General features: G+C 44.1%; 1 protein-coding gene and 1 long non-coding RNA gene across 11 annotated transcripts; one reads left to right on the forward strand and one right to left on the reverse strand.

Annotated features, from left to right (window-relative positions):
- Positions 1 to 28,550: 28,550 nt before the first annotated feature.
- LOC133379137 (E3 SUMO-protein ligase PIAS2-like) lies at positions 28,551 to 80,644 on the reverse strand. Of its 10 annotated transcripts, XM_061613815.1 has the most exons (7): positions 47,448 to 47,570; positions 42,557 to 42,574; positions 41,961 to 42,435; positions 40,907 to 40,991; positions 40,204 to 40,254; positions 37,812 to 37,945; positions 35,293 to 35,587 (listed from the first exon to the last, which is right to left on the reverse strand). In XM_061613815.1, the coding sequence occupies exons 2-7, from the start codon at positions 42,563 to 42,565 to the stop codon at positions 35,421 to 35,423; spliced, it is 921 nt and encodes a 306-aa protein (XP_061469799.1). In that variant the 5' UTR covers positions 42,566 to 42,574; positions 47,448 to 47,570; the 3' UTR covers positions 35,293 to 35,420. The 10 variants fall into 10 exon arrangements, with proteins under 10 accessions (XP_061469793.1, XP_061469775.1, XP_061469767.1 ...); XM_061613809.1 differs by lacking the exons at positions 35,293 to 35,587; positions 42,557 to 42,574; positions 47,448 to 47,570 and adding exons at positions 28,551 to 28,922; positions 56,924 to 56,994; XM_061613791.1 differs by lacking the exons at positions 35,293 to 35,587; positions 42,557 to 42,574; positions 47,448 to 47,570 and adding exons at positions 28,924 to 29,058; positions 56,924 to 56,994.
- LOC133379162 (uncharacterized) lies at positions 47,471 to 78,561 on the forward strand. Its single transcript, XR_009761128.1, has 5 exons — positions 47,471 to 47,675; positions 55,816 to 55,977; positions 71,909 to 71,992; positions 74,690 to 74,805; positions 78,134 to 78,561. It is a non-coding gene; the product is annotated as an uncharacterized LOC133379162 (long non-coding RNA).
- Positions 80,645 to 144,179: the final 63,535 nt, after the last annotated feature.

Below are 144,179 nucleotides of genomic sequence, written 5' to 3' on the forward strand. Positions count from 1 at the left end.
AAATGCTGCAGTCACACATTCTGAGAAGGAAGTTCTCAGGGCAGCTCTCAAGAAGAAGAAAACAATTTCAAATTCAGCAGCAATAAATTAAAGTTCAGTAACAATAAACATATAGAGCATAAAATGGGATCGCCAACCCATTGTGCACGGGTGTCATTCAGCAGCCCCCAGGCAGGTATCCCAGAATCTGAGGTTTTATTAAAAACAAATGTAAGTCTCTAGCCCTCATGGAATGAAAACTATGGAGCAAAATGTGTGGGGACCCTTTTAAGCAATTTTTGTGAATTAAGGCAGCCTGGCTCCTCCTGCCTGTCAGTGTGATTAGTCAATGTGAAGCCAGAGGTGTGATTGATAAGTGAGTTTTTTGGACACCAGGTAATAGGAATCTTGGGTCCTATAAAGCTGCTGATTTGCCCTCCCTTTCAGTGCACTTTTCCTGCATTTGTATTTTTTTCCTAGTCCTTGGGATCTCCATAGTTTGCTCTTCCTTTTACCGCAGCAATCATGACGCATCTTTCCTGTGCTGGGTTCACCTCTGATCAGTCAGTGCCTAGAAATCACTTTCTGCAAATACTACCACACAATAAATGTGGATGAACGTTAAAGAATCCCCGTTTCCAAAAGGCAAATGTGAAAACTTCGCAAAGAGGCTCTCAGCATGTCTCCTCCTTTGCAGAAACTAAAGACCAGGGACTCTTTAAGAATTCACAGTATAGTTAACTTACAATACAATGGTATACATGTCTACTCAGAAGTAAGTCTCTTTGTGTTTTATGGGGCTTACTTCCAGGTACATATTTCAAGGAAACCTGAAAGATAATCTTACCCTTTTGTTACTCAATTGATCACTGCACTCTGTAGGCAAGGGCCTCCTGCAGATACCATCTCATCAGGATGTCTGTTCTGCACAACATAGGAAGTGGATTTTAGCGCTGTGGTACTTATCCGTTGGAATTTACTCCCCTTAGATTTGGTATTAGACAGGCACCATCTCTGTGGGATTTTTGGTGCCTGTTGAAGACCTTTCTCTTTCAACAAGCCTTTTAAGTAAAGACCTTATCCCAGTCTGTATCTGTGTTGAAATGGTTTTTAAGATGTTTTGTAGATGTTTTTAGTGTTTTATCATTTGTTTGCAACCCTGGGCTCCTTCTGAGAGGAAGGGTAGGATATAAATTTGTTTGTTTTATTGATTGATTGATTGATTAATAAGAAAGAAAGAAAGAAAGAAAGAAAGAAAGGAAGGAAGAAAGAGAGAGAGGGGGTACAGGATGGCAGCCTAGGCTTTGGTTTAGGGTTGGCACTATGGAAAAACAGGGTTCATGTGCTTTTAACAGCTACATGGCAGGCAGAAATTCATCAAGACAAGGCTTTTCTAGTACGGAAATACAATTATGGGAAAACCTTCACCATGATTACTCTCTAATTTTGTGTTATGCTACGCCCCCAAGGAAGCAATTTTGTGACTGGTGCCCCTAGCAATCTTTAAAAAGTGTGGACCCTCTGGTCCCAAAAGGTTAGCAACCCCTGGCATAAAAACATAAATTGCAGAAAGCACCTCAAAGCTGAGTTAGATTAAGAGTCCTGGGGAAATAACAAGGTATTAGTCTGGCACCCAAATGACACCAAAGTAGGTGCCAGGCAAGCCTCTCTGGGGAGAGCATTCTGCATCCAGGTGCCACTGTTGAAAAGACATCTCTCCTGTGCCACCCACCATACCTTGCTCAGGGAGTACATGGAGAAAGGCCTCTGAAGCAGAACTTGGGGCCCCGATTGGTAAATGTGGACCAGTAGTCTAGTCTGAGGTAGTGATAGCCACCAACTTGGATGACAAATTCATGGAGAGTAAGGCTATTAGAATAGTCAATAAATCAGAAGAAGGCTAGGACTGGGGAGGGCAGCTATGAGAGAACTAGAAAAGGTCCTCAAATGCAAAGATGTATCACTGAACACCAAAGTCAGGATAATTCAGACCATGGTATTCCCGATCTCTATGTATGGATGTGAAAGTTGAACAGCAAAAAAAGTGGATAAGAGAAAAATCAACTCCTTTGAAATGTGGTGTTGGAGGAGAGCTTTGTGCATATCATGGACAGACAAATAATTGGGTGTTAGAACAAATTAAACCAGAACTGTCACGAGAAGCTGAAATGATGAAACTGAGGTTGTTATACTTTGGACACATAACGAGAAGACATGATTCACTAGAAAAGACAATAATGCTGGGAAAAACAGAAGGAAGTTGAAAAAGAGGAAGGCCAAACGAGATGGATTGATTCAGACCTGAACTTATAAGATCTGAACAGGGTGGTTTATAACAGATGCTATTGGGGTCTCTGATTCATAGGGTTGTCCTAAGTCGTACTCAACTTGAAGGCACATAACAACAACAACGGCTATCAGGCTACTAGCCACAATGGCTACGTTCTATCTCCACTGTTGGAGGCAGTATGCCTCAGGACTCCAGTTGCTGGAAATCACGGGAGGGGGAAGTGCTCTTGCCCTCATGTCCTGTTAGCTGACTTCCCATAGGCATCTGGTTGGCCACTGTGAGAACAGGCCATCTGATGGTGGCAGCCGTAAGACCATTCTTGAAGAAGCTTCACCTTGACCCACAAGATCTTAATAACTTAAGACCAGTACTAAATGTCTCCTTTCTGGGCAAAGTTCTTGAGACGGTGGTTGTCAACCAGATACAGGAACTCTAGGAGGAAACAGATTTTCTAGATCATTTCAATTAAAATCCAGGCCTGGTTTTGGTATGGAAGCTGCCCTGGTCACTCTGTATGATGACCTGTGTCGGGAGACAGATGGAGATTGTGACTGTCTTGATTTTTGTTGATCTCTCAGTGGCTGTTGAGGCCATCATCCATGGCATCCTTCTGGGGCAACTGTCAGAGTAGGATGCTAGGGGCAGCGCATTACGGTGGCTCCACTCCTACTTGGATGGCAAACTCCAGAAGGTGGTTCTTCAGGAGCTTTGCTCAGCACCGTGGGGTCCCGCAGGGGTCAGATCTGTCCCCCATGTTGCTTAGCATCTACGTGAAACTGCTGAGTGGGGTGATACCGAGTTTTGGAGTGTGTTGTCATCAGTACATGCAGCTCTATTTCTCCTTATCTACTGCAGGTGAGGCAGTGGATCTGCTGAATCAGTGCTTGGTTGCGATAATGGACTGGATGAGGGCCAAGAAACTGAAGCTTAATCCAGACAAGACTGAGATGTGGTTGGTGGATGGTTCCTCTGACCAGCTGTGTGGTATGCAGCCTGCTGTAGATGGGGTCACATTCCCTCTGAAGGAGAGGATTTACAGTTTGGGGGTTCTCTGGGACCCATTGCTGTCACTTGAGGTATGGGTGGCCTCAGTGGCACAGAGTGCCTTCCATCAGACTGAGATGATGTTTTGTAATCAATGTGCTGCCAGACCTCCTGTCACTGCTCTGGGGGTTGTTTGTTCTGCTTTTATGCTATTAGACATTATGAATTTATATATTTTTAATTTGTTGTAAATTGCTTGGAGACCTTCAGGTAACAAAAAATTAACAAGTCTAATAAATAATAATAATGGTGAACCAAATTGGCCTTTGGCTTCATCCAGAAAGGCTCTTCTTATGTTCTTAGTTCAAGCCATGAAGGGCTTTGAAGGTCAAAACCAGCACCTGGAATTGAAACTGGAAACAGCCTGGGATCAGACTTCAAGAGTTGCATAAATTATTCATTCCATTAGATTTTCCCCATCACAGGACTTCACCAGTGAAGCGTTTCCTTCGGGGCAAGTCCCAAATGTACAGGAGTCTTCTCAGGGGCTGAATCTACCAATTCGTGTTTTTTTTTAAAGGGAGAAAATAATAATGACTCAGTATTTATCTAAGTCTATAGAATCTAGTATAGATATAGAATCTATAGTATAGCTCAACATAGGATGCTGCAGTATGAGATCCATAAGATGAGATATGACCGCTAATTTTCATATTTCCTGAAAGAGGCTCTGTGCCTTTATTAGGTGCATGACAGGCAGAAATTCGACCAGTGCAGTGTCTGTAGAGATGCAGTGATGGGGATTCCCTGTACGTGTTGGATTTCTACCACCCTTGCTGTTGTGAAGAGCATTGAAGCTCGACTGCTTTTCCTGGCACAGAAATGCCGTGATGAAGATTCACTGCACCTGTTGGATTTCTACCGCCCTTGAAGATGCATACAGCATTCACTTCCGGGAAGGGTGACTTAGCCTGTGCCTGCTTTTGAGACGGGCTCCTGCCTCAAAAGAAGCTTATTCAGATATATCAGTCAGATTTTTTTTTTTTTTGACTGATTAAACTTCTCCCGGGTAGGGAGAAACGAAGAGATTAACCTCAAAGCCTATTTTTGTTGGGACGACCAGATCTCATTAATTTATGGGACGAGGTCCAGCCGACGAAGGTGGGACGGATTTTCAACAACAAGCTCTATCTGATAAAGCGAACGTTCATCTTATCTTCTAAGAGAGAACGCACTAACAGGCAAGCACCCTTCTTTCTATATTTTTCTTTTACTTGACTTAAATTGTTGCTGTTTAAAAGAGATTTGCCAGATTGATCGGTTTTTGACATCTCACTGGGGAGCCATAACTTCTCTCTGCTACTCACTAATTAATAGCTTATCTCTGTTTTTGTTGCAAAAAGCTGTCCTGGATTTGCATTCTAAAGATATACACAGAAGAGGGATTTCTATTCCAGATTTTTATTTTGAAGAATATTATATTGTCTGAGACTACTCTCTTTTTGGTCTATTTTATTTTGACGAATCTGTTTCCTGACGACCGCCATTAATTGTTTCGATCCTGGGAACTGCATTTTGTTTACTTAAGCATGGAGAGATAAGGCTGTCTGCTCTGTTTATACTGTGATGTCACCAAGTTTGGAGTATTAACCCAATTGTTGCTGAAATAAGAAGTGGTTTTCCTATATTTTTCTTTTAAAATGGCAATTAAGAAAGTGGCTGAGAATCTGGAAATAACTATGTTTCAGAAAATAATGGATGAGATTGAGATAACGAAACAAAACCTGCGACAGGGTTGTAAGGAGCTGAAAATTGAATTGAGTAAAATGAAGCAGGAGATTAAAGATATAGGGGTCCCTGTGAGAGAGGTGACCCTGGAAGGGGTCCCTGTGAGAGAGGAGACCCCGGAGATTGGAACAAACGTGGAACAGGAAAAAGATTTGGAGTCTATGGACTTTAGAAACAAAATCTATTGTTTGGAGACACAGGAGATTAAAGACATAGGGGTCCTTGTGAGAGAGGAGACCCTGGAGACTGGAACAGGGGTCCCTGTGAGAGAGGAGACCCTGGAGACTGGAACAGGGGTCCCTGTGAGAGAGGAGATCCCGGAGATTGGAACAAACGTGGAACAGGAACAAGATTTGGAGTCTATGGACTTTAGAAATAAAATCTATTGTTTGGAACTCAATGTTATCTCTGAAGAAATTAATGAAGATTCTAGAGATAAAGTTATCAATGGCATGGATAATCTTCTGGACTGGAATGATGTGATGGAGCCCAATATAGAGAAAATCTATGGAATTAACTGCAGCCATGTGACAATGGAAAAACTTTCAAGAGATGACCCAGTGTATTTTGAAAAAAAGAACAGAGATATGATTTTACAGCAGTATTTCAGCAACCTATTCAGAATGGATGGCAAGAAAATATTTGGGATAGAGGTAATTCCCATCAGACTCTTACTATATGACTATGGCTTTGACAGCAAGATTATTATGGAATACTGATAATGGAAGATTGGATACTGAAATTACTGGACTTAACAAGACTACTGAAGATGGAAAATGGAACTAATAGGGATAATAGAACAATGGCTACTGAAATTACTGAACCTAACAGATTCTGATGTGATGGATTAATTGAAATGTTTATTTTGACTATGGTTATGACAATAAGATTATCATAATTAGTAATGAGATGGATTAATCGATATGCTTATCTGGAAAAAAAAAATTGATAGATATATTTCTTAAAGAATTGAAACCTCTCTTTGACTTTTTGTGGAAAGAATAAAGTAATGTTTATGAGATTTGATGATTAAGTAAGATAACTACTGGAGGAAAGTGATTTTATAATATGACTTAAGAGACAGGATTGTTATATATTATAGACTTATAACTGATTTGATCTTTGACAAATGGGAAGTCAATATTTTACTCTTTATTTTTTATTTTTGTTTTTTTTTTCTTTTTTTCTTTTTGTTTAACTATTTTTGATTTTGTTTTTTGTCTTTGAATGTTTTATGATTTCGTCTTGTATGTTTTATGAAAATCTGAATAAAAATGATTGAAAAAAAAAGAAGAAGATGCATACAGCATTGAGCTTCTGCAATGAAGAGGAGCCAACAGGCCAGGATGGAAGTTGTTTCTCTTTCTTTCTTCGCTGTGGCTGATTTATGATGTGACTATGTTAGGAGCAGTCACCTCCCAGAACCAGGATTGGAAGTGGGGATTAGTTTCCTTGTGAATATATGAAGCTGTCATAAACTGAGTCTAGTCTAGCATGGTCCATTCTAATCAGCAGCTGCACTTTTCATGCTTTGTAACTGGAGCTACCAGGGATTGAAATTATAACCTTCATGTGTTTTCCTAGGTCCATGTCAGACCCGAAAGACCACTTGCCACTCTATAGACCTGTAAAATCCTTGGATAGCTCCTTGACCGTGTGGGCTATTGTGTTGGAAGTGGGGCAAGAGCAACTCCTGTTTTGTTCTTTTGTTTATGCTCCAGAAGGAAGATAGAGCTAGGGTCCTCCAGATGGACAGGCTTGTTTACCTTTTTACCTGTGATGCTCTGACTGACTTCCTTCTGTTGGTAGACTGTGATGTCTTTAGGGAAGCTTACCTTTCCCTCCTCCTTGCGCCCTTTCCACTTCCTTTATTCTCTGACTGTCCAGGAGAGAGGAGACATCCCTTTGTCTCTGCTTTCGCTCCGAGCATGGGGCTAACTCCTACACCTGGGCGTTACGCCTCCAACTTAGCTAGTTAGTTAGAACTAGGTATGCCTTTTCTATCTACTATGTATTTCTATAAATAAAGTAGCTTTTCTTATTTTACTAAGTCTCCAGTCTCAGTGATGCTGATGCAGGGTAAAAGCCTGCTTTCTTAGGCAAACGCGCACACACGCAGGCACACTCGCATTTCAACATCTGCTGTTACTCTCTGCTGCTGTGGTGCTGCTTTTAAAAGAAATTAAGCAACACAACTACACACAGCGCAACATATTGAACGTGTGGGCTAAAACCCTGAGTGGATTCTGCTGCTCCACTGATGCGGCGCCACCAGCCACCACTGCCTCATCCGCCCTTTCTGAAACAAGGCACACGCTAAAACACAGCTCTCCTTCTAAATTTGCACTTTACCACATTTTTGTGACTCAGTTCTGCAACGAAATAATGTGTACAAAAATGCATACATATACTGAAAATAACACACAACTGCCTTGTATTAAGGAAAATCACTTGCAAAGATGTGCATGTTAAGAGAAATTTGCACTACAGCGTCAACAAATTTTCATGAGGACTTTAAAAAAACCGTTCGTAAACTGAGGCAGAAATGCGAAGACCTAAACTTAAGACTGGAAAAAAGAGAAACTGAAACTGATAGGTCCATTCATCCCTGCTTCCAGCTGGAGACCTCTGAGATATTGACTCAGCCTGGCAACTGAAGCTATAAGATGCAAAACCACAGGGGCAGATTTTAGCCTGTGGGACGTTCCACTCCTCTGCCAGGCAATGGACTCAAAATATCTTTGTCAAGGACAAGCGATCCTGAGGGATTGGAAGGAAACACAGAATAGCATGCAGCCCAAAGGGGTTTCCACTAAGAAATGCATAGAAAAAGAATAATTGTGAAGGCTTAAACATTTCTTTCAAACAACTCCCTATAAATTCCATTAGAGCTGCATCTTGTAATTTGCACTTGCTAAAAGGTCTGTGGGTGGTGTTTCACAGTGGAAGCGGGGTGGGGGGGTAATGATGCAGAAAGTTCTGTGCCTGCATCCCCTCTCAGTGCTTTCACATTTTAAAACTACAGGCCAGGAGTTCAAGGGCTGCATCCCCTTGGAGGCAGCCTGTCAAGGGCGGCGTGACAGTGGCAGGTGTGGTAGGCACAGCTGAAGCTAGCAGCAGGTGTGATGGACTCTGAAGTGGGCAGGTCCAGTGGAGGATGGTCCATTAGGGTGAAAAGGGCACTGTTCCACCAACCCTGTTGGCTGGAGGAAGGATGCAGGTGGCGAAATGAGAGAACTTGCAAAGGTGGTGAGCAGGGTAAGATCAGTTCTGGAATGTATTCTGAATGCTAGCCTAGTTGGTTGAGGAATTAATCATCTTCTTCACATCTTGGTACCAGCAGAAGCCAGGCCTAAGCAACAGGAGGAACATGTATGGATAATCACAGCAGGAAGATCTTCTGTGCGAGCCCCAAGTTTCACTCTTGCACAGCTCCCACCCACTTCAGTGGAATCCTCGCAAGAGACCTTCCTGTTGCATTGTACTCTGTGTGTGTACATAGGAAATGGTTCCTGACAAAAGTAGGAGACTGGGCTTGATGGTCTATAGCAGGGGTGGGGGCTTTCGGGGGACATCCCTCAGATGTTAGACAAGGGATGCCAGAGCCACCATCTTAGCCACCTCCTTGCTCTCAGATCATCATGAACTACAGGCATACCCCGCTTAACGTTGCCTCGTTATAACGTACATGCTCCATCCGTCCCCATACCCCGCTTAACGTCCGCACGCTTCGCAATAACGTATACTTTATTGGCATGATGCCGCTGCCATCTAGTGGTGATTGTGTGCACTACAAGTGAAGACAATTGCTTCACTTAACGTTTATTTTCGCTTTAAGTATACTCTCCGGTCCCATTGCGAACATTAAAGCAGGGTATACCTGTACAGAGCACAGCAGGCTCTCCTAGGTGACTAGGAGAAATTACCAGCTACTTGGGCCTTCCCCTGATTTCAGAGACTGGCCACCAGCCATGTCAGCAGGAAACTTCCCCAAACTGTAACAGAAACAAACCATTTAGCTCTCTGGATCACAACCACCCATCCCCTATGGAGTTTAAACCAGGAAATTATCTGTCCATGACAAGAAGGGAATTTATAACAAATCCTTCCATCCAAAATCATAGAATAGTAGAGTTGGAAGGGGCCTATAAGGCCATCGAGTCCAACCCCCTGCTCAATACAGGAATCCAAATCAAAGCATTCCCGACAGATGGCTGTCCAATCAACCTTCTCCAACCCAGAACACAACACCAAGGGATTATGACCTGCCAAATATTTAAGGCCAGATATTCACTAGGATGGGCGCCTCTTGGGCAGGGAGATGATGAAATCTCAAGCTGCCCCACACCATGGGGCCTCAACATGAATAAAGGTTAACTATGTTAAACAAGCCAGGCAAGCCTTGCAAACTCGTCCTTACTGCTGCCAACTTGTTTACTGCACAGATTGACCCTCTTTAGAGCCCAAATGGCACCCCCACAATACAAAATACTAATGTCCTTGAAGTAAGCACAGACAGGCATATGCAAAAGGCATGGTGGGAAGCTGGCTCTCTAGCACATCAGACAGCAATCGGTGCTGCTGGCCATGGCGCTGATAGAATTCCATGCTTGTTGCTCTTGCCTCACCATCTTGTCTCTCACATCCCCTAAGCGGCTTGAATGACAACTTAAACTTCTCTTGTGCCTCCTCCCTGGTAGGTTGTCTCTCTGAAAACTCACACAAAGACTGAGCTTCACAGTCCCCCACCTACAGATGGCCAGGCAGTGAGATGGAGAGGCTTAAGCAACAGCTGCCTCCGCTTATCACGTGCACGAGTGATCCTTTAAGCCAGAGATGAGGCATGCCTCTGGACCTCCAGACATTGTTGGACTTCAACTCCCATCTCCCTTGATCACTGGCCATGCTGGATGAGTTGGAGCCCAACATCATCTTGGGGGGGGGCAAGAAGCTCCTTAGCCCTGCTTTACACTGACCCGTCATCCCCCTAAATGCATTCACAGTTAGCCCACAGCAGCTAGACAGTATTCACTCCAGAGGAGATTCCCTCTGCTGTTGCTTCTTCCAAACTGCTCTCCTCGCTGCTACTGAGATGGAAACAAGAAGGGGGTTTCTTGGTGCACTGAACCACAGCACGGCAATAATACTTTGGACAGACACTTGCAGTCACTGCACCGCACCTGTCATAAAAAGCAAAGCCCTTGGAGTAAAGCTGCAGAGATGCAAGAGCTAGCAAACACCAATGGCAACGACAAGCTCTCTTTGAAGAAGTGGCTGAGGAGCCCCAACTGTGTGAAAGACAAGCCTGAAGGCCTGGGTGAACTCACACAGCAGAAGCAAGTTAGCCACGAAGACAGCAGCAGACCAAAGTCTGCAGCAGAAAGATTAAGCAATTAAGGCTCTCTCGTTTCCTCCCTTGATTACCCTCCAGGTTTTATTCCTGTCAGTGACTCTCCCAACCAGTAGACGGTAACTGTGGGAGTTTCACCTGCTCGTGCATTTGCAAACCCAGGACTGCTGCTGCATCAAACCAGTCTCTTGAGGATATTAGCACTTACATAAACTCAGCCCCTTCAAAGTGGGACTACTAGATCAGCTTTGTTGCCAGGAGACTGCACAACATTTTCCAAGCCCTTCCACGCCATCTAACTGCCTCTGAATGCCAGTTGCTGGGGATCACAAGGAGGTGGAGGTCTACTGCCCTCAGGTCTTGCCTGCGGGCATCCCAGAAGCAGCATCTGGTTCATAGAATCATAGAATAGTAGAGTTGGAAGGGGCCTATAAGGCCATCAAGTCCAACCCCCTGCTCAATGCAGGAATCCAAATCAAAGCATTCCCGACAGATGGCTGTCCAGCTGCCTCTTGAATGTCTCCAGTGTCGGAGAGCCCACCACCTCTCTAGGTTATTGGTTGCATTGTCATACCGCTCTAACAGTTAGGAAGTTTTTCCTGATGTCCAGTCGAAATCTGGCTTCCTGCAATTTGAGCCCATTATTCCTTGTCCTGCACTCTGGGATGATTGAGAAGAGATCCCAGCACTCCTCTATGTGACAACCTTTCGTGTACTTGAAGAGTGCTATCATATCTCCCCTCAGTCTTCTCTTCTCCAGGCTAAACATGCCCAGTTCTTTCAGTCTGTCCTCATAGGGCTTTGTTTCCAGTCCCCTGATCATCCTTGTTGCCCTCCTATGAACCTGTTCCAGTTTGTCTGCATCCTTCTTGAAGTGCGGAGACCAGAACTGGATGCAGTATTCAAGAGGAGGCCAGTGCTGAATAGAGGGGAACTAGTACTTCATGCGATTTGGAAGCTATACTTCTGTTAATGCAGCCTAATATAGCATTTGCCTTTTTTGCAGCCACATCACACTGTTGGCTCATATTCAGCTTGTGATCAATGGCAATTCCAAGATCTCTTCTCATATATTGTATGGCTGAGCCAAGTATCCCTCATCTTATAACTGTGCATTTGGTTTCTTTTTCCTAAGTGTAGAACTATGCATTTATCCCTGTTAAATTTCATTCTGTTGTTTTCAGCCCAATGCTCCAGCCTATCAAGGTCCCTTTGAATTTTGTTTCTGTCTTCCACGGTATTAGCTGTGCCCCTCAACTTTGTATCATCTGCAAATTTGATAAGCATGGTTGGCTGCTGTGAGGAGAGGATGCTGGACTAGATGGGCCACCCTTGGTCTGACCCATCTGCTGCTGCAGGGCGCTTCTCACGTTCTTATGTAGGTGCAATCCCTGCACCGCCCCATAGATATAACCATTTGCCATTCCTCAATACTGCCAGCCACGCTATATCTCCTGGGGTGCCCTCTTTCTAGTAACTATCCACTTAATCCCAACTGCCAGACTTTCTTTGTTACTTTCTACCATATTGACTTGATACAGGCATACTGTGACGTCCTTCCCTGGCTCTCCCTGTCAGGTTCCCACCTGCTTGTGGCTACTGCCTTTCACTAGGCATCACCAGGGACACCACCAGTCAGGACCGTCCTTTATATGGTTTCTCACTCCGTTCTAGCACAGATCTCACTAGATCCCACTGCTAGGCAACACCACCAGTCACATCCTGTAACCAATACTCCCAGAGACTTTGCCTGAGTCTCTCTCTAGCTGGTTACTTTTGTGACTGCGTGCTTATGCTGTTCCCAACTCCCTTGTATCTCTATATAAAAAGCATACAACTCTGGGTTGCTCTGGATACTTGACTTGTTACAATTCCTCCCTTCACCGCTGCCACCATTAGATACTGTTTCTGTTCAGCCTTGGTAATTACCTTGCCCTCCCTTCTGGTCTGTATATTACCCAGCCAAGGATCAGGCCTTTGGTAAACCAAATAAGTATTTATTAAATATCAGAAATAACAAGATTAGTTTTAGAATGTTTCACAAGCGTATGGTTCCATCTATTCCTGTTTTGTACTTGACTTACTATTAATCAGAACTCCAACTCCCTCTTTCTCCACACTCCTGACCTCCACCCTCAAACACCTCTTTCTCCACACTCCCAACATCCACCACCAAACACCTTCTTCTCCACCCTACTAACATCCACCCAGATTCAACTGTCCTTCTTCCATTTATACTCCCAGCCATTCAAACACTCAGCCAATCATCCAGCATTCTACTGCTCATGTACTCCCCCCTCCTCTTTCACTCCACTTACCATATGTCTTCTATATAAACAGCACTTACCATATTTACAATATAAGCAGGAACATCACACATACCCCGCTTAACGTCGCTTCACTTAACGTCACCTCATTATAACGTACATGCTCCATACGTCCCCACATCCTGCTTAACGTACACATTATTGGCATGACACCGCTGCCATCTAGTGGTGATTGCATGCAGTACAAGTGAAGACAATTGCTTCACTTAACGCTTATTTTCGCTTTAAGTATACTCTGCGGTCCCATTGCAAACGTTAAAGCGGGGTATGCCTGTGTATGTGAATTTACTAAATGGACATACACTTCTTTATATGCTTTGGGGAGTCCAAGCTGTTAGCAATACAATAAAAGCAGAACAATAAAAGTAAAAATAGTCCTAATAAAAACCTGAGACACCAATGAATGACAAAATCAACCAAGAACAGCGACAAAAAGCAGACCCTAACAAAGCCAAGAGAATTAACAACCAAAAGCACATCAAAGCAGCAGCATCTCAACCTGCTTGCGAAAAGCCAGAAGAGATGGAGTGAAAAGATGAGACCCTCTGCAGCCCTGGGGGAGCCGCAGAGATGGCCCTACTCCTCGTGGAGGCCAAGAACAGTATTCCCCCCTGATCTCATGTTCCATGTGGGAGTAGGTGCTTCCAGGAAGGGCTTTGCAGGGCAAAACCGGTACTTTGAATTGGGCCCTGAAACATCTTTCAAGCATCTATTCTTTCAAAGGCCTTTGGCAAAAGTTTCCAAAGAGCAGGATATGGAAGATCACTCAGCTGAAGGGGTGGGGGGAAGAAGTGGACAGATGTGGGGATTTGTGGAGATTATGGCATCAGATGATGAAACTGAGGTTATCATACTTTGGACACATCATGAGAAGACATGATTCACTAGAAAAGACAATAATGCTGGGAAAAACAGAAGGGAGTAGAAAAAGAGGAAGGCCAAACAAGAGATGGATTGATTCATAAAGGAAGCCACAGACCTGAACTTACAAGATCTGAACAGGGTGGTTCATGACAGATGCTCTTGGAGGTCACTGGTTCATAGGGCTGCCATAAGTCATAACCGACTTGAAGGCACATAACAACAACAACAACAACAACAAATGGCATCAGAAGAGGAGGAGAGCCTTACCACTCCCAACATATTCAGGTCTTGGAGACCTTGTCTAAGAATATTCAATATCTGTGGGAGGGTTTTTTTACCCATGTTCAGGAAAGATGAATTCAAGGGAAGAGCAGCCATGAAGGATATGCTGCGATGGGAGTACCAATTAGGTCAGCCTGTATGGCTTTGAAGAAAAGGAGGGCAATCACCCAAGATATTCCATGCACACAAACAAGCGAAAAAGATTTGTCCTTGTGCACCTCCTGTTCATTTCTATGAGGTTCAAAAGGGGGATATCCCCAATCAATTGTGTCCTCAACTATTGATAATACTAACTTTGCATGATTTACTCTCTCCCAAAGGCCTGGCATCCAATGCATTTACACAAATTCTCTGGCGTCCATCTGCGTACTTTATTTCCCAGAAAGAGTCTGCTCAGAATTCAGTTTTATAGATTTGCTTTGGCTTGACATTCAGCATCTCTTCTGTCTGTGGAGGTCTTCCGAGTTCTAATGACAGCACCCGTTTGTTTGCTTACCAGAAGTGCCCACAACAACGACATGCTACGCCCACCTCGACACAGCAGATCTTATTTATGTATTTATTGCATTTGTATACCGCCCCATAGTTGAAGCTCTCTGGGAGGTTTACAACAATTAAAAACAGATATACAAATTTAAAAACACATTTTTAAAAACACATTTAAAAACACATGCTAAAATGCCTGGGAGAAGAGGAAAGTCTTCACCTGGCGCCGAAAAGATAACAATGTTGGCGTCAGGTGTGCCTCGTCAGGAAAGTCATTCCATAATTCTTCCATATGAGTCACCCAGGTGACCATAAAAATGCCATCATAATGGATGTCCCAAACACCGTCAAGAAACATCCCCAACCTTAAGGCCGTAACAGGGGACTCAGCACCACAAGCTGAGTGAATCTGAAAACAGCCCCAACCTGCTTGTGCACCTGCATGCTTCTAGCCCTGGGGAAGGGCTTAGCTCAGTGGTTAGAGCACCTGCTTTGAATGCAAAGGTTCCAGATCCAATCCCCGGCATCTCCACAGAGGGCTGGGAGGGACCCCCGTCTGAAATCCTGGTGAGCCGTTGCCCGGTCAGAGTACTTAATATTGAACCAGATGGGCCAACGGTCTGACTCACTTTGAGGCAGTATTCCATTTTCCTAAAAATGATGGATTGATTGAGAAACATGCGAAGCAGCAGGTCCATCTCCCTGGGCACTTTGCTGGTAAGTCAGCCTGCCCCAAATGGGCAAAATCCAAAACACTTTCATGTTCCCGCCTGGCCTCTTTGAGTCCGTGCACTATTATTTTCAAACCAGCGAATTGCAAAGGGAAGTTGAGATGCTTTCTGGCATTTGTGCATTAATGACTGTAGTCAGTAAGTACAACCAGGAACTTCAATTACAGCTGAGTGAAGGAGGGTTGTGACTGCTGTGGTATAAAAGCACATTTGAAACAACTCCTTAAAAAATGGGGGGGGGGTCACAGTTAAATTAGGACTGATCCTGGCTGGCTTATTCAGCAAAGAATTACACCCAAGCTGAGTTTTCCTATATACAGAGCGTGTGCGCAGAGAGAGAGACAGAGAGGCAGAGAGAGAATTCTGGCTTCACCAAGTGCCTGACTGGACAAAAACTCTATGAAACAGCCTCCCCACAAGCTAGTGTCCCCCAGATGTTTTGCACTACAACTCCCATCAGCACAGCTTCATGATGCTGGGGGTGATGGGTGTGGCAGTTCAAAACACCTGGCAGGCATCAGCTTGGGGAAAGGCTGCTCTCCAAGTTCCCTGTTCTGCCTCCAAGCCTCTGCACGCATCAAGTGACATTTTTAGGCCATTCCTCAAAGCAATTTACAGCTTTATTAACTCAAAAGTCAATCATCACGCAAACTAAAGCATAAACATGCAAACAGAATGATTGAAGAAGCTAGAGCAGCAGAGTCCAGCTACCCTGCTGGAACATTATAGGTCCATTTCTGCCTGGGCATGACGAGACGGCCCTGGTTCTCTGGGCAAATGCCAGTCCAGAAAAAGCTACTGACAGCAGCCGTCCCGTTATCAACTGCGCCCAGAGTTCCCCAGACCCCACCCGCTTGCAGTCTTATAGGTGTTCCCTTCCCTCAGGAAACATGGAATGATGCTGCATTTTCTCTTTGCATCTTTGTGTTAAGCAAGACGTGAAGAGTTTCATCATTTCCACTTCCAAAGGTAACAGCCTCCCCTCACGGCAATGCATTTGCTAAATATTTTAAGCAACTTGGTTGCTCTCTTCTGAATTGTCTCCGTTTTGTTTTTAGCTGGGCCCGGCAGCAGCAGTGCCTGCACCTGTGAGTTCCACACATGGTGGAAACCAAGAAAAGCTTGGCTAGGGTTCAAATCCCCATTCAGCCATGAAACGTTCTGGGTGACCTTGGGCTAGTCACATTCTCTCAGAGTAACCTACCTCACAGGGTTTGTGTGAGGATAAAATGGAGAGGGACCATGTACGCCACATACAGTTCCTTGGAGGAAAGATGGGCTAGAAATGTAATAAGTAAATAAATCTTGCTACGGATCCCTCTGCTTTTGTGAACCCTGCAGGCCTGGGAGACACACCCAAGCCTATGGACACAACTCAATTTCCCTTTCAGTGCTTAGCCAACTGCTCTTAAGAACAAGGTTCTTTGGTGTGTGCACCCTGCAGCTCAACGGATGTACTTTGTTATTGCAAAATAAGGAACATGGTCTTTAATCCCATAGCAACAAACGTGAAACAGTATTGTATGGAATAGCAAAAAAGTCATAGGACAGAAAATTAACAAAGAACTGCCATGCGCAGATTTATCTGGTCTGCCAAGATTGGAGAATTTGTAGAGGCAGGTGCCTCAAGCTGAACATGAACATCAGGAACTGGGAAGTCTTGGCTCATGAACGTCCCAAATGGAGGTTGGCTATTATCAAAGGTGCCGTGGACTTCGAAGAAGCACAAATACAGGGCAAACGGGACAAACGAGCTAAGCGGAAGGCACATCAAACAAATCCCCATCACGACCATCTTCCATCTGGAAACCTATTTCCTCACTGTGGGAGGCTGTGCGGATCCAGAATTGGCCTCCACAGGTACTTACGGACCCACCATTAAAGACCTTACCCTGGAAGGCAATCTTACTCGGCCACGAGTGATTGCCAGTGAATGAATGAAATAATTGTTAAAGCAATTAAAAGAGGGAATTTGCAACTCCCATTCTGCAGCTTTTTGTAAGATGTAGACTGCACCTGCATTACAACTTAGTTCAGAAAGTTAGCAGATCACTTCCTCAGAGCTGATAAGGAAACAGCCGCAGCAGCATACACACGGTTACCTCTGGAGAACAGTCAAAGGCTTTCCAAGATGGTTCTACTTTACCGGCAACAAGAAAGAAAGACACAATCCTTAACGAGCCTGGTTACTGACAGATAATTCTTTCCTGATTCTCATTCCAGGTGGATTCACTTTCTATTTACCCAGAAAGCTCTATGAATATAATATTAATTAACCTGGATAGAAGTGTTGGAAACTTTATTAAGTACAATGTGCAGACTATGGAGATGTTCATACAACTATATCAACAGTTAATGCATGTAAATCCAGCGTGCGCACACACACAAAGAGAGACTATAATACCAGATGGAGCTATAAATAAGGATTTTTAAAGTGGTCAAATGTATATTATTTTAAAATAATACAGTACATGGATTTTTACAGCCTTATGTATACTATGTGAAATACATATGCATTTGTTATGTTGAACTGTACATGAGATGCGCACCAGTGGCTCCTCACAGGCACTTGAAACTCCAGGGCAGACAGGGAACGGTTTCTGGCCAGCCTGTTGCCTTAGAATACTTGAAACTAGAAGACGCACAAGGCTAGATTTGTTCATTTTGCTTGCCACATACAACAGCTGTGATGCCGGCTGCTGACAAACACAGCAGAGTGAAATCCACACTCTGGCTTGCCTGCCTGAGCTCCAACCACATCTGGTGTGAACAGATGCAGATTCTAGCCAAATGTTCACAGCTTTTAAGTCCTGATTTGACCCAAGGCTGGTTACAGTTCATTTGCAACAGAGCTAGAGAGGAGATCACCCAAAGGTGGAATTTTTTATGATGTTTTAAAGTGTTTTTAGCGTTTTCTGTTTGCCACCCTGGGCTCCTTCTGGGAGGAAGGGCGGGATAAAATTGAAATCATAAATAAATAAAATAAAATTCACATTCTAACCCATGCACCTTTGCATTCCAAGGGTCTCCCATGGCCCATAAGGAGAAGGTATCCACATTCTCCTGTGCATTCACAAGCATGTGCCAAGTCTTTATGGTGTTTGATGCATAATGTAGGATGCACACACAGAAGCATTGAGAGTGTGTGTCTCGTCACAAGTGGGGGACAGTCAAGGGACTCCTATCCATGCTACAAGAGCATGGCTGCACTTCCAGATTCCAGTTTGGGTCCAATGGTTTCAGGAACGGACCCTATCCCACCAGGTCCATTAGCAAAACCAAGCTGCCACTTCAGCTGGAACCTGTGCTTCTAGCTCACATTTGAGGTGTGTCATAATTCACTAACAGCTCTAAAATGGGTGCAATTGAGGGTAAGCAGTATATCTGTGGGGGTTCCCAAAACAAAGGTGAGGGGCAACTTTGGTCCTCCATATGTTGCTTAAGGACAACTTGTCATTCCTGGCCATCAGCCATGCTTGCTGGGGCTGCTGGGAGCAACATCTGGAGAGCAAAAGGTTCCCCACCCTTGTCCTAGAAGATGCAAAGTGATGCATCTTATCAATGCTGTTCCATGGAGAGGCATCCTCTTTGCAAACAAGGTGACTGTTGGAAGTGTGGCAAGAGCAGCTCCCATTTGGTTCTTTTTGCCTGCCTGAGGGGAGATAGAGAGGGTCCTCCAGCTGCCTTTACCTGATGCTCCTCTACCTGTCTTCCTTCCATTGTAAACTGATACTCTCAGGGAGCTGACCTCAGTTCCAAGCTCTCCTTCCTGCTTCTTCTCCATCCAACTGAGGGAGAGAAGGCATTCTGTCTTTGTTCCCTCTCTCCTCTAGCATGGGGTGAATGTCCAAGCCTGGCTGTTGTGCCTCCAACTTATTTAGCTAGCTAGAAAGACAGAACTTTCCAATCAACTATATATTTTTATAAATAAAGTAACTTTTCTTATTTTATGAAGTCTAAAGTCTCGGTGATTTGAACGCAGGGTAAAAGCCTGCTCCTTTCAGGTAAATCACATAACACACGTGGCTTAACTCTGCTGCATTGTAATTAAATTCTCTGCTATAACACGTAACAGTAACCTGCAAGGCTCTTTAAGAAGCTTTGAACTGACCGGCTATATAACAAGCCCTCCTCAAAGATCCATGGGTGGTCCCCATGGTGCCTTCCAGGCGTTGTTGGACTACAACCCCCATCTTCATCATCATCTCTGACCATGGCCATGGTGGCTGCTGGGAGTTGGCACCACACTGCCTATACCTCATAAAGACTGCCCACTGAATAAAACTCTTTTCAAACAGTGAAGCGCAATATAAACACAAGCTAGAAAAACGAAACCGCTTTCATGTACCAACGTTGACAGGCCCATGAAGGAACTCCCGCACACAGCAGAAAAGTTCTTACATTTCATCTCATACTCGCAGGAGAATGCTGGTGCTTCTTGAGTCCAGCAGAGAACTCCACAGTGGCAAAAACTTTTCCTGACATATCCTGCTTGTATCTCTGCCCCACAACCAAGCAGGCAGAAGAAGACACTTGCAGACATGGAAAGCCTGCTTGCAGTCATCAACTACCACTTGTCTTACATACACCATCCATTCTCTCTGTGGAGAAGCCTCCAATGCTCTTGAAGATTTTTCTTTTGCACTTTTCAAAATTATTCGCTAAATTATTCAAACCAGCATTTTGTAGTAGACAGACAAACTCACAGGGTTTCCCCATTAAAGCTCTTGAGTTGACAATGTTTTCTAAATATCTTGCATTTCTTACATCTGTCAGGATCTTTTAATTCAACTCAACAAGTTTCCGACTTATTTAAGGACAACAAAAGTGTCTTGGTGCTCTGCGCAGCAAAACACAATTTCTGCCCTGCATGAGAAGCTTTATTTACTCTTCCTAAGAAGCCGGACATCAGTAAAAGGAGGCTTCCAGACAGGTGTTTGTTGTGGGACAGGTCCTCCTGTTGCAGTGTCCACACAACTTTGCTGGCATTTCATTTCCCCTTTCCAAGGAAAATCCAGTGAGTTAAAAATAACATTGTTGTCAATGACCTTTTGCAATACCTCAGCAACCCATTTGCAATATAAACACAAGAGCTTATTTTGATCTGGGGACCCAGCAACAGCCTTCTGGCCAGGGGCAGCATCCACAAGGCACAAGCGCAGGGGTGCAACTTATCTGTCCATACACATCATGCCCTTTCAATTGGCCAGCAATAAAATGGAGCAGAAACCCACTGCTCCTCTCTCCTAAGATGGGGATCACTTGGCTTCTGGATTCTACCTGGAGTGAAATCAGGAGGCAGTCAAGAGCAGCACAGTTAAGCAAGGAGGAGCCTTCTCTCCTACTTATCCAAAACAGACCCTCTTCTAACCAGGAAGGCTGGCAAACCATATGCTGACTGCTAAAAGTGGGCTCCACTCCAACTACAAGAGTAACACTCTTTTTCAAAAGCAATGTAATAATGATGTGAATGCAACACTCCCCAAAATAACCCTGTTCTGCTACAGCTAGGGTAGCCAACAGGGTGCCCTCCCATGACTGAGGTGCACCAACTCCCATCATCCCTGACCAACAGCCATGCTGGTTGCCGGGGCCAATGCGAGTTGAGAGACCAAGAGCATCAAGATGGCCACAAGTACTGCACCCCTGCACCATGGTATCAACAAGTTATGCCTGCCATCAACTCTAGCAAGTCCTTGCGTGCGCCTCTCCAGCCACATTTGCAGAGCTGGCTCTGGCAGGGTGTCTCTCTTGGACAAGTAAAGCAACCTTCAAACAGAGACATGATAGAGTTTGCAAACACAGACAGGAAGAAATGAAGCACTCTGTCAGGTCTACCTCTTGAAACTGAAGCCGCACTTTATTAATGGCTCGGATCCAGAGGGCTCTTGCTGGGGGAATGGGCAGAAGCTCGTTTTCATCAAGGTCACTTGCAGAAAAGAAAAAGGAGAAAAATGAATGCTGGAGACCTCATGAAACTTAACGTGCTACAATAAATTGAATTTTTAAAAATTGTGGGAACACACACTGAAAACGGTTGGCCCCAGGAGATCCAGAATGGGCAGCAAAAGAGAGAGAATGATTAGGTTCAACAGTACGGAGAAAGCACAAAGGTGAGACAAACAGGGATGACTATTGTACAGCAGACCCTGTAAGGAATGCGCCCCACTGCCCACAAGATGTGAGCGAAAGTAATGACGTTTCCCCTTCCCTTTCCGACAGGAGAAACTACAGAACTACCTGAGACCAGGTATCAACCAAGTGATTTCAAGTTCAACCACAGGAAACCTGGGGTACATGTGCACCACCTACCTGGTGTCTGGCGCCTTCGTGGCAACTTCTTTGGGCTTCTCCATTTCAGGAGGTAGTTGAGATGTGGCATGCTTTTTCACTTTCCCCTCTCTGTTCAGCCCCTCCTCTCCTTTGCTGTGCGTTTCCTGGACCTCACGCTGCTCACCATACAAGGCAGGGCCCTCCCTCTGGTAAGGAGCAGCAGACGACAGCAATGCCACCCCTTCCATGAGCTCGTCTTCATGTTCAGAAGTGGGGGCACTCCCATGAGATTGGTCCAGCTCGCTCAGCTGAGAGCTTCCCTGACTGACATTACAGGAGGAGCCAAACTTACTGCTGCTGCCAGGACTATGAGAGAGCAAGACACTGGTAAATCAAAGGGTAGCGGCAGCCAGGAAACAACACCACACGCACACACACACACAGCCCTAGCTGCACAAGGCCAATGGATCAAATGTAAGTGAGCCAAGGTCTCTTGCACAGCACACCTACTGTTCATAATTGCCTGTCACGCTGAGTCTGCCGCCTCTGGGCCCTAATAATACATCACTGAGAAACCCAGAACATAAACTGCTACGCAGCCTCTATAGCCCACAGGAAAATTAGGAATGGCGGTGAAGATTTCATGCTGCCACAGCAGAGAGTTGCACATTGAACCTCTAAGCTGCTACACCTAACACATTCTTACAACATTTCTTACTATTGTGTCAACTACACGTGGATTCTGCAACGTGAGGGTTTCATCTTCGCTGCCTTTCCATATGCGCACATTTTAAAGAAGTTGCAGTGGTTGCAAAAGGATCCTGTTGCAGCTGCCATCTACAAGAAGCAGCCTTGCTTTTCAGCACAACATGAACCCTTTTTGTTGTTGTTTTTGAAGCATCTGATTATTATAAGGTTGGAGCTATTGCACCAGGAGCTGTTAATTCAACAAGACGCCCACATACACTCTCTCTCCATTGTTGAATCCTAGTAGTGAAGGGGCATGAATGCTTTAGGGCTGATATGTAAGTGCTGTCTGGCTTTTGGCAGCCTACACAGGCAGAGTCTTCTGCAACAGGTCCCATGGCAGCTACTGTGTAAGCTCCATCTGTACCTTGGAAAACAGGCTGGAGAGGAAGGAGGACACTTGAAGCAGGTTCATTGCTAGGCTAATTGTCTGGAGGTGGGTGCTTTGGTGGAACAGGAGCCCAGAAATAGCAAAGATTTTTCTGCTGGGCAGGACTGTAACTAGGAAGGGGCAACAGGCATAACCTGGACAGGGACACACAGTGGGCAGAAGTCACTTAATATACTGACATCTGCTATATAAAATGTGGCTGCAGTTCTCTTCAGTACAGAAGCATGATTTCAAGATAAGGGAAATGGAAAGCCAGATGTCAACTTGCTTAGAGGGGCACCAAGGTAGGAAAGGACACCCTTGGTAGTTCCTCCTTGGCTCCATGTGCCTGCAGGCTAACACAGCAAAGCATATTCAGCCAGTGCCCTGAATATTGCTGGGAAAAGGAGAGAAAATCCTGAATCCTGTCATCTGGTCAGCAACCACTTCTGAGCAGCAAGAACTTGACATTTCAGCATCACTACCCTTCATAGCTTACAACCATGTTTAACTAACCCTGGTGTCAATTGGTGGGAGGGAGGAGGTATTAGATGTGGAAGCCTACCACAATGGGTGTAGAAATGACTAAGTGGTGGCATCGGTGACTGTACTGCTACAAATCAAACAGCCTTTGTTGCTATCTGTAGCTCCCAACTTAAAACACGAATGCATTTTATGCTGTCTAAACCTTTTTGCAAACAGTCTCCAGGCCTCCCAGTAAACCCCCTGATTTTCTCTAAAGAGTTGCATAGCCTATTCTGTAGTCGCGCCCCCCTCTTATAATCAGGAGGTGCAAGTTATTCTTAAAGTGTCAGCTGCTCACACACACACACACACACACACACACACAATTAGGCTATGAAAGGCTGATGAAACAAATATTCAAAGCAGCTCTTTCTCTCACAGAGACACAACACGAAAGGAAAATAAAGGGGGAAACTAATCACAGCCTTTCAAAACAAAGGAAACCAGAAGCCAAGAAGAGGAGTGACAGGACAGGCTGTGCAGTCTAGTAGGAAGAGTTCACAACTCTATCTACCACCAGGACACTACTACTAATACCAAACACGGTCCAGATAAGCCTGAACTACGTGGGCAGATATCTACTGCTATGGCACTTTCACTATAAATGGCCAACAAGTTGACACCATTTATCATGCCACTTTTGTTACTGGCCTTTTCTTACTGAGTGGCCCATCAGAGCTACTCTGCTCTGGTGGCTGCAATCCAGGGGCAAGTGCTTCCATTTCCGAACAAGGGGCACTTTCCTTCTGCTCCGCTTCACCCTGAGCACATGCAGCCCCTTCTGTTAGTTCTTCCAAATAATAATAATAATAATAATAATAATAATAATAATAATAATAATAATTTAATTTATGTGTCGCCTATCTGGCCAATGGCCACTCTAGGCGACGTACATCTCAGTTACAATAAAATACATCATAATAAAATACAATATAAACAATGTAAACTATAAAAACAATAACAGTTCAGAGTAGCAGGCAATTAGTCATAAGAGATTAACCCTCCCCGGAAGTCCCGAAGGCCTGTCTGAACAGCCAGGTCTTCAAGGCCTGGCGGAATACATTCAGGGAAGGGGCATGCCGAAGATCATGTGGGAGGGAGTTCCAGAGAGTGGGGGCCGCCACTGAAAATGCCCTCACTGCGAACAGTACTTGGCTTGTCTTCTGTTTCTTTGGAGACCTCAAACTCCAGCTCGTTGCTGGACACATCTAGGCATTCTTTGCCCAAGCTGTCAGGCTGCTTTGAAGAAAGGTCTGAATCAGCAGCTGGTTCATCACAGGCAGAAAGGTCAGTGCTGATCATGTCTGGTACTTGTTCCTCAGCTTTGGTTACAGCCTGTGGTGCCCTGGAATCGAGTTTGGGTAAAGCATTTGGGGGCACTTCCTGTTTGGAGGAAGCTTTTGATGGTGGCACATCTGGTTCCCTCCACACCTGGAGGGAACCAGACCACACCTCCGTGGCATCTTTTTGCCATGAAAACGAGAAGTCTCGCTTCCTTCCAAACACTGCCCCCTGAACACTCTCCACTTTACCAGTTTTCTCATCCCTTCCTCCACCCAACAGAGCTGAGGAAAACTTGTTGAAGCTAGATACGAGGCCTGGCTCAGCTGCCAGCTTACTTGCAGAAGTTGGCTGTGTTGAGAAAACAAACCCAAATGGCACGCTGCTACCTGTTGAAGACATGAAGCTGAGTTTTGTCAAAGTTGGAATGCTTAGAATTTCAAACATGGGTTTGGTGTTACTGGCATCTGTAGGAATACTGGCAGGCTTACTCTGACTCTCCAAACTGCTTTTCAAGGGAGCAGCCTCTGGGGCCACTTCATTGATCATTAAAGGCTCTTTCTGTTCAGCTGGAATATCAGACTCTATTTCAGGGATCCTACGCTTATCTCCATGGAGCAAATCATTTGCAGCAGCTTTTGGTTCCATTTCCAGGGTCCCAAATGTGTCTGGTGGATAAAGATCAACACCTGCCTCATTCTTTATAGCTACTTGTTCAATTGTTAGTGCAGCATTCAATTCTGACTGGTTCAGTTTGTCACTTGGCTTGTCAACCTTGTGTTCCAGCTCAGCTGCACGACCCAAATCCATCTGGTCAACACTAACATCGGTTTCCAATTTCAGGTCTGGTTGCTCTTCATCATCAGGGAGAGCATCCTTTTCCTCTGCATGCACTTTGGTCTTATCCAGCCTTCCAGCTGCTTCTCTGTCAGCTGCATCACATACATTTTGACTACACAGGGCAGTGTTCCTTGGTGCATCAGACATCACCAAGACAGTGTCCAGCTGCATCTCTTCAGGGCGCCGGTCCGTACTTGAGACTAAAGTTGCTGAAGCATTAGATGGAGGTTCTTGACCCTTTTCAGGTCTTTCACTTCCTTCAGCTTCCACTTTCACCATATTTTTTTGTTGTTGAGTTCTTTTCTGCCCAAACAGAAGTGACATCTTGTTTTGGGACATTGCTAGTGTCTATCTCTGTAAGTTCAGCCCTAGATGTTTGGTCTTGTTTTACAAGACTGTTGGCATTCGTCTCTAACAATTTGTCTCTAAATGTTTTGTTTTGCTTTGTGGAGCTGTTACCAAGATCTGGGCCTACAGCCTCACTGGCCCTAGAACTAGCATCCTGGGGCTTTGAAGTCCCTGCAGGCTTTGAACGGGCCTCTTGTGTTGTTCCTTTAAAAATATCAAAGAGATCACTTGTAAATGTTAGCGAAGGCCCACTAGGCAGAGATGAAAGACCAAAAAATGAAATGCTTGTCTCTTGTGCACCAGGAGCTGCTAGAATTTGAGGCTGGGAAAAGAAGCCAGGCAATGTTTTAGAGGGTTTCATTTTTGTCATGAAGCTTGAAAAAAGTTTCAGCAGAGGAATCTAGAACAGATTTGTCACTCTTGGATTCTTTAGGCTTTTCCTGAAGGTTAGGTGCTGCTGGCATTTTAGGGAGAGGTCTTTGGCTCTGGGCCTGCTGCTTTCCAGCAGTAGATGGAGTACTATCTGGTTGCTTGGGATTCATTAACTTCACTTCAGGTACATTTGGTTTTCCTTCAGGTTCTATTGGAAGCATTCCATGCAAAATCCCTGTTCATGCATAACTTATTTGCAACACACTGAATATGTCAAATCAAGCAGAGGGGCAGCACTGTTGCACCTGGCATCTGTGGCCGTCCCAACATCTAAACAGGATCCCCTACCCATAAACAGCTGTTCATCCATAGGGGTTCCACAGGATGAGGACATTCTGCTCTCAATGGCCATAGGAACATAAGAAGAGCCTGCTGGATCAGTGGCTAGTCCAGCATCCTGTTCTCACAGAGGCCAACCAGGTAGGAAGCCCAGAAGCAGGACCTGAGCACAACAGCATTCTCTCCTCCTGCAGTTTCCACCAACTGGTATTCAGAACCATACTGCCTCTAACCATGGAGGGAGAACATAGCCATCATGGTTAGCAGCCATTGATAGCTTTATCCTCCATGAATTTGGTTAATCCTCTTTTAAGGCTATCTAAGTTGCGTGGCCTTCACTGCCTCCTGTGGGAGCGAACTCCATAATTTAACTGTGTGCTGTGTGAAGGACTTTTGTTTGTCTGTCTTGAATCTTCCAACATTCGCCTTTGTTGCTTGTGTGTCAGGCAGGCAGGGCTAGCCCAGGGATGTAATGTCATGCATGGGGCCAGCAGCACAGCCCCTGCAGGATAATTCAATGTGTGAATAGTCTACATGCAAGTAATGTATAGAAAAGGATAGCGAGGGCAGACCTGGGATCTCTCTGGGCAGATGGAGGAGATAAAAAGCAAGCTCTTACTCCACAGTTCTGCCAATACTGCCATCCCCACCAAACTGCTAACAAAACGACCACCACAGAAAGATGGGTGCATATCCATGATCCCACCACCGCCCATATAGAGAACCTTCAAAATGCATATATTAGGTGAAAATGGGATACCAAGGTCAGGAGAAATTGCATATAAAATGTGAGCATTAGGAGGAACGTGCTCTGAAATGCTTGTGAATTTTGTCTGGACTTACAAAAAAAATTCCATAAACTGTTGCAGATTTGTGGTGCAGAACAATGAGAAACCAACAAAAATCAAAAGTGACAAAATCCATCCATTCCTGTGCATATCTTACCCATTCCTTAGTCTGCAGGAGGAAATGCTATTTTGAGAGGGGGGAAATGTACAGAAGCAAAAGGATTAAGCAGGTCTGCCATCTCCTTCCCCTACCCCCGGCTTGTTGTCTGCTCAAAATTGCATCCTTTATGTTAAAAACAAATTGGGGGGAGATATATGGCGAAGGCCGCAATCCTAAATCTTGATTATGGGTAGATCTGCATTCAATGTCTACAAATATGCATGTGCATATAACAGCTATAGATGAGTAATGGCTTATTTGAAGGATCACCTTGCCTACTCAACTGCTTCCACCTACGGAACTTGCACTTTTACATGTGCCATATAATGTTCACCAGCATAGTGTAGTGGTTAGTGTGTTGGACTATAGCCTGGGAGACCAGGGTTCAAATCCCCACTCAGTAATGGAGCTCACTGAGTGACCTTGGGCCCGTCATGCATCTAAGCCTAACCTACCTCACAGAGTAGTTGTGTGGATAAAATGAGGGTGGGGGGAAGACTATGTACATCACTTTGAGCTCCTTCAAGAAAAAGGACACTGTATGAGAAGCCCGCTAGCAGGACTGAAGAGCAACAGAGACCTCCCCACGTGCAATTCTCAGCAACTTTTTTTTTACAGGCATGCTGCCTCTGACAGGGGAGGTAGAACATAACTATCATGTGGCTCCAGAAGAGCCTCCAGTGTGTGAAGGTCTGTGGGAGTGGTAATGAATGCATGAGAAAAGAGGCTGCTGGACCACAGAGCACCAACCCCTAGCTTCCCTCCCCTTAAACAGTGGTAACCACATGTAGGAGGGGAATGCCTGAAGAGGACTGGTGTCATGTCTGGAATGGGCCTTAAGCCTCCTTGCTTTTCTATAAGGTAGGGGTTGATGGAGCCCGTTTCAGTTTTTGTTCAATTCAGTTTTGTGCAAATATTTGAAAGAACACAGAGAAAGTCTGAAGGACCGTCTCTTCCCACATGAACCAACCCAGACCTGGCATTTGTCATTGGAGGCCCTCCTCCATGTTCTCCCTCCAAGGGAGGTTTGGAGGGTGGCAAGATGAGACCAGGCCTTTTCAGTGGTGGCTTCCCCATTTGTGGGATGCTCTCCCCAGGGAGGCATGTCTGGCACCCTCACTGTCTGTTTTTATTCACCCAGGCCTTTGGAGTTTAATTTTATGTTTGTTTTTAGTCAGGTGAGGAGGTGTTGGATTTTGTTTTGATGTAGCCACTGAGCAGGAGGATTTTTTATTCGTTTTCATATGTTTTTAATGTTGCAAGTTGCTTTGTTTCAATTTGAAAAAAGTGACTAATAAATAACAATAATCAGTCTGCATTTCAATTTTGCATTTTATATGCACTTTCTACAGAGTGCACATTTCTTCCAATTATTTTCAATACATTTTTGTGTAAAATATGCATTTCTTTTGCATTTTTAACATCAAATACCCATTTTTGTGTGCACTTTTTGCATGCCGAAGCAGCACTGCAAAATCTGGAGAGGTGTGAAATTCAACTGGGAGTTGAGTTCTGAGCCACAAGCATATTTGGGAGCATCGGGTCAGTCCACTGGGAAAAGCAGACCAAACATTCTTCCTCCATCCATACAAGAAGGACAATCTCGTTGCCTTTCCTCCAGTGATTTCTATGCTTCCACTTCCTCCTGTACTTCCCACTTAATCACAGATTTCCTTCAGTTTGCATTAGTGAATTTTTACGTCTGCAGAATGCAACGAAAAGGGCCTTGTCTCAGTCTCTTTCCTCCAAGTGTGGAAGATCCGGTCAAAGAGGCCTTCATCTTATCTTCCACAGCCACCTAATACACATAAGCTGCACAGTTAACTTGCAATCTGCTAAAACATTGGTAGGGGGCAATGAGAAGGCAGAGAAGGAATGTCTGCTTAATTGCCATTAAACACAAGACGATTGATGGATTCCTGAAAGTTGTCTTCCTAAGGGAAGAAATGTACACCCTCATTTCATACTCATCAGTAATGTGACAATTTGCCAGAGTTAACGGGCTGCATATTTTCTTTACTTAAAGCAATAATGGCCAGTTTCAAAATTGCACGCAAAACGGAAAAAAAAAATTTTTTTAAACTTGAGAGCCCACCAGCATGGTGAGTGGCGAGCATTGCTGCCCCCGCACTGCCTCCCTCCCTCTCCCATAGTGCCACTCTGCCCTGGCTAGTCTCTCTAGAAAAATCCATTTCTGCATCCCAAATTCCTGACCAAGAAATGGGATATGCAGCAGAAGGGAGATGTAGAGCCTGGCTTTGTGTCTCCCAGTGGGAATGGCAGTGCCTGCTCCAGAGATGTAGGGGTCCTCCATGGCAAGGTATCCTCGGGGGGGGGGTTCTTAAGTGAAAGGAAAGGAAATGTGGCCTGCAATCCTCACACTTTTCTCATGCTGGAGCTGAATTCTGGGTGCTCCTTGCAAAGTTAAAAAGGAATATTGCTCAGTGCTGGAAAGCTTGTGAAAGATCTTCTAAACCAACGTTGACCCAACTTCTGCTCCATGAATCCCCTTTTATCTTTTCTCTGTAACTCGTTTTTGCCACGAAGGAAAAAAGCTTGGGATGGGGTAGGGGAAGATACAGAAGATATAAGTCAGACAATAGACCTCCTTAGTCATAGAATAGTAGAGTTGGAAGGATCCTGTAAGGCCATAGAGTCCAACTCACTGCTCAGTGCAGGAATCTAACTTAAAGCATACCAGACGGGTGGGCATCAAGATGCCTCTTGGATACCTCCAGCGTTGGAAAGCCCACCACCTCCCTAGGTCCACTGTCATACCACTAACAGTTAGGAAGTTTTTCCTGATGTTCAACTGAAATCTGGCTTCCTGCAACTTGAGCCCATCATTCCATGTCCTGCACTCTGGGATGAGTGAGAAGAGATCCCAGCCCTTCTCTATGTGACAACCTTTCAAGTACTTGAAGAGTGCTATCATATCTCCCCTTAGTCTTCTCTTCTTAAGGCCCAGTTCTTTCAGTCTCTCCTCATAGGGCTTTGTTTCCAGTCCCCTGATCATCCTCATTGCCCTCCTGTTCCAGTTTGTCTGCATCCTTCTTAAAGTGCAGTGTCCAGAACTGGATGCAGTATGCAAGATGAAGCCTAACCAGTACCGAATAGAGGGAAAATAGTACTTAAATGTGATTTGGAAACTATACTTCTGCTAATGCAGCCTAAAATAGCATTTACCTTTTTCGCAACCACATCACCCAGTTGACTCATATTCAGCTTCTGATCAGCAACAGTCCCAAGATCCTTCTTGCAAGTAGCCAAGAATCCCCCACCTTATAACTGTGCATTTGGCACTTCTCCCTGTCAAATTTATTCTGTTGTTTTCAGCCCAATGCTCTGGCTGCTGAAGATCATTTTGAATTCTGTCTTCCAGGGTATTAGCTATCCCTCCCAATTTTGTATCCTCTGCAAATTTGGTAAGCATTCCCTGCACCTCCTCATCCAAGTCATTAATAAAAATGTTGAAGAGCACTGGGCCCAAGACTGAGCCCTGTGATAGTAGTCACTGTGGGCAAAAAGCTTTCCTCTGTCTCTCTTGCCCCACAAAGAAAAGATTTTGGTGGTCAAGTAGTGATAATGTGGAAAGTTGAGAGGGGCTAGCAATTGGGAACAGCACTGGAGAAATGATTGTGGCAGCGACTTGCATTGGGATTGGATGGCAATGAATATTTTTAGAAGCTAACCAGGGTGCCTAGTGGGACTGTGAACAACCCCCTCCTCCTGATCCTGGGTCCTATCCAGTGCTTTGGAGCAGCTCCAATCTGACCCAGAACAATCCAGGGCCAACCGAGATCCTGGTCCTGGACTGATTTGAGGGCCTTGCAGAGTGCTTAATTAGGGTTTTAAAAACTAGTAAAAACCCATGGTTGGAAGTAGGAGGGAGATTGCTCTGAGGGACCCAATCTGATCAGGGCAATCCGGAGCTGCTTCAACCCACTGCAGCCAAACCCAAGTGGACCTGAATTGGCCTGATTCAGTTCAGGATCCGGGATGTGTCCGGAGCCAGTGCACATCCTTAGCTCCTACCATTGGGCCCCAGTCCCATCAAATTATGAACTTGGCTCCTGGTCATCCAGAGAATGGGGAGCATTTAACCCATTTAGGCTCAACAACTATGGTTTAATGTGTTTGCTATACTGTTGCATTTCTTTATTCTAAAACATGCAATCTGTAACAAGATGGGGGGTGAGAAACCTCTGGCCCACAGGCCAATCTTGGCCTGGCACAGGGTCCAATGTGGCATACAGGGCCGTTTCCCCAAACCACACCTACCTGTCAATCAGGTGACATTACTGGGTGGGGTTCAATCATGCTGGATATTGCTTCATCAGTGCATTCCCCTGCAGGGAACATGCTGGTGAAACAAACCCATTCCCCCCATCCCTGCAAGTCAACTTTGACAGGTGGGCAGGGCAGTGCACCTATAAGTCACCTGGTATTAGATGAGTGACAGGTGGGTAGGCCTGCCAAAACAACAAAGTTAGCCCATGGGGGTGGGTGGGAGATAATGATATGGCCTACTTGGCCAAATTGTTCCCTACCCATTATAGTGTTTTATGGCAGCCTGGCTAATATCAGAGATCAGGCTTTTTTTGATGGGACATGGAGGCAGCTGTTGGTCTGGCGCGACACGCAGTGATGTTAAGAGGGCAGGGCTGTGCTGTGCTTCACATGCTAGCCCAGCCTTTCCCAACTAGTGGGCCACCAGACGTTGTTGGACCACAACTCCCATCAGCCTCAGCCAGCATTGCCAATGGTCAGGAAAGATGGGAATTGTGGTCCAACAACACCTGGTGGCCCACTAGTTGGGAAAGGCTGTGCTAGAGTAATACATGCCTTTCCTTTGGGGTCTGCAGTTGATCTTTTGTTCTTTTACAGCATCAAAGAGCACTGTAGATGCATATGCAAGATTGTATTCTGGAAGGGAGGGCATCTACACCACTGCTGAAGGATTATTCATGTTTCAGGATGCTCTTCAGTTTTGACACAGCTAGGCATAGCCATGCTGGGTTCAGGTGACGAACTGATCTTTGTGCAACTCTTAGTAAGGGAAGAAGCCATGGTTGCGCTGATGCTAGGTGGACTATTTCTGAGAACCAGAGTCTCCTTGACCAGAATAGAGCTATGGTGACAACCAATGCCTATTTGCTTCAGATTCTGCATTAATATCCTCACTAGGAGAGGAGGGAATGTGTAGAGCAGTCGGTGGCTTTGCTGTCATGGAAACATGAACTGCTGCCTCTGACAGAAATCAGGAAAACAATCTTGGGGTTTCACAGTTTATGGGGGAGGCAAGGGGTGGGCGGGCCAAAATTGTTTTGAGCAAAGTTGGGTGGAGGCTTCATTCAAATGGATCCAAATCCTGATGGCTGAGCCAGCCCTCTTTGGAACTAAATACATGCCTGCATAGAGTGCAGCAACAGACAGACAACTGATTCAACCTAACAGAGTCAAGTAGTTGCGTCCTGTTCAGAAAGCAGGGTATGGTTTGCCCTTGCTTGTCAATATGGACCTTTGCGGTGGTATTGCCTGTCTTGATGAGGGTGTGGGATTGGCAAGTCAAGTGCAGGAAGGTTTTAGGGCTAGCAAAGTCATGTGAAGTTCCAGCCAGTTAATGCTGTGTTTCGATTCAGTTTATCAAGTTTACTGAACAAGTCCCAAGCAGTGCACTTCCTATGCCCAGAGGATGGCGTCTGTGGTGATAAGGATAAGTACATAAGAAGAGCCTGCTGGATCAGGCCAGTGGCCCATCTAGTCCAGCATCCTGTTCTCACAATGGCCAACCAGGTGCCTGAGGGAAGCCCACAAGCAGGACCCGAGTGCAAGAACATTCTCCCCTTCTGAGGCTTCCGGCAACTGGTTTTCAGAAGCATGCTGCCTCTGACTAGGTTGGCACAGCACAGCCATCATGGCTAGTAGCCATTGATAGCCCTGTCCTCCATGAATTTGTCTAATCTTCTTTTAAAGCCATCCAAGCTGGTGGCCATTACTGCATCTTGTGGGAGCAAATTCCATAGTTTAACTATGTGCTGAGTAAACAAGTACTTCCTTTCGTCTATCCTGAATCTTCCAACATTCAGCTTCTTTGAATGTCCACGAGTTCTAGTATTATGAGAGAGGGAGAAGAACTTTTCACTATCCACTTTCTCAATGCCATGCATAATTTTATACACTTCTATCATGTCTCCTCTGACCCGCCTTTTCTCTAAACTAAAAACCCCCAAATGCTGCAACCTTTCCTCATAAGGGAGTCGCTCCATTCCCTTGATCATTCTGGTTGCCCTCTTCTGAACCTTTTCCAACTCTATAATATCCTTTTTGAGATGAGGCGACCAGAACTGTAGATTATGATATCGGCTGTTTTATTTTCAATACCTTTCCTAATTATCGCTAGCATGGAATTTGCCTTTTTCACAGCTGCCGCACACTGGGTCGACATTTTCATCGTGCTGTCCACTACAACCCCGACGTCTCTCTCCTGGTCGGTCACCGCCAGTTCAGACCCCAGGAGCGTATATGTGAAATTAAGATGTTTTGCTTCAATATGCATAATTTTACACTTGTTTATATTGAATTGCATTTGCCATTTTTCCACCCATTCACTCAGTTTGGAGAGGTCTTTTTGGAGCTCTTCACAATCTCTTTTTGTTTTAACAACCCTGAACAATTTAGTATCATCAGCAAACTTGGCCACTTCACTGCTCACTCCTAATTCTAGGTCATTAATGAACAAGTTGAAAAGTACAGGTCCCCATACCGATACTTGAGGGACTCCACTTTCTACAGCCCTCCATTGGGAGAACTGTCCGTTTATTCCTACTCTCTGCTTTCTGCTTCTTAACCAATTCCTTATCCACAAGAGGATCTCTCCTCTTATTCCATGACTGCTAAGCTTCCTCAGAAGTCTTTGGTGAGGTACCTTGTCAAAAGCTTTTTGAAAGTACACTATGTCCAATGGATCACCTCTATCTATATGCTTGTTGACACTCTCAAAGAATTCTAATAAGTTACCGAGACAGGACTTTCCCTTGCAGAAGCCATGCTGGCTCTGCTTCAGCAAGGCTTGTTCTTCTATGTGCTTAGTTAATCTAGCTTTAATAATACTTTCTACCAGTTTTCCAGGGACAGAAGTTAAGCTAACTGGCCTGTAATTTCCGGGATCCCCTCTGGATCCCCTTTTGAAGATTGGTGTTACATTTGCCACTTTCCAGTCCACAGGCACGGAGGAGGATCTGAGGGACAAGTTACATATTTTAGTTAGCAGATCAGCAATTTCACATTTGAGTTCTTTGAGAACTCTCGGGTGGATGCCATCCGGGCCCAGTGATTTGTCAGTTTTTATATTGTCTATTAAGCTTAGAACTTCCTCTCTCGTTACCGCTATTTGTCTCAGTTCCTCAGAATCCCTTCCTGCAAATGTTAGTTCAGGTTCAGGGATCTGCCCTATATCTTCCACTGTGAAGACAGATGCAAAGAATTCATTTAGCTTCTCTGCAATCTCCTTATCATTCTTTAGTACACCTTTGACTCCCTTATCATCCAAGGGTCCAATCGCGTCCCTAGATGGTCTCCTGCTTTGAATGTATTTATAGAACTTTTTGTTGTTGGTTTTTATGTTCTTAGCAATGTGCTCCTCAAATTCGTTTTTAGCATCCCTTATTGTCTTCTTGCATTTTTTTTGCCAGAGTTTGTGTTCCTTTTTATTTTCTTCATTCAGACAAGACTTCCATTTTCTGAAGGAAGACTTTTTGCCTCTAAGAGCTTCCTTGACTTTGCTCGTTAACCATGCTGGCATCTTCTTGGCCCTGGCGGTACCTTTTCTGCTCTGCGGTATGCACTCCAGTTGAGCTTCTAATATAGTGTTTTTAAACAACTTCCAAGCATTTTCGAGTGATGTGACCTTCTGGACTTTGTTTTGCAGCTTTCTTTTTACCAATCCCCTCATTTTTGTGAAGTTTCCTCTTTTGAAGTCAAATGTGACCGTGTTGGATTTTCTTGGCAATTGGCCATTTACATGTATGCTTAATTTAATAGCACTATGGTCACTGCTCCCAATTGGTTCAACAACACTTACATCTCGCACCAGGTCCCGGTCCTCACTGAGGATTAAGTCCAGGGTTGCTGTCCCTCTGGTCGGTTTCATGACCAACTGGTCTAGGGCACAGTCATTTAGAATATCTAGGTTGTTTTCATTCAGCCATCATGTGAATGATTGTTTCACTTCTGGTGGCAATAAGAGGTAGCACCACTTTTTTTTGGCAATGCCATCCTGGAACACTAGGAATCACTAGGATATAATGGAAATGAGACCATGGAACAACCTCTGCAGGGAATCATGAGGCTTAAGGATAGAAATTGCTTCAGAAGGGAGAAAAGGAGTCTTTCCTATAGAAGAGTCTGAAACATTGAGATTCCTCTGTGATACGAGTCCTCTGATGACCACTCTTCTTCCTCCTAACCTGAGGAAAGAGGGCATTTTTAAAACAAGTTTTACTGTGGTGGAATGCACTGCTGAATCAAACAGACACTGCGTCCAGAGGTGGAGTAGACCATTAAAGTGGAATTCTTTAGATTTTTAAATACAGAATTCTGTCAGATGCCAGTGGGTGGGAATCAGGGAATTACACCTTCAGACTCACCTGAGGTGTGAGAGAGAACCAAGGTGTGCTCGTGCTGGGACTCCAATGGACTTCTTTCTTCCATTGGGCTCAGCACTCAGTGGAGGAAGGTGTTTGCCCCTGTTGTGGATGTGCTTTCTTCCTGTTCTTTTATACATCTTGCTCAATATCAATCATTATGCCCTCTTTAACTCTCTGAATGAATTGAGCATCAAGGATAGTTGCAGAAAAATTTGGAATTGCACCATTCTGATCAGATACGGCCTTGAACACTGCCCTAACCTGAGGCAGACATTTGGAAGGCTGTAGGAGCTGGTATAGCACAGTGGGGAGGAGAACCTGGCTGGGAGTCCAGAGGCTGTGAGTTCAAATCCCTGCTCCTGTCTCCTGGGTGTCAAGGGCCGGCTAAAGATCACCCCCACAGGGAGTGGCTCAGGGGTTACATGCCCTGCCACCTGTGCAGCCATGGGCAAGCTGGCAGTTGCGGACAAGGAAAGGGCTGGCTTGTGCATCTGTGGCAAGCTGAGCAGGCCCTAGCCAGCTGGGGAGGACTAGCCTCAGAGGGAGGCAATGGTAAACCCCCTCTGAATACCGCTTACCGTGAACACCCTATTCATAGGGTAGCCATAAGTCAGGATCGACGTGAAGGCAGTCCATTTCCGTTTTCACTTCTGTGTTAAGTCAACATGCCAGGGAATGGGTGAGTGCGCTATCTCTGACTCCCTGTCGCTGTCTCTGTTGCCCTCCACTACTTGGAGGGAAGACTTTGAAGCAGGGAGCTTGCTGTATTTGTATTTGTTAAGGTTCTCCATGTGATTTAGAACCTTGAAAAAATCAGGGTTCTATATTACCCAGGGAGCCTTCATGAGTATGTGCTGCAAATGGTAGCCCTCCAAATTGTGATGGGAACAGTGACTGGGGGACACACCTGCATGCAAAGCAGGTGCTCTGCCACTGAGCTTGTGGTTCCCCCCCTAAAAATAAAGCAAGGTTCCAGTCCTCGTGGTTCTGAGTAAAGAGCTGGTTTTAAATAGGAACAGAGAAAACTGCCTTCTCCTCCTTATCACTCTCCTCACTCGCACGGAGACCTCACTGGGTGACCTTGGGCCAGTCACTGCCTCTCAGCCTCAGAGGGAGGCAATGGTAAACCCCCTCTGAATACCGCTTACCATGAAAACCCTATTCATAGGGTAGCCATAAGTCGCAATCGACTTGAAGGCAGCCCATTTCCATTCAGGAGTTGCTATCTGGCAAACAAAGTTCCACTGCTATACAGGAACTGTTCTGATTGTATTGATTACTCTCTGCGGCCATCTGGTGGCCTGTGAGAGGAATGTCATTTTCCTTGGTATTTAATTACAAATGGGCTAAAAGTCTGCTGGGACAGACCCAAATTGGACAAGGCTGCAAGACGCATCGCTCTGACCTGCCACATGAGAACATGAAGGAAGTCTGGACACACTGACAGGGCCTTCAATTGACAGTTTCCCTTATCTGCTGAAGCTGGCTGCTGAGTTGAGTAGTGACATAACTCAAGTCATGCTTTGCTGGATCTTTAGGAGATTGCTCACACTGGGAGTTCCCTTTCTGACTTGGCAGGGCAGGGAGGACAGACACTTTGGAAATGTAGCTCTTCAGTGCATCACTGTTCTATCTGCAAACTTGGTTTCAGAGCACTTTCCTGCTCGTGCTATGAGAAGCCGAGATGAAGGAAAGAGAAAATGAAAGCGGAACGCTTTTTGTTTCCTTTGTTTTTAGAGGGACAGTGAAGCTCAGAAAAAGAGGTCAAGAATAAGATTAGTAAGTAAGCAACAGGCTAAAGAGATGAATGGCGATTTGAAATAACAGGCCTGGCAGATATGTGCCCTGTGGGGAGAGAGACAAAAAATCATGCCTGGCTTCTGAGCCAGACGGCGAGGGATGTGGGAAGCGCTGCAAGGAAGCAAAACTAGTCAAATGATCCCCGCCTCTTAAGCAAGTAGGAGTAAAAAGGTCGGCCTGGGTAACCTCCTGCATCAGTTGGGACAAGGGTTTCGTGGCCTGAATCCAAAGTTACTTACTTTCTATCTTGGTACACTGCGGGCTAACGACTTTCAGAGCCTCCTTCTTCGGCCTCATAGGGCACCAGGAACCATCCTCCTGGAATTTGATCTCATCTACATCCAAACATTCATTTAGAATTTCCATAAAGAGTCTGGAAAACAGCATCAAACATTACTAGTTTGTTTCCACTGATTGCTCTGATAGCGCCTCGGAGAGATGGTTGCCTTTGAAAGATACTTCAAAGATACTTCATCCTAAAGGGATGTCCCAGCGCCTCACCGAACCAAAAGGCAATTACCACCGTGAGCTACGGTTTACCAGCTGGTGTTAGGTTCTACAAATATTCATTCTGGGGCATTAGTAATGGACCACAGAGTGCTTTGACCCTGATAAGGTATGAGGGTTTGACGAACACTTACCATAGATTTTTTACATTTTTATAATATCCAAAATGGCTCAAAGTCCAAATGTAAAATCAGATTAACACATGGTTTAATAAAAAATTCTGATCATGAGACAATAGCTAGTCAACCAGCCTGTGGATCAGGAGCCATGCAGCTTTACACCCATAAATTAACTGCATGTTGCCTCAATCATATAAAGTCATCCACAGAGCTCTACATGGGGCAAACAAAGGCCGAAGCCAGGTCTACAGCCTTGGAAGCTTGATGGCAATTTAAACGGTTATAAAACCCTTTGACACATTACATCTATATAGGCTCAAGGTGTAATGTTGGTTAAAGAATAAAATGAGTTATGGGATGCAAGTTCCAAGCTTCAAATCCAGATTAGCACCAGCCCTTTATGGCTTTATCACAACCAAATGCATGCCTCTGGGAGTACACTATGCTAGCTTTTTATAATTATTATTATTAATTTAATTTGTATCCTGCCCTTCCTCCCAGCAGGAGGCCAGGGCTGCAAACAAGGCACTAAAAATACTTTGAAACAACATAAAAACAAATTTTAAAATACATTTAAGACAAAACAGCATTAAAAACATTTTAAAAACTTTTTAAAAAGGGTTAAAAACATTATTAAAAAAACATATTAAGCAATTCTGACACAGACACAGACTGGGATAGCTCTCAACTTAAAAGGCTTGTTGAAACAGGAAAGTCTTCAAAAGGCACCAAAAAGATAGAGATGGTGCCTGCCTAATATTCAAGGGGAGGGAATTCCACAGGGTAGGTGCTGCCACACTAAAGTTCCGTTTCCTATATTGTGCAGAACGAACCTCCTGATAAGAAGGTATCTGCAGGAGGCCCTCACCTGCAGAGCGCAGTGATCAGCTGGGTATGTAAGGGAAAAGACGGTCTTTCAGGTATCCTGGACCTGAGCTGTACAGCCAAGACTAGAACCTTGAACTTGGCCCGGTAGCAAATGGGCAGCTTAAGGAGCATATCCAAGCTAAAATTAAACACTAAAGTCTCACTTATTTCAATGGAAGAATTAAACATGTGCTACGTACTCCATTATTCCTGCTGAAATAAGCTGTACTAAATGACTGTGCCCTTAAAAGATTTACAGCTCAAATCCACCCAAAAGTAAGTCTCACTTTGTTCAGCTGAGCTTACTCCTAAATGTAATTGAGTAGGACTGCAGCCTTACAGTGCAATCCTATATATGTTTACTTAGAAGTAAACCCCAATGGGTTCAGTGGGACTTGCTTCCAGGTGTGCGTATAGGACTGCAGCCTTAGGCTGCAATCCAGTGCATGTCTACTTAGAAGTAAGCTCCACTGGGTTCAATGAGACCTACTCTCAGTTAAATGTGCATTGGATTGCAGCCGTAGTAACTTAAGTTTGGGGAGGGAAGAAAAGACCACATCACTTTTTTCAGAAAAGAAGTTCCCTATGACAGAGTTGGAATTGCTAGTCTAATCAAAGCACTGCTATGAGAAAACAGACTTGGTACGCAATCACACAGTACTTTGCCAGCTATTTTCCTCCAAACCAGAGAAGAAAAATTGGGGGAAAATCCAAGCTGTGAAAAAAGGACTTCAGAATCAGTGCAAATAATTCAAATTGATGCAGTACCAACCAAGTTTTGCAATTGTGTCCATTCACAGATCCATGACCTTCATCCCAGAGACAGGAGACATTAATGTGCAAAGCTGTATGGTAAAGGGTATAGCACCCCTTTGTACCGGCAAGCAAGGATTCCAAGAAGTTTAGATTACAGCAGATATGCCATCAAAAAAATTTCAACAACTTACTGGCAATGGAAAGAGCTTCCCATTTACTTTTATGCACAAGCTACTAGGGTAGTTATCTTCTTGAGCTGGTTTCTGCCAGGCATAACGTATGTGCAGAAGAGAATCTTGTTGAATGGCAACATGAATGCACATTAAAATGTACTCCAATTAAAGGAGGCATTTCTACGTTTATGTAAAGAAGATGAAGTCACCTCAGCTGAACTTGCACAGTGTAATCCCTTCTGCCTCCTGGCAAAAAGTCCCTGTTGCAACAAAAGTAGAAGTAGAACACAGGACAGCATAAGATCAAATGTAACCATTTTCTACGGACAGCAATGAGCGAAGCTATTTGTAAACAATACATGGCTAGTTTTCTTAGCTGTCTCTGTGGAGACAAACCTGCACGAAAGCTGCCAAATATGCTCTGAAGCATCAAAAGAACCACAACCAAATTCGTATGTACTTCCAAGTGTCATTTTTGCTAGATCCATTCATGGTATTTGAGGGGAATGACAGACTGCAGCCTCAGTGATATATAACTACATATTACTGATTGTCACTCAGCATATTCATATACATTACATGCAAATGAACATATAATTTAACTGCTGTCATACAATTTTTCATATTTCCAATAGGATTCTCATTTCTGAACAAGCTGCCCACTCACACTGTAGTCTTGGAAGAACATGTTCATGCTACAAGATTGTTAACTGAAACACAGAACTATTTTGCCTAGAAGTAGTTCTTAGGGTTTCCAAGTAACCTGCAGGAATCTGCTAATTCATATGGGAGAAAGGATGCCCAGAGGTAGATCAAGTGGTCTCTTACAAAATTCCATTCCTCTGCAATTTTGTCAAAGAAAGTTAACCAAATCTGAGATGAGAGAACTCAGGCTAAACATTCTGCTATTACTGGGAAATGCAGATTTCTCTGACTTGTTGAGGTGTTAAAGCAAAGATAAAGAACTTTTCTTGGAACCTCTGAATGCTGCTCTGTACTGCAAAGAGAAAGAGAGAGGGAGGGAGACATGAAAAGAGCTTTTAGCTGTAATCTATTGACAAAGTTCAGAGACTGCAGAGAGCAGTAAGAGCCTTGTAATTTCCAGATTTCACAGAAGACTTTCAAATAACAGAGATGTACAGCTTTCAAATCTTCAACGCAGATTAAGTGCATAGACCATCATACTTCTGTGTTTATATGGATTTAACAGTGCGCCTTGTACTATCAGTATCCCAAACAATTATATTCTGTACACTTCAGTAGCTTGGCAAGCTAACAGCTTTATAGTCATCATAAATGAGGACAGTTGTGATGTCTTCAAAGTTGACACACTGTAACAAGTATTATAAGAGGAAGGTGGCCCCCAAGTGAAAATGGTTAAGTGATTTGCACTCCTCATAAATACTGAAATAATTCCATAGCTAGAATTTTGCTAGTCAAAGGATAACACACCAACATAGTCAATACTGCAGGATGTACACATTTAGTGATACACACTAAAGACTAACAAAATCTAGCCTGCAATAATGAAAGCTAATTGGACCGATGCATTTAGGATTGAGTTCATTTTAACATTTTAATTTCTATTTTGTACACTAATTTCTTCAGGTTCCTTGACTATTTGCATTCCTTTAACTCTAGATCAAGGAGTCATGCTTGTCCACAACCCCCCCCCTCAATAAAAGACAGATAAAAGAGAGAGAGAGAAAAGGGAGCCAAGAACAAAAGGAGGAGAAAGGGGGAAAGCACGACAAACTAGAGAGATGGGGATAGAAGAGGCAAAACTCAGGAGCAGAACATTAAAAGGCGAGGACAGAAAAAAGCAGGAGCCAAGAACTAAGGTGGAGAGCAGGAAAAATCACGGCTGAATGATGGCGGAGAGGATAGTGGAGACAGAAAGAATGCATGAAAAAAAGTGCTCTCTCTCTAAACCAACCAAATTATGTCGTGATATTCTAACACTTACCTAAGCTTGTAGGTTTGATGAGAACATCAAGCACATCATAGAATGGGAGGCTCTTCAGCTGAACATCAGGATGCACAGGTGGAACTGGAGGTGACGGCTGCTGCATCTCAAAGCGAGGCTTTGTGTCCTGAAGTAGCACTGAACTAAGAGGCGAGGAAGGGGATTGAGGAGCAACTGAAGTAGACGGTAACGGATGCAGGCCAGCAGCCGCTAAATCAGGTTCTACTGGAGATGAGCTGCTGTCCAAACTGAAGACAGAAGGTTTTACAGTAGACAAGTCAGAAAGACCTTCTATTGTCCTGGGATATCGGCGCCTGTAGAGTTCTCGGATCTTTATCTGAACTGCTGGGCTGCAGCCACTCTTCAGCAAGTGCAATGCCCTCATCAGGAGGTCATGTTTGCGTCCACTTTTATTACGTCCAGCAAAGCCCAACAGCACTTGTAGTTCAGAGACCCGAAAACTTGATACCATATTCTAAGAGGAGAAATAGAAGAACAGTATATCAAAAAGACATATCATATTGAGAGGACTGAACATAAAGGTATGAAAAAATGGGATTACAAATATAGCTTAGGAGACCCCCTTTCAGTCTTACCTGCATCATCCAATAACACTGTCATATAATATATGGAGATGTCAAGCCAAGCCTTCACGGTTTAGTCTCATTTACAGAAAACACCATCAACACATTGTGGAAACATTACAGAAAAATATGGTCACTATACATGGAGTGGTTCCTACTTTTGGCAAGATCTAAAACTACTATAACAGAGTTTAAGAGGATTTGTTTTCTCAAATACAGGGCCAGATTTCCAAAAAGTTGGGGAAAACCAACTCAGAGCAGCGTTCTGAACACAAAAGCTCCATCTGAACTGGCTAACATAGTAGGCCTTATCTCCTCTGTTTCATATAAACCTTTATGCTAGAAAAGTAGAAATTTATTGTTTGTAAAAACCCAATGCGTTTCAGCCTGTTGATTTTCAGGCCTTCGTTAGGGGAATTCAGGCTAGCGAGAAGTTCAAATGAGCAGACTGCTTACAACAATATAGACGCCTCCAATATATTGTTGTAAGCAGTCTGCTCATTTGAACTTCTCGCTAGCCTGAATTCCCCTGACGAAGGCCTGAAAATCAACAGGCTGAAACGCGTTGGGTTTTTACAAACAATAAATTTCTACTTTTCTAGCATCTTGGTTTCTGCCCCCCTTTCTTCCTGGTTTGGATGCTAGCCACTTTCTGTCGTCCCATCATAAACCTTTAACAACTAGACTGTTCAGAGCTCAAATAGCAAAGGCAAATGAGGAGATATTCTTGGTGGCTACCCCGCAGGTGAAGAACTTCCCTTTCCTTAAGGATCCATCTGTCCAATCCCCCCCCTCCCAATGTGTTCTGGAAACACTGGATGACTTTCCTATTCTAGCTGGTTTTTAACAGCTGGACTTGAGCAGAGATAGGGTATAATGTCTATACTAAGCATGAATACGGGTAACTTAAATAATCACATGTTCTTCCCTGTTTATTCCTGCTGTCTCCTCTGTGTCTATTTCTAGATCAAAATCCCCTTGAGACAGTGCAGTGTCTTCTCATTCTTTGAGAAGTGCAATGTATGTGGATGGGCCAACAATTAACAACATTTAACTGGAATGGTCAGATACAGCATGCTTCTGAATACCAGTTTCTAGAAACCACTGGGTGTGTGCTGTTGTGTTCAGGTCCTGCTTGCAGGCACGTGGTTGGCCACTGTGTGAACAGGATGCTGGACTAGATGGGCTATTGGTCTGATCCAGCTGGTTCCTCTTATGTTATGGATTATCTCTTTTCAAAATCCGATACCTCCCACGAACCAGTGAGGGCAGGTTTGTTGAAATGTTTTGTTCTGACTTCCGGGAAGGGTGACTTAGCCTGTGCCTGCTTTTGAGACGGGCTCCTGCCTCAAAAGAAGCTTATTCAGATATATCAGTCAGATTTTTTTTTTTTTTTTGACTGATTAAACTTCTCCCGGGTAGGGAGAAACGAAGAGATTAACCTCAAAGCCTATTTTTGTTGGGACGACCAGATCTCATTAATTTGTGGGACGAGGTCCAGCCGACGAAGGTGGGACGGATTTTCAACAACAAGCTCTATCTGATAAAGCGAACGTTCATCTTTTCTTCAAAGAGAGAACGCACTAACAGGCAAGCACCCTTCTTTCTATATTTTTCTTTTACTTGACTTAAATTGTTGCTGTTTAAAAGAGATTTGCCAGATTGATCAGTTTTTGACATCTCACCGGGGAGCCATAACTTCTCTCTGCTATTCACTAATTAATAGCTTATCTCTGTTTTTGTTGCAAAAAGCTGTCCTGGATTTGCACCCTAAAGATATACACGGAAGAGGGATTTCTATTCCTGATTTTTATTCTGAAGAATATTATATTGTCTGAGATTACTTTTTTCCTAGTTCATTTTATTTTGACGAATCTGTTTTCTGACGACGCCATTAATTGTTTCGATCCTGGGAAATGCATTTTGTTTACTTAAGCATGGAGAGATAAGGCTGTCTGTTCTGTTTACGCTGTGATGTCACCAAGTTTGGAGTATTAACCCAATTGTTGCTGAAATAAGAAGTGGTTCTTTTATATTTTTCTTTTAAAATGGCAATTAAGAAAGTGGCTGAGAACCTGGAAGTATCTATGTTTCAGAAAATAATGGATGAAATTGAGATAACGAAACGAACCCTGCGACAGGGTTGTAAGGAGCTGAAAATTGAAATGAGCAAAATGATAGGGGTCCCTGTGAGAGAGGAGACTCTGGAGACTGGAACAAACGTGGAACAGGAAAAAGACCTGCGACAGGGTTGTAAGGAGCTGAAAATTGAATTGAGTAAAATGACACAGGAGCTTAAAGAAATAGGGGTCCCTGTGAGAGAGGAGACCCTGGAGACTGGAATAATTGAATTGAGCAAAATGTCACAGGAGCTTAAAGAAATAGGGGTCCCTGTGAGAGAGGAGACCCTGGAGACTGGAATAATTGAATTGAGCAAAATGTCACAGGAGCTTAAAGAAATAGGGGTCCCTGTGAGAGAGGAGACCCTGGAGACTGGAACAAACGTGGAACAGGAAAAAGATTTGAAGCTTATGGATTTTAGAAATAAAATCTATTGTTTGGAATTTAATGTTATCTCTGAAGAAACTAAGGAAGATTCTAGAGAGAAAGTTATCAATGGCATGGATAATCTTCTGGACTGGAATGATGTGATGGATGGAATTAACTGCAGCCATGTGACAATGGAAAAACTTTCAAGAGATGAGCCAGTGCATTTTGAAAAAAAGAACAGAGATATGATCTTACAGCAGTATTTCAGCAACCTATTCAGAATGGTTGGCAAGATAATATTTGGGATAGAGGTAATTCCCATCAGACTCTTATTGTATGACTATGGTTATGACAGCAAGATTATTATGGAATACTGATAATGGAAGATTGGACACTGAAATTACTGGATTTAACAGGACTATCGGAAGATTGGACACTGAAATTACTGGATTTAACAGGACTATCGAAGATGGAAGATGGAAGATGGAACTAATAGGGACAATAGAATAATGGCTATTGAAATTATTGAACCTAACGGATTCTGATGAGACGGATTGTTTGAAATGTTTATTTTGACTATGGTTATGACAATAAGATTATTATAATTAGTAATGAGATGGATTAATTGATATGCTTATTTGGAAAAAAATTGATAGATATATTTCTTAAAGAACTGAAACCTCTCTTTGACTTTTTGTGGAAAGAACAAAGTAATGTTTATGAGATCTGATGATTAAGTAAGATAACTATTGGAGGAAAGTGATTTTATAATATGATTTAAGAGACAGGATTGTTATATATTATAGACTTATAACTGATTTGATATGTGACAAATGGGAAGTCAATATTTTATTCTTTATTTTTTTTTTTTTTGTTCAATTATTTTTGATTTTGTTTTTTGTCTTTGAATGTTTAGTTTTGTATGTTGTATGAAAATTTGAATAAAAATTATTAAAAAAAAAAAAAAGAAATGTTTTGTTCTCATTTTTTGTTCTTTACACTTGAAAATAGCTTCTTTCCATCTGTCAACCAAGATGTGAAAGCTCTGCAGGAAAGCTCTTTGCACTTCTAGTTTTTAAAACAAGCTAAATCAGAATTAACATCTTTTAATAATGTGGTTTATATGTTTAAGACAGCATAACCAGCTGCCTACATTGCAACAAATACAGGAAATCACAGCCACAACCAATAGCTTGGCCATGATAATTTCTACTTTTGCTTCAGTTGTACAGCAAAGGAACTGTAATATAGCAATATAGACACAAATATATTGGCAGCACCAGACAGAACTAGTATTACACACAGTCATTTTATTATTTATACAGCAAAACAATACAGACGATGCTTCACAGTAACAAAAGCAAAAGAAAGCAAGCCACTGCTCTGCTTACCGCCTCCTCAGATTAAACAGTGGGTGAGACAGACTTGTGCATTACCAACAGAGCTGTCAGTGTAAACTACTAGAAAAGGAACAGGGCTTGCCCCAGTGAAGAACTGTACCATAGATACTCCAGGCCACAATGTAAATTAAGCCAGTAGTAGAAGTCAGTGTGATAACACTAACATTTGTACAGTTCTTTCAAGTATTGAAAAAGCTTCACATACAACACCCCTGTAATGCAAGTCACTACTACAATCCCCCATACTATGTGTATGCATGTGGGGGGGCTTTCTGGTTGTAACTCTTAGCCATGATGCTACAACTCTCATGTACGTGTGGAAGCTGGAGGAAGTGAGTATACTCGTTTGTTTTCCTCAGTGGATAGTTTCTTTGCCACCAAAGTAATATCCACTTTTTTAAAAATTGCATATTCATTCCTCTACAACAAGAAACACTAATTAAGAATGTATACTTCCTAAATAGTTATGATTGGAGGCAAGTTTCTGCATTCTCACTTCTCTGGTTCAACCCATGCAGATGAAAATGGCAGCAGTTCCATTTTGTGTGTGTTGTTTTGTTCTTATAAAGAGTTATTCAGTTCAGTGCTTTCTTTCATGCAAAAAGGTTTTAAAAACAGGAAAAGGTTGGCTGCTATGGCAGTTCTCACAATTGGGAGAGGCTTTGCAGTTATATTACAGAATTAAGCAAAAATGCAACATTCAATGAAATTAAAATTAGCAATAGTTGTGTAGGTTGCTTAGAGTCAAGTGGAAGCACTACTGCTTTATCAGAGTTTTATATGTACAATGTTGCTAACACAAAATATTCTGAACATTACAACAATTTGTAATGAAGATGCTGGGGTTTTGCACACAAGCATTTAGTAGCTTTGCATAATTGGTTTAGAAAATGGATAGTCCCTCTTTGCTTTGGAAGGAAAATTTTACCCAGGAGTTCCTGACAACCATAACTATACTGAGGATTAAACACTCCCTCAATGTATTCCTATTTTGAAATATTTACAATGCTGACCTGTCTCAGTCAGCTGAAGATCACAGGATGCTTGGCAGTCATACCAGCAGAATTGCACAATGTGACAAACTGGTGCCATGTTGGTGTGATATCCTTCATGAGCTGCCATAACCAGCCTGCTTGAAGAAAAGGATACTCATAAGCTCCATTTGTAGCAATGCCTGCCAGGCATAGAAAGCCAGAAGACGCCGAAGAGCTGAAGGAAGGCTTGTAACTGCTTTCTTTGAGGTATGGTCGGTAACTTCTCTTTTTGTATTTCAGCGCCAACGAAAACATGCTTATTTACACAGACGCTTGTATGCTCTTCTAGTTGCAAGAGGTCGTTTTAACAGGATGTTTTAAGGATAATGTATTATACAGCCACGAGAGTGGCTGTATACTATAGTCAGCAGGGATTTTTCACATTCCGCAATGTTAAGTGGAAAATACCCCCAATGCCATTCTGATGCTTCCCATAAGCTCATTTCAAAACAAAACCTTACAAAACTTATAGTTCTGAACTCAGAAACGCTTGCTTAACAACCCTGTCAATTTTCATGGCGATACACAAAACAGACAGAGAGAATCGAGAGTTCAAAGTTTAAAAAGAGAAAAAAACTCAGAGCCCTTTTGGACTTTTTTATGCTCAGAGGCACATGTTACCAAATTCTTCCAAGCTACACAGCAAGTGGATTGGACTGTGAAAGACCAACCCAAATTGTGTTTGCATTTTGACAACTTTGTTGGGCAGTACAGTATCTCAGAGAGGAGTTCAGGTCTCCTGCTCCCCTGGTGCATTCACTATAGCTGCCCAATTTCCCTGCTTTTTAAAGTTTGGTAGAACTATCTGTGGGCTATAGGTACATTCTTAAACCGCAAGGTTTTTTTGCCTATTAGTGAATTTATTTATATACCACCTAATGTCAAAATAGACTTGAGTGGTTTAAACTAGTTATACACAAATTGCTGCCCCAGAGAGGAAGGATGGGGGTGAAGTTACAAGAGGGCAGATTTCTGTTGAACATTAACAGAAAGTTCTTGACAAGAAGAGCCAATTGTCAATGGAACCAACTGCTTAGAGGGATAGGTTGGCTCTCCCTTGCTGGGAGTTTCATTATGTTTAGATATTTTCCTGCTGTTTTTGTATTTTGTCATACTGGTGGGTGCAATTTTAAAACTGAGTTATTGTGCCCTGCCCTGGGACTGCTTGTGACAAAAGGCAGGATTTTTTAAAAATAGACACTTTTGCTCCCCCAGCACCACCTGCATTTGACACCAAAGCCAGGCGTTGTGAGAGCAGCTCAGTGAGGAAATCCTGGCCTTTGAGGGGCTATCCTACTGGAGGTAAGGGCAGGATATAAATTTAGTAACTAACCAACCTATTTCCAGGCCAGTAGATTCATCTGCAGAGTAGCAGTTGGAACAACTGAGAACGTATTACACCTTTGCCCCATTCTAATAACTCTTGTGTATTTTATTGTTGTGCCTCTTGCTGGGAGGAAGGGTGGGATATAAATCAAATAATAAATAAATATTAAGCCAACTCAAGAACTTCAGTTAGTAAACTGAGTATAAATACTTCAGAACAAATAATGAAATGCACGCTTAGGGTTTCCACTCCAAGCAAGCCTACAAAAGAACCTGGTACTCTACAGAAAATGTAACTTTGGTATCACAGCACACTCTCAAGTGTCCTGCTTGTATAGGAAGAACAGTAAGAGAACACAAGACTCACCCCCTTCCAAATTTATCCTGTCTGTTTCAAAATACTCAGGGTAACTACTTAAAAGGTGCATCATCCTGGACGAGGGGCTTATATTCCAGCTATCCATCACCCTTCAGTGATAGTACTATATTTTTTAAAGAACATATATATGACTATAATGTACTCATTTCATGGTATATTATGTGCACTGCCCTTATTTTTGTTTTAGAAAGAAGCCATAATCCATGAAATGCAACTTTTGTTTTAACGTCATGTACTTGGCTAAAATGGTTCTAAACCCAAGAGATTTATTAAAAGTTAATGATATCCAGTTTTATACTGCAGGAATGGCATGTTCAGTGACTTCAATGAGCACATCGCCATTGTTCATGGATTTCCCCTCTTTTAATATTTTATACTAACTCAGTTTCTTTCTGGCCTGGTCAACAATTGTTTTAGCCTTTTAGTTTCAAGTAATCATTTCATACGCAAATGATATCATCAAGGGACAAATTTGAGGCGGCTTTGTGGGATAGTTTAAGAACATAAACGCTGTTTAAATATAAATGGTGTTTAAATTATCCTCTTCTATACATGGGCAATTTACAGAATCCTTTCAGCAGTAGAATTTGTATTCAGTTCACATTAAGCTAGTTTTATTATTGAAATAATACCGATTACAGTTCTAACTCTCTGTATGCAGTTGTATTTTTAGAAGAGTGTGGTGTGTTTTTCATGATAATTTGGGGTAATCTTACTTGTAAGTTAGAAGCTGCCAAGGCAGCTTTCTGTTGTTTCTTAGCTATGTAGCTTGCTCATCTTAATTGGCGATGTTTTATTAAAGGGGTCACCATGTTTGTGTCTGGAAAACAAAAAATAGTAGGAAAACATAGTAGCATGGAGAATGGCTATGGAGGTTTATTATTTGAGGCTTAGATGTTAATGTGTTTACCAAACATTTTGGTAAAACAAAATTGAAGAGGGTGGAGTTAGAATAGGACAGCAAAATTCCCCTGTATTCAAGATGAGCAGAGTTGGTTATCTGACCAGTCAGGCAAAAAATGACATTGATCAGTCTGATGTCAACTAGTGCTCAAGAATTCATAAAGAATGAATTAGAATAGAGGAGTTACCCGTGAAGTTTTAACAACATATTTCACTACTATCTGGAAACAAATGACATTCTACACATAATGAACAGGAATTGCTGCAACTTTTCAGTGTTTTAAGTCTATAACACCAAACACCAAAAGCTAGCCTGTTCTTCCCCATCATTTTTGTCCTGTAACATAAAAAAGAAACTTAACTTTACATCTCTACTTTGAAATCTCCATATTGGTGTTCAAATTAAGCCAAGAACATTTTTTTTTCTTCTAAAAACATTCCAACTTATTACAGGAAATTTACACAACACACAACAGACTACCCGATTATGTAGGAGCTGAGGGGGCACACAATGTTTTGAGCACTGTCACCTATTACCACTGCAAAGATTTCTTGTGTTCCCCAATCCCTGCAATTAGAGGAAAATACAAAAATAAGTTGTACTCTGCTGCTGGCTACAAAGCCATTCTCTGCATCATGAAATCTTGACCAAGTTCAGACAACAGATGGCCAACCAGGAGTTCTACACAATCAAATCCTCACTTAATGAACCAGAATATGCACAAACTCCATACAACTGCATACAGTCCCTTCTCTCCTACTTCGTATCGCCTTTCGCATGAGCATGGAAACACAGCAGGAAGCCGCAGTTAACCACAATTTCCACTTGTGTGCAAACCAGGAACTATGGTTAACTACTCCATTATGCGTTGACCACAGTAAACCACCACTCTACAAACCATCAAGCTAAATATTTCACTACATTCAAGCTGCAGTACTGCTGAAGTTACCCAATAATTACAAGTAAGATTCCCAGTTTGGCATAATTTAACAGAACCATTAGATAGTTGAGTAAATGCTACTTCTTATTGCTGGTCAACCAGCAGTAATAATCATAATCAAGTGAAGTGTTAACTGGTATACCACCTACTCAGTTCAGCTTTCCTTTGGTCACTGGCATGCATCTCTGTGGCTAAGCAGCCAACAGAATCTTGCAATATAGGAAACAGTTGGAAAGATTTATGAAGCCCTTGGGAGCGGTCATCAGGAGATTTGGGGTGAAGTGTCAGCAGTACACTGATGATATCCAGCTCTATTTCTCTGTAACATCTGAATTGGGAGAGGCTGTGCAAGCCCTGGACAACTGCCTGGACTCGGTGGTGGGCTGGATGAGGACCAGTAAACTGTGTGTGAATCCTAGCAAGATGGAGGTACTATGGGTTGGTGGTTCAGATAATTGGTCAGTTGCCTGCTTTGGATGGGGTTGTACTCCCTCTGAAAGAGCAGGTTCGTAGTATGGGGGTGCTCCTGGATCCATCTTTGTCACTAGGGACCCAGGTGACCTCCATAGCTAGCCTTTTACCAGCTTCGGCTGGTACGACAACTGCAGCCTTTTGTGAACTGGGATAGCCTGACCACTGTTGTCCACGCACTGGTAACCTCTAGGCTCGATTACTGTATTGTGCTCTACGTTGTGCTGCCCTTGAGGTTGGTCCGGAAGCTGCAGCTGGTATAAAATGCGGCGGCAAGACTGCTCACTGCGGCAGGGTATCGCCAATATGTCACCCCGCTGCTGAAAGAATTCCACTGGCTGCCCATTTGCTACCGGGCCAAGTTCTAGTCTTGGTGTACAAAGCCCTATACAGCTTGGGACCAGGATACCTGAAAGACTGTCTTACTCATATACCCAGTCGATCCCTATGCTCTGCAGGTGAGGGCCTCCTGCAGATACCATCTTATCAGGAGGTCTGTTCTGCACAACATAGGAAATGGACCTTTAATGTGGTGGCACCTACCCTGTGGAATTCCGTCTCCTTAAATATTAGACAGGCACCATCTCTGTTATCTTTTTGACGCCTATGGAAGACCTTCCTCTTTCAACAAGCCTTTTAAGTTGAGACCTTATCCCAGTCCGAGTCTGTTGGAATTGCTTTTTAATATGTTTTTAAACCTTTTTTTAAAAGAACAATATGTTTTTAACCTTCTTCTAAACAATGTCTTGAAAGCTTTTAAAAAAATGTTTTTAAAGATGTTTTGTTTTAATGTCATTTAAAGTCTGTTTTTATGATGTTTTAAAGTGTTTTTAGTGCTTTTGTTTGCAGCCCTGGGCTCCTGCTGGGAGGAAGGGCAGGATATAAATCAAATAATAAATAAATAAGTAACTAAAATAAGATTTAAGGGAGGAAAAGCAGTGATATTCCACTAACTCTGCTTTTCTTCTCCCAATACTTAACCAGTCTGAAAAACAAAAACACCCTCAAACAAAAAAAATACATGCCACAACATAAAATCAGAAATATATTCAGTAGATTAAGGAAAACATAAGTTCTGGTTTCCTCTCTGAAGCAGTGAACCATCAAACCACCTGTCAGGAAGGGCTGTTGCTGAGTGGTGGAGCACATCCTCTACACGCAGAAGACCCCAGGTTTAGTCTCCGGCATCACCAGGTAGGGCTGTGACAGACTCCCAACTGAAAGCCTAGGAGAGCTACAGCCTGAGCTACAAGGACCAACTGTCTGACAGTAAAAGGCAGATTCCCAGGTCCCTAGTATAAAGATTAAATCCCTGAAAAATGAATGTATTTAAATGAAATACAGAGCTCTGAATCAAGTCATGTAGTGGAGGAAGTTCAGCATTACACACAAGACGACTTTACAACATCACTAATGCAAGCTCCTGTGGGATACAAGGAATGTTCAGATAATCACAAGACTCTGAAAAAATGTTTACACAGATACTGACACACAGTTTGGCTAACAAACATTCTGCAAGGTTATTCCTGCCCAGTGGTTTCCCACAATGCTGTGTTTTAGCAACTATAACCTGTAGGTGCATCAGCACAAAGAGGCAGAATATTCTCTAGGTCAGTGGTTCTTAACCTTTTCCACTGCCAGAGCCCCTTGGATTTCCAAAATATGCTCTCGCACCCCCTGAAAAAATACCATTCATTTTTAAATTTAATTTAATTTTAATGTGTGTTTTAACTTAGCTAAGATTAAATGAATTTTTAAAATCTCTTGAACAACGCCTCGCACCCCTAGAAAAAGTATCTCGCACCCCCAGGGGGGGTGCACCCCAGGTTAAGAACCACTGCTCTAAGTGATGCTGTCTTTATCATATAATCAGATTAAAACAGCATAGCATGAACTGAAGAGATCATGGACACAGTCTATCTTTCTATACACAGTCTGCTCCATTTGAGCTCTAAACTGTGACTATCCATGAAAGTTTAGTATCTAGTGAACTGTGGCAGCAAGATCATTAGAACTGGTGTAGTTCCAAACTGAGGTAATTGCACCCTACAGGAAACTCAGTGTTCCAGTGCAAAGAAAGGCGACATATTTTTATGAAGCAGCATACAATATATGCCTGTACTGTACTTTCACTCTCATGAGAGCAGCTCTCCAGAAGCAATACAAACTTTCTTTTTAAAAAACAGTAAAATAATTGCTTCTAGACCCAATTCTGCATCAGTTAAACAAGATGTTCTGCAAAGATAACATAACTAAATACTGTAGAAGATCAGAGCCATAGCCAAATTTAGGCAATTTTATCAAATACTGCTGATTTTATACTAAAACAATGAACCACAAAGTATTAAGGAACCATGGAATCTGGTATGTATTCATGTTTCTGTGAAGTCCTACCTTGGTCTTAAAATATGTACAAGGTGCACACAGAATACACAAGTTGTTTCAATATGCAAGAAGGATGGCGAGTTGAGAATCTGAGAAGTTCACCCTGCAGCCCAGCCCTTTTCTCACTCCAAGAAAAATGAGTTAGTGTGGTCACACAATTGTGACTATGTCAAAATTGGCTTAATTTAAGGGTGGAGGGAAAAATCAGGATGCCAGATATTTGTCCGATAGAAGGAATGTCACAGGAAGGCTGCAACCTCAACAAAATACTAATTTTTTACACAAAAAAACCATGCAGAGGAGTGCAAATAAGTAATAATCAGGGGGCAGCACCAGCCATGAAGTGCAGAAAATATCACCTCTTTCCATGCTTCTACTAACAACTTCTATTGTTAAAATAAGTTAGCGCCAACATACTTAAAATAGCCAACAGAAAAGAAATGAATGAATATAGTATTTTGCATATTAAGGTTCTGTGGGATACATATTTCAAGAGGGGGGAATCACTTGATAGGATTCTCAAACAACACGTACAAGGGAATGGCACATATAGGTATAATAGTGTTTTATATATAACCTTTACATTATTTCTAACGTTTCTTAGGTTAACTTAAGCTTAAATTTTCCAACAACTATGCCTCAAATACTAATGTTTCATCAGTTATAAGATAGATAATGAAGTATCAAAGGAGGGGAACCATCAGACACAAGAATGCAGACTTTCTACTTCTTTCTCTGTTACTCATATACATATACACAGTCAGTTCAAACTATTTTCTATTCAACACAATGCCATTTTTTAAATATATCACAATAAAATCACATTTTGCATATTTCCCCCAATCCAATCTACTCTAGCACAAGAAACAAAACCAGATATAATAATTTATTCAGACTTACATGATGTGGTATAACAAAATCCATAACACATCTTAATTAGAAGTTTAAATTACTAACTCAATACAATCCATGTGTGTCATTTTCTCCCTCCCACTCTCATATATATATAACATAAACATAAGAAGAACCTGCTGGATCATGCCAAAGGTCCATCTGTACAATGGACTTAAAAGCAAGAATCCTCACAGGATGGAAGAACTGAGGGTGAATGGTTCTGAGTCTTGATAATTGATCAATTGCCTGGTTTGGACAAGGTCATACAGCCTGTGAAGGAGCAGGTTCATAATTGGGAGTGGGTGGGTGCTCCTAGATCCACCTGTCCCAGGAGGTGCAGGTTACCCCAGTGGCTGGGAGTGTCTTCTACCAGGTTTGACAGGGCTACCACAGATTCTGTAGCTCAACTGCTCATTGAGGCAGAATACTGCCATGCTGTACAAAGCCCTATACAGCTTGGGATCAGGATACCTAGAACATCATCTTACCCTTTATATACCCAACCAATCACTGAGTCCTGTAGGAGAGGGCCTCCTGCAGAAACCATCTCATCAGGAGGCCCATTCTGTAAGATGTCAGAATTGGACCTTTAGCGTGGAGGCACCTAGCCTTTGAAACTCCCTAACATTACATACTAGAGAGGCAACTTATTTTCTGTCTTTCTGGTGCCTACTGAATAACCTCCTCTTCCAACAAGCCTTTTAAATGAGTTTTAAACCCAATTTTATTTGTATTGGATTGAAATCGCACATGTACATGTTTTTATTGCTAAACTGCTTCAGAATGTTTTATGGGAAGAGAGTGATAAAAGAAATTTAAAAAATGAAATAAAACAAAGACAAGTTATATACGAAGGCTTTCTGATCTGTTGGGGAAAATATCTTGACATCATGGTCCCAAATATACAAACATACACCAACCTGTACATTTTTACCTAGACACAAATCCCTATGAAGTAATGAAGTGTTCACACAAATGAGTATAGTTAATAACTTTAGACTTGTGAGGGGCCTGGTGCTGTTTGTGACAGCTGTTTTTTTTTTTTAAGGAAAACCAAAGACAGCAAGAGCAACTTTGGACAGGGTAGGAAGTACATCACAATGGCAGGATGGTTCAGGAAATAAAGCAGAAAATCAGCAGAGAGAGGATTCTGTGGAGTATTTACAAATGATCTTGGGCTTGACTCAAGTGGCTGCCAAATCTAAAAGAGGTGAGTGGAAATTCAGGAAAGGAAAATGCAATACAGATGAGAGGATACCAGAAAAATCAGTCTGACCCTCAAACGTAGGAAGAAAGATCTACACACATAAAAGGTTAGCGGGAGAAAGAAAAGCAGCTTCGCCAGAGCAAAACTGCGGGAGAAGAATGAACAGATCACAGAGGGGTGCAGAAAAAGGTAACAAAAGCCAAGCATTTAACATGAAAAAGAAGAGATGGCAGAGAACTAGAGGAGCTATTCAAAGGAGCAGGAAAGAGGAGATAGAAAGGGTGATGAATTTGGTGATGGGGAAAGCAGACCTCAAAGAAGCACCAACCCTGAAAAGCATCAGACAGAAAATGCTGCTGCAAAGGATGGAAGAGAAACTTGAAACTACATCAGCAGCCAGGAGAAAACCGGAGGGGAAGACCACGCGGTTATGAGGATCTGGCTGGAAAACACACACTGGAGGTTTGGGATGGGGGCAGCGTACCATAGGAACCCCGTTCATAGGAGGGCATTTGGACTGGGATCTCTCATCGCAGAGCAAGACAAAAAGGCTGACCCTAAGGAAGAATTGGATAACGGGGAGTTCGCTTAAAAACAAAATGCGGTGAAAGAAACCGGGGTCAGAAATACTGCAAGGCTTGATCACTAAGAGAACTGGCGAGAGAAAAGCCAGTAAGGCTACAAACGGGGGGAGAGATTGGGCTCCAGAAAGAAACAGGAGCGAATTGCCCTGCCCTGTTCGGTCCAAGGAGACTTAGGCTGCAAGCCAATACCCACTTACCTGGGAGTAAGTCCCACTGAACTCAAGAGACCTTACTTCTGAGTAGACACGTATTGGACTGCAGCCTTACCCTATCCCTAGCCAGACATGCACGTTGATGATGATATATTATTAGTAACAATAATAATAATAATACATCAGTAGTAGTATAAAATAGATTATTATTACTGTTAGTGGTAGTAGCATGTTAGGGCTACAGCCTGTTCCTCTTAATAAAAGGATTAAGGGGGAAGCTGAGGGGCGGCGGGGAAGGGAGATAAAGGTGGGGGGCAGGCTGGGACAACGGCTGCAGGGGATGAGGGGCTGCCACCACCTCTGGGCCCCCCTGCCCATCGCCTTCCGTGGGGAGAAGGGCAGGGCGAGAGGCAGGCGGGAGAAAGAAAGAGGCTCCTCCGCCTGCCCGCAGAAAGGAAGGAGGAGGGAGGGAAGATGCCGCCGACGGAGCTGAGGGCGGGCTGCCTACGAGGGGGCGTCGTCAAAGGAAGGGGTCGGCAGAGGGCCGCAGGGAGCGCAGTTAGCAGCGGCTTCTCCTCACCCTCAGCTCCTCGAAGTCCGCCATTTTCTACCCGCTGCCTGGCTCAACCTCAGCCGCCGCCGCCACCATCCTGCACGCTCCGAGCGCCCCCTCCTCCGCCCGCCGCTACGGCCGCGTGACGTACGTGAGAGGCGGGGCTGTGAGAGGCCCCGCCCTCAGCCGCTGCTCCTTGGCGGCGGAGGGGGGAGGTTTTGTGAGGGTTTCGCAAACGCTCCTTTTTCCGCCTGTCCCAGAGAGCTCCTTCCCTGCCTTCTCAAGCAGTGGGGGTGCGGTGCCACCAAGCTTTGGTGTTAACGCTGCGTATCTATGTACCCTACAGTTTAAAGCGCAATTCCCCCAAAGAATTCTGGGAATTGTAGTTTTCCCTTCACAGGCAGGTAGCAGAAGGTGGAGAAGTTCCATACTTTCTGCAAAAACAAGACCAGGAGCAGACTGCGGTACAGATCATGAACTGATCGTATCGAAAATCAGAGTAAAGCTAAAGAAGAACAACAAAGCAATCATAATGCAATCATAATGCCAAAATACAGTTTAAATAACATCCCAGAAGCATATAAAGATCAAATAGGGAACAGGTTTGAGGCTTTAAACTTAGTTGACAGAGAACCAGAAGAACTATGGAATGAAGTCAGAGACATTATCAGAGAAGAATGCAAAAAGACAATACCTCTAGTTAAAACGAGAGAAAGACCCCAATGGATGATTGAAGAAATTCTTCAAAAGGTTAAAGCGAGAAGTAAAGCAAAAGGAGATAGAAACACAGTCAGAACCCTAAATGCAACAATACAGCGACTAGTACATAGGGACAAACAGAAAAAGGTAGCAGAGCAGCTTTTAAACTGACTGAGGGGGGAAACCCGACAGGAGCTGAGAAAGGTCCGGTTCGGAATAAACCTCCCCCCTGGGATAAAAACCAAAGAAATGATGAAATTTTAAAAGGGGTAGGCCTAGAAGTAGGCATTGTCAGAGCAGGGGCACAGGATATAAATTCAGAAGAGCAAAATTACCACAGGCCAAACCACAAGTGCCAAAGACACTTGAAGAGAGACACTGCTTACAAGTGCCTGTACGCTAATGCTAGGAGCCTCCGAACCAAGATGGGAGAACTGGAGTGCTTGGTCTTAGAGGAGAGCATTGATATAGTGAGCATAACGGAGACCTGGTGGAATGGAGAAAACCAGTGGGATACGGTTATCCCTGGATATAAACTATATCGGAAGGACAGGGAAGGACGTATTGGTGGTGGAGTCACTCTATACGTGAAAGAAGGCATTGAATCCAGCAAGCTCGAAACCCCCAAAGAGGCAGACTCCTCCACAGAATCGTTGTGGGTGGTGATACCATGCCCCAGGAGGGACTTAATACTGGGAACGATCTATCGTCCCCCTGATCAAAATGCTCAGGGAGACCTTGAGATGAGATATGAAATTGAGGAAGCATCCAAACTAGGAAATGTGGTAGTAATGGGTGACTTCAACTACCCGGACATAGACCGGCCACATATGTGTTCCAGTCATGACAAAGAGGCAAAGTTTCTAGATATTCTAAATGACTATTCCCTAGACCAGTTGGTCATGGAACCGACCAGAGGGACGGCAACCCTGGACTTAATCCTCAGTGGGGACCGGGACCTGGTGCGAGATGTAAGTGTTGTTGAACCAATTGGGAGCAGTGACCACAGTGCTATTAAATTAAACATACATGTAACTGGCCAATTGCCAAGAAAATCCAACACGGTCACATTTGACTTCAAAAGAGGAAACTTCACAAAAATGAGGGGATTGGTAAAAAGAAAGCTGCAAAACAAAGTCCAGAGGGTCACATCACTCGAAAATGCTTGGAAGTTGTTTAAAAACACTATATTAGAAGCTCAACTGGAGTGCATACCGCAGATCAGAAAAGGTACCGCCAGGGCCAAGAAGATGCCAGCATGGTTAACGAGCAAAGTCAAGGAAGCTCTTAGAGGCAAAAAGTCTTCCTTCAGAAAATGGAAGTCTTGACCGAATGAAGAAAATAAAAAAGAACACAAACTCTGGCAAAAGAAATGCAAGAAGACAATAAGGGATGCTAAAAAAGAATTTGAGGAGCACATTGCTAAGAACATAAAAACCAACAACAAAAAATTCTATAAATACATTCAAAGCAGGAGACCATCTAGGGAGACAATTGGACCCTTGGATGATAAGGGAGTCAAAGGTGTACTAAAGAACGATAAGGAGATTGCAGAGAAGCTAAATGAATTCTTTGCATCTGTCTTCACAGTGGAAGATATAGGGCAGATCCCTGAACCTGAACTAACATTTGCAGGAAGGGATTCTGAGGAACTAAGACAAATAGTGGTAACGAGAGAGGAAGTTCTAAGCTTAATAGACAATATAAAAACTGACAAATCACCGGGCCCGCATGGCATCCACCCGAGAGTTCTCAAAGAACTCAAAGGTGAAATTGCTGATCTGCTAACTAAAATATGTAACTTGTCCCTCAGATCCTCCTCCATGCCTGAGGACTGGAAAGTGGCAAATGTAACGCCAATCTTCAAAAAGGGATGCAGAGGGGATCCCAGAAATTACAGGCCAGTTAGCTTAACTTCTGTCCCTGGAAAACTGGTAGAAAGTATTATTAAAGCTAGATTAACTAAGCACATAGAAGAACAAGCCTTGCTGAAGCAGAGCCAGCATGGCTTCTGCAAGGGAAAGTCCTGTCTCAGTAACCTATTAGAATTCTTTGAGAGTGTCAACAAGCATATAGATAGAGGTGATCCAGTGGACATAGTGTACTTAGACTTTCAAAAAGCGTTTGACAAGGTACCTCACCAAAGGCTTCTGAGGAAGCTCAGCAGTCATGGAATAAGAGGAGAGGTCCTCTTGTGGATAAGGAATTGGTTAAGAAGCAGAAAGCAGAGAGTAGGAATAAACGGACAGTTCTCCCAATGGAGGGCTGTAGAAAGTGGAGTCCCTCAAGGATCGGTATTGGGACCTGTACTTTTCAACTTGTTCATTAATGACCTAGAATTAGGAGTGAGCAGTGAAGTGGCCAAGTTTGCTGACGACACTAAATTGTTCAGGGTTGTTAAAACAAAAAGGGATTGCGAAGAGCTCCAAAAAGACCTCTCCAAACTGAGTGAATGGGCGGAAAAATGGCAAATGCAATTCAATATAAACAAGTGTAAAATTATGCATATTGGAGCAAAAAATCTTAATTTCACATACACGCTCATGGGGTCTGAACTGGCGGTGACCGACCAGGAGAGAGACCTCGGGGTTGTAGTGGACAGCACGATGAAAATGTCGACCCAGTGTGCGGCAGCTGTGAAAAAGGCAAATTCCATGCTAGCGATAATTAGGAAAGGTATTGAAAATAAAACAGCCGATATGATAATGCCGTTGTATAAATCTATGGTGCGACCGCATTTGGAATACTGTGTACAGTTCTGGTCGCCTCATCTCAAAAAGGATATTATAGAGTTGGAAAAGGTTCAGAAGAGGGCAACCAGAATGATCAAGGGGATGGAGCGACTCCCTTACGAGGAAAGGTTGTAGCATTTGAGGCTTTTTAGTTTAGAGAAAAGGCGGGTCAGAGGAGACATGATAGAAGGGTATAAAATTATGCAGGGCATTGAGAAAGTGGATAGAGAAAAGTTCTTCTCCCTCTCTCATAATACTAGAACTCGTGGACATTCAAAGAAGCTGAATGTTGGAAGATTCAGGACAGACAAAAGGAAGTACTTCTTTACTCAGCGCATAGTTAAACTATGGAATTTGCTCCCACAAGATGCAGTAATGGCCACCAGCTTGGATGGCTTTAAAAGAAGATTAGACAAATTCATGGAGGACAGGGCTATCAATGGCTACTAGCCATGATGGCTGTGCTCTGTCACCCTAGACAGAGGCAGCATGCTTCTGAAAACCAGTTGCTGGAAGCCTCAGGAGGGGAGAGTGTTCTTGCACTCGGGTCCTGCTTGCGGGCTTCCCCCAGGCACCTGGTTGGCCACTGTGAGAACAGGATGCTGGACTAGATGGGCCACTGGCCTGATCCAGCAGGCTCTTCTTATGTTCTTATGTTCTTAACTATTACAATAGTTACTGCGTAGAAATAGAAGAGGACAACAAAAAGGGTAGAACAAGAGCCCTGTTCCAAAAGATTAGAGAAATGAAAGGGAAATTTAAACCAAGAGTAGGGATGTTGAATAATCAACAGGGGAACACACTAAATAACCGAGATGAAATAAAAGGAAGATGGAAGCAATACACTGAAGAACTCTATAAAAGAGATGCAAGGATGACAGATTCATTCACGGAGGAACCATATGATGAAGAACCAGAAATTTTAGAATGTGAGGTGAAAGCTGCTCTTAAAATACTTGGAAGAATCAAATCACCAGGAATAGATGGCATACCAATAGAGTAGCTACAAGGTACTGAGACTGAATCAGTCCAAAGTTTGACTAAAATCTGTCAAGAAATATGGAAAACTAAACAATGGCCCACAGACTGGAAGCGTTCCATATACATCCCAATTCCAAAGAAAGGGGATCCCAGGGAATGCAGTAATTATCGAACAATTGCCTTAATATCCCATGCAAGTAAAGTAATGCTCAAGATTCTACAACAAAGGCTCTTTCCATATATGGAGCGAGAAATGCTAGACATCCAAGCTGGATTTAGAAAGGGAAGAGGTACCAGAGATCATATTGCAAACATACATTGGATAATGGAACGGACCAAGGAATTTCAGAAGAAAATCACCCTGTGCTTTATAGATTACAGCAAAGCCTTTGACTGTGTAGATCATGAAAAACTATGGAATGCTTTAAAAGAAATGGGGGTGCTATAGCATCTGATTTTCCTGATACGCAACCTATACTCTGCACAAGAGGCTACCATAAGGACAGAATATGGAGAAACCGATTGGTTCCCCATCAGAAAGAGTGTGAGATAGGGGTGTATTCTATCACTCTATTTATTTAATCTATACGCAGAACATATCATACGGAAAGCAGGATTGGACCAAGAAGAAGGAGTGTGAAAATTGGAGGGAGAAATATCAATAATTTGATATGCAGATGATACCATACTACTAGCAGAAACCAGTAATGATTTGAAACGAATGCTGATGAAAGTTAAAGAGGAAAGCACAAAAGCAGGACTACAGTTGAACATCAAAAAGACTAAAGCAGGACTACAGTTGAACATCAAAAAGACTAAAGTAATGACAACAGAAGATTTATGCAACTTTACAGTTGACAATGAGGACATTGAACTTGTCAAGGATTATCAATACCTTGGCACAATCATTAACCAAAATGGAGACAATAGTCAAGAAATCAGAAGAAGGCTAGGACTGGGGAGGGCAGCTGTGAGAGAACTAGAAAAGATCCTCAAATACAAAGATGTATCACTGAACACTAAAGTCAGGATCATTCAGACCATGGCATTTCTGATCTCTATGTATGGATGTGAAAGTTGGACAGTGAAAAAAGCTGATAAGAGAAAAATCCACTCATTTGAAATGTGGTGTTGGAGAAGAGCTTTGCGGATACCATGGACTGCGAAAAAGACAAATAATTGGGTGTTAGAACAAATTAACCAGAATTATCACTAGAAGCTAAAATGATGAAACTGAGGTTATCATACTTTGGACACATAATGAGAAGACATGATTCATTAGAAAAGATAATAATGCTTGGAAAAACAGAAGGAAGTAGAAAAAGAGGAAGGCCAAACAAGAGATGGATTGATTCCATAAAGGAAGCCACAGACCTGAACTTACAAGATCTGAACAGGGTGGTTCATGACAGATGCTCTTGGAGGTCTCTGATTCATAGGGTCACCATAAGTCGTCGTCGACCTGGAGGCACATAACAAGAACAACTACTTCACAGGGCTACAATTCCCAGAATCTTAACAAACTACAACTCCCAGGGTTCAGTGTGGGGAAAACGTGCTTTAAACAGTCGTCCGTGTTCTCCCTCCACAATGCCTGTGGTTGAAAAAGAGGGATTATACAGCCACGAGAATGGCTGTATACTATAGTCAGCGGGGATTTTTCACATTCCGCAATGTTAAATGGAAAATATCCCCCCATGCCATTCTGAGGCTTCCCATAAGCTCATTTCAAAACAAAACCTTACATAACTTATAGTCCTGAACTCAGAAACGCTTGCTTAACAACCCTGTCAATTTTCATGGCGATACACAAAACAGTCAGAGAGAATAGACAGTTCAAAGTGTAAAAAGAGAGAAAAAAACTCAGAGCCCTTTTGGACTTTTTTTTGCGAGTTCTCATAATCTGTTGAAATTCATTAAAAATCAGCCATGTTCACAGAGTACCTGTAATCCTAATACTGACCTTGCCCCATACTCTGACCTTCATCTACTGCAGTTTAAAAGTTTAAAAAATGCCTGGTTGATTTTTAATTAATTTAAGAAATTTTGGCTGGAAGCCTATTATAACGCGGGGCATGCTCAGTAAGGACCAACTGTCAGCGTTCTAAAAGCCACACAGCTGCTGGGCTTGGCTAATCAGAGGGCCACACCCACACCAGACTTGATTTCACTTGAGACAGTCATGGCTTCCCTGAAAGAATCCTGGGAAGTGTAGTTTGTGAAGGGTGCTGAGAGGAGACTCCTATTCCCCTGAGAGAATGGTTAACAGTCAGCCACTCTGATTGAAGGTCTGTGAGAGGAACAGGGCGTCTCCTAGCAACTCTCAGCATAGGAGTATATCCGATTCAACTCAATAATCATACAAATGATCTGACCTGCCTTTTCCCTCCTTCCCCTTTCCTCTCCCTTTCTCCTCCCCTCTTCCTTCTTCCTCCTTCCCTGCCCACTCGAGCCCTCCGTCCCTCTCCCCCAGTCAGTTTTACCTATCCTAAGCATGATTGCACGGGAGTAAATCCCACTGAACTCAATAAACATGCAAACGACCACAGCTGTCCTTCTTCTCCCGTCCCCCTCCTGCCTGCTCCCATCCCAGTCCTCCCCTCTGCCTTTCCACCCCTCCCTCCTCCCCCTCCTCCCTTCCCCATCCCATGGTCAGTTTCACCTATCCTAAGCATGATTGCCTGGTGTGTGTGTGTAAATCCCACTCAACTCAATAAGTATTTAAATGATCAATCCATAAACTTGCACAGGATCCCATTTCTTACCTCCCGGATTAAAAAGCAGGGAAATTCACTTATAGGCAAAAAACCTTGCGGTTTAAGAATGTACCTATAGCCCACAGATATTTCTACCAAACTTTAAAAAGCAGGGAAATTGGGCAGCTATAGTGAATGCACCAGGGGAGCAGGAGACCTGAACTCCTCTCTGAGATATTGTACTGCCCTACAAAGTTGTCAAAATGCAAACACCATTTGGGTTGGTCTTTCACAGTCCAATCCACTTCCTGTGTAGCTTGGAAGAATTTGGTAACATGTGCCTCTGAGCATATGGTGAGTGGTGGCAACACCTGTAATTAGCCCAAATAATAGAAAGAAGATATGTCCTGTGCTGATCTTGTTTTAGCCGGGAGGAAGCAACATTATTAAGACAGTTGATATAGTTCAGATGGTCACTTTAAATATTTCTGATTTACTTTGCAATTTTAGTGAAGTTTTCTATAGGAAATCATTTTCTTTTGCTTTTGTTTCTATGAATATGTGAAGTACAGCAACACTTTGCAAAATTTATACTAAAAAAACTCCAAACATAATTGTGGAATAATGGCACTGACTTCTGCAAAATAGTCTCCAGTGGACCTCAGAAGTGTCTCAATTTGCAAAAGATAAAACAGTGGGAGGTGAAATATATTCTAGCAAAATTCTAAGTGTGCTCTATGTTTTTAATTGATCGTGAACACCTTGCCTTAAATAAAGTGGTGTAAACATAGCAGGCTGAAAACACGAGTCCTCTTTTTTCCAACAACTGGAGTCATTGCTAAAGTAGCAGCATATTGCTATCAGTCTGATTTTACATTAAACTGCAGTTTCAGGCCAACTGTTAATGAACCCGAAATAGAAATAGACCATAACCTCCAGTTTGAAACAAAAAAGGCTATCTTCACTATCATATGACATTGACCAATAAAAAGGCTCTGAAATTAATAAAAATAAATTTGACACAGATTTCTAGGATGAATAATGAGGGAAATAACATTTTCTAGTTTAAATTCTCTGTAGAAACATTAGTAACACAGGAAAGAAGCAAAGTAAGAAGAACACCAACAAACATACAAAAATATAATTCTCCATCTTTGGAGATTGCAGGTGTTGCCGCCACTCACCATATGCTCAGAGGCACATAGTAGTAGTTTATTGCGGTCAAGGACCCGGAAATTAAAACAGAATAAAAGAAATCAACATATAATACAGAACAAAAACAAGATTCATGATACAAACATTAGGAGGAGGCACGTATTGATTGGGCAGCAAATACGAATTTTGAAACTTGTATGGTAGTATCTCTGTCAGAGCCTGTGAGGAGCAGAGCAATCATATCTTCGGGGGGAAAGTTTTTAAATTTCTGGTTCGACAAGATAGGATTAAGGAATTTAGTTCTGATTTGTGAATAGAGCGGGCAATCCAAAATGGAATGGGAAAGGGTTTCGATCTGTTCATGACCGCAAGGGCATACACGCTGCTCATAAGGGGTTCGTCGGAATCTCCCTTCTATTATCGCTGAGTTTAAGGCGTTGAATCTGGCTTTTGTGAAGGCTAAACGTAATTTGGGTAAAGTAAGAAAATATAAATAAGGGGCGAGTTTACCAAATGCAAAAGATAAATTTAGGGCCAATGGGGAGCATGTTTTGGATGCATTAGAAATTGAGTTTTGGTAATCAATATCTATAAGCCGAGAGCAGATCTGTGGGAGTACATCGTTTTGAGATTGGGAGGCCAAATAGTCTTTGGAGAGGCCAATTTTCAGCAGTTTGGCTTCTATATTTGTGATCCAGGAAGAGGGATAGGTGTCATTCCAGAATGGGGCTAGAAGGCCTTGGGGAAAGTTAAATGAAATTTTTGCCCAAAAGTTGAAAGTCATGATCCATGCTCGGCAGTCCAAAGAGGTCAACCCGCATTCAAGTCTTAATGCTGCTGAGGGAACACATCGGGGCACAGCTAGAAGGCTGCGGAGGAAACTGGAAAGTGTGGTTTCAACGGAAGGACCTAGAGAGTGAATCCAAATGGGGGCACCGTATAAAAGTTGGGGAATGATCTTATATGTGAATAGTTTGATAAGGGCTGGGACAAAGCGGCCGCCTTTATAATGAAAAAAGCGGAGTAAATTCTTTGTGGAGCACCTTGCTTTTGTTACTGCTGCTCGGATGTGGGTAGACCAACTCAGAGAGGCGCGGAAAATTATGCCTAGATATCTGTAGTAGGCAACTTGTGCAATTTGATGTCCATTTCTCGACCAAACAGGGAGGGATTTGCTGTTGGAAAAGACTAGGATTTTAGTCTTTTCGAAATTAATGACTAGTTGGTTGTCATTGCAATAGGACATGAATGCCTTTATCATATGGGTAAGGCCGATCTTCGTAAAAGAAAGGAGCACAGCGTCATCTGCATATAATAGTAACGGGCAGGATGTAGAGGCAATTTTAGGAATATGAAAATCATTGGAGAGACACTGTACTGCCAGATCATTTAGATATAAATTGAAAAGGAGAGGCACTAAAATGCAGCCTTGTCTCACCCCTGTGAATGTATGTATGGGGTTTGACAGGCCACTGTCTTTACCACAGCAAACTCGGAGGGATGTGTTCTGATGTAATTTGTAAATCAGGAAAAGGAGTCTTTTATCGATAGTGGTATTAATTAATTTGTGCCAAAGTTTGTCCCGTGGTATGGAGTCAAATGCGGCCTTTAAATCTATAAATCTGTTATGTTTGTTATATTTTTCAGCAAGGTGTTGCAAGATTATACAATGATTCAAAGTGGAGCAACCTTTCCGAAATCCAGATTGCTCTAAGCCCAGAATGTTTTGGTCATCAAGCCATGACTGAAGTTTTGTTTTCAAATGTGAGGCATATAGCTTTCCAATAATGGAAAGCAGACTAATCGGGCGGTAATTTGAGGGGTCTTGCCTGTCTCCTTTTTTGTAGATGGGTATAATGGTAGCTTCATGCCACGATATTGGAAAAAGACCCGATTTATTAAAGTTGGTAAAAAGCTTTGCTAATAGGGGGGCCCACCAATCCTGGTTATCTTGGAGAAGTTCAGCAGGGATGTTATCTGGGCCTGGTGCTTTACCCTTCTTAAGGTCCGCAATCAAAACCCTTATTTAGGTTTGATTGACAGTCGGCCAATCCGGAAGCTGGGAAAGTTCAAAGGACAAAGAATTTATTGGATTGGTTGGGTGTTTAATCCGATACAAGGAGGAAAAATAACTTTCCCATGTCTGAGGAGAGATAGCGTGCACGGCTATGGGGTGAGATCTAAAGGCCTTCATAATAATAAACCAGAATCTCTCCGAGTTATTCTGTCTTGATGCAACAATGAGATTGTTCCATTCCTCTTGGACTGCTTGTTGTTTTTTACGGGCAAGTGTTGACTTGTACAGTCTCTTGGTTAAATAGTACTCCGGGGGGAGGGAAGTAAGATGTTGACGACGGTAATTTAGATAGATGGATCTTAGGCGTAGTTTTAAGGCTTGACACTCCTTGTCAAACCATCTAGGGCAATCAAAATTCTTAGAATTGTTGGTTGATGGTCGTAGGGATAAAAGAGAGCGTAACGCTGAAGACAGAGAGTCGTAAACAGTGAGGATTTCATCGGAGGAATTTGAATTCATCAACAGAGAACGAGTAGCTATAGTACTCGGGGCGGTCAAAAATTTCCCTATGTTTGTAGCTAATGAAAGAGTCCAGATAGGTCTTTTACGGTAAGAAGTAAATTTTTCAATGAGATTATATTTGTGGGCCAGGCGAATCTCTCTAGGGATAATGCATATAACATTCAGGGGGAGATGATCACTACTTAGTTTTGTTCCGATATAGAATCGATCAATTATACTTAGCAATTTTTGGGAAATTAAGACACAATCGATTGTACTGCAGCCGTGGTTGGAGATGTATGTAAATTCAGCACAGTCATCAATGTTTTTAAGGCCATTTAAAATGGTCATGTGATGAGAGGCTACAAAGCGGGCTAGATTAATTCCGCTGTAGTTAGTGACCGTGTCTTTCGAATTCCTTTCATAGTAAAAGGCTGTATGGTCGCATTCTTCGCCTCTCCAAAGGGACGAAGAGAGTAGTTCATTATTGCTTCCTCCTGGCTAAAACAAGATCAGCACAGGACATATCTTCTTTCTATTATTTGGGCTAATTACAGGTGTTGCCACCACTCACCATATGCTCAGAGGCACGTTACCAAATTCTTCCAAGCTACACAGCAAGTGGATTGGACTGTGAAAGACCAACCCAAATGGTGTTTGCATTTTGACAACTTTGTAGGGCAGTACAATATCTCAGAGAGGAGTTCAGCTCTCCTGCTCCCCTGGTGCATTCACTATAGCTGCCCAAGTACTGTGTGGCACCCGTAACATGGAAAGCACACCTTGAACTTGGCCTGGTAGCAAATGGGCAACTAGCGCAGATTTCAGAGCATAGGTATTATGTGCTGATTGGGTCTAACCCATGTCAGCAATCGTGCCAGAGCATTCTGCACTAACTGCAGCCTCCGGGTCAGCTTGTGCTGCATGGGGATTTCTGTGACCTTGGCTGACTGGCTGCCAGGATTCTTTTAGTTTTGGTTGTTGGTTAGGAACCCTGACTGGTTGTGGGATGCTGTTTTTTTTTTTTTTGCCTCACTCATAGGAAACTTGTTGTGGTTGGTATGGCATTGCATTTACAAAATCATCATGGTTTTTTGTTTTTCTGTTTGCATTTTATTTACCTCTGACCTCACTCCCTACCTCCATAGAAGCAGCAACAGTTCAGCTCAACCCCCTTAACCCCACTGATGATGCACCTTGTTGGTTGCATGATGGTTTGTTTCTTGCACAATAGCGGTAAAAGAGAATTCACATACAGGGAAGTATGACTCCAACTGCGGTTGTTCCCAAGTTACTGCCTGTGAAGGTAGACCAAACCATGTGTGTTTTCGCTCTGTCAATTACTCCTTGGAATTGGGTTAGCTATCAAAGCCCACAGGGTAGGCAGGAAAGGGTAGAGAATCTTCTGTTACTCATTTCCCAAACCTCTCTCTGCAGTGAAGGGTCAAGTCTATAAAGACATTTGGGGCAAACACATTAAAAGGCAGGGGCAGGACATTCAAGGCAGGGGGTTGCCAACCTGCTTTGATATGGATATCTTTGCAGAGGTTCCCTAGTCAAGCCTTACCAACAGCACAATCCTAACCATATCTACTCAGCAAAGAGACCTATTGAGTTATATGGAGCTTAGCCCCTTACTAAGTGTGTTTAGAATTGCAGCTTTCAAGGGCATCCATCTTTACTCTTGAGTGCTTTCATTTAACATCTCCACAACACAAGGCTCCTTTCTTCCTACAATGGCCTCCTGGTGACTGGCTTCACCTGCGGGCACTTAAACCCTTCTTGCCAGAAGCAAGTAGGCTAGATTAAATGTTCCCTATCCAGGCTCTCTAAGCAGGTGAGAAGGTATTCTCCCATCACTTTCATCTGGACCTGAGAATACCCTCTTTTAGCTAAGATTTCTATCTTAATTTCCAATTGGACATTTTTTTTTAATTTGAATGGTATGCTCCAAGCAACTGTGGTTAATGCTTAATGTGTCATGGTTAATGACATCACTAGGGCCCACCCCCACAACATCACTAGGGCCCAGGGTTTGGGATGCTTCTGACCTGGCAACCCTAATGAGGCTATTATGAGGCCTCCCCAGATGTTCCCATTGTCTGATGACCTGTCATGTCACAAAAGCACATGGCAGCTGAGAGGATATAAAGGTGGTCCTTGGGGAAAGCCAGTGGGCACAGGGAAAGGCATTTTCCTCTTCCCCAGCTGAAGACAGCAGGCAACAGCTGTGACATTCAGCATTGTCCAGTCTTCCTCCACTTCCAGGAGATGAACTGGTGAATGGATGGGACGATGCGATCATCTGGCCATGGGATGCTATGGAGCAATAATGAGGCAAGTTTACTTGCTGAGTGGGATCGCAGCTTTAAGGTGGCTGAGATCCACAATCTGAAGCTGGCTGATGTCTAGCAATGGATCTAGCAGAAGCTGGCAGCTGTTGGTGGGTGGAAGCCAGTGGATTTCTCATTTGGAAACTGGGGAGGACGCCGCATGGCTGAGGCCAGAGGATGTTTGTGAAGGAAGCTGGTTGAAATTCACCTTTGGAAGTCCGTCGACAGAAGCTGGTGGATATTTGTGGGTTGAAGCTGGGGCACAAATGTGAATGGATGGGGGGGGGTGAGAGGGGTGGATGTGTCCGCTGGCGTTCCTCACGGATGTCGGCTGGCCACGTGTTTGTGTGTGAGTGGGGTTTCAGATGTGGTCGAGGGGGTGGTGGGTGTAAGTGTGTGAATGTGACGTGTGAAAGAAAACCGGTGGATATTCATGAGTAGATGAAACCAGTGGAAGTTGGCATGCTGATGAAGTTGCCAGGCAGACGCTGGTGGAGGATAGTAGCCATCCCCCTCATTTTCTCTGTGTTGTTTTTCCTTCTAGGGGAGGGGTTCTCAAGACCAACCGTGAAAGCAATGAAGAGAACTGCAGGTCTTAAAGAAGCCAGCTTATTTTTCTAAATAAAACTTTTCCTGTATTCATCTACCTGTGGTGTCCATTGTTTTCTTCAAAAACAAATAATAGGAGATGAAATCCCTGTTATGGTGTGCCCTTTGCTGGTGTCAGAGTATACATGAGGGGCGGGCTATTTTAATAATAAACACATCAATCACTGCTGAGGTGTCCCCACAATTGTCAGGCTGAGGGAGGTTGTGCTATTGCCATTGGTTATGTACTGCCTGTGATGTCACAACAGGAGATGGTGGCTGAGGGGAAGGAGGCAGCAGGAGGAAAGGTGCAGATCACCCAGAGTTCCACTGCAAAAGGAAATTAATTCACGCTCAGTTCACCTGGAAATGATAGGAACTGCTTCCAAGTGTAATTCAGATGTTTTTGAATAAATTCAGTGAATTAGTTAAGCTATATTAGTTCATTCCAAGCACTGAGGTGATAAAAAAAATAAAAATAATTTATTAATCCCATTCAGTAACTATAAATACATCCTGCAGCCATGTCTTTACTATTTTTGTTAAAGAGAACTGATTGTCCTATTATGTAAAGAAAGTACTGTATTAAATGACTCAAGATTTTTTATCACTGCATTTCTAGATTATTTAAATTCTGAAGTAATACAGGGTTGGATCCATAACAGATCCCTCCATTACAAAGGATGAACTACTGTTGTTGCAGGCATAGGAAAAATTCATAAAATGCAAAAAAACCCACCCAGGTTAAGTCTCTCTGCATCAAGGGGCAGGGTTCTTTTTAATGTAATTTTTATTAATTTTGTTTTGTTTTAAAGGCTACAAATTACAATAAAATAAGGTGAATAAAAATGAAAAGAATCCCCAAACTTACAACAAAGATGCTTAAAAATACATGAAGATACAAAGCAAAGGCTGGTGTTTAGTATGATTATTCTCTTTACAGATCTCTTAGCAGGTTTTCGTGAAACATGGGTTGAAATCCCTACTCTTTGCAGGACAGGAAAGGGGAACTCAAGGTTCTCTTCAGGTATGTGGAACTCCCTCGCAAACCTCTCTGACCATTAAGATCCTCCTCAGAGGCTCTGGTCAGAAATGTCCCCACCTTATTTATCTATTTATTATTGCATTTATATCCCACCTTTCCTCTTAAGGATTCCAAGATGAGTTGTATCTCTTTCTGTCTCTCTCTCTCTTTCTCTTCATATTATCCTCACAACAACCCTGTGAAGGATAGTGAATTGGCCTAAGGCCACACAGTGATCTTCAGGGCCACGGGGGGATTTGAACCAGGGTCACAGTGTTGTTGTGAGGATAAAATGGAGAGCATGGAATCCTGTATGCCACTCTGACCTTGGAGGATGACGGGCAGGATTCAGGTAGAGTTGAGAACGTCCCTTGTCTGAAACCCTGGACAGTCACTGCCAATCAATGTACTGATCTAGATGGACCAGTGTTCTGACTCGGTATAAGGTAGCTTCCTAGGTTCCTATGTAAAACTAGCTCTTTATTCACGACCGTGAGGACTAGAATCTTACTTTATCTTTAGGGGAAGGTCCATAGCTCAGTGGCAGAGCATGCACCAGGTCCCAGGTTCAATCCCCAGCATCTCTGGGTAGGGCTGGGTGAGATCTCTGCCTGAAATCCTGGGAAGTTGCTGCAAGTCAGTCTAGACAATACTGAGCTAGATGGACTCAGTATAAAGCAGCTCCCTATATTTCCTGTGTTCCTAGATAAAAAACAACAGGGTTGATCCCACTGACCCAGGAGTATATGTTGACAAATACTCCAGATTGTGTATCCGTTTCATTACTTCATCAGAAGAGTCTACTACTGTATTGAACAGCAGCCAAGCTTGACTCCCACTAAATTCACTGTAGTCTTCCAAAATTCAGGGCAAAAAACAATTCTCCTGGGGAATGATTATCCCACCAATATGCCTCTGAAACAGGGCACTGAGATTCCAAAGGGAGGTGGCTTATCCTCTGGCATAGCTGTGTTAAATTTAGTGAGCTGCGGCAGCCAAGGCTGTTCCCTGGTCTCCCCCCCCTTTTTTTAAAAGCCTGGGCAGTTTCCCCCCTTCCAGACCAAAAGTCCTAGAAAGTTAAATGAGCATCTATGGGGAGGTCTATAGTGTGGGAACCAGAGGGAAGGATATTGCACAACCTGGGTCCCACCACTGAAAAGGCCCCATCCTTTGTCATCATCAAGCACACCTCTGATGGTGGCCGCTTGCAAAATTTAAGATCTTTACACAGCCCCTGTGAAAAAAGCAAGTTCCATGATACGAATTGTTTGTTAGGAAAGGGACTGAAAATAAAAACTGCCAATATTGTAATGCCTTTATACAAATCTAGAGTACAATCCCACTCAGAGTCCTGTACACAGTTCAGGTCTCTGCACCTCAAAAAGAATGTTGTACAGTTCCAAAAGGTGCAGAAAAGAGCAGCCAAAATGATCAAGGACCTGGAGAAATTCACCTGTGAGGAAAGGTTACAGCATTTTTCATTTGGGGGGGAGGAAGGTGAGTAATTGGGGTGGGTGGAAGTGACAAAAGTATCTAAAATTATGCATGGTTTGGAGAAGGTGGAGAGGGAGAAGCTTTTCTCCCTCTCGTAATTTCATTTATTTACTTACTTAATGATTAAAATATTTATAAGCCACATTTTTCTTAGAAATATGTCAATGTGGCTTAGAACATACAAAGACACAATAAAATTTAAAAATCAATAAAAACATCATTAAAAACTGATAAAAGCATCAACAAATACTACATTGATTAGAGAGAAATTGATTTTACAAAGACCTGTGTAAACAGTTCAGTTTTCAAAAGGTGCCTGAACCTCTATTGGGCGAGAATTCCACAGGGCAGGGAATGCCCACATTGAAGGCTCAGTTCCTGATGGAGGCCAAACGAACCTCAGTGGTGTGGGGAACCACCAAATATGCCCATCAAAAGATCTCTGTGATCGAGATGGATCATAAGGAGTCAGGTGGTCCTTAAAGTACTTTGGTCCCATAATACTAGACCTTGGGGCCATCTAATAAAGCTGAATGACTGAGGACAGACAAAAGGCAGTACTTTTTCACACAAGGCATAGTCAAACTGTGACACTCACCACCAGAAGCGTAGTGATTGCCATCAACTTGGATTTCCCACTCCCTGATATTTATTTTTATTTAATTTCACCCAGCGTACAAAAACACAAAAGGAAAACAATCAATGAGTACAAGAGTACACCACACAATGAATTTGTGGCAGAGAAATTAGAAGCGTTATTAAAACATACGAATAAGGTTTAAGAAGTCACTATTGCGGATAGTTTTAAAAAGGAATTAGGAGAATTCATGGAGGCTAGGAATGGCAACTGTCCATGATGGCTTATGTTATATCCAGTATCAGAGGCACTTTGTCTCTGAATACCAGTTGCTGGGAAGCACAAGAAGGAGAGGGCTATCACCTTCATGTCCTCTTCATGGGCTTCCCATAGGCATCTGTTGGCCACTATGGAAAACAAGATGCTGGACTAGATAGGCCTTTGATATAATCCAGCAGGAATCTTTCGGAGTTCTGAGATTTACTGTTGATGACTTCAACGCATCAGCAAAAGGAGATGTCCAGAGCTTTGACAGTTCCATATGGTTCCACAGTGTTCTCTGTCCCTTTGACGGATTCCTTTCCCACAAGGTCTTCTAATGGGGAAATATTCATTTGGTCTTTTTCCAGTTCTTCAGAGTGTCAGACACCAAGCCACTCAAGGGGGAGAGAAGATGATTCTGTTACTGGCGTGGGTAATGACAAGGACCTCCGAAAAAATACCACTTACCAAAGAATCCACACTGGTAAGAGACAAAGCACATACAACATTGGCAGGAAAAGTTTCAGTCTGAGCTCAGGCCTTGATAAACATAGGAAAACCCACGTGATTGAAAATCCACACAAATGTTTGGCATGTGGAAAGTGCTTTGTTTACAGCTCAAATCTTGTGCAGCACCAGAGAACTCACACCAGGGAGAAGCCCTTAGAGTGCTCTGTCTGTGGGGAAAGATTCAGCACCAACTCAGACTGCAGCCGTCACGAACAAATCCACACGGGGGAGAAGCCATATAAGTGCTCGGAGTGCAGGAAAAGGTTTCAGCTCGCTTCAGATCTCTCTCGTTATCGGAGGATCCACACTGGGGAGAAGCTTTATGAATGTTTGGACTGCAAGAAAAGGTTCACTCAGAAGGCGAAACCTTGATACTCATTGTAGGAAGATCCACACAGGCAACAAACCGTATCGATGTTCACAGAAACACCTGATGGGTTTCAGTGAAAGCTGATCTCAACTGCACGTCCCTTCAAAGCTCACAGCCCTAATTCTAATGGACTAGTTCATCCTAAACAAACCTGCTTGGGTCTTAAGGTCTTCTGTAGAGGTCCTGCAGTGGGTCCCTTCAAAGGATGGGGCCTTTGCTGTGGTGGCACCCAGGCAACCAGAACACCCTCTCCTCCAATCGTATTCATTTGGCACCTACGCTGTTTCCTTTTAAGTACACATTAGGGCAAATGGGGCATCAACCTCAGTCTGTCCTGAGTCTGCCCCTTCCCCGCTCTATCTTCTTATTTATATGCAGTCCAGGGGGTCACCATACCTGTCAGCTTCTTCCTTCTCTTAGTCTCATTGTAGCCCCAAAACTAGAGTTAGTTGACCCCTCCTGACACTGGCCACCTACAGTTGGGCTCCATCCTTTCTGCCCTAACAGTCCCAATGGGCAGCAGTCACTGCCGCTATTAACAGTGTTTAATTTTGTAGATTCCCTACTATAAGCATGAGTTCCATTTATCTGCTGTTTTTATTAGCTGTTTCGTCATTGTTTATGTATGTATGAATTTTGTTTGTAATTATTTGTTTGAGAGCTGTCAATGAGATGTTTTGTTCCTTTGTTTGAATGGCAAGATGAAATCTCCCCCAACTTTTATTAAGTTTTATATAAAAGAAGCAAGAAGGAGGGTGGTATTCAGTGGTAGTCCAGAGTAGACCCATTGAAGTTAATAGACTAACTTAGGTTCACTCTGACTAGGGTTGAATACAACCCAATATATACTTACTATAAACCAGACAAAAATCCAACTGAATACTGCCATACCAATCTTCAAGCCTACTGTCACTCTAAAAGTTGCCTTCTGAAGACCTCTTTCAGCAAGTCTTTTAAGTAGATACCTTACCCCAGTCTGCATCTGTATTGCAATTGTTTCTAAAGCTGTTTTGTTTTTAAAGGGTTTTTTTAGTGTTTTATCACTGTTATTTGCCCCCCTGGGCTCTGTTTGGTTAGGAAGGGCAGGATAGAAATTTAATAACAAGTAATAAAATAAAAAAGCAAAATGAACTACACTTCGCTCCCATGAGGTACAGTGCAGGCCACCAAGCTGAATGGCTTTAAAAGGTGTGATTAGATAAATTCATGGAGAAGGCTATCAATGGCCATGATGGCTATGTCCTACCGCCACTGTCTGAGTCAGTAGGCCTTTGAATATCAGCGTCTGGGAATTGCAAGTGGGAAGAGTTGCTCTTGTGCTCAGGTCCTGCTTGTGGGCTTCCCAAGCCTTACCAACAGCACAATCCTAGCAATACCTACTCAGAAGTAAGTCCTGTTGAGTTCTATGGCACTTAGTCCCTTAGTCAGTGTGTTTAGAATTGCAGCCTTCAGGGGCATCCATCTTTAGTCCAATCTAGTGCTCCAATCTAACATCTCCACAACACTAGGCTCCCTTCTTCCTACAATGGCCTTCTGGTGACTGGCCTGGCCTGAGGGCACTTAAACCTTCTTGCCAGAAGCAAGTAGGCTAGATTAAATGTTCCCTACCCAGGCTCTGTAAGCAGGTGAGAAAGAATGATCCCGTCGCTTCAGCTGGGCCTGGAAACACCCTCATTTAGCTAAGATTTCTGTCTTAATTTTCAATCAGAGAAATGTTTTTGTTTGAGTGGTATGCTCCAAGCGACTGTGGTTGATGCTTAATGTATCATGCTTAATGACATCACTAGGGCCCACCCTGAAATCTCAGGGTTTGGGAATGTTGGCCTGGCAACCCTACTGGTGTCCCATAGCTAGACTGCAATAGTACACACACTCAGTAGGGGCTGGTGCCTACTAGGCCTGGTGTGGTTGCGGAGAGGTCCCAGGGGGGTGGCCAAGTTATTCCGGTTTTCTCCCCATCCTCTCTTGCAGAGATACTGTAGACACTCCTGCCCTCACAGTTGCTTCTCTGCTGCTAAAAACATTGTTTGGCCTCCACCTGTTCTGATTCTCCTCATATACTCCTCCTTTGCACTTAATAAAACTGCAATGTTTAAGTATTTATTAACACCAAAGTGTCTTGTCGTGGTTGAGAAGGGGTCCCTGTTGTCACAAGTTCTAGTGTAGATTCATGCCTCAATAACTGCGCACTGCTCAGAGGTAAGCCCCCGCTATATTCCATGGGGATTGCTCACTGGTTAGTATGTACAGGATTGCAGCCTGAATTTGTTAGTCTGAAACTAACACAAAGACTGTTAACAAGGAACCCCACACATTTCCAGACCTATGGGGAAATATTGTCACCAGCAGAAGCAGCATATTCATTTCTATATCTTTCCAGAATGTGTAACAAAATGCAGGAAAATTAAGTGGAATAGGACCCAAGAGACTACAGTAAAAATCATGACTCCATCAGGAACTCACTGTGTGTCCTTGCGCCAGTCAGTCTCTCAGCCTAACCCACCTCATAGGGTTTTTGTGAGGATAACATGAGGAAAAAAAATGTATGAATGCTACCTTGAGCTCCTTAAAAGAAAGATGGAATGGATTTAATGTAATACTGATAAACAAGGAATAATGAACATTTAAAAAAATATATTTCCAGCCTGCTTGTTCCTGATTTTGAACTGGGGCAGGGGTGCAGGTTTGGACTCATTAAAAAATCAATCTAAACACAAGCCCTGGTGCAGTTTCCAAAATAGGGCCCTTTATGCTAGAAAGGAACATATGAAATAAGGTACCACAAAATAAGTCTTGTGCTATCTTCAAGAGTAATCAGTTTATTATGGTATAAGCTTTCATGGGCTACAAAAGATACTCTGAGCATGTGCAGTTTAACATTTTAAACTCACTTATTGTTTTTGTTCAAATCTCAACCTTATTTTTTATGTAGGACTGCACTGCAACATTTATTGATGAAGACAGATCTGAAAAGAACACCACAATTCTTAGTTGGTCAAGTACAAGGTTCTAGTTTTGGTGTACAAAGCTCTACAAAGCTTGGGACCAGGACACCTGAAAGATCGTCTTACCCCTTATATACCCAGTCAATCACTATGCTCTGCAGGTGAGGGCCTCCTGCAGATGCCATGTTATCAGGAGGTTCGTTCCGCACAACAGAGGAAACAGACCTTTAGCGCTGTGGCACCTACCCTTTGGAATTCCCTCCCCTTACATATTAGACAGGTGCCATCTCTGTTATCTTTTCGGCGCCTACTGGAGACTTCCTCTTTCAACAAGCCTTTTAAGTAGAGACCTTATCCCAGTCTGCATCTGTTTGGGAATTATTTTTTAAGATGTTTTTAAAGTTTTTTTTCAAAGATACGTTTAAGATGTTTTAAAATGTTTTTGAAGATATTTTGTTTTAATGTTTTAAAGCCTTTTGCTTTGAAGATGTTTTAGAGTGCTTTTAGTGTTTTTGTTTGCTGCCCTGGGCCCCTTCTGGGAGGAAGGGCAGGATATACATTTAATAAATAAATAAATAAGTCACCAGCTTATAGCGTAATCCTAACCACATATACAGTAATACCTCAGTTAACAAATCCTCCAGGAAAGAAGCTCCTTTTAACAAAGTCATTGGGGGGGGGGTCTCCTTGTCTACAGGATTGCAGCTACTTCAGGCAGCTCTCTGACGCATGGCTGGAGTGGCACTCCTAGCCAGGTGGTGCAGGTGCTTCCTCAGTAAACAGTGCTTTGGGTGCCCTGAAAGCACTGTTTACTGCAGACACATCTGTTTGAGCATAGGGGAGGATGACAGAGAGAGAGAGAGAGAGACCAAGCACAGAGAGGTGCCGGTGGCTGCCCCTTGTCTGCCTGCTCAAGTGTATGGAGAGGAGAACTGTGCTCAAAACTTTAGACTGCTAGAGCAAGATGCTAATAATAAACGAAAAAGGCAAGGCAGGCATCCCTGAAAGAAGCCTTCAAGTGGTCTGTATGCAAGGCTGACGTGACCTGGTTGTTTCATTTCAAACGTGTATTGTTAGTTTTGAACAAAACGTTTGCTGAAATATGTTGAACTGCTCTTCTTTTTTGTGGTGTAGGAACTTATTGTTTCCATGTTATTCCTATATATGGTACCAAAGTTTCTGTTAAACAAGTAATGTCCGGAATACATGCACTTCTTTAACTGAGGTATTACTGTACTCAGAAGTATGTCCAAAGGGATTTACTCCCAGGAGAATGGGATTAGGATTGCAGCCTTATCAAGGGGAACAAAAACTGGACTAGAATAATGATTCATCACCCCCTTTTAACTTTCCAACAGCTCTCCTGGGCAAACAAACGTACGGGGAGGAATACAGCCACAACCCCACCAAACCTCTATGGGCAAGCAAACTTGCAGAAGAGGAAGATGATGGGATAGGGGAGAGCAGAGATTTATGACCACAATATCCTCCCCCTTCCAACTTTCTAAAAACCCCTGTGAGCAAATAAAGTTGCAGAAAGAGCATGCCCAGCGCCAGTGGGCAGCCAGGTTGGAAGTGACAGGAGCACCTGGGCCTGGGCAGGTATAACTCCTGCTCCAAGTTCTGTGCTAGCATTGGGTTGTGGAGCACGTACCCCGTGCCCTGATGCTGGCACAGACTGCGGAGTGGGAGCCACCCTCCCAAGCAACACACATCCTGGCTACCGGCGTGGGCTTAGCATGCCACTTCCCACATTGCGTATGCTTGCCATCGCCCAAGATGGCAGCACAGGCATGCATGCACAGCACACTAACACACTGACGCATCCAAGACTATTTAGGCTCCCAGCGGCGGCAGTAGTGTTGCTGTACCGCTGCTGTCACCAAGGGCCGCTGCAGTCTGGTGCCAGTCCTGAGAAAAAGACCGGGTGGGACTTCAGGATATATACTTACTGCAACCTACTAACTTTCCAAAAGGCTTTGTAAGCAGACAAGTTTACAGAAGAGTCTTTAATTCAGCAAGTCACCATGTTACAGTGAAATGCTAACCACGTCTACTCAGAACTAAGTCCTACTGAATTCAGTGAGCCCTACTTCCATGTAAGTGGGATTCAGACTGCAACTTTAGCAAGGGATAAAAAGCCAGAGTGGAGCAACGATCCACCACCAGCTATCGACTTTCTGCCAGGAATCTCATGGGTGTAGCGAATAGAAATGTGGGTGGGACATGCAGCCTCCTGCTCCAGCTTTCCAAAAGCCTTTGGGAGGAAACATATCTGCATAAGAGGAGAACAACTGCCAAGCACATGGAGGGTCAGCATGCAGGGAAATGGGAAAATAACTCACCTTCCCCAGGTTCCTCCCTCCACCATTTCTCCCAATCTTCCTATAGCATTCCCTTAGCCCGTTCACAAAAATAAATACAAATAAGTTAAGAAGTAAACAAAATAGGTAAATCTTTAGTATAGAAAGAGACTCACATGGTCCACTGTTGCTCTCTGTCTCTCTGCTAACTAATACTAATTAAAAAACCCTCACTCACTCCCCAACCCAGTCCTGCAAGGAAAAGAGGCTGTTGCAGCAAAGCACACAAAAACAGAGGCAGGCTGACATTTCTTCTCTCAGTTGTTTCCCCACCTATTCCCAATAATAAATGCATTATGAGTAGGGTTGCCAGGTCCATGGCCTGAGACTGATCCTGTATCTTTAGGAGAAGAGAAAGTCAGCCAAGTGCACTTTTTCTTGCAACTCTGTAATGGGAAAAACCACAAGGTGGAATTCTCCCTTCCCCCTGCACAACCTTTAAAGATACAGAAGACCTCTTGGTTGCCAGGCCCAACCTCCAAGAGGTCTTCTGTATCTTTAAAAGTTCTTTAGGGGAGAGGGAGACCACCTTGTGGTTTTTCCCATTACAGAGTTGCAAGAACACCTGCACTTGGCTGACATTCTCTTCTCCTAAAGATACAGGATCAGTCTCAGGCCTTGAACTTGGCAACCCTATCTCTGCACCATTTTTCCAGCTCTATAATATCTTTTCGAGGCAGGGCAATCTGAACAGCACACACTATTTCAAATGTGGTCACACCGTTGTTATGCTTTGTCACCTGTCTGCTCTCTTTGAATTTTGTCCATAGCGTACGGCAGAAGACCATAAACCAACTGAGGGGGCGATTGTAGACTTCTTCACCAGCCCACTGGAAGACTTAAAAAAGCCAGTGTGGTGCAGCAGTTAGAATGTTGGACTAGGACTTGGAAGGTCAGGGTTCAAATCCCCACCTAGCCATGAAGCTCACTGGGTGGCTTTGCGTCAGTCACACATCAGATGGAGATATGAGGCAAAATGTGGCTACTGACAGACAGCCCTCCATCATGGACCCTGCTCTAGCGGAGAACTACTCTCTCCTCATCCTAGCAGCTTCCATCACTCGGGCAGTAATCAGAAAAAAGGGAGGCGAATCCCAGGCATCCCTCTTATTGTGCCTAGACCCAGGTTAGAATTGTCCTCCACCCAGCAGTATTTTCTACTGCATTGTCAATCACTGCTATTTATATTGGAGTTTAATTATTTCAAGCTGCTTTGGGTGCCAGTTTATGGCTGTGATTTACTTGTGAGCCACTGTGGCATAGTGGTTAGAGTGTTGGACTACAACCTGGGAGACCAGGGTTCGAATCCCCACACAGCCATGAAGCTCACTGGGTGACCTTGGGCCAGTCACTGCCTCTCAGCCTCAGAGGAAGGCAATGGTAAACCCCCTCTGAATACCGCTTACCATGAAAACCCTATTCATAGGGTCGCCATAAGTCAGAATCGACTTGAAGGCAGTCCATTTTGTGTGTGTGTGTGTGTATGTGTGTGAATGTGGCCCAAATCTCAAAAGGCTCTTGTAACAATAGACTAATGCATGTGAAGTAATTTCATGTCTAACTGCAAGTGTTAGACAGGCGTTGCATGGAAAAAGGACCTAGGTTTCTCCATGCAAGGTTGGGGGCCACCCATTTTGGGGGGGAGGGATGACTCTCAGTGGTCCCAGCTTCAATCTACAATGGCATCTCCAGATGGGACTGGGAGACCCCTGCCCAAAAGACACGGCTGGCTAGTGTAAACAGCATCGAGCTAGATGGATGGAGAGTCTGACACAGTGTAAGTCACTTTCATAGGCCTGTATTTTGAGGGGAAGGGCCATAGCTCAGTGGCAGAGCAGCTATGCTGCATGGTAAAGGTCCCAGGTTCAATCCCTGCATCTCTGTTTCCCAGTAGTGAGAGACCCTTGCCTGAAATGCGGAAGAATCTCCACCAATCAATGTAAACAATAGAGGCTAGACGGATCATTGGTCTGTGTCGGCCTAAGGCAGCTTCCTGCGCTCTTGGTTAACAAAAGTCTCATAGCTTTGTATTTTTCTTTTAACACTTTATTAAACACTGGCAGTAGGAGAGAAACAAATCCATAACTATTTCATTCAACTGTATTTTTAAAAAAAATCAAATTCTGAAAAGGGGAGGATCAACCAAGATAAGCCAGTTCAGGGGAATCCACTTCATGCATCTTTAAGGGCACAAGCACAGCCCACTGGATCAGACCAAAGGCCCATCTAGTCCAGCATCCTGTTCTCACAGTGGCCAGCCTGCCGGAGTCTCAGGGAAAAAGGGGCCGTCTCCGGCCTCCGGCTATACTTCATTTAAAAAGGTGGATCTCCGGCTTTTCAGCGGCCCCCTCAGCCACGCATGCGTGATTGACACACGCATACGTTGGGCTGTGGCTGGCCGCCTTCCCGCCCTTTCTCAGTCAGCCGGGGACTGCAGACACAGGAGGACGAAGCGGCTGCCAGCAGGTGCCTCAAGAAGACTCGAGCTGCCGCCGTCATTGCATGGAAGCTGCCTTGGCACTGGGTCGACAAGCCGAAAGGAGTTCAACGAGGCTAAGTGCGGGAGAAGGAGAAGGAGAAGGGCACGCACATATACACAAGAGCCTTCCCCATCCCGAAAGCAGGCAGGGACTCCCGGCCACTTCCCTCCCGGAAAACGGCTGACAGGCCCAAGGCGGTCCTTCTCCTCCTCCTCTCACCTGCGACCGGCTTCAAGCGCCGGCTGCCTTTTGCGCAGAGTTCCGGGTTGCCGAGCGCCAACCTCGGCCTCGCCAGCCCACTTGGCAGAAGGCACATGCCCACCCGCCCTGCCTTCTTTGGGCCGAGGAGAAGGCGGAGGCCCGGCGCGCCCAGGAGGGGAAGAGCGGGCGGCGGGGTGGAGGCTTAGGTTTGGGAGAGGCGTCTCGGCCGTTGCCAGCCTCGGGGGGGGAGGACGGAGCCTGCCCCTCACCTTTCCTGTAGGGACCCCCCCCAGCAGCAGCCCCTGCCCGCTGCCGAGCGGCCTGCCAGCCTCAGCAGGAGTGGAGGCCGGCCAGCCGGCTCCTTCTTAGCCCTGGAGCCGGTTCCCCACAGCATGAGGGGTGAAGCGGCCGTCCGTCCTTTCTGGAGCTGGCAGGCCGCTCGGCAGCGGGCAGAGGGAAGTGGCCGGGAGCCCCTGCCTGCTTTCGGGATGGGGAAGGCTCTTGTGTATATGTGCGTGCCCTTCTCCTTCTCCCGCACTTAGCCTCATTGAACTCCTTTCGGCTTGTTGACCCAGTGCCAAGGCAGCTTCCATGCAATGATGGCGGCAGCTCGAGTCTTCTTGAGGCACCTGCTGGCAGCCGCTTCGTCCTCCTGTCTGCAGTCCCCGGCTGACTGAGAAAGGGCGGGAAGGTGGCCAGCCACAGCCCAACGTATGCGTGTGTCAATCACGCATGCGTGGCTGAGGGGGCCGCTGAAAAGCCGGAGATCCACCTTTTTAAATGAAGTATAGCCGGAGGCCGGAGATGGCCCCTTTACCCCTGAGACTCCGGCAGGAAACCGGAGACCTGGCAACCCTAATCTTGATCCTCCAGGCGGGGAGTGCTGGGCTGTCCCACATCCTTGATCTGGTCAGACTTCTGGGAAGTCACGTTTGCCACACCAGGCTCCCTGGCAACGATCTGGCTGCCTGGCCTTGAGAATTCAGCTGCTTCTGAGTTGCCACCCCCAACTGCAGGACGCTTTGCCTCAGGGGCTCCTTCTCCCATTGAAGCGTGGGACTGTGGGGGTGGGCGGTCTGTATCTGTCCCCATCATAGCTGCTGCACTGGAGCCTGCATCCATCCTCAGATTGTCAACTGTGTGGAGCTCAGGATTCCCTGCCTCTTCTTCCTCCTTCTTCTCCTCCGGGACACTTTTCCCTGATGGGCCAATCACGCCTGAGATTGTTACACATTTGGAAGGCTTGACAGCCACCTGCTGTGGAAGAGCAAAGAGAGAGAAGAGAGTGGGGGAAAAGAGATGGGCGGCTATAGGAGAGGCAGGAGAAAACTTGGTGGGGGGGACAGCATTAAAAAAATGGAGCAGAGGTTCTCAAACATTCCACCCCCAGGGCCCACTTGAGGTGACTGAAAATTACTGAAGCCCACCAGTCACAAAATGGTGGTGCAGGGGCAGAACCAGTCAGAGACTTGTGGCAGATGAAGTTTGGTATAATCAGCTGGCAATTACTGATATCATTTTCTATTGATCTCTAAACCATCTTGAAAAATTGCTAAATTCTTTGCCACAGTGTTTTCCTTGTGGCAGGGAGTTCCATAGCTCTGCTTTCCTAAGTACAGGTATTTGCTCGAGCTACTGTGACAGCCTCCCTGTTTCACTCAGAATTTGCAGTTCAGTGGCTTTAAAGGGCTTTTTCTTTTATATTTTTAATATTTTCTCCATGCCATCCCATCCCCCCATGCCTCTCAAAGTATTTTTACCCATCTCCTGTAATTTCTTCTTCCACTTAACATGTACCTTATCCACACACACCCAACTGCCAGTTTCTTTCATCCCTCCTGCCTGTTCATGTTCCACTCATGTCTTTTTCCTTCTGCGGAGAGAGGCCTTTTTTCCCTTCTGTTCCCCACAACTTCTCTGTCTCCCAGCTACCTTTACATTTCTGGCATTGGTCCAACCAAAAGGCTATGTGGCATGTCTAGGGTGCAGGGTAGGCAAGTGAAGAGGCACTAGTTAGGCTGTGGCACTGAAGCCCACCTGAAAGTGGCCCTAGGCCCACTGGTGGGTCGAGGCCCACTATTTGAGAAATACTGCACTAGAGCATGAGATGAGGTAAGCCTCAACTTGGTGCTTTAAAAGTAGTAATTTGTTTTGTGGTGATGACTGCCCAATCCTTTTTGACCAAAGTTCTTCTTCAGGAGCAAAGGGTTTTAATGCGTCTTATTCTAGTACACTTGCTAAATGTTTGAAAGTATATTCTTGAGGGTGTTGTGTTCAAGGGTGTACAAGAATAAGACACAGAAAGACCCTTTGCCCCTAAGAAAGAGCATTGGTCAGAATGGATTGGGCAATCTTCACAACATAAATTAGTCCTTCCCTCCCTTTTGTGCACCCCTATGAGACTGCCTCTCCCTTCTGATAGGGCTGTCCAAAATTCAAGCACAAGGTCTTAATTTGTATTATGCAGTGACAATCCTTGACACCACTGGGCAGGGTTTAAATTTGGAAAGAAAGCGTAAAGAAATCCTAGGACTCAAACCTGCCCTTTGACCCACAAATCATGCTGGCTAATGAATCCCAAACTGGTGAGGTTAGTGGCAAAAAGGATTCCACATATGCTCAGAGGCTCTCTTATCTTATTTCTTCACATATACCCTAGCTGAGGCTTGGAACTGAATTCTTTCTCAAACCTTGCTGGGGTTTGTGTATTTGCATGTTGTTAGGTGTAAGAATAGGTGTACATTTGCATGAACAGATATGTGTCTATAAACGGAGTAATAGACTGAGTAAGGAATTGGAATGTGGTTTTGGGAGGGGGCCTGAAAAGCATCACCTTAGGGCAAGTCTCCATTGGAGCTACCATGGTGCAGAAATGCAGAAAGAAACTTCTAGAAGAAAGAAGGCATCCTTGAGGCATGGAAGAATTCTGCACTATGAGCTGGTTCATATATGAACCATCAAGTGAAGGATTGCACATGTGTAGGGGCTATCATAGATCAAACACCAATTACAGAATGTCTACATTGCCCACTGTCATCTCAAACACACATTCTGATGTCATCCATCAAGCACTGATGTCACATCAACATAATACATTTAAAGCACTCTTGTAACACTTTAATGGAGAATCCTGGGAACTGTAGTTTGTTACAGGTGATGGCAATTGTAGATATAGATAATTATTTAAGGGTAATGGGAATTGTAGGTCTGTGAGGTCAGTTCCCTTAAACTACTGTTCCCATTTATTTATTTCATTTGTATATTGCCCCATAGCTGAAGCTCTCTGGGCGGTTTACAACAATTAAAAACATTAAAAACAAATACAAATTTAAAAACACATTTTTTAAAAAAGCAATTTAAAAACACATGCTAAAATGTGGGTTCTTTGATGGAAGCCAAGACATTTCAAGATCTAATAATCAAGTAATTATTAGGGCAGTCTAGGGATTCTGCTCGTGTACCGTCCACCCCGCTGCACGACGGACTCCCTGGCCGAGGTGCTGGAGGTGGTCTCGGCTGTGCGTGTACAGTCCCCAAACCTGCTGGTATTGGGGGACTTCAATGTACATTCAGAGGCCATCCTTACTGGGGCGCCTCGGGACTTCATGGAAACCATGGCTTCCTGGGAACTGCACCTTATTACAATGGGGCCCACCCATGTAGCCGGTCATGCACTCAACCTTGTGTTTGTCTCGGGAGAGGAGGGGAGTGATCTGAAAATTGGGGGTACATCCATCACCCCCTTGTCATGGTCAGACCACTACTTGGTGAGGATGGACTTTTCGGTGCCACAAACCCTCCGTGGGGGTGGAGGACCTATTAAGATGGTCCGCCCCAGGCGTCTGATGGATCCTGATGGATTCCTGAATGCGCTTGGGGACTCTCTGGAGCATGCACACAGCCACTCGGCTGAGACCCTGGTGGAGGGGTGGAATTCCGCAATCGCCGGGGCATTAGACTGGGTGGCTCCGAAACGCCCTCTCCCCCTGAATAGAGCTCAGATGGCACCGTGGTTCACCCCACGGTTGCGAATTCTGAGGCGGGAGGTGAGACGGCTAGAGCGCCGGTGGCGGAAATCTCGCTCTGACGATGATCGGACACATGTTAGAGTGGCTGCGGCAGCCTATCATGTGGCAATAAGGGCAGCAAAAAAAGATTTTTATGGTGCCTCTATTGCATCTGCAGAGTGCTGTCCCAGGAGACTGTTCCAAGTGGTCTGGAGCCTGGTCGGTCCAGTTGCTCCGGAACCAATGGAACATGCTAAGGCCTCCTGTGACGAGTTTGCTAAACACTTTGCGGAGAAAATCGATCGTATTAAGAGTGCTATTCCGTGCGCTGTGGACACAGTGAGTGAGCCAGAGGTGACCAGTGGTGCTCTGGTGGTGTGGGATCGGTTCCAGCTTCTTCCATCTGATGAAGTGGACAAGGTGCTTTCAACCTTAAAGCCAACCACTTGCTTACTCGATCCTTGCCCATCGTGGCTCATTATGAGCTGCAAAGATAGACTGGGTGAGGGGATCAAGATGGTGGTAAATACATCTCTCGAAGAGGGAGTAATGCCATCATCGCTCAAGGAGGCAGTAATAAAACCAATCTTAAAGAAGCCCTCCTTGGATCCCCAAGATCTGAACAACTTTCGCCCAGTCTCAAATTTGCCATTCTTAGGCAAGGCGGTTGAGCGGGTGGTGGCAAAGCAGTTGCAAGCGCACTTGGAGGAAGCGGATTATCTGGATCCATTTCAATCGGGCTTCAGGCCTGGACATGGGACTGAAACAGCCTTGGTCGCCTTGGTAGATGATATGAGGAGGGCGTGGGATAGGGGCGAATGCACCTTCCTTGTCCTCCTTGATCTCTCAGCAGCTTTCGATACCGTTGACCACGTTATCCTCTTGGACCGCCTGGAGAGGTTAGGCATGGGGGGCACTGTATTGCAGTGGTTCCATTCCTTCCTCTCTGGTAGGTACCAAAGAGTGGTATTGGAGGATGAGGTCTCGGATCCTTGGCCTCTCACTTGTGGGTTGCCACAGGGTTCCATCCTCTCCCCGATGCTGTTCAACATCTATATAAAGCCGCTGGGGGCAATCATCAGGAGATTTGGGCTGCAATGTCATCAGTATGCAGATGACACGCAGCTCTATCTCTCATTTAAATCTTCACCGAGCTTGGCTGTAGAAACCCTGTCCAAGTGCCTGGAGTCGGTGAGTGGCTGGATGGGAAGGAATAAGCTGAAGCTGAACCCTGACAAAACCGAGGTACTGTTTGTGGGAGACAAGGGAAGGCTGAGGGATGTGGACCTGGTGCTCAATGGGGTACGATTGCCCCTGAAAGACCAGGTCCGCAGCCTGGGGGTCATTCTTGACTCCCAGCTGTCCATGGAGGCTCAAGTCTCGGCTGTGAGCCGGGCGGCGCTGTATCAACTCCATCTGATACGGAGGCTGCGCCCCTACCTTCCCAACCATCTGCTCCCACCGGTGGTACATGCCCTGGTCACCTCTCGCCTAGACTACTGTAATGCGCTGTACGTGGGGTTACCCTTGAAAACGGTCCGGAAGCTGCAACTGGTACAGAATGCGGCGGCTCATCTGATTAAAGGCAGCCACCGGCAAGATCACATCACTCCAGTGCTGAAGGAGTTGCACTGGCTACCAGTTGTTTACCGGGCCCAATTCAAGGTGTTGGTTTTGACCTTTAAAACCCTACACGGTTTTAGCCCAGTCTATCTGAAGGAGCGCCTCCAGCATCGTCAGGGATGCCGCTCAACAAGATCAGCCTCAGAAGACCTTCTCTCGATCCCACCGGTTAAAACAGCTAGACTGGTGAGGACTAGAGAGAGGGCTTTTTCAATAGTGGCCCCCACCCTGTGGAACTCTCTCCCAAATGATCTCCGCCATGCTCCTTCTATGATGAGCTTCCGCCGGGCCTTGAAGACCTGGCTCTTCAGGCAGGCTTTTGGGGTGGGTTAGGTTTTTACTGTTATGGTTTTAAATTTTAACGTTTTAATGTATTGTTTTTTATCTTGTACGTCGCCCAGAGTGGCTGGACAACCAGCCAGAGGGGCGACTAATAAATTGAATAAATAAATAAATAAATAAATAATGATGTACATGCAATTATGAATCAGCTGTAGTTGTGAATAGTGAGTAGAGAAGATCACCCTATTGACCTCACACCTGCCATCTTATTTGAGGAACAGGGAAGCATATGACAATCAGATGCACCAGAAGAGCATCTCTGACTCACAAAATGTTTCATTCAAACCGCACCCTTGCTCTGCCCCAGTACCTTAGAATCTTCCCTGCTTTTTGACAGTTTCAGTTTCTGCATAGATGAGGACAGGACACTATAGATGGTTACAAAAGTAAGGCTGCTTCTTTGTCGAGCTGCAAAGCAAATGGAGCAATTAGCCAGCGACATGGCTTCCAGCCAGGGGCATGGTGGTGGGGGATATGGGAATCAAGCATTCATATAGGCCATCTAATTGGCATTTCTTCCTACCTGAACTCAGAGCCTTTTTCAGTTTGTTCTTGGACATCTGGCTCCTGTTTAGATACAAGTTCAGTTAGTCTAATTTGTTAAAGGAGTTCAGAATAAAAACACAGCTAATGATTTTTATTGTTATTCCAAGGTTCATAATAGTACCCGAGACCACTTCCTGGCCCTGCCTGGAATCCCAGGAATCAAATGTTTTAAATGGAAGAAGTATGTTTCTAGGTCTCATGGATGCAGCAGTTAGAAAAAAATATGATGGCATGCTTAACTAATGGAGTCAGCAGTTATACATAACAGGAATGCATGAACATGGGGGACATTATGGCAGTAGGCTGCCACAATGTGTCTTTGTTAGAGAACCCTCGCATGCGCAGGATTTGTGATCATAGGAAGAGAGGGCCTCCTACATGGACAGCTGCATATGTGAGGTTCTCTCACAGATTCTAATGAACATGCATAGGTTACAAAGCTCGTCTCCCGCACCCCTGTCGTTAATTTAGCATTGTATAACGTTTGATCTGAACAGGGTGGTTTATAGCAGATGCCACTGGAGGTCACTGATTCATAGGGTCACCATAAGTCGTAATCGACTTGAAGGCATATAACAACAAAATAACATTTGAAAAGGGCTCAGGTGAACAGTTAAAAAGCCCAAATGCATTACATTTTCCACCTTTTGAGATTTCATACTCAAGATTTCTTAGCCTGACTCTGGGGTTAGTGCTTTGGGAGCAACATTTTTAAAAAATAAGAACATGCAGGAGGACTAAGCACAACATGCCCACTAACTCTAGTTTGATATCTAGGCAGTTCAGGAGAGCAATATGCATACTTTGCAGCTAAAACTTGCAGAACTGTATATTTCCCATAATACCTAGGGATGGACCTGAGTTGCACAGGTCCAAAATCACAGCTATGGGAGGAGCCCTATTCCTCCTGAGCCAGTAGCCAAGTGAGAGAATTTTAGTTGGTGTTCCTCAGCCCAGGAACTGCTAACTCTCCAGCCCAGCAACATGAGAGCTGCTTCTCCCACACAGCCCTTCTGTCCGGATGGAGGAACGACATGGATGGGGGAAATTATGTGGTTCATTTCCATACAAGCTTCCTTGAAAGGGTGGTGCTGACATGGGAAGGAATTGCTTCATTTCCCCGCATGAGTTCTTCTATCCCAGATGTGGGGAATCTTTGGCCCTCCAGATGTTGCTGAGCTACAACTCCCATCAGCTCAACCTAGCATGGCCAATGCCCATGGTAGTTCAGCAACATCTGGAGGGCCAAAGGTTCCTCGCACTCATTCTATCCAAGCAAAGTGGTGTGGAGCTGGACTGTAGATAAACAATTTACACAAAACTGTGGTAATGTATAAATTAGGCTCCCACCATCTCATTTGGAGCTATTGGTTGACAAGGTTATAGTCGATCACTTCACACCCCACAGAATATGACATTCTTGTCTTCTTCACTCATTTGAGCATTTTATCCCAGAGATGCTAACAGATCTGCTTGCCTTTGTTCAGCTGGGCTTCAAAGGAAGCGCACCAGACAGCTGGTTCTCTTATCTTGCCCAACCCAGATTGCTGAGACTGTACTTCTCACCCTGAACATCTGCCACTTGGTTCTCCCAGCCAGCATACCTGGGGGGTTCCTGTTTCCCTGCAGCACTGCTTGGCTGGATCTGCTTGGCTAGATCTTTACTTTCTTTATCTGTTCCCAGTGCTCCGCTCTGGGGCCTGCTTGTAATCAGGCCAACCACCATGGAGGGCCCCACACCCGCAGTCTTCCAGCCTTGTTGAGAAGGCTCCACTGCTACTGATGCTGTTGTCCTGTGGACTTGTAGCCCAGACTTCTTTTCCTTCCGTGATGGGCTCCAAGAAGTGGAGCGCCCCTTCTTTGGGGAGCGGCTTAAAGACGTCTGTGGCCTGCTACTCTGTGCCTTGCTAGGCTCCTTGGATTTCACATTTGTTGTCTGTGAATGTGCGGCACTTTCCTGGCCCCGACTCCCTGGCTCAGAAGGAGCAACTGCGGCTGCAGGTTTCTCAGAAGTCATTTGAGCTGGCTGACTGGTTGGTCTGGATGGGCCAGCTGCCATTGACTTGGCACCCACTTCAGAAGGTCCAGCAGCCACTGAAACATCATATGCATCTGACGGACCCGCCGCCTCTAAGGCACGGGATTTGGGGGCCGGACTGGCTGCTGGTGCTTTTGTTGAAACACCTCCGGATGCAGGCCGACTCTGCTTTGTGGAAGGGCTCTGGGAAGCTGGGCCTTTTCTTCCTTGTCGTGATGAAGGTGTGACTGGCTTTGATGGGCCAGGACTTCTGTCCAGAGATTTGGCAGCAGACTCCTTCTCCTTGTGTGTCTCGGAGCTGTCCTCTTGTGAGAGTGTAGTGGCTAGGGTTTGTACCAAAGATCTGGATTTTTTGCTCCTTTGTAGTTTCACAGGTTCAGGTTCACATTCTAATGATGTTCTAGGAATGGAGGGACGTGCTGCCTCAGACACGGCAAATGGCTGAGAAGGTCCTGCTCCCACTGAAGCTCGAGATCGTGGGAAGGAGTGAGGAGAAACCTGCTTAAGCATGGATTGCTTCTGTGATTCGGAAGGTCTGCGGAATCCGGAAAGGCCAACCTGGGATCCTGGTGACTGCTTAGTTGCACTCTTGCTCATCAACTTGGGAGCAGAAGACTGAGACTGTTCTCTGGAAGTGTATTCCTATAAAGGAAGAAGGGTAAAATATCCTGGCATATATGGGGAATGGATTCCCAGAAATCAATGAAAGATAAATGCAATTACCATAGCATTGCTTCCAAAGAAAGCTTGGCCCACCCACTTCTCAATGAACTAGAGCTCTGAACTCATACAGGAAGGCAGAAGGGCTAGGATTCTGATGACTGGTGGTCCCAGAGCTCTGCCCACTGCTTTGGTGGGAGACTCCACTAGACAATGGGGACAGGGAATCAAAGAATTTTACTACTGCAATACAGAACATGGACCCCCACCTCTTCCCCCATCTCTTGGTTTATCATTTAGGGCTTATTCACACGGGAGCCTAACTTCGTACTAAAGATGCTGCTTTTACAGTCGTAATAGATTTTCAAGGTCTACATTTTTGCTCAATGGTTGCTTCCAATCTGCTGTTTTCCATTCACACAAGTAGGCATTCCTCTGGGAAGGATTAGTGTTGCTGTTTCCTTGCAGCCCTGCCCTCTAATTTTAGATGTTTACTCCCTCCAGTTCAAGGCTGAAGCTGGGAGAGTGCCTTGGTATGCAATTGACAAGAAAAAAATAAACTGATTAGACCCCCTCCCCTTCTCCATTGTCAAGCCTGAGTGAAAGGCAGACTGGGGAGTAAGTGAAAGGCAAAATAGGCAGCAGCTGGGGCAGCTTTTGCAGGTGGCAGAGAGAGAGGAAGCAGGAGATGGGGCATAAGAGAGCCCACCCACTAAAAAACATTGAAGCAAAGCACCTACAAGGAGGAGCGCAGCACAGCTGAGATGGTTTTTCCTCTTCACATTATCAGCGGATTGGATTAATACGGATTGAAAGAGGAAAACTGTGTGATAACTTCTGCTTACCTGCAACATCATGTGAACCATGCAAATTACAAGGGGATGCAAGCAGCACCACACACACACTAAATCGCCGTGTAGATGAGCCTGTGTTGTGTTCTGGACAACTCAAAAACTTGCATACTATTTTTTGATATTTTGGTTAGTATAATAAAAGTATTTTTCAAATATGGAATCCAGAACATGGACGGCATCTGATTTCTTGTGATGAAACTTGGCTCTCCTTTCAGCCTCTGGCTTTCCACAGAGAGGAAAAGCAATGGAATTTACAGGTATGTAACTGTCACAGCTGTCCTCAAAGAACCCTGGGAACTGTAGTTTGCTGAAGGTGCTGAGAATTCTGATTACCCCAGCCCCTTCACACACAACCATAATTCCCAGACAAAAAGGAATGGCTAGTTGAGTGCTTCCAAATGTTTATTGTGGGATGGGTGCTCTTCATTCATGCAATATTTTCTGCAATGTCCATACAATGTCATTGGTATCAACTTGCCAGCCTGTCTTTCTTCCCTATTTAATTCAGACTCACCCTTTCTGGGGAAAATCTGCTAAATTAAAAAAAAACTGTTGCCAATAACCAGTTTGAAATAACTGAAAAATCATTTACAATATTAAGCCCCTATCTAGAAGTGCCCTAAGCTGTGTAGAAATAACCTAAGCATAAGATGCAGATGTGATCTAAGGACAGATGTTCTCAATGCTTCTAAATAAATAAATTGCATTTTGGGAACAAGAAGAAATGAGTGGCTAGTGGCTTGAGGTGTCAACTCCTGACAAAGCGCACTCCCTCCTTCCCCTTTCAGATGGGAAAGGTGAGGGGCAGGGGATGCTTTGGAAGCCAATAAGGACAGCAGCGGGCATGTGGCCAGCAGAAGACAGGAGAAGGAATGAGACCAAGGAGGACAGTCTACAGGACAGATCGAAAGGCTGCAGAGGTTTGCAGTTCCCCATCCCTGGGCTCATCAAAATAGGGAATGCAGGGAAATATTTGGACCTTGAGGGTTCTTTTTGAGAAGGGAGAGGGGTTAAAGCCTGCCAGCTAGCCAGGCCTGTTCTATTGGGTGTAGAGCTGAAAGACTGAGAACCAAGATTCCTGGCTTTGCTGAGGCCCAAGTGCACATTATAGGGAAATGCGTGGGCATCATGTGACCCACATCTTCCCCTGTAGACCCCCTAGTACTGGGCAGTTGGCAAGGGAAAGCAGTGGAATGTGCTTATATTTCTCCTTGGCCCGCTGGCTCTCCTTCATTGACTGCTGCTTGAGGGGAAGCAAGGAGATGCTTATGTGATGAATGTCGCTTCATGCTCCTCCCAATGACATGTTACCAGGAGATCGTAGGTGCAGGGGAAACACACATTGGTATTAACCAGGTGTCAATACGTAATATGTAGTTAAGCTGAAAGTGAGCAATGAAATATGCTAGATAAAGAAGGCTCACAAACCCACATCTCTGATTTTAAGAATGGTACCTGAGACCTTTCCTGTGCAAGTCCCTCCACTCCTATTCTCTGCCTTCTGGGTCAAATGTCTTTCTCCCCTCACAAATGGGCATTCTAGAATCACCAGTTCCACCCCCCCTTGCGATTCTGCCTTCAATCTGCATCCCTTCCCTCCCCCTTTCTCACATTTCCGACCACACAGGTCAACCAAATTGCAAGTCAAGAAAATTGCTGACAGGGACTAGCACCTTGGGAAAATGCCCTGTGTGTCATAAGGTATCCCAAGCCCAGCCACTGGGTTCTCTGGGAGATAACAAGATCTACAGAGCTGGAGAAGGAAAAGATCAGTCTCCTTACCTTTTGGGGTGAGATTCCAACTGATCCTTGAGAAGCAAAACCTTTTGAAATAAAGAGGAAAGGAGGAAGGGAGTGAAAGCTGTGGAGGCCGCAAAGGGTCCTGTCAGTGGTCTGTAGAGACAGGCACCTGGTTCTAGGGGGGATGCACCCCTGCTGTCCCACTCAGCTACTTCAGACACTCCGCTGTATAAAAGGCTCCAAGATGTGTCATCCTGGCATCTCAAGACTGGGGGCACCGTGCTGAGATGTTTGGCTGGAGGGCTGTTCTTGTGCCCACCTCAGACATATCAGGGAGCAGGGCTGAAGTTTAACCTGAGCATGGCCTTGCCTTCAGTGCCTCCATCCTTACCTGATTTGAGGATGCTGTGTTGTGAAGCAAGGTCACTTTCCCTGAAATGGAAAGGCGTGGATGAGAATTTGACCACACAACTGCCACAGTTTGGCCAGAGCGGAATCAATTTCTCATTTCACAGGTGGAAACATGGATATATTTGTAACACCCCTAGTTCCATCGCAAAGGTCGCTGACAAGGCCTCCCCTTCCAATTACACATTGTTCAAGATTCAGTCTCCACCTCTGTATGTGTGAATTAATTTATGCTGGAGTAGCCTGGCCGCCACCTAGAAATGGAAGGATCTATCAATTTCTTATTTTTCCAATAACAACAACAACAACAATATATTTTTGTTGTCCGCCTCTCACACAGAATGTAGGTCCTGAGGTGGATTACATAGATTTAAAAATACAAAGTATTCATAAAACCATACAGAATAAAAATATAAAAACATACATAAACAAATCCATAAACAAATCCATAAGAACCATACATAAGCAAATCCATAAAATTCTTAAACACATCAATATGAAAGAGTAAAATTTTAACCAAATGCTTGGATGAAAAGATGGGTCTTCAGCAGAGAGGGAGCTGATCTTACCTCACAGGGGAGAGCATTCCATAGTCTAGGGGCCACAACAGAGAAGGCTCTGTTGCGAGTGTTCGTCAATCAGGCTTCAGATATAGTAGGCACTTGGAACAGGCCCTCTTCCCTGGCTCTTGTGCAATGGACATGACTAATGAAGGGAAGGCAGGCAGATGCCTAGGTCCCAAACTATTTAAGGCTTTCAAGGCTGTCAAAACCAGCACTTTGAACTGTACGGAAGCAAACTGGGAGCCAATGTAGCTCTTTTATCGTAGGCATCTTCTGTTCTCCACATATCTGTAGGAACTTGTAAATTTCTTTTTAGTCCTCATGAAAATTTATCAGTATTTTGGTATGAATTTATAACACATTTTTATATACTAGTTTTACTAATGTACACATTTTTGCAAGCAAATTTGCCTAATATAATAATTTTTTGTACGTCATTTTCACTAATATATCAATTATTATGTGTACTTCCCCCTAATTTATGTAAACACTATTTGGTTGGAGAACTCCATGGCAAAATTTGGATAAGTGTAAAGTTCGAAGGAGGGCTGTATTTGGGTTCTCATATTGTTTCGGAAAGTGCAAATTTGATAGCTTCACCTTGAAATGCAAAATGGATCGAATCCCCCCCCATCCCAATCTCCACCAACTTGAAAGCCAAATGGTGTTTGTTCTTTTAGTTACAGAGCCAAACTTAGTAGTCTAACAATGCATTACCAACAGCTCCAAATACAGCGGCTGCAGTGTATGAAATGGGAGACTGAGCCCTGCATGGTGTCTTGGGGGAGGCCATGGCTTATTTTATTTCTTTATTATTTGATTTATATCCTGCCCTTCCTCCCAGCAGGAGCCCAGATATTCACGTGTACCAGAGACACAGTACGTAAACATATATACACCTAGACATTTAACCCCAAGGAAGGAGCTGAACCCTGAAGAATGATTAGCCATTTGTACTAAAAATGCCCCCCCAATAGGCACAATGATTTACCAAGGACCAGGAAACCAAGAAAAAAGGGCAATCCCTGGTAAATAGGGACTGTTGGGCTATATGGGGAAAGCACTTGGCTTTGGGCCAACCATGGGGGGGGAACCTGAGCGGTTGCTAGGCCTAGAGTGTCTTCAGCCTACCATCAAAGCCTTTGTTTCTTCCCCCTCTCATATATAATCACATGAAGCTGCCTTAATATCAGGGTAGGCCACAGGTCGGTTTAGTCCAACACTGTCTGTTCTGCCTGGCAACAGCTGTCTATATGGGCTTTGGTGGAAGCAACAGAAGTGGCTCCTTTAAGGCATATAGGCCACTGCCCAACCAACAGCAGCATGGCCATAGCTCAGTGGCAGAGCATTTGATTTGCACGCAGACTGGCCCAGGTTCAATCCCCAGCATCTCCAGACAGGGCTGGGAGAGGCCCCTGCCTAAAACCCTGGAAAGCTGCTGCATGTCAGAGTAGGCAATACTGAACCTCCTCAGTATTGTTGGCAGTAAAGCACCAACCCTTGCAACAACAAGTAACCTGAGCCAGTAGGGGGCGATAGACAGAAAGGCCACCTATTTTCCCCTTACTGATTCCTTGTTTGTTTTTCCTCAGGCTTTGCTTCCTCCTGGCTCTGCAATGGCCACATGTATGTCTGTTGTCAGAATGATTTTATTCCCCAGTGGTAATAAACCTTACATTTCTTTACCCTTTCAACCAACAGCCTTTCGAGACTATTTTTGCATCAGGCTATTTGTGGCAATATATGCCAACTTACTTAGACTCAGACTAAGGCAGCTCCCTATGATTGATGACTCTTAGTCTGCCTTCAGTCAGCCCTCACTTGCCCTGCCTTCTTACTTGCAAGCAATCCAGGGGGTGGCACTGCCTTTGAGCTTCCTCCCCCTTAGTCTCCTGAGTGTTGCCCCTCATTGAACTCAGCCGGGAAGAGGAGGATAGAGACAACTAGAATGAGTTGGCTCTGACTGTCTTTGGCTCTGGTTCCACCTCCCATTGGGGCTCCCTGCCTTTCTGCCCCAACAGTCCCAATGGGCTCCAGCCACCGTTGGACAGAAGCCTTTCCCATCACTCACTACCTGAGCCTTTCAACTAGAAGTCGGAAGCAGGGCCTTCTGGGGCAATTTGCTGCAGTCGGTTGTCAATGCAACCATCTGCCCCCTCCCATGCCTCTTTATGAGCACTTCCATGCAGAGAAACACAAGGAAACACAATGGCCCAAACTGGCATGCCAGCAGGCACATGGGAACAGGATGGCTCTTAGCGATAATTGCGAAATGGTTTGCCTGCCGCCGCAAAGCATAATGGAAACTGCAGTTTGTAAAGTTTTCTGGGAATTTGTAGCTCGGTCGGGAGAAACCACAGTTCCCAGGATTCTTTGAGGGAAGAAGTCACATGGTTTCAATGGGCTTCTGCTGGGCGGATGGGCGAGATATAAATCTAATTAACAACAACAACAACAACAACAGCAATAATAATGTGTGTTGGATGTGCTTTAAATGTATGGTATTGGTGTAGTGTGGATCTGCCTTTAATCTATGCTGGCCAATATGGTGCACATCCTTGTACGTTCGTGGGGGGAGGGCAGGCTCCAACAGGGAACACTGCTGCAGAAATCTCTGTGCTGTAAGCCACACTGCCCAACCAAGGGCAGCATTCATTTCACCTGCACAAAGCTGCCCTCGAACATTGGTGCATCTCCATATGGATGGTATTCAGGCTGCCGCAGCACCTCCTGCAGACTGCCAGTTGCTGGGGCCCAGCCAGGGAAAGGCTGCTCACGGATACCTTTGGTGAGATTCTGCAAGCCCTTCTGCTTAGTCCCTGGGAGACCGGAAAATAAAAATTAACAAAGAGGATTCATATGAGAAATGACAGGGGAAGTCCAGGGTCAAAACCTTCAGTCTGCAGGACCTGGCTTTTGTCTTGCAGCAGGACTCAGGGACCCTTCCCTTTTGCAGTTCACTCCCTGTGTCAAATTATCAGCAGCGGCTTGTGGTTCCATGTCAGTGGAATCTGCTCTAGGTTTTCGTCTGAACTTTTGAGCGCTGTCCAAGGTGCTGAAGCCTGACCCCAAATTTAGATTCAGCACCCTGGACAGCTCCTTGAAAGTTCAGAGTGAACCCCGGAACAGATTCCACCGCCCCACTGACATGGACCTATCAGCCTCCATTGCAAATTATAGGTTGTAAGCCTCTTGGGGCAGGAACTTCTTCATAAAGCCGGTGTGGGGAACTTTGGGCCCTCCTGATGTTGCTGAACTATAGCTCCCATCAATGCCATCAAGCATGGCCAATGTCCAGGGATGATGGGAGCTGTAGTTCAGCAACATTTGGAGGGCCAAAGGGTCCCCACACCCACAGTAAAGCATCACACACAGTGATGGTGCAAAAATAAAGCCTCATTATACCCCCTCCCACATATGTTAAAGTTCACTAAAGGCCTCTAACTTAAAATCATAGAGTTGAGAGATGACAGGGACCCAAAGGCTATATAATTCAACCTCAAAATCAACTGGCCGCCAGTTCTTCCTAATAGATTTACATTATTTATTTATACACCACCCTCTTGCAAAACATATTGGGTGGTGTACAGCAACATAAAAGCATTTGGCTGCAGACCACAGCGCCTGCCAAGCGAGTAATGGCTCTGGACAAGTCAAGCAAGTGAGCCAAGCCATGTGTGTAGGTGACAGGCAACACTATGCCTGCTTGCTCTTCTCAGATAAATGAGCCAACATGATCTGAGGGGAAATTCCTTCCTGTCCTCAAACACGGCCATCTGTTAGCTCTTGAACATGAGCAAAACCATCCATCTCACAAGCCTTTCCCTTGAAATCAAGGCAGAATAATTCTGTGGAACTCAATTATCTTCCTCCTGATGTTCCATTCCCAATGGACAGGGTCCCCCTCCCCTCTCAAGAACCTGGGCACCCTAGGTCCTACCTGCAGGGTACATGTTCATGGCTGTGGGACTGAGTGGAGACTCAGGAGTGAGTTATAGCGCCTTGCTGATTAACATGGCACAAGGCATCCCTTGGGTCACAAAATACTGGCTGCTTGTATGCCTGCACATTATGACATCGTAAGGCAATTCAAGCCAGTGCCTGGAAACTGGCAGTAACAAGGTTATTGCTGCCTACGCTACTAGAGCTCCTGGAGTGGGGGCACTGTGGCTTTTTGTGCCTTGGGACACATGCTCAGTGACCAGAGTCAATGGCTCCCTTCATGTGTGGTTGGCACATGGGCATCATCACTGGCACTGCATGATTGGTGGGCCTTGGTGGATTGTCCATGGAAGTTTGGTGTGTGTGTGTGTGTGTTTTGTGCCATTTAGGATTTTCTGTGGTGTTTCCCCCTCCCAAGCTGAGCATGTGTAAGATACGGCTGCTGTTCTGCCAGTGTAAACCCCCCCCCCGAAGCATTGGAGTAGAGCAGGAAGGGCTAGCCTGTAGCCTTCCAGATGGTGCTGGACCACAAGACCGAACAACCCCAACCATTGGCCATGCTGCCTTGGGCTGATGGGAGTTGGAGTCCAACAACATCTGGAGACCCAAAGCTTCCCCATCTCTGGAGCATAGGTCTGTAAACACACTAGTCGCCAGATCAAAGCTTTTCCATTAGCCACAGCTGGAGGGAACACAGGTTGATCTGCTGTGAAATCTCTCTCAAGCTGAATTTTTTTAAAAAAATGCATTCAAGCTGCTCCCACCAGATTTTACAGGGGAAAGGGGCAGGGTTTGTCTAGCGTTGTGTGGCCCTAGTTTCAGAAGAGAGAAAAATGGAGACATGCTGAAACCACTGAGTGTGTTTCTACCCTAGGAGTGCTCTGTTCAGTTAAGAGTTGAAAGAGATGTTGATGTTGCTTTCAGTTGAGTACCCTTTGCTTCTGTCAGCCATGGAGCATATTTTTGAAGAAAGCCAGGTAGTATTGTACACACCTGCTGGCTTTCAAAACCACTATTTACCATTTTTTTACAACCTCTGTTGCAGGTGCCCATCAAGAATTTCAAGTCCCATGGCCTTTTTTTGTTAGTTCCATTAATTAATTGCAGGGGGAATTTTTTATTCTGTGCATTCAGCATGGATTTAGCTGAATCCAAGATGCTTTGCTACCGGAAGCTGAGCCCATCTGGTTCATGCACTCTGCTAGGGCCAATACCTTTTTAAAAAACAGTCTTGACTGTCTGAGATCCTGAAGAGCCACTGCCAGACCAGCCTTCCTTACCTTGGTACCTTCCAGATGTTTTGGACGACAGCCCCAGTCCAAAACATCTGGTGAGCACCTGGTTGGGAAAGACAGGAATAATTATACTGGGCTAGATGCAGCAATAGTTTGATTTGTTATGAGACAGGTTCATCTGTTTAAAGCAGACCCTCCAGATGTTGCTGAACTACAACTCTCATCATCCCTGGCCATTGGCCATACTTGTTAGGGCTGATGGGAGTTGTAGTCCAGCAATACCAGGAGGGCAGTACATCACCCTGATTCAAAGCAATAGACTCTGAAATCATAATCCCATAATTACAGGTGCCCATCATTGGAACTGGTGCCTCAACTTTCTTCCATGATGGAACTCAGGGCAGCATACAGAGGATTCCTAAGGAAGGTCTAACCAGGCCCAGATGTCCTCAGTTTCAGTAAGGTTGCTGCCTCCATCATACCAAGTTCTGGATGCCACATTTTAAGGAGAATATAGGCAAATTGGAATGTACTCAAAGCAGGCAGCTGGTAGTCAGAGATATCAGAAACAAGCCCATGAAGAAAGTTTCAGGGAAATAAGACCACATTCACACCACACATTTATTCCACTTTAAACAGTCATGGCTTCCCCCAAAGACTCCTGGGAAGTGTGGTATGTGAAAGGTGCTGAGAGTTGCTAAGAGACCCATATTCCCCTCACAGAGCTGCAACTCCCAGAGTTCTCTGGGAAGTAGGACTGACTGTTAAACCACTCTGAAAACTGCAGCTTGGTGAGGGTAATAACAATCTCCTAACTCTCAGCACCCTTCACAAACTACACTTCCCAGGACTAGTTGGGGGAAGCCATGACTGTTTAAAGTGGAATAAATGTAGGGTGCAAATATGGTCTGAGTATGTTCCGCCTGGAGAAGACAGGATGGGGTTGAGGGAAGGAGACATGATAGCACCATTCAAATACCAGAAAAGCTGTCACACAGAAGAGGGCAAAAATTAATGAGGACTAATGTGTTTTAAATTACAGAAGGGTATATTTCAGTTGAACATTAAGAGTAACCTCCTAACAGTAAAAGCAGTTCAACAATGGAACCAGCTATGTTGGGGAGTGGGGACAGCAGGGCCTCTCTCTCGCTGGAGTTCTTCAAGCAGAGGCTGGACTAGGTGGCCTGCAAGGTCCCTTCCAATTCTAGATCGCAGGAGGCCAAAAAATTATTTGTGTTAATTGGCCCCAATTATGAAGCCACTGCCTTCCCCCAATACAATTACAGCTGTTCCACATCAAACTTCCAATTTCCCCCCTCCCCCAAATGTGAGGTGGACATTTCAGAGAGTAAGACACAGTGAACACAGCCAGTTCTTGAAAATTCCTTTAGTAGATGGTGCATGGAGGCCTTTCCAGGACTTCATAGTAGAGATAGCCACAATTATTGCAAAGTAACCACCTCATTTCACCACAGCTTTTACTTGCTAAAATGTGTGCTGGTTTGATGTCAGTACCCATTTCCAGTTCTACTACATGGGTTATGCTCCTGGTTACCCGAAAGAAAGGACTCATTTTTGTAATGTTTGGACAACTGTTGAGAAGGATGCAGCTGCAAAAAAAAAAGGTTGTGTAGGGTAGTTTTAAAGAGCAGGGCTGGGGAACCTGTGGCAGAGAAACCAATAGATGCCGGCAGCTTGCTCACCCCATTCACCGGGCGATACTCCCATTCACATCAGCCTCAACCAGGATAGCCAGTAGGTAGGGATGATGGGAGCTGTAGTCCAGCAACATGTGGAGGGGCACAGGTTTCCCATCCTAGATTTAGGGTCTTGGATCAGAATGTGAGACATGAAGGTAAATTTACTTGCATTAGAATGGCCTTGGCCAAAGCACTACCTGCCATCCAGGCTTGCTGTTAGGATGAAGGAAAGTAACAGTATTTAAAAGAAATTTGCACACTTGCAGTGGCACTGTAGAAACAAGAGAATAAACTAGTGATGAGAGTACCTATGGCCATCCAGATGTTCTTCAGCTACAACTCCCATCATCTCTGACCATTGTCCATGCCGGCTGGGGTCGATGGGAGTCCAAAAAACATATTAGAGGGCTACAGGATCCCCATCCTTGCTCTACAGCATAGGCCAAAGGGGTAATGTAAAGTGCAGGGCCAGGGGGGCATCCTTTCCCCTATAATCTTGTGCTGTGTGTCTCCAATGACTGACCAATACTGAACAACCCAGGGACTCTTCTGGAGCAGCTCAAGTACCTCTAACAGTATGATTGCAGGTAGCAGCCCTGAGGGGTCTTTGTCCCAGCAGCCCTCCATGCAATCTGAAACCTGCTTTTCACCTTGCACCTTCTAATCAAGGCAGCCAGCTGTAGAGTGGACAGGTGAAAAAGATGCCAGGGCTCCCACATCTTTAATAATTGCACAGGAGGGGGAATTTCAAGAAATTCTCAGGGGTGGGACAAGCTACACCTGCTGAAATTTCCTCTTCTACACAACTACTCAAGTGTGCAAGAAGCCTATTCTTTTTTCCTACCTGGCTACTTTAGCCCAATGTCTCCTGAATTCCATTTTAAGATTACTGCAAAGTCCAGACTTTGGGCCATTTTCATCTTGGCAGGCTTTTTATTGTCCCCCACTGTTTAAACACCCCATCCCCCGCATTAACATCCAGCAAGAAGAGTTCTAGGGAACTTGAAAGCTTGCTCACTACTTTGTATGTCGTTTTAGATGGGCCTAATAAAAAAGGACCTACTGTTTGCTACTGATTCCTCAAGAATGCTTTACACAGCCTCCTTTCCCTTACCCACCACCCATTTCCCATCTGGGCACTGATCTGGATTATCTTCCTCATTGCTCCGTAGTTGTGAAGCTAAATTATCCTGTATTAATGTGAAACCAATTATCTTTTCTAAGCTGAGTTGAGAGCACTTTGCCCTAAAGGTGGCATATAAGTACTACAGAATAAATACTTTACAAAGGATAGCCCTCCATTTGAAGAGATGTTAGAGGCCAATCCTCTCTTTCAGGGTGTATTCGATATGAAGGGCTGCTTGCTCCAAGTCCAGTTGAAACATAAAGAACCCTAAGAAGGGAGAACAGGAGGGGCCTTAAAGTTGCCCATCAACAGTTTGCACCTGAACAGCCGACGGAGCAGGCAAACAGGCCCCCTGGTCACAAGTCTTCCCCAGCAGGGTGAGAGGCACTGCATTTATAGTTACATTATAATACTTATTTCTGTATTGGCACTTATACAAATTAGTATATGCATATTTTACACAAATTGTATCCTCCTTTGCCTTCTTTTCTGGCAATGTGTAAGTGGCTACCCTACTCAGCTGCATTAGAAGAACAGAGGCTTTAGCCTTATTTTGCAAATTGTTGTATGTGCTGTCTTGAGGAAGACCCCCTATCCAGTTCCTGTGCAACCTGATAGAGAGGAGGAGGAGTAGTAATAATAATAATAATAATAATAATAATAATAAATAGCTTTATTGAGAAACCAACCCACAGAAATAGATCCTGAGATGCTGCCAGAGACACTCACCCTTACTGAGACAGACAAACAAACAGCAACCCTGAGAAACAGCAAGGCAGGTGCCCTGGCTGCAGGCTGTGGAGGCGGAGTCAATGTTGGGTGGAGTTGGAGGCAGAGGCGGTAGAAATGTACTGACACCAACTTCAAAATAAATTTTGATTGACAAATTTTTTAAAATATAAATTCACGTCAAAGAAGTTTCCCATGAAGTCAGCTGTAGTTGAGCATTTCACCATAACTCAAGATGGAAAACATTTTGGGTGTCAGTGTATGACACAGGACCCAGATGAAGACAAACGCTGTGATGCCAAGATCAGCGCATATTCAGGCAGCGATAAAAATGCTCCTACGAGAGCTTCCAATTTAAAAAGACATTTACAGTGCTTTCCACGGCTGTGGAGGTGGAGTCGTGGAGTTGGAAGCAATTTTGGATGGAGTCAGAGTCGGACAGTAGAAAAATAGAGCAGTCAGAGTCGAAGGTTTGGCGTACCGACTCCACAGCCCTGGCTGGCTGGCCCCAGCATCGTTCCAAAGCTGCAGCCAGGATCTGGTTAACACAACAGCACCAGGAACCAACCAATCAATATTTGACTTCCAAAGTGAAGGCAGCACAGCAGGAAAGAGCTCCCCCTTCAGGTTTCTCCAAGTAGTGCTGCGGTTTACACTGACAGGCTTCAACAACTCTGTGCCAGTAGTTCTAGATTCCATACCCGAACTAGATTAGCTAGACTTTAAAATAAACCTCACCAAAAAAAGGGGTTAGCTTTACATTTGTATTGTAGTAAGAATTTTTATTAACATCTATATTAGTTCTAGATTACAGTAGTTACACTTCTGAATATATACAGTTTGGCAAATGACACACATTTATAAATACAATAAAAGAATAGCATAACCATATTCTCTCCAAAATCATAAAGTAAAAAGAATTATAAGATAAATTAACAGGACTTCATATTTCACCCTTAATTCCACAAGGCTTTTTTTTAAGATGGGGGGAGGACTACAAATCTGATGCAAGTCACTTATACTAGATCTAAGCTATGTATGAAAACAAACAAAATTACAAAGATAATATATCCAATGTTAGTGTCATAAGTTATGCAAGTCCATTTATTTCAATAGGTCTGCTCAGAGTATGGCATAGCTGAATATCATCTAATAAGAAACAATTCAAGTTAATTACTCCTTTTCCTAAAAATAAATCAAAGTTCAGCAACTAATCACTTCATGCCATTCAACAAATTGGGGAGAAATTTTTTCACTCTCGACAGACATGAGGGGCCGGGTATGTTGGAAATGATGTTGGGACACTGAATTGAAATGTCTACGATTTATGTAGGCACCTGGACAAAATCATCACTTCCACTCCTCTTGTAAACTAACCTGTACAATGGGAATAACCCCCTGGTCTCACAGCATAGGACAAGACCACGAAAAAGTTGCCATACACATCAGGAAGGTTAAAGAAGCAACTTCTGAGCTAATTCCACAGGTTGTTCAGCAATGTAATCTTTCATAATTTACCCATGCATTGCATCAAGGACTCAATGTGTGAGCAGGGTATGGGAACCCAAACTACACAGAGTGACTTGTATGTTTTCTGGCTGATTATTTAACCATGGTTAAGAGATGAGAGTGCCCCTTAGAAATTAATGTTCTCACCTTCCTCCTCCTTACCCTTTTCAAAGCTAACTCTGAGTAACATTTTGTCTTCACCAAGGCTGATGCTAAACCCCATCTATTCTGGTCTATTCAAATTCTATTCCAACTGGTCTATTCAAATTACAGGACAAGGGGTAAAATAATGTAAACAATCTTGCATGTTTAGTTTGTCACTCAGAAAAAAAATGTTCAGCCTGATAATTTGATTTCAATCCAAAGATTTTAAGAAATGCCGACCGCGAGAGCCATAATAATGGATAACTGCAATGGCAATAAAAAGTATTTTTATTGTTCAGAAGCATTTTGAAGACAAGATTCAACTATTTTGCAAAATCAGTATTCAAAATCAGAACATGGGACAGGTCACTCACCCTTTAATCTGTAGTAATGGTAGTATCGGGAGCCAGTATGGCGTAGCGGTTAGAGTGTTGGACTATGACCTGGGAGACCAGGGTTCAAATCCCCACACAGCCATGAAGCTTACTGGGTGACCTTGGGCCAGTCACTGCCTCTCAGCCTCAGAGGAAGGCAATGGTAAACCCCCTCTGAATACTGCTTACCATGAAAACCCTGTTCATAGGGTCGCCATAAGTCAGAATCGACTTGAAGGCAGTCCATTTCCATTTTAAAAATATACTTAATGTAATAATATGTTCATGTGCAGCCACTCACACTGAGTTTCTGTGTAGCTGTGAGACATTTTAATTGTTCTTCCCAAATGAGACTGGAAAGTCATTGCACCAATGTCACTAGACCTAAGAAGAAGCAGCAAATATTCTTATAGCTGTGTGGAGCCCTCTGCATGCAGCTGCATATTGGGGTTTGACTCATGCTGAAAATCAAATATTTGGACTGGCCCTCGAGGTTATTCCAGGGATTATAAAGGCAATAATTTCCTGCCCCAAAACATGGGCTGCTTTCACACTGCACTTTATTCCATTCTATTTCTTACCTGGCAATTTGTGTATTATATTTGACCTTTCACATGACCTACAAGCTAGTTCTGGGATTGTAGTGGAATATAATGCAAGTTTAGTGCTAATTTTCAGGATAAATGATGTCAGGAATAATCCATTTGCATTATTGCGGGAAGATTGCGGGAGTTTTGCACTAGCTGCAGCTGCTCATGTGACAGGCATCCCAGCATGCAGTGCGTTCCCACCCTTTAGTCATGTGGGGGGGGTTTGCCCAATAATTGTACCAGTATTCTAGCATAGGCACAGACAGCAGCAGCATTTTCCACACACACCACTATGTTGATACAACTAAAATAATTTAAAAAGTGAAATCCTAAAGGGTGAAGGCTTGCATGGTGACGGGATGAGATCTTAGACCTCCTACACAGTGGGGAACAGTGTGCATGTGTATAATGGGTGAGGGATGGAAACAAGACATTGTTCATTACAGCCATGCGAAAGACAGTTGTGCAAAATGCTGGTATATCGGCTGAAAAAACTACTGTTTCTTAATGCAACAGGTACTGCAGTGTGAAAGGAATTTTAGAAATTGGGAGAGGAGCACTACCTTTTCAATCTGTAAACTAATGCAATCAGCCCCATGTGTGAAATTAGCCATGGTTGAAATGTATGGGTGTTTTCACAAACTGGGATTCTGATCTATGCTAATGAGTAAGGAAATTGTGCGGTGTGGTGGTAGTTGTCATGAAATTGCAACATTGGGTCAAACTGGTTTAGAATGAACTGTAAAATGGCTCAGATGCAGAGAATTGTGGGGATTTCATCTGGGAGGAGATGGGCCTCTGTGGGAAACTTTTAGGTTTCGTTTCTCAGCTGCAACTAATCAGGAGGCCTGAATAGCAGCACCTGGCTATCTGTTATCTGGTGAGAGCCTGGTACTCAAGGCCATGTGGGCTTGAGAAGGTTGAGATCAGGAAGGGAGGGGGCCTGCCAAGGCACGAAAAGTGAAGAAGCGTCGGGAATATTACTTCATCAGTAAGCCCCCTGATTGGTTGAATCATTATGAACTGTTGCTGGGGGTTTTTCCTTAAGTATAGGGTGGGAGACCCATAGCCTTTGTTCCCCTGGTTGTTTTCCGTGGATGCCATGTGGGGTTCCACTGCCTTTTACTATTCTGATGTTATCTCTTTGAGGAGAGATGGGATTTGCAACTACCTCTTCAGTAAGTAGAATAGGCTAGTTAGTTTGTTAATTTTCTGTTGTGTCTGAACTCTCTTATGTTGTACCTAAACCCATGGTTGGGTGTGGTTTTGAGGAATTGTTTTGCTGCTGTTAATTTTGCACTTATATTTTATTAATAAAGCTCCTTCTTATTACCTTTGTGTGTTCATTGAGTGAGACCAATTTGGTTCTGAATCCAGCACCTTGACCACTGACCAAACTACCGAAAAAGTGTGTGTTTTGGCTTTACCAAAGGCTTCTGGACAAGGAGTGCTTGTTTGGCTCTTGTCTTTGGGAATCCTTGGTTTACCTATATCTGGGTTCTGGGTTTCTCCTAACTCAGAGTGGAACCAGTTGAAGGGGTGGTGGCAGCCTATCGTCTCCCTTGCAGGGTTGGTGTTGGTTTGCACAGCCTTGGCAAGGAGGGATATTGGGATCCAGATCAATTGTCCAGGGTGGGGAATTGGGTCTGAAGCATGTACCTGGCACCTGCAGGGTGGCAAGGGTTCATGACAGTAGTTGTTCTTGATGAATTACTACGATGCATAAACATGTATGCTGAATAAATAACAAAAGCACTTCCCAGCTAAAACCAGACATACAAAATAAAATCACATCTTTAAAATTCATGCTAATTAATGCAGAATTACTTGCCAGGTCATAATCAGGTCACATTTTGAAGTTGTTCTCTCTCTATTTACAAGATCTTTCTTTTTTGAATGGAAACAAATTATCATCTTCACATGTTAAGAATTAAACACTGCAATCCTGTGCCCCCTTCCTTAGAAGCAAGTCTAAAACAGCCATGGGAAAAAATAGTCATGGAAACAAGAGTTTCATAATAGTTATTCATATCAAAGCATCATTAAGATGTGCAAATAAAAAAGTATATTAATTTTTTTTTAAATATCCCACTCTTCCAATAAAGAAATCTGGACGGCATACATGGTTTTCCACACCACTCCAACCCTATGAGGAAGGTTATGCCCAGAAACATTATTGAGAGTGGCTCAAGGTCACCTTGTGAACTTCTTTGCTGAGCAGCGATTTGAACACGGACCAGGTCTGACTAGTGCAGTAGCAAATTCAAAAGTGATGGGCTCTTTCATGATAGTGACTCCATTTCCCCCTCACAGCCACACCCCTTCTAAGATTATAGAAAAATCTAGCCAGACTTGAATACTACTTTCTGCTTCTGTATCACTGTTGCTATTTGACTGTCCTTTTCTCACTGTCATAGATATTGCTTGAATTACTGGATTCAGTATCTACACATTCATCTCCTGCTGCTGCCAAACTGCTTGATGATATAGATGGGATGCTCTCATCAGGAATAATTGTCTCTTCTGCAATTAGAGAATTCTCACTCTCCACAACTTGTCTTGGCTTTTTGAAGTAGGCACTAATAAAGGCTTGCATGCAATTGACGCTTATTAGGGCCTGCATAACTGACTCAGAAAGCCCCACAGCAAGAAAGAAATACACCCTTTTTAAAACTGTTGGATGGATACATTTCACCCTCATATATTTATTTTATTAACTTTATTTATACCCCACCATTTTTCCAAATTGGAACTCACGGCGGCTTCCAGATAAAAAACAGATACAATTAAAACCTACCAAAGTTAAAAGCATATAATACATAAGTAAATAAATATACACAGATATAATTAAAAAATGAACTCTAATTTAAAATAGCATTAAACTGTTTCTGATAATTAAAAACTATACTCATAAAATCAGAATAATTAAAAAAATAAACAAGCAAGAGCAATATGACCTCCTTTTGGGCCTATCCTTAGCCACCTTCGGAATCAAAGGCTTGCTGAACTAAGAAAGTTTTTACCTGTCGACGAAAGGACTGCAGGGAAGAGGCCATTCTTATCTCCTTAGGGAGGGAATTCCAAAGCCTAGGGGCAGTCACCGAGAAGGCCCTATCTCGTATCCTCACTAGTTGTACTTGTGCGGATGAAGGTATTGAAAGAAGGGCCTCTCCTGAAGATCTCAGGGCCCGGGCAGGCACATAGAGGGCGATGCGGTCTGACAAATAGCCTGGACCCAAGCCGTGTAGGGCTTTATAGGTCAACACCAGCACTTTGAATTGTGTCTGGAAACAAACTGGCAGCCAGTGGAGCTTTTTTAGCAGGGGAGTTGTATGGTCCCTGTAATCAGCCCCAGTTAGCATTCTGGCTGCAGCACGTTGTACCAGCTGAAGTTTCCAAGCAGTCTTCAGAGGCAGCCCCACGTAGAGCGCGTTACAGTAATCTAAACAGGATGTGACTAAGGCATGTGTCACCGTGGCCAGATCGGACGGGTCAAGGAACGGGCGCAGTTGGCGCACTAATCTCAAATGTGGAAAAGCCCTCCTGGCCACTGCAGAAACCTGGGAATCCAAATTTAAAGCTGAGTCCAGGAGGACACCCAAACTGCGAACCTGTGTCTTCAGGGGGAGTATAACCCCATCCAGCACAGGCTGTATCCCTGTTCCCTGATCTGCCTTATGACTGACCAGGAGCACCTCTGTCTTGTCTGGATTAAGCCTCAATTTGTTCATCCTCATCCAATCCACAACTGATGTCAGACAACAGTTTAAAACTAAGACAGCTTCCTTGGAAGAAGGTGGAAAGGAGAAATAGAGTTTGGTGTCATCAGCATACTGGTGGCACCGAACTCCAAACGCCCGAACAACCTCTCCCAGCGGTTTCATGTAGATGTTAAATAACATAGGGGACAAAACTGAACCCTGAGGGACTCCACAGGCCAATGGCCAAGGAGTCGAACAGGAGTCCCCCAGTACCACCTTCTGGGTTCACCCCTCCAGGAATGACCGGAGCCACTGCAAAACAGAGCCCCCAAGTCCCATCCCAGCTAGGTGGTCCAAGAGGATACCATGGTCGATGGTACCGAAAGCCGCTGAGAGGTCCAGCAGAACCAACAGGGACACACTCCCCCTGTCTAGTTCTCTGCGTAGGTCGTCCACCAAGGCGACCAAAGCCGTCTCCATCCCATACCCAGGCCTGAAACCAGATTGAAATGGATCTAGATACTCTGTTTCATCCAGGAATCTCTGGAGCTGGGAGGCCACCATACGCTCTATTACCTTACCCAAGAATGGAATATTGGACACTGGCTGGTAGTTATCCATATTTTAGGGGTCCAGGGAAGGTTTTTTCAATAAAGGTCTCACAACTGCCTCCTTTAGGCACCTTTACCCACTCTTTCCTGGGGGATTTTTTGCCACTGGGTTAAGACAAAGCAGGAAAGGACAAAGAAGCTCCGAAACTCCCCTTTCATGCTGATTGGCTCACAGGATGCTGGAGACATAGGGATTCTGCTGGGACCTGGCTTCCAAATAAGTAATGGGTCTAAGACCCACCCAAGACCCTGGACAACTACACCTCTGGGTCTGACACTATCTACTGTACTGCACCGGTTCTTAAAGACAAGTGCTAAGTGCTTGGTAGCATTGCCTCAAAGTAAAGCCCTGTTCCACTGGTGCAAATGACATCAGTGTGGAACTGGGGGGGGGTACTTTAAAGCTAATTGAAGAAAGAGCTTTGAAAAAAGGGTTATAGACACTTGCTTTTTGCCATTCTAGCTCACTGCAGATGGTACATTAAAAAACCACACCCACTGAGCTCAGCTTGCTGCCAAGCTGAAGGAGGTGCCAAAACACTGCTCCTACCAGGGAAAGAGTTCAGGAGTTAGTGAATGAATGGCACCTAACTTTTCCAGGCAAGGTGCCACTCGAGAGCAATTTCCTGCAGCACTTACCACAGGGAAAGGTGTAGGAGGGGTGTGAGGCCAGACCTTAAGGAAAGAATCCTTAGCGAGTTATGAGTGGAGCAGGCCACAACCAGAAGACCTGTGAGACCGAACCACAGGAAGCAGAAAGAAGCTTTGCCAGAAGGGGTTTGGAATTCGGAGGAGGTACCTTGGAGAAGCACAACCTAATCCCTATTCCCTTCTCCCCGTGTAAGAAAAAATGAAGCACATCTATCATTCTGCTCAGTCCCAGGTCAAGGAACTGCAGGCGAGAATTCTCACATGCATTCTGTGCATGCAATAATTCTCGCATGTGGCCCCCAGCTTTGTAACATCCATACATGGGTCTTTGTAGAGGGCAGCAGCAGGGCCCCCAACACCACACCTGCACTGGGCCCCATAAACCCTCTGGGTGGGGGAGTGGGCACTGAAGGAACTCCTCACCCAGGGAATTATTTGCCCTAGGGCCAGCCCTGAATGGTTTTATTTCCGGAGTTGTTCCAGTTGGCTTTTAATGCATGCAGCAGAGATCAGAGGCAGAGGTAACAAGTACCAATATAGCAATTACAGTGCTTTTTATCACATTTTGATTGACTGTTCCTGTTTCAAGAACTGTTCATAGTCAATAAAAAATTATCTATGGATAGATTGTTCATATTTTTGTGAAGACAAATTTCTGTGCCTGAACAGGCTTTCGTTGGTCCTGCCTTCTAATAATTTATGGGCAGAAGAGTTCTGGAACCAGAAAAACACTAAAGACTGCCAATAATGAAGGTGTGTATACTTTGTATAAAATTATTTTAAAGAGAAATATGTACCACTATCACAACTGATTAATCAAAAGTAGATGTAATCAATATATACAACAACAACAACTGTTAAGGTAAAATATTACAAATACATAACCAATACAGAAACAGCTTCTAAACTGAAATACCTAAACATGTGACCAAAAGCATTTTGACATGGTCTTCTTCAGCGGTCAACACATGTATGAACAACTACTACACAGTTCAACATTAAATATGACAATGTAATTCAAGGTGAAGCTCCTGCAGAGATAAAAAATGTATTTATATACTGGAGATAAGAGCTTGGAAAAGTTACTTTTTTGAACTACAACTCCCATCAGCCCAATCCAGTGGCCATGCTGGCTGGGGCTGATGGGAGTTGTAGTTCAAAAAAAGTAACTTTTCCAAGCTCTGCATTGATCCAAATAAAAAGTCTAAATATTCCTTACATACACTCACCCTGTAACTCTACAGAGCTGTAGTCTGGTAATAGACAGAGAAACTGTTCTCAGACTCAAATACAGGACTATCCCTTCAGTTAGATATAATATAAAGTGTAAATATATAAACAATAAAAATCCAATGTGCTCAACATTCAATTTAATTAAACTAAAGAACTAATATAAATAAAACTAATATAAATATAATATAATATAAAGGTGTTTAGAATCTGTTATGTTTAAAAGAAAAAGTGGCGGAGAAGAGGAAGAATTAGGGAAGTTAGGTGCTATTACCTTTGTCATCCTCATTCTGAAAACTTAAGGTAAGAGCTGACATAGCCTATAGGGTGGGCCGGCCCTACCATTGGGTAGAGCAGCCTTTCCCAACCAGTGTGCCTCCAGATGTTGTTGGACCACAACTCCCATCAGCCCCAGCCAGCATTGCCAATGGCTGAGGCTGATGGGAGTTGTGATCCAACAACATCTGGAGGCACACCGGTTGGGAAAGGCTGGGGTAGAGTGTGGCGACTGGCTCAGGCAACAGATTTAGGGTAGTCATTAAAGGACAGCAAATTGTTATTTAACTTATTATTGTCACATTTTTACTTTTAGGAAGAGACTCCTGCGGGATTTTCTTTCTCAGGTGTCAAAATAACTTGGCTAGCTTTGGGTACTATGTACTGCAACTTGGCGGGTGGGTGGGCAATATTTGCTGCACAGTTGTAGCAACATATCTTGGCCCAGCCATATTATATCACATTGGGTATAAGACTAGCCCAACAAATCAGGGCAAACACTGGGTTGAAGAATTAGAAACATACAGGAGAAAATGAAAAATACATATGGGAAAAGCATACACATATAATGTATTTTCCTTCCCCACCACCAATATTAACATATTCTACATATGGCTATGTTCTCAATGTCTTCCGCTTTTGGTTTTTCAGGGAGGAATTATGCAGGCAGAAATATTTTTTCCCTGATGGTGTGAATGTTTAGCTTTTCCCCATTCCTGTTCAGTCCCACTGTTTCTTTGCACAGCTGCTGCATTCCTTCCCTCCCCCCCAGTTCAGCTTAGCACACGAGGAACGACAGGTCTCCAAACAGTAGGCGGGAGAAATACGTATCAGAAGCCTCAGAAAATAAGGAGGAGGTACAAGAAAGAAAAGTTGACCTTAGCAGAGCTCTGGAAGACATAAGGTAAAGTGCTGTCAATCTACCAGAGCAAGTGGCTGGGGCAGATGGGAGTTGAAAGTCCAACGACATCTGGAGGGCACCACATTGGCTACTCCTGCCTCAGAGGAGTGTCAGAATAAGCAGAGGGATTTTCCAGATGCTCTCAGCAGACGGGGACTTTTCTAGGAGGGGATGTCTGCCCTTTAGGAATTGTGCACCTAAGGAGCTTAGGGTTAAACATGATAAAGTCTCTGATTAGAGATGGGCTGAGCAACCTGGCTGTGTCCCATTTCATGCTTGCTGATGCTCAGTGATAGGTTCCTTCCGTACTATTTTGTGTGGGTATTTTTAAACACACACACAAAAGGATGGCATTTACATAGCACACATTTTGTATGCACTTTTATTCATCCCCATTCTCTCGTTGACTGCCCTGCTGTGGAATTCCACCTGCTAGGGCATCAGCCTATCTCCTTCCACATTTTGTACACTCTCCCTTCTCCGCCTTCTATTTCGTGCTCCTCTTCTGGCTCTAGCTCAGGGGTGCAGTGGTCTTCTCGGAAGTGCTGTTCCCCCATTCTTTCTCTTGTCACTAGCCACTTGCCAGATTTTGCAGCTTCTACCTACAAATCACCTTGTCCTCAATTCTTGATTCTGTTCTATTCTCCGAATGAAATAGTTGCCCCTCTAGCCCGCAGCAGTGATGAGAAAGCTCTCACCTGGCTCAATTTGTAATTGGCTCAGTATGAGCTTTTTTAGAGAGCATTGCGGGTGGGAGGAGAGTTCCTTCTGGCTGATATAATTCAAGCCTTTGGGAGTACCCTGTCCCTCCCAGCTCACTGGTTACCTCTTTTCCCAAACTTACCCGTATGTATTTATTATTAACTTTCTATCCCGCCCGTCCTCTCAAAGAGAGCCCAGGACAGCAAATAGGGATGGGGAAGAATTTTGCAAAATTCATATCTGACTCAGGATTCCCCAATAGTTTGCATGTTCATTATCTTTGCAGACTGATCCTGTAAACTTCAGAAGCTTTTCCCAAGATTGAAACTTGTGTTTGCTTTGCTGTTTGTTAATGTTACCTGAAACTTGACTAGCCTGTTTTACCTACCTGAAATTGACCAGCATACTTTTGGTCTTGGGAGCTGGGGAAGAACAAATACAGTTTGGGAGGAGGAGGCAGCCGTGGCGAAGGGGGGTTCGCAGAGCTGTGAAAAGTTACTTTTTCAAACTACAACTCCCTTTAGCCCTAGCCAGCATGGCCGCTGGATTGGGCTGATGGGAGCTGTAGTTCAAAAAAGTAACTTTTCCAAGCGCTAGGGCAGTGGTTCCCAACCTGGGGGCCGGGACCCCCAGGGGGGCCACGAAGTAAGCCAGAGGGGGCTGTGAACAGTAAATAAATGAATTATGTATTATTATTTTTTAAAGAAGTCTTCACTCATTCGACACTGTATGCTTCCCACTGGCGCTGCAGATGACACCTCCCCCTTGCTCCAAACAAGAGGGAAGACCTTTTGCTGAAGCGCCAGAGTGTCTTTCAGACGCACTAAGGGCAGGCATCTGCCTATAAAATACACGGCAGATGCCAAAGGAGGCTAAGGGTGGAGCTACCAGGAAGAAGAGGGGATTACTATCACTGATTCCCGTCTCCTTGCACTGCCACTATTGACAGCGCCCTTACTTAGAATGAGAGGAGAGGGCTTCTTGTGAAGCAAAAAGAAGCAAGCCTGCAAATAAAGGCTGCTTTCCCCCTTCCTTCCTGGCAGCCAGCCTGCCTCCCTGGGGGGAGGGGGTCATGATTTTTTTTCAGCTTATAAAGGGGGTCCCATGCTCATAAAGGTTGGGAACCACTGCTCTAGGGGTTTGGATGGTTGGGAGAAAAGAGTGAGAGTGAGTGAGTGAGTGAGTGAGTGAGAAAGAGAGAATGAATGAAAGGGGTGCACATGGGGAAGGGGGTTTGTTCTCTGCTTTGCTCAGAAAAGAGAAAGGTCAGGAAAATATCAGAACTCAAACTGTATTAGCTAGTGGGAGGGGGGAAAGGCAGAGACAGAGAGAAAGATAGAAAAGAGACTGGCAGCCAGTGCCAGTGCATTCAGCAGTGCAATCCTGTACATGCCTCCTCAGAAACAAACCTATCAAGTTCAATGGGACTAACTTCAGCCTCTCCCTTCTGAGGAAGTGAACAAGGTGCTTTCTTCTGTGAAACCTACCACCTGTCTGGTTGATCCTTGCCCATCATGGCTCCTTGCGAATTGCAATGAGAAACTGGGCGAAGGGATTAGGGCGGTGGTAAACACATCCTTAGTGGAAGGTGTAATGCCACTGGCCCTCAATGAGGCAATTATAAAGCCCATCTTAAAGAAGTCCTCCTTAGATCCCCAAGTCTTGAACAACTTTCGCCCAGTTTCGAATTTGCCATTTTTGGGCAAGGTCATTGAGCGAGTAGTGGCTAACCAATTGTCAGCACACTTGGATGAAACGGATTATCTGGATCCATACCAATCGGGTTTCAGGACTGGACATGGAACTGAAACAGCCTTGGTCGCTCTGGTGGATGATATGAGGAGGGCATTAGATAGGGGAGAATTCACCTTTCTTGTCCCCCTGGATCTCTCAGCGGCTTTCGATACCGTTGACCACGGTATCCTGTTGGATCGCCTGGAAGGACTGGGAATAGGAGGCACTGTTCTACGGTGGTTCCATTCCTTTCTCTCTGACAGGCATCAACAGGTAGAGAGCCAGTGTGGTGTAGTGGTTAGAGTGTTGGACTACGACCTGGGAGACCAGGGTTCGAATCCCCACATAGCCACGAAGCTCACTGAGTGACCTTGGGCTAGTCAATGCCTCTCAGCCTCAAAGGAAGGCAATGGTAAACCCCCTCTGAATACCGCTTAGCATGAAAACCCTATTCATAGGGTCACCCCTAAGTCGGAATCAACTTGAAGGCAGTCCATTTTTCACCTTTTAAAACAATTTTAATGTGTGAATGTAGACCTGGCATGGAGAACCTGTGGCCCTCCATGTGTATGTTCGGACTCCCGTCAGCCTCAGCCAGTGTGGTGGATGGTCAGGGCTAATGCAGTTTGACAGCACTGGGAGGGCCATACGTCTCTCAGGCATGATCCAGACCACAAACCTCATAAGTGTTTGTATATCTTTCCCGTTCCAGTTTGAGTTCTGATGCCTCGTGCAGAGTTTCTGTCATGTTTTGCTTCCCTCCCTCCTTAAATAGGAATGCAAGATTTTTGGCATTAATCTTTTATAGCCCCAGATAGAATCGATTTTCTGGACAGTTGAAAAATAGCTTACTGTTTCATGTCCCATGAGAACACAGAAGGCTTTTAAATGGTGGGTAGATTAGGAGTGGGGAAGCAGCCGTTTCTAGGGAGAGTGGCTGCTGCTGGGCAGTTTCTGGCTACCTTTGAAGCTGACAAGCTTGGAGCCCTTCCGGCTTTGTTTATGGAGCCTTTCTCTTGGCTTCTTACTTGGTCTCTTGGTTCTGTTCAGCTGCATTTTCTGTTTGGATGAAGTAGTGGAATGATGGCGTTGTCTGCAAGTGACCTGAACGGAAACCTCTTGTGAAGGGTTAGAATGGCTCCAACAAGACTTTCTCTGCATCTTAAATATAGCATTACAAGGATCTGCATGCCTTTTTATTGCCTTTTGAAGAAATAATTTCAGTGGATTGTGTCCAACTAAATTTTCTTTGGAGTAGACTCATTGAAATTAATGGGCGTATGTTACTTGTGCCCATTCATTTTAATGGGTCTACTCTGAGTAGGGCTAACATTGGATACAAGCCAGTCTGTTTCCAAGCCCATTAAAGCACATAAAATGTAAGTGTCCTGTGTATTTTGGCTGCATTCATGCACATATATCTCTACTGTGCATTAGACCAGGGATTACTTAGCCTGTGTAAATCGTGAAAGATATTGTTTTTTCAGACTTTCTCAGCTGCAACTTGGGATATGTTGCTTGATCCATTTTTGCAGGGAAACATCACTACCAGATGAGAAGTCTTTGTAATAATTCTGGGGTGACTTGCTCAGATCTCATCTTGTTTGTGGTTTGCTGCCCACTGTGAGATGGGGGGAAAGCATGGATAGTTATTACTTAACCTGATCATGTAAGGGCCAAACTAGACGTGATTTTAATTGAATGTAAACCATTTAATGTGTGTGCTTTCTGAATCATAGCTGCCATGGGATTTTGAGCAGGACTGGAACTGCATGTAGGGAAAGGGGTTTGATCCTTCCCACACACCCCTCACCGTGGCCCTGATAAACATCATGCCCCCGCCCCCTGGAACTGATTAGCTTCAGGAGGGAAGCTTTCATTGGCACCAATAGGAGCTTTCCTAATAACAGGGCAAAATAGCATGTTTTGGGTGTGGGGGGGATGATATTTATCAGGACCATACTGAGGAAAAAGAGTCCATATGGTCCTGCTGCTGCTCAACTTTCTCCCCCCCCCAAGCAGCTATTTACTTAAAACTTGCACATTAATTGTTTACACACAATTATCACCTAGTTTGGCCCTGATTCTCTTCCTAGTTTCATACAAATCTCAAGGCTAGAAAATGATCAGCACACAGTCTTCTTGGGTCATTCACTGCTGATTGTTTTCTAGCCTTGAGATTTGTATCTGTTCACTGTTGTTATTGTGTCACTGTTATTACCAGAAACTAGGAAGAGAATCAGGGGGTCTGCTAGGGTTAGGTAGTTCTTATTAGGCAAGCACCTCTTGTTCTCCCTGGCAGTAAAAATACAATAACGACAAATTAAATCAGTTTTCTGTCCTTTCATGACACCCAAAATCAACAGCCCAGGACAGACGCCTCACTTTGCACAATGGTAGGGCTGGCCCTGGCCACCTCCATGTCTGGTCCCAGTACCAGTGTGGTGTTAGCATGGTCTGTGGCTATGTAGTTTCTCTTAATGATGTGGACAAGATGTCGATCAAGGATAGTGAAACTTTTTCATCCCAAGGGCCTCATTCCCTCTGGCCAACTTTCCAGGAGCCCCATGCCAGTGGTGCAAAGGCCAGAGGCATAAATGGGTGGACCGATGAATGTAAATTTCACCTTTGCATAATAGACTAGTTTCTACATACAGCCCTGTCGCCTCCATCTGGGCAACCAAAAGTCATGATCAGAGTCTGTGAACACATTTTAGCCAGGCAAAAACACTCAAGGTGAGTGTGAAGCAGGGCTCGTGAGGTAGTGAGGCATGAGGAGACTTTTGAGGGCCAGGTACAAAGGTTTGGAGGGCCGCATCCCCCTCTGCCCCAGCCCGAGCTTCCACACTCTTGACTAAGATGATGTTGGGAACTGCTATGCAGTTGATACCAATTAAGCCATTCTGGGTAGTCTTTCTCTTGTCTAAACAGAGCCTGACAGCAGTTGTACACATTATGCAGATGGTAGATTGAAGTGGTAGAATTCTGGACCGTACCACTTCAGATTGTAGGAGAAGAAGATCTTTTTTTTACGGGTCTCGTCAGATTAGACACTCCATGCATGTAATAAAGTAGCATATCGGAGAGAAACATTTACCATACCCCTGGAGCTTCTTATGCAGAGAGATTATAATAGAAATGAAAGCGCATGATTCTCCTCCTCCCCCCTCCAACAGTCTGAAGTGATACAGTCCAGAATTCTATCACCCTTTTCTGTGTAGACTGGCTCTTAGGCCAGGCTGACAGGCAGAATGAGATGGTACAGTGGACTGTGCCACTGGGCTGAGCAATCCAACTCATGGGAAGCCAGCGGAAGGGGTGCAGGTGGAGGAGGAGCCGGCAGGAAGCACCATGGCGTACGTTTCATGTTCATGTTCGCTGGGCTGTGGAACATCAGCACTGCTGGGAGCTGCACACTCAAACGAAAAAGGAAAATCTGGCTCTCACAAATACCCCTACTGTTGAGTAAGCGCTGCCCATTGACTTCCATTAGAATTATTTTCTAAGACTGACCTTCTTCTCAGCATAACTTTTGCCTGTATCAGAACCCGCAGGAGCGCTCCCAACAGGAGTTGGATGTTGCGTAAGCCCCACCCCCGACATGCCCCCAGAATGCCCCTTTTTGGGGCCTTCCACTGGCACCTCTTCTGCTGGGCTTGGCTTCCCCGGTGAACCTTCGGCTGAGCTGGCAGGGCCCCAGCTCTGCCGTGGTGGAGGGCCCTGCCGGCTCAGCCGGGGTTCCGCCATATCCAAGTCCCCTCAGCTAAGTGTAAATATGAGTTGGATTGCGCCCTAAGACAGCAGAGGAAGGGTGCCATCTTTGAATGGTTCTCTAAGCTTAGAAGAACACATTCTTCCTTAAAAGTAGAAAACTAGAGCATCAAGGGGTAAAGTGTGTAGCTCCATCTGCATTCCATTTTACCACTTTATTCTGCAGCATGTATAGGTCTGGCCTTACACACTGGCAGCTGTATTTTTTTTCTCTCTTGGGGGAAATGATCTTTTTAGAATGTGGTTGTGAAGAGTTCTACTAATAGATTTATTATTACTTATTATGTTTCTATACCGCCCCATAGCTGAAGCTCTCTGGGCAGTTTACAACAATTAAAAACAAATATACAAATTTTAAAAACACATTTTTAAAAAACAATTTAAAAGCACATGCTAAAATGCCTGGGAGAAGAGGAAAGTCTTGTCCTGGTGCCGAAAAGATAACAATGTTGGTGCCAGGCACACCTCGTCAAAGAAATCATTCCATAATTTGGGGGCCACCACTGAGAAGGCCCTCTCCGTTGTTGCTAATACCAGTAGCTCTCTACAGCTGGGGGAGTGCGGAAGCATTAGAAGCTGGGTGATTGGAGGGATTGTTTCCAGATTCCATTTCTTGGAGCCCGACAGGTCATTCAGCCTTTAGCCAAGAGGCAAGGCTGCTTCTCCCAGAAAAGCTCGCTAGCCTTACAAGGCCTCAGTTTAGCAAGGCAAGAAGAAAATTCCAGCGCAGCCCTGACTGCCAGAGCCAAACAGTCCTCACAATGTGCCCTGAGCAGCTTGCAAGTGACAGAAACCTCCCTCACCACACCCTAGACATTTATCCAAACCCAGGGATCAACAAACTGTCTTAAATCCAAGAGGCCCTATTGTGCTTTTGCACTATGAAGTTTCTCTCTGTTTCAGCCGATAATGTTCGTCAGGCAGGTTTCACAGGCGCTCGGCAGCCTGTGGAGAGAAAAGCCCCAGCGAGTGCATGCATGAGAGCCAAGGAAAAGGTACAAGAACAGCTCAGGACCCCTCCCGACCCCCAATCCCTCTGAGTCTCCAACATGACACCAGACATCAGTCTCTGGCTCATGAACTACGTATGGAACTAGGGTGCACTGGTGTTATGCTGTGGAGATCTAAGAACAACGTTTAACTGCCACATAGTGGTCTTAGTAGAGATCCCTTTGCTGGTTTTTGCAGCCTTAGGGCTGTATGCAGTCTCGTTTTATGACTTAGCAATGGATGAATGGATTCCATAACTGACTCTCTTCCTGATGTGCGTCTTTACATAATTAGTCTGGAGGTGACAAACCAAAAGACAGCAGAGAGTCTGTTATGCAACTAATGTGTGCATTGAGACGGATCAACAAATGTCAATAAAGTTAAAACACAACCGCCAATATTGCAACAGTTATTTAAAGTCTGGTTTTTCTTGGACCGGAAACAAAGATAAGCCTTTCCCACTGTATGTTGTCTGTGGTGAAAAAATGTCAAATGAAGTCATGGTTCCTAGCAAGTTAAAAAGACATTTTACAACTAAACACTCACATCTTCAAGGAAAATATTCAAATTATTTCAAAAGATTGTCAGAGCAGCAATTGAAACAAGCAAACATTTTTTAAAAAAGATGAACAGTTTCTGAAAAGGCTCAAATCGCTTCTTATGAGATATCTGAAATGGTGGCACAAAAAATGAAGTCACATACCCTACCTGAGCCAATTATTTTGCCGGCATGTAGAAAGATTGTTAAAACAATATTGGGAAATGAAGCAGAACAAGAAATAAGCAAAATTCCCCCCTCAAATGATCATAGAATCATAGAATAGTAGAGTTAGAGAGGGCCTACAAGGCCATTGAGTCCAACCCCCTGCTCAATGCAGGAATCCAATTCGATAAAATTTGTAGACGAATTACAGAACTGTCAGCTGACATAGAAGAAAATGTATATAAATTATAAAATACAGATTTTGCTTTGCAAATAGAGGAATCTACTGACATCAGTAAGAAAGCACAGCTACTTGCATTTATTCGTTTTATTGATGGAGACCAAATAGTAAATCAATTTTTTTGTTGCAAAGAAATGCCAGCTACTACAAGAGGTCAATACATCTTTAATACTTTAACCGCCTACCTTGAAAAATGGAAATGTTCATGGAAGTCATGCATTGGCATTTGTATGGATGGAGCTCCATCTACGGTAGGCTCTATGAAAGGGTTTACAACGCTCGTAAAACAGCAAAATCCCAATGTTATTACAACTCATTGCTTTCTACATAGGGAGGTCCTCGTTTCAAAAAATTAGGAATTGAATTACAAAAAGTTTTAAACCAAGTTGTCAAAATGGTTAATTTCATTAAAAGCAGACCATTAAAGACTCATTTATTTAAGCAAATTTGTATTAATATGGATTCACAGTACAGATGCTTAATTTTACACACAGAAGTGAGATGGCTGTCAAGAGGGAAGGTGCTATGTCACGTACATGAACACCAGAAAGAGATGCTTGGATTTTTTGAGGAAGAAAAACATTTATGCTTTTGTGAATATCTTCATTGTGAATTTTGGATTTCCAGGCTGGAATATTTAACAGAGATATTTATGCACCTTAATAACCTCAATACAAGTATGCAAGGTAAAAATGAAAATATTCTAACTTCGACAGATAAGCTAATTGCATTTCAGAAAAGAATAGCAATTTGGAAAAATAGAGCTAGAGATAGTAATTTTGAAATGTTTCCTTTGCTACGTAAAACCCATATAAAAGAAATGACTCCTATCATGGTTGAGCATTTGACAACTCTGGGAGAGAAATTAAACTTTTATTTTCCATCATTAAACGTAGAAGACTATGATTGGGTTCAAAACCCGTTCATAAAAATTCCATCGGATGTTGGTTTGAAATTATCTGAAGAAGAAGAACTGGCTTCTATATCCAGCGATCACAGTCTAAAAATCAAACATGAAGAGTTGTGTATCAAAAAATTTTGGATTTCAATTAGGGAAGAATATCTTTCAGTAGCTAAAAAAGCTTTGTCCATTTTGATGCAGTTTTCTACATCATACCTGTGTGAATTAGGATTTTCTTCACTAACTAACATTAAATGCAAAAAAAGAGAACGACTCCGATGCATTGAAGATGAAATGAGAGTATGTTTATCTCATATACGTCCTGACATTGAAAAGGTCGCCAAAAAACATCAAGCTCATGTCTCACGTGACCATGCTTAATTTATTAAAATAAGGTAAGTAATAGTTTTCTATAGTTTAAGTTATTTTTATTCATAGTTTAAAATCTATTGTATTTTTAATTTTGTACACTAAGTGCGCCAGAAATTTTTAATGTTTTACAGTGCGCCGCGAACCAAAAATGTTTGAGAACCACTGAATTGCTGAGCCAAGTATCTCCCCCACTCGTTACCTCCCCCCAGTCTGAGAAGAAGCCATTGATAAGCACTCTTTGGGTACGATTCTGTAGCCATCTGTGGATCCACCTGATAGTTGTTCAATCCAGTCCACATTTAGCTAGCTTGCTAATCAGAATATCATGGGACACTTTGTCAAAAGCTTTGCTGATGTCAAGATATATTATGTTCACAGCATTCCCACAGACTACCAAGAAGGTTACCAGATCAAAACATGAGATAAGATTAGTCTGCTCTTCACAAATCCATGTTGGCTTCTAGTAATCACTGCATTGTTTTCAAGGTTCTTACAGATTCGCCGCTTTATAATCTGCTCCAGAATTTTCCCATGGATAAATGTCAGACTGACTGGTGTTACGACACGTGTCCTTGGGAACCTGAGTGTGTGAACCTGCCACCCATACGTCCCATGAAACACACCTCCTTGAGGGGGATCTTTTGCGAGGGATAAAACAAGCACTTTGCCTTGAAATGTGCCTAAATGGTGCATGTATAACGCAAGAAATGCAGGTCCAAACCAGACTAAAGCAAAGCTTTCTTTTATTGAGAGAAAGGAGAAGAATAGCATTACAAAATTACTGGGTGCGTGTGCCTGTGACTCCTTCCATTCAGGATTTAAAGGAGCAGATGATACAGCATCTTCCGGGAGGGGGGGGGGAAGACAGCGGGAAAAGACATTCATCCTCTTTCTTTTTCAAGTCCTTACGAGCCATCTCAGCCTGGGCTAATGCCTCATCGCGCTCCCTCTCCATTTGTCTTAAAGAAGAAGCCTACCTGATTTTTTCTGCTATTGCATTCATTTGTTCATGGCCAAAATTGTCACAATCATTTCTCCACCCTTCATTCAAATCCACACATTCCTTTCTAAATGCTTCAGTCAAACTGATGCACTCTCTTTCAAATTTTTCATTCCAACTGGCTTGCTCTCTTGCAAAAGCCTCTCTTTCCTGATCAAATGCCTCTACTGCCTGAGCCAACTTACTCCTTGACTCCTGATTTTTCTTGTGTTCTTCCTAGATCTGACAAATCCTGACATGCATTATAAAGTCCTCAAGCAGCTGCAGTACTTTTAATTGATTTTGAGGGTTTGTACTCTTTACAGTATCCCTCATTTGCTTCATTCATTGTTTTTATAGGGTCATCCGTCTTAAAACACTCATCATCCCACACGCACCTTCCTTTCTTAATCAACCATTTCTCTATTTTCGATAGGGGCTCTACTGGACTCATAAAGTGTTTTGTTCCCTCCATGGCTGCCACTTTTGCCATAAGTTTAGAAATTTCTAACACCAAAAGCCAAATGCAAAGAGTGAAACAGTGTACACACAAACAACCAAACCTAGTCTCAAAATAAATTCAGGGATGAGCCACCTTCAAATGCCACATTCCCAGATCAAGCCACTCATGAGTAAAGCTGTTGCCACCAGCTTTTTCTCCTAGATTGATTCTCAAAAGGAAAAACAAGGGGGGTATCTAAAGGGACAGGAACCAGTTAGGAATCTCTGCCAGCCAGAGCACTGAACCTTCCCAGTGCAAATCCCATTTCCGCCTTTCCCAAATGCCTAGCACTCCCCCCCCCCCGCTCAAGCTACTTGCAAGGCTTCGTTTTTTCAGATTTGTTTGGAAGGGGAGGGAGACACAAGTGTTATCAAGAGCTTTCAAAATGGATGGGACCCAGTTTAGGGAAACTCCTTAGAAGCTTCTGGCCACTAGTGGGTTAACCTTCTTTATCCAGTATCAACTTTGACTAAACGCTGTGCCAGAATTTCCCAGGCATTTTAGCATGTGTTTTTAAATTGTTTTAACTGTTTAAATTGTGTTTTAAATTGTTTTTAAAAGATGTGTTTTAAATTTGTATATGTGTTCTTAGTGTTTTTAGGTACTGTAAACTGCCCAGAGAGCTTCGGCTATGGGGCGGTATATAAATACAATAAATAAATAAATAATAAATTGCCACCACCTTTTGCCAAAGTTTTGTTGCCAGGGACAGAAGGGGAGGGTGATAACCATGTGCCAAGGAATCTCTATACCTTAACCTCTGAATTGTACCACAGCATTTAAAGGACATTTCCCTGCTTATTTTAAACCAAGAGACGGCAAAACATAGTAACAAAGCAAAAGGAAACCACACACATTCCAGACACATTCAGAACTCGGCTACCTGTTTCCCTGGATTGCGGGACTGTTCACACGTTACTTTATTTCCCTCAACCGTTGCTGCCCACATTAGTCTCCACCAATCTGTTACGACACGTGTCCTTGGGAACCTGAGTGTGTGAACTTGCCACCCACACATCCCATGAAACACACCTCCTTGAGAGGAGGGGGATCTTTTGCTAGGGATAAAACAAGCACTTTGCCCTGAAGTGTGCCAAAATGGTACATGTATAACCCAAGAAATGCAGGTCCAAACCAGACTAAAGCAAAGCTTTCTTTTATTGAGAGAAAAGAGAAGAATAGCATTACAAAATTACTGGGTGCGTGGCAGCATTAATCATTAATATCCTAACCCATTCATAACTTTAAATTATTTTATTTTCTTTATTTATTATTTGATTTATATCCCGCCCTTCCTCCCAGCAGGAGCCCAGGGCGGCAAACAGAAACGCTAAAAATACATCATAAAAAGACCTTAAAATAAATAAAAAAACAACATTAAAAACATTTTTTAAAAAAGCTTTAAAAATATCTTTTTTTAAAAAAAGGGTTAAAAACATATTATTAAAGAAAACATATTAAAAGCAATTCTAACACAGACACAGACTGGGATAGGTCTCAACTTAAAAGGCTTGTTGAAAGAGGAAATTAAAGAGATCAAAGGGCCCTATTACTATAAAGAGTGACAGGTAGGAGAGATTACCTATCCTAGGCCCAGGGGTGGGCAGTGGAGTGCAGCTGAAGGGGTGTGGAAGAGCTCTGACCCCAAATCAGGAAGGAATCCGTTTGCCCCAAGGCTTGTGCTGAGATACAGAATTCCTTCCTGGTTCTCTCCCGCCGTCTCTTGTTGCGTTCTTGGAGAGCGTTGTTACACGTGTTAAGAGCTCAGATCGCCATTACCCCCCTTTTCCCACTCAAGCCTCTTTTTAAAAGACTCTTTTTCTCTCTCCCTCCTTGCAAAGGAGGGGTCTGGGTATGAGGTGATTGTGTGTGTGTGTGTGTGTGTGTGTGTGTGTGTGTGTGTGTGTGTGTGTGTGTGTGTGTGTTTCTAGCTGACATTGAGAAACTCAGGCTACTTTTTTTCTAAACTTTCTTTGAACAATGGGATGCTTCTGCTAGGTGTGAGGGAAGTCTGTCAAGGAAGAAGATAACATTTATTCCAGTTTCTTTTGGTTATTTTTGTTGCTCACAGAATGACCTTGTTACACAGTACCTCAGGAAAGCATAACCAGCAATACAAGGGGTGTCTGGGGTAGGACTTATACTTCAGCAGGCTCCAGGGCCTTGCACCTCATAACACTGGTCTGTAGTTCCCAGTTTCCTTCTTTTTGCCCTTTTTAAAGATAGGAACATTAGCCCTCCTCCAGTCATCCTGTACTTCACCCATCCTCCATGATTTCACAAAGATAATAGACAGTGGTTCTGAGAGTTCTTCAGCCAGTTCCTTCATTACTGTAGGATGCAGTTCATCAGGCCCTGGAGATTTTAACTCGTTCACAGTAATTAGATATGCCTTGACCATTTGTCTCTCAATCTCAGGCTGCAATCCTGCTCCTTCAACTTGTACTTCATGTTTGCCAGGAGAGTCATAGACCCTCTTTTGGGAGAAAACTAAGCCAAAGTAGGAATTGAGCACTTTTGCATTTTCTTTATCATCTGATACCATTTTGCCATCTTCATCAAATAGCTGAACTACCATTTCCTTTCTCTGTCTTTGACTTTACTGAAGAAAGGTGTTTTTGTTGCTTTTAGTATCCTTCGCTAACCTCGGCTCATTCTCAGCTTTAGCCTTTCTGATGCCATCCCTGCAATTCTGTGCTACCTGCCTGTACTCTTCCTTTGTGGCCTGCCCCTCCTTCCACTTCCTATGTGTGTCCTTTTTTGTTTTCAGGTCATCTCTGAGCTTTTTGTGAAGCCACACTGGCTTTTTCTGCTGTCTTCCGCCTTTTTTCCTTGTTGGAATTGTTTGCAGTTGTGCCTTTAGAATTTCCTGTTTCAGAAACTCCCCACCCATAATGGGCTTCTTTTCTTAGTAGCATTGCTTGCCATGGGACCTTACTTGTCATTGTTCTAAATTTGCTAAAATTGGCTTTTCTGAAGTCCAGGGTATGCGTATGGCTGCATTCAGCTTCTGCTTCCTTTTAAGATCAAGAACTCAAGTATAACATGGTCACTTTCGCCCAGAGTTCCCCTAATTGCCACTTCATCCACTAAATCATCTCCATTGGTCAGAATGAAGTCAAGGATAGATTATTGTGATGGGCCCAGCTCCATATAGGCTTGACATATGCTTGTAATTGCTGTAGTTGCTAACAAAGTCTGCTTAGTTTATAGCTTGCTGATATCATAGTATGCATACATTGCAAAAAGTTCAAAGAAGGATTCCTTCCCCCACACCCATGTAAAGTAGTGAGTCTCTATGAGAGTTTTGTAGCAAAATGAAGAGAAATAAGGTGTCTGGGAATGCAGCCAACATTCCATTATGTTTGTAAACATCTTAGACAGTTGCCGTAACACCACTTAAGGTGTTCCATTTATTGGAGGTCTGAGACATTGCCACCAGAAACACCAGGGGAACACATCTAGTTATGTTGACTGGTAAAGCCAACTAGTTGACAAAAGGGTTAGCTGGTCTCACTTGCTATCTCTAGCAGGTGGCACATAGAGAAGGCAGCTGATAAGGACATGGGAAACTGCCCCCTCTCCAGGCTCGGCCTCCAAGAGGTCTTCTGTATCTTTAAAAGTTGTGCAGGGGGAAGAGAGAATCCCACCTTGTGGTTTTTCCCATTACAATGTTGCAAGAACACCTGCACTTGGCTGACTTTCTCTTCTCCTAAAGATACAGGATCAGTCTCTGGCCCTGAACCTGGCAACCCTACTCTGTGATCTGAGACTGAAAATATTTAGGAAAGAAAATTTTATAACCAGGTATTATAACCTCTAACCATTTATGGCACCTAGATTAAAGTTTTGTCGTATCCAGGCTGGGACTCAGGAACCAGACCAGTTTGTGAAAGCAATTCAGTTTTTATTAAAGTTATATCCAGACATAGACTACGTCGTCTCATGAACTTCAATGACAAAACATAACCTGCAATATGGATGAAAGTTGACAGAACAAAATACCCTTTCCCCCCGTTCCCCTTTTAAGGGGGCTTTCGCGCGTGAATTCTCTCACTCCGCCTCAGTGTGGCTTCCTCCCGCCCCTGCCTTTGTCTTTGCCACCTCTTTTGCTGCCTCCGAGTACGAGGGGAGGGGGGGCCACCGTCTCCCCTTCAGAGGACTGTGACTCAGGTATGGGTGAAAGAGGGGGGGGCAATGCTTGAACTGTCTGCCTGTTTATTCTGGCTTTTCCCTGGATCAGGAGGGGGTGAATCCCCCTCTGCCCCTCCTCCTTCTCTAACTCTTCTGAGCTCAAAGAAGGGAGGGGAAGCGTGGGAAGTTTATTTATTTATTTTTTATTTAATTTAATTTATATACCGCCCTAAGCCCGAAGGCTCTCTGGGCGGTGTACAAAAATAATACCTGGTCAGTCAAAGACCCTCTTTACATACCTACCTACCTTGTGGCATTGGTGCTGCTTCCCCATGGCATTACTTTATTGTTTGTATACCCTGGCTGACTGAGCTCAGTGTGGGGTATGTGTATGAATATTGCAACCATGTAGGTGGGGCCAACCGAATAGAAAAGATCTGTATAATCTGAATCCTCTCACATGACTGTAATTCTTATGCATGTTCCCCAGCAGTGTGGGGAGCGTTGGGGGGGGAAGTAGCTCTAATATTTGGGTGTGCATGCACCAGTATGCATACATGCACAATACCCTTTGTTCCATATAATCAATGCATTTAGTCATCAGAAATTCTAGCAGGAATTTATGGGCTGTTCAAGGTAATGATTTTGGATATTCTTTCAGGATGCCCAGTTTGTGCTTGGTGTAATGATCACTTGGTTCCATCCAGTATAATGTACTGAGTGTTCGCTGTCAATCACCTAGAACTCACAGCCATAATGAAAATGTAACTTTGTGGTTGAAGAAAAGTCACGCACTGACTGATATACTGCATTCCTTGCATCGTATCATTTGTGCAATGTTTTAACCAAACAAAGTGGACATTGCATTCTGTAGTCCTTTCACTCTCAGGGTATGTGGCTATGTGTAACACTTGTTTAGTTTTCAGAAAAGACAAAGTAGGCCCAAATAGCACAGTGAGAGAGAATGCTTAACCATAAGTCTTGATTCAAATGACATGCTAAGCCAAACCTTGGCTTAGCTCAGCGCAGCATGACAGTAAAAAGATCTGGGTGTAGCAAAGTGGCTGCAAGCTCCTCTCCTGGAGCCCACATATTCACATGGTCTCAGTAAACCATAGTTTGGTTTATTGTGTCATGTGAACCAGGTCACTATCATGCACTGACCATAATGATGAAGAAAAACAAACACACTCTGTAAAGGCAGCTGTGTCTGTCTGAGCTTCAAGGTCTCCGCTCTCTGGGAATCCCTCCTCCCCTTCTGTTTCTGTCTCAGACAATTCTGGCCAAATGACCCCCTCCCCCTCCTCATCCGAGGAAACCTCAAGGCCCCAATCCTGCATCCTGACACCATCTCCTTCCCCAGGCTGTGTTCCCCCCCACCCTGTCAACTTGGGGAGATGAGGGAAACGTAGATGGAAATCTCGTACTAAGTCCGGAGCATGCACATCAGTCTCATGTTCCCATGACCTGTCAGCTGGCCCGTATCCCTTCCAGTGGATCAAATACTGTAATTTATTACGCCTTCTCCTTGAGTCCAGAAGATCTCTGAAAATATCATTCATGAACTTCATGAACACTCCAGGTGCGCCCGAAAGCCCAAAAGGCATTACTAGATACTCAAATTGACCATACGAGGTATTGAACCCAGTTTTCCATTCATGCCCCTCCTTCATACGAATCAGATTATATGCCCCCCTTAAACCCAGTTTCGTGAAGACTGTTGCAGACCGCAGCCAATCTAATAACTCCGGAATCAGGGGCAATGGGTAATGGTTAGGTATGGTGATTTGATTTAAGGCGAGGTAATCATTGCAAGGTCTGAGTTCACCTCCTTTCTTTTTTACGAACAGCAAGGGAGCCCCTGCAGGGAATTGTGAAGGACGAATAAACCCACGCTTCAGGTTTTTCTCCAGAAACTCCCTCAGAGCGACTCTCTCCGGCTCTGTAAGGGAATAAATCCTGCCAGCTGGAATGCTGGCTCCTGGCACTAGATCTATTGTGGAGTTGTACGGACGGTGAGGCGGCAAAACTTCTGTGTCTTTTTCACTAAACACGTCCTTAAAGTCCTCATATTTTGAGGGGAGGGTCACCTCTTTCGTCTCCTGCACAGCCCCTGCCAGAACTTCAGTGGTGAGTGTTGGCTGACAGTTCTCAAGACAATACTGAGACGTGAACCATACAACAGCATCCTTCCAGGCTATTCTTGGATCATGCTTGGTCAACCATGGCATCCCCAGGATCACTTCAAAGTTCGACAGATCTGACACATACAAGGACAGGATCTCTACGTTCCCCGGAACTAGCCGTTTGTTTTCAGTATTCATACCCCAGCTCTCAACAGGGTAAATCTCAAGCCAGATTACAACAGGTGGTTGCAATTATTATAATCATCATAATCAATAAACCAAATCTCAAATTTTAATGTTTTATGACTCTGTTTTTATATTGTACGTCGCCCAGAGTGGCTGGATAGCCAGCCAGATGGGCGACTGATAAATCCAATTATAAATAAATAAATAAATGAATAGAAATAATAAAAATAATACATACACATGGCCCAGCAGCTCTTAGTCCTCTAGGCTTGATACATGAGACCAGAGTGTTTTCTTTCTATACTGTAGCCCCAGGGCAACTGGCAGCTGGAGCCAAATGTTCTTTCTGGCAGGGAGGTGGAAGCAAGTTCTCTGCAGTTGCTTCTTCTCTGCCCTACAGATGAATCCAGGCAGAACAACCCCTTGCTGTGATGTTCATACTGGGAGGCAGGGGTTGCAGCCTCCCAGTGTGCATCAGATGGGGCCAGAGCATGCTTGTCCTGAGGTTGCAGAGCAGAAGGCAATGCTTCAAGCATGCATTCATTATGTTAACTTTGTTCCGACTGTCAGATCCATAGCTCTCCATACACTTTCTTGCAGATGTGAAGGTGTCATGGTGGTGCCCACCATATCTATAATCCAGGGACTACTTAATTAAAGGATTTATCTTTTACAAGAGGCTGGTTAAAACAAAAATGTCACTCTCACACATGACAGGCTTGAAGATAACCTGAAGTACAGTTATGCTTATGACATCAACTCTGTAGCTGCTGATGTCACAGAACCCTGGCTTCCTGTGGACCACTGCAAGCCATGGAGAGCAAAGGCGGGCAAGGAGATGGGGTAACTGGTAAGGAACAGTAGAATGGACATTGACAAGACCAGGTGGCGGGAATTGGGCCTCACCCCCAGGCAGCTTTCCAAGAAGATTGGGGTCACCTATTCTATGGCTGAATTCATCACACAGAGCTACCGCATACCAATTCAGATCAAAGGCCCACAAGCTGCTTGTGCCTGTTCACCTCCACGTAGACGGAAGTGCCCCAGGAAGAGCCAGTGTACATACAACAATACATACAAAAGCAGATGTGAAGAAGCGCCTGGTTTTGTAGCCTCATCGACATCTTGCGGCAGAAAGGAGGAAAGATCCGAGGAGGAGCTGAGTGGCTGTGAAGGTCCTTCTTCATCTTTTGCTTGGACCAAAACAAAAGAGGTATATGAGTCAAAGGGCTCTTCGTGCTCCCTTCCAAGAAGTAACACAAGCAACAAAGACAGATGTAGGAGCACCACCTCATGTTGTTGCAACAGCTCCTGTGGGCAGCAAAGCAGCAAGGCCACAAAATGTTCAAAAGGAAAGAGAAAGCAAAAGCATGGAAGAACAAAAAATGAAGGGGTTATATGTAAAGCAACTGTCAAATGCAGCTCCACGACACAGCCCTGCCCAAAGAAACGCAGAATGGTTCCTACAGACATCCACCTAAATCTACCTTTAAATATATTTCTGGATGATAAGGACAGCATAGATTTAGGAGACGAGATCCAGCTGTGCAAGAAATGGAAAAACAAGAGTACAGCTGTCCAAGCACCATCCATACATGAAGACGACAACTGTGGACTGACGAGCAATAAAAGTCAAAGTCCAGAACAATCAGCAGGGCTATGGAAAGAGGAATCAGATGATCAAGAGACTGAAATGGAAGAATGTGTCCCATGTGAAGATTCGAGTTCAGAAGAAAAGGAGTTTGGTGAGGTGGGCTTGGCAAGTCAAGCAAGCAGGGGCAGTGGCCCCTAGTTAAACATACAGTAGGGCCCCTGCTTTACAGCGCTTCTCTTTACAGCGTTCCGCTAATGCAGCGGTTGTCAGTTGCAGAAAGGCCCCGCTCTTACAGTGCTTGTTCCGCTTTTACAGGTTTTTTTGCCGTCGGGCGCCATTTTGGTCAATGTTAGTCAATGGGTTCCACTTTACAGTGGTATTCACTTTACAGCGGGGGTCCAGAACATAACCCGCTGTATGAGTGGGGCCCTACTGTATATTTATTAATACAAAATAAAACCCCAAACAAGTCATTCTTTTATACAGAATACTGAAATAAGCATAGCTGAAATATGTCAGCTGACCCCCCCAAGAGCTTAACTCCTCCAAACTCTTTCCTTGCATTTCCATTCTCCCTCCCATCTCATTGCCTCTTCTCCATTTTTCATCTCCACAACTGCCAGTCTCACTCCACCTGCCTGACAATCACTCAGGCCCCAACCAACCCTTCATCACACTCCTCGGTTCCCCAACGTTTTCCCTTGTGGGCAGCATTCCAAGGGCTGCATGCCAGTGGTGGTTGGGACCGGAGGCAGAAGTGGGTGGAGCAATGGATGTGGCTCTTGCCTTTCTACATTCCAGCCATGTAAAATCCACAGATTTCTGCACACACCTATGGGTCTATCCAGGCAAGCAGGGGGCGCTGTCACAGTTGAAGGGCACATTCCAGCAGGGCTCAAGGAAGATGAGGAGCAGGAGCAATGGCTGATGTGGCCTAGGGAGAGGAGAGTGGCCTAGGGATACTCCCAGGGGCCAGGTAGAGAGGCATGGAGGGCTGCATTTGGCCCCCAGGCTTGAGGTTCCCCACTAAGTAACAGGACTTAGGAAAGAGTAGAAGCAGAAAGGCCAAGAATTAGAATATTATAGAAATCAATTGTGGAAAATGTTAAGAGATGCACTAAGCTGTCTCCTTGTCCTTCCTTGCTTCTCCCATTGCAGTTTCGCAGCAGATCAACAATATTTCCCCATCACATGAGGTTAGTATTTGAGAAAATAGAACAGCGGGTAGTAAATCCCTCGGCACCGTCTCCTCCCCAAGCAGAAGGCAATGTCCATTCATGGTGTTTGTCCCCCTGGGATTTCAACCTGTTACTCTCGTAGCTTTCTCAGTTCCGCATTCCTAGATGCAGAGAAGCCCTTCCCTGAATTCACAGCCTGGTAATAGCCACTTGCAGCAACTTGCTCAAGACAAATGTTTCCTCCTGTGTGCTATTGACACTTACTCCAAGACCTGCTAGTGGGGCCAGAAAACACTGGCCTATTCCAAACATCTTGCTGCCCAGGCGATTGTGGTGAGTGAGAGTCTGCATGAAAAATCCAGTGGGGAGGTGGGCAGGAAGCCCGGGGATGGGATCTGAGGGATATTCTGTGGATGAAAGGCCTGTGGGTCTGGCTAAGAGGAATGTGCAGGCATTTGGCATGGAATTGTCAATTCCGGTTGAAATGAAACCCTGATCCTAGAGTTTGGGACTGGAGCAACCCTATCCAGTTACCTTGGCCTCACTTTATACAAACACCAGTTTAGGTATCTGTGCTTCTTTAAGTTTCCACTGCCACCAATTCACTCAGAATACTTTCAACACCTCCTAGTAGTATGTATAGTAAGCTTAGGCGTGAGATGGACACCAACACTAGAGACAGGATAAACCTTAAACTAAGATTGTTGGTTTATTAAAGGAATACTATTCACATAAGGGGATGCTGGTACTTTTATTGGCGTCTTAAAGGTGCTTGTTGACCATTTCTGAAGACTCAAGAGATGCCGTTGCTGACACCAGCCTCTAAGTGGCTTTCAGCTCAAGCCAATTTCCTTAAACCTGCAAGCTGAGCAGGCCGTAGCCAGCTGGGGAGGACTAGCCTCAGAGGGAGGCAATGGTAAACCCCTCTGAATACCGCTTACCGTAGGGTTGTCATAAGTCAGGATCAACTTGAAGGCAGTCCATTTCCATTTTCCATAATATTGATAATTAATGACCACCAGGGGGCCACACTTTAAAATGAAATGTAAATAAAAAAGGAGAGGATTCCATACCTATCAGACAATCAGAGTCTGCTGTCCCCCAGACCAATCAGAATGAATTCACCTGATTGCGGCCCCACCTAATACATTTTCAAAGGCACAGTGGGACAAGGAAGACTCCAAGGGGAGCAGAACTCACATTTCCCTCTTCCATCTCTCCAGCTTCTTGAAGCCTAAATATAAAATGGAGCACTAGTGTACCCTCATACATGTAGTTTTCTGTCCAGTGTGCCAGGAAACAGCTTGGGATGATGATGAGCTAAATTCTTACTAGCCCACCTGTTTGATTGTTATATTTGAGTTCTCATTTGTATTTATATGGCTGTTTCTTCTCCATCTCCTTTAAGCATTTGATGTACGTTAAAAATCTGTTCCCTCTTTTTTTCCCCCTCCTTGGCACATCCTCTCTTGTCATGAATCCATGGACTGGATCCACTTCTATGAAGATGGTCTTCACACCATTAGGACTTACAAGACCTTTTTGAGCTCATGCACCGTTAGGGATCTTCTCTCAGAGGCCCCAACCATCAGGAATTTCTTGCTACTGATGAACATACATGTGTTGATGGCCTCGGGGTTTGTTTCATCTAAAGAGAGCTTGCCAGGGAGAAGCCACCACAGGGCATTTCATGTTTTGTCAGGAGAATCACCCATGGTCACTGTGCACTCCTCAGGCCCTTCCCCTCTTGCCAGGCAAGCTGGACACATGGAATAGCATAATCCTTCACCTCTTCTGATAAACAAAGAGACAGCATTGCAAGGCCCCCTTGTGGAGTAGCCAGAGGAGAGCCTGCGATGCAGACCTTAGATTCAGGGCTAGATCACCTGGGAGGACATGGTCCTTTTTGAACAATTGAAGACAACAAGCAAGGGGTCACTCTCTGCTAATGGAACAGACTCCATGGTGGGTGGCACAGGTCTGCCTCTGTGGCCCAGACCAACCCCCTGAATTTAAATTTGGAAATTTTTAATTATGTTTTATTGTGTACCGTACTGTATTTACATCCGCTTGTATTTTAATCTGTTTTATTATGCTGTACACCGCCCTGGGAGCTTATTGCTATAGGGCGGTCTAAAAATGTAATAAAATAAAATAAAAAATAAATTCTGAGGTGCTTTTTCCTCCCAAAGATGTCCTGAGATGTAGCACAGGCAGCAATAACAAGGATGAAAGAAATCGGGCAGCCAGCAGCATTAGTTCACTGCTGGCGTCTGTATTAAGAATCCCCAACCTTCAGGTATATCACCTTTCTGTCTGGAATCGTTACATCCCACTTTATAGCCCCAACAGGCTCTCAAGAAAGCTTACACAAGATTCTTATGGTAGACATCCCATTCAAGTCTGGAATCAGGAAGACAAATCATGTGGTGTGTCCCTGTGGTGCCAGGGTTATTCAGGTGGCATTTCCTGCCTCTTCTTTGGTATTTCCCTTCGATCTCTGCCTGCTACGCTGCAGGGCCCACTGTGGTCCTCTGGGACAAAAGTCTAGAGCTGAGCAGCTGGGTTTTGCTCAGAGGCAAGTTTTCGCTTCACATTCTTTCTCTGTCGTTATTCAGTTTCTGTGTTGTCTTGTACCCATTATTATTATTATTTTAATGTCAAAAAGGCATGTGATACAGCATTTTCTTTCCTCTACAGCAGTCTATAGTCCCTTCGGAGCTGACCAAACAGAGAAGGTAATATCCACACCCTGGATGCAAAGAATGAGCCAATGAGGCTCCCTTTCCATAATAAAGCCATCATCTGGGTGGGGTTCTGAGGAGGGATGTCTTAGCCGTAATGTGTGTGCCCGAGACAGACGTCCCATGTCACAGAGTTGTAAAATCCCAGCCCTGCCACAGAGTAAACATGACTCTTTCTCTGAGGAATACAACCCTTTCTTTTGCCTGCAGGCTTGGAAGTAGTCATTACCCATCCTCTGTGGGATCCACGACACAAAATCCAATCCCTAAAGTCGTCCTTTATTTATTTCATATGGACAATGACACTCCCACTCTTTTGCAAAGTCTGGCTTCAGCCCCAAGTGGAGCTGGTGCCAACCTGGACCCTCATTCCCTTCAGGGTGCCACCTTTTATTTCCCAAAATGCAGTGCCCCACATCAATGCCAGTCATTGCATGTCAGGAAACAAAAGATGGTGGCCACCCAGCTATGCTCCCCACCTCCCACAGTACTGAGCCCATAAGCAGTGGGGGTGGAAGATGGGGTGACTGTGAGCTGCCATGTTCTTGCTGGCCCCAAATGGCAGAGGCTGGCAGCCATTGCTGATGGTCCAATGTTGTTGTTGGTAGCCCCAGAGGGGTCACATTGAACCCAGTAGCTGCACAAGTCTGGACCTGGTTTCTAAGTAAAATATTTAATTTTATTTTTTTCCACCCTGTTACCTTTGGGTGAAGGGTGGGGTATAAATATGGTAAATAAATAAATGAATAAAGCTGGCATAATTCAGCCTCTTTTCTATCCAGAGGAAATAGTCATTGATGATTTAGAAGATTATGATGATGATATCTGAGTGCCCTAGACTGGGTCCAAGTCTTCTGCAGCAGCGATGAAGGAGGGACCATTGCTTGTTGCTGATTGTGTTGTTTTTGTTAAAGAGAGAGAGAGAGAGAGAGAGAGAGAGAGAGAGAGAGGTGTAGTGGTTAGAGTGTTGGACTACGACCTGGGATACCAAGGTTCGAATCCCCACAAGGCCATGAAGCTCACTGGGCGACCTTGGGCCAGTCACTGCCTCAGAGGAAGGCAATGGTAAACTCCCTTTGAATACCGCTTACCATGAAAACTCTATTCATAGGGTCGCCATAAGTCGGGATCGACTTGAACGCAGTCCATTTCTATTTCCATTTATATATAATATTTTTATATTATAAACGAAGTTTGTTCCAATTTTGCATTTGCCCTTCTTTATGATCCAAGTTATCTTGTTAGATGATGACAGCTTGGGTGGGTGTGAGTGTGATTTCAGAACCAGGGGTTCAAAGGGATCTGGATCAATTTTTCTTCCAGGTAAGATGCCAATTGGGGCTGTGTTTGTCCACCAGGGAGCTGCAGCATTCTCCAGAACAAATGAGCTGCTCAGATGGTGGCTCAAAACCAGGGGTGGGGAACCTGTGGCGCTCCAGATATCGCTGGACTCAGCTCCCAACAGACTTTGTCAGTATGGCTAATGGTTGGGGTGATGGGAGTTGGAGTCCAGCATCATCTGGAGTGCCACAGGTTCCTCAGCCTGGCCTAAAACTAAAAAGCCCCAAATGTAACCTTTCCTTATAAGGAAATTGCTCCAACCCCCTGATCATTTTGGTTGCTCTTTTCTGAACCTTTTCCAGCTCTACAGCATACCTTTTTGAGGTGCCGCGACCAGAACTTTACACAGTGTTCCATGTGTGGTCACATCACAGGCTAATACAGAGACATTATGATATTTTCAGTTTTATTTTCAACCTCCTTTTTAATGATTCTCAACATGGAACTCGTCTTTTTTATAGTTGTATTTAACTACCATAGGTAACATTTGTTGGCCAAAGATCTCCAGAGTTTCTTTAAGAAAAAAATAAAACCCATCCTGCAAACTGAAAGTTCCTGTTGTTCAGAGAAAAAGATGAGTTTGGGAAGAATAAGAAATCAAAATGTTAGAAAAAATGGGTTTTTCAGACCGTATGATTAGTTCCAAAGACTGTAGCAGCAAGTTCCAAAGTTACTCCAGTACTCCACTAGTGCAGACACTTGCACATTGACATGAAGGATCGAGGTTTATAAAAGCAGAGATATGCCTAACTCAAAATCCCTCCCCTTTTTGATCAACCACACCCTCCTAACTACAGAGGTTGAGACACTGTTCCATTTCTCCATCCAAAGTAAAATTGGGACAGGAAGTGTGCCACAACCAGAGGCATGCCTCATTAATTGGATTACCAATCCCAGGGCATCTGTGTCTTCACTCAGCCACTGTTTTTTTCAGAATAGCTGTTGTAAACTAACAAGATAAGTTAAACACCATGGCACCGTCTGTACTTTTCTGACCTTGTTGTTTTTACAGTTCTACCCAATCAGCTATGTATGTACCTGCAAATCAGGATTACACTTCATGCATTTGAAGAAGTAGACTTATGTATGACATAATACATTTGCTAGTCTTTAAGGTATTCAAGACTGTATTGTCACAAGGTCTCTCCTGCTCCCTATGCAATCCCAGTCCTGGGCCCAGAAAGAAAATTAACATCTCTTCAAAGTACTGTTTTGTTTTGATTGTAATATATTATAATAATTGCTTACTCATCCTCAATGGGCTTCAATTATCTTGCATAAGCCCATATAAAATTTCCTGGTCCTTTAATTCTGAAAGATACATGAGGCAAAGACAGAGGAAAAGTCGAAAGGATAAAGAATTTATTTATTTATTTATTTGATTTATATCCTGCCCTTCCTCCCAGCAGGAGCCCAGGGCAGCAAATGCTAAAATCTGTGTGCAGACAGCCAAAGGAAGAAATAGGTTTCATGGTGATATTTAGATTTATAAAGTAAGCAGCGTTGCATGGAACATCAAAACTAAAGGTCAGAAACTTGACCACAAAAGGCAGTCCTGTTCCTCCACCTGCACATATGTGCATGTGCACACACACCTTTTCCCACCCCCTTAGCTGTGTTGCTGTATAGTGTATGCACAAAGAGGACAGGTTTTTCCCTCCATCAAACAGAGAAAATAAACCCAGGAGTAGTCTGGAGAGATTTTTTTCTCCTCTTCCTCTCCCAAACCAGCAAAATATTATTTTGGAGTAGTTTGCCACCACTTGAATTTTTTAAAACATATAGTAAGTGGGTCAAAAGGGATGTCGGCACATGCAGTCCTCTCAGTTGGGTCAGCTATGCCTCTATATGGATAGAGAGGGAGACTCCTCACTTTTTCTAGTATGGGATTATACCCTGGATTTGAACCAGCACCCCCGTGCATGTGGAAACCTGAGCCTCTCCACTAGGCTAGGGTTCCTCCTGCAGCCCACATTGGTCCATGTTGCATTTTTAAAATAATTAATTTAAATACTGCTTAATGCCAAAATAGGGTTCTAAGCAGTTTACAAGTAAAAAAACCAGTTACACAAAGATTAAATATAAACTTCCATAATTGAAATATGCAATAAAACAATCCAATTAAAACACATTTGGGGCATTGTGCTCCCCCTCCCCCAATCCTGGGTGGAGTGAGCCCAGGATTTCATGGGTGTCATGACAGCAGAGTGGCAGTATATTGCTTAGGTATGATTTATGTATAGAATTGCTCAGTAAATCACATAACAAACTGTTTCAATAACCAATACAATAATGCTTAGTTTCTGACACTTCACTGTGGCAGAATAAACTAACTGTAAAGATGGCATTAAACAGCAAGTCACAATTCATTTTCCAAAATAGCAAAAAACGAACACAAACATCAACAGAACACAGCAGCAACAAAAAATAATACTAACTACAAATCCAGTACAACAGATTCAATAAAAATGTTAAAATGTACCTTTTCAGCCAGTTTATTTCTACCTATACTATATTTTTGTAAGTGTTCATAAGTAGCATTACAGGTGAGGCGGTGAATGGGGTCAGAACAGCGGTGGCAAAGCCTAGAGAAGTGGCTTGTTCTCCTTGATCTCTCAGCGACTTCTCTGATACTGTTGGCCATGGTATCCTTCTGGAACATCTCAGGGAGGTGGAGGTTGGGGGCACTGTGCTTCAGTGGTTCCACTCATATCTCCAGAGCCGCTTCCAAAAAGTAGTTGAATGAATGATTTATTATGGTGACAGACCACAAGATTAAAAACAGTACAGAAAGCCACAAAAATTAAAATACATATAAACACAACTGCTAATAATTATTACAAACCAAATAAATGCAAATTAAGTAGTTCTTTGATCAGAAGGCTGGCAGCATTTTTTCCTAATCTGCATTGTGGTAAAAAATGTTGGAAGTGGGGCAAGAGCAACTCCTGTTTTGTTCTTTTGTTTATGTTCCAGAAGGGAGATAGAGTTCGGGTCCTCCAGATGGATAGTCTTGATTACCTTTACCTGTGATGCTCTGACTGACTTCCTTCCGTTGCTAGACTGATATGTCTTTAGGGAAGCTTATCTGCCCCTCCTCCTTCCGCCCTTTCCTCTCTTCTCTTCTTCCACTGTCCAAGAGAAAGGAGACACCTTTGTCTTTGCTCTCTCTCTCCTAGCCATGAGGGTAACTCCCACGCCTGGGCATTGTGCCTCCAACTTAGTTAGTTAGTTAGAACTAGGTACGTCTTTCTATCTACAATGTATTTCTATAAATAAACTAGCTTTTCTTATTTTACTAAGTCTTAAGTCTCAGTGATCTCAATGCAAGGTAAAAGCCTGCTTTCTTAGATAAACACACACACTGGCACACACGCATTTCAGACTGCTGTTGTTTTCTGCTTAACAAATTTACACCACAACAAAAAAACTTTGCGACACTTTCAGTAACAAAAGATGACACATCCCTTAAACAGATCAAAGCCAAATTTGGAGAAATACTCCTAGGCAAGGCAGTTAATAAGGGGAAACCAAAAAGTAGTTATGGGAGGCTATTATTCAGCACCATGGGAATTGTCCTGTTGTTCCACTTGTCCCCATGCTATTTAACATCTATATGAAGCCACTGGGAGCTGTCATCAGGAGATTTGAAGTGAGGTGCCATTAATATGCAGATGACACCCAGCCTTACCTCTCTATTTCATCTGAATCAGGATAGGCAGTTGAGGTGTTGAACTGATGTTTGGAAGCAGTGATGGTCTGGATGTGGGCCAATAAATTGAGGCTGAATCCTGAAAGGCAGAGGTGTTATGTGTCAAGAGGCTGAATCCTGAAAAGACAGAGGTGTTATGTGTCCAGAGTTCTCATGTCCAGGAGGTGGGAAGATGACCTGTTCTGGATGGGGTTGCTCTTTCCGTGAAGGAGCAGGTCCGCAGCTAGGGGGTACTCCTTGATTCTACACTGTCACTGGAGGTTCAGGTGGCCTCAGTGACTAGGAGTGCCCTTTTCCCTCCACTTGATTCACCAGCTTCAGCCCCTTTGGGCCACAGTGCTTCATGCTCTGGTAACTTCCAGACTGGATTATTGCAGTGCACTCTATGTGGGGCTGCCCTTGAAGACGACTCGGAAACTTCAGCTGGTCCACAATGCAGCAGCCAGATTACTGGCTGGGGTTCCCTTTAGAACTCATATAACCTATTTTAAAACAGCTGCATTGGTTGCCAGTTTGTTTCCGGGCTCAGTTCAAGGTGCTCATGTTAGGGTTTAAAGCCCTAAACAACTTAGGTCCTAAATATCTGAAAGATCGCCTCTGTCCATACAGACCCTCTTGGGCGTAGTCCCTCTGGACTAGATGGGCCTTTGGCCTCATCCAGCAGGCTTCCACGTCCTTATAGGAACATGCCAATTGGTCCATCTAGCTCAGTTTTGTCTACATTAATTGGCAGTGGTTCAGGCAGGGAGTCTCTCCCAGCCTGACCTTGAGATGCCAGGTATTGAACCAGAGGCCTTCTGCATGCAAACCAAAAGCTCTACCCCTGAGCTACGGCCCTTATCCATATATATTCAATTTCATATCAATATGTGTGTGTGTGATGTGCCTTCAAGACTCCTGCTGGGAGGAAGGGCGGGATATAAATAGATAAATAGGTCAATTACGACTTATGGCGACCCTGTGAATCAGCGACCTCCAATAGCAGATCTTGTAAGTTGAGGTCTGTGGCTTCCTTTATGGAATCAATCCATCTCTTGTTTGGCCTCCTTCTTTTTCTACTCCCTTCTGTTTTCCCCAGCATTATTGTCTTTTCTAGTGAATCATGTCTTCTCATGATGTGTCCGAAGTATGATAGCCTCAGTTTCATCATTTTAACTTCTAGGGATATTTCTGGTTTAGTTTGATCTAACATCCAATTGTTTGTTTTTTTTGTGGTCCATGGTACTTGCAAAGTTCTCCTCCAACACCACATTTCAAATGAGTTAATTTTTCTCTTATCCGCTTTTTTCACTGTCCAACTTTTACATCAATACATAGAGATCAGGAATACCATGGTCTGAATGATCCTCACTTTTGTGTTCAGTGATACATCTTTGCATTTGAGGACCTATTCTTGTTTTTTCAAAGGAAAAAACATAACAGCACTTGAGATACACATCTCACTTGTTACATATGCAGAAGTGTGCGCCTACTTTCACGTGCAACATGCTGGGGAGCATGCACCGACAGTCCTAAGGCAGGAAACCTGCCTTTGGGAAAAGGGTGGTGGGTTTTGGCGGAATGAAAAAAAATAACAACA

Source organism: Rhineura floridana, chromosome 1 (assembly GCF_030035675.1).
Source record: "Rhineura floridana isolate rRhiFlo1 chromosome 1, rRhiFlo1.hap2, whole genome shotgun sequence".
NCBI lineage: Eukaryota > Metazoa > Chordata > Lepidosauria > Squamata > Rhineuridae > Rhineura > Rhineura floridana.

Bases quoted from the DNA above. Each gene is read 5' to 3' on its own strand.
- LOC133379137 (XM_061613800.1), bottom strand. From the start codon at position 57,314: ATGGCGGACTTCGAGGAGCTGAGG. The intron at 40,255-40,906 runs GTAATAGCAGAA...TTGTTGCAACAG, and splicing joins AGAGAAATCTGCATTTCCCA to GGACTTTTTGCCAGGAGGCA. The intron at 37,946-40,203 runs GTGACTTCATCT...GCTGTTTTCCAG, and splicing joins ACTGTGCAAGTTCAGCTGAG to ACTCTTTATGGAAATTCTAA.